The 140,505-nt window shown below is 40.1% G+C and overlaps 14 protein-coding genes and 1 pseudogene across 21 annotated transcripts; 8 read left to right on the top strand and 7 right to left on the bottom strand.

Annotated features, from left to right (window-relative positions):
• Nucleotides 1-23,656: 23,656 nt before the first annotated feature.
• On the bottom strand, nucleotides 23,657-41,644 carry ubash3ba (ubiquitin associated and SH3 domain containing Ba). Its single transcript, XM_058087909.1, has 14 exons — nucleotides 40,960-41,644; nucleotides 30,974-31,027; nucleotides 30,598-30,784; nucleotides 29,484-29,682; nucleotides 29,232-29,401; nucleotides 28,957-29,165; nucleotides 28,737-28,881; nucleotides 27,365-27,485; nucleotides 27,160-27,282; nucleotides 26,946-27,038; nucleotides 26,381-26,525; nucleotides 26,203-26,309; nucleotides 24,973-25,082; nucleotides 23,657-24,887 (listed from the first exon to the last, which is right to left on the bottom strand). The coding sequence occupies exons 1-14, from the start codon at nucleotides 41,085-41,087 to the stop codon at nucleotides 24,750-24,752; spliced, it is 1,929 nt and encodes a 642-aa protein (XP_057943892.1). The 5' UTR covers nucleotides 41,088-41,644; the 3' UTR covers nucleotides 23,657-24,749.
• Nucleotides 41,645-42,902: 1,258 nt separating this feature from the next.
• f11r.1 (F11 receptor, tandem duplicate 1) lies at nucleotides 42,903-50,699 on the bottom strand. The gene is made up of 10 exons (XM_058088014.1): nucleotides 50,385-50,699; nucleotides 47,627-47,686; nucleotides 47,102-47,218; nucleotides 46,708-46,851; nucleotides 46,420-46,622; nucleotides 46,221-46,323; nucleotides 45,564-45,671; nucleotides 44,787-44,799; nucleotides 44,584-44,644; nucleotides 42,903-44,445 (listed from the first exon to the last, which is right to left on the bottom strand). The coding sequence occupies exons 1-10, from the start codon at nucleotides 50,434-50,436 to the stop codon at nucleotides 44,410-44,412; spliced, it is 897 nt and encodes a 298-aa protein (XP_057943997.1). The 5' UTR covers nucleotides 50,437-50,699; the 3' UTR covers nucleotides 42,903-44,409.
• A 5,741-nt stretch (nucleotides 50,700-56,440) lies between these two features.
• On the top strand, nucleotides 56,441-61,977 carry si:ch211-215c18.3 (uncharacterized). Of its 3 annotated transcripts, none has more exons than XM_058087358.1 (4): nucleotides 56,441-56,464; nucleotides 57,026-57,157; nucleotides 59,203-59,550; nucleotides 60,449-61,977. In XM_058087358.1, the coding sequence occupies exons 2-4, from the start codon at nucleotides 57,085-57,087 to the stop codon at nucleotides 60,553-60,555; spliced, it is 528 nt and encodes a 175-aa protein (XP_057943341.1). In that variant the 5' UTR covers nucleotides 56,441-56,464; nucleotides 57,026-57,084; the 3' UTR covers nucleotides 60,556-61,977. The 3 variants fall into 3 exon arrangements, with proteins under 3 accessions (XP_057943341.1, XP_057943339.1, XP_057943340.1); XM_058087356.1 differs by lacking the exon at nucleotides 56,441-56,464 and adding an exon at nucleotides 56,478-56,696; XM_058087357.1 differs by lacking the exon at nucleotides 56,441-56,464 and adding an exon at nucleotides 56,703-56,930.
• A 2,619-nt stretch (nucleotides 61,978-64,596) lies between these two features.
• Nucleotides 64,597-79,806, bottom strand: LOC131138758 (forkhead box protein O1-A-like). The gene is made up of 3 exons (XM_058087968.1): nucleotides 79,163-79,806; nucleotides 67,795-67,986; nucleotides 64,597-67,503 (listed from the first exon to the last, which is right to left on the bottom strand). Exons 1-3 carry the CDS (start codon nucleotides 79,682-79,684, stop codon nucleotides 66,343-66,345), a joined length of 1,875 nt encoding a protein of 624 aa, XP_057943951.1. The 5' UTR covers nucleotides 79,685-79,806; the 3' UTR covers nucleotides 64,597-66,342.
• A 278-nt stretch (nucleotides 79,807-80,084) lies between these two features.
• mrps31 (mitochondrial ribosomal protein S31) lies at nucleotides 80,085-84,292 on the bottom strand. The gene is made up of 7 exons (XM_058087969.1): nucleotides 84,063-84,292; nucleotides 83,477-83,890; nucleotides 83,231-83,383; nucleotides 82,773-82,922; nucleotides 82,258-82,334; nucleotides 81,335-81,475; nucleotides 80,085-81,257 (listed from the first exon to the last, which is right to left on the bottom strand). The coding sequence occupies exons 1-7, from the start codon at nucleotides 84,275-84,277 to the stop codon at nucleotides 81,022-81,024; spliced, it is 1,386 nt and encodes a 461-aa protein (XP_057943952.1). The 5' UTR covers nucleotides 84,278-84,292; the 3' UTR covers nucleotides 80,085-81,021.
• A 197-nt stretch (nucleotides 84,293-84,489) lies between these two features.
• Nucleotides 84,490-91,704, top strand: taf6 (TAF6 RNA polymerase II, TATA box binding protein (TBP)-associated factor). Of its 2 annotated transcripts, none has more exons than XM_058087041.1 (15): nucleotides 84,490-84,678; nucleotides 85,543-85,700; nucleotides 85,820-85,906; nucleotides 85,987-86,140; nucleotides 86,604-86,660; nucleotides 86,742-86,858; nucleotides 86,954-87,075; nucleotides 87,423-87,500; nucleotides 87,604-87,705; nucleotides 88,410-88,592; nucleotides 90,263-90,337; nucleotides 90,419-90,544; nucleotides 90,680-90,853; nucleotides 90,938-91,129; nucleotides 91,238-91,704. In XM_058087041.1, exons 2-15 carry the CDS (start codon nucleotides 85,545-85,547, stop codon nucleotides 91,523-91,525), a joined length of 1,911 nt encoding a protein of 636 aa, XP_057943024.1. In that variant the 5' UTR covers nucleotides 84,490-84,678; nucleotides 85,543-85,544; the 3' UTR covers nucleotides 91,526-91,704. The 2 variants fall into 2 exon arrangements, with proteins under 2 accessions (XP_057943024.1, XP_057943023.1); XM_058087040.1 differs by having other exon boundaries at nucleotides 91,235-91,704.
• A 2,745-nt stretch (nucleotides 91,705-94,449) lies between these two features.
• On the top strand, nucleotides 94,450-96,604 carry LOC131138535 (thialysine N-epsilon-acetyltransferase-like). Its single transcript, XM_058087516.1, has 5 exons — nucleotides 94,450-94,504; nucleotides 94,939-95,022; nucleotides 95,116-95,217; nucleotides 95,633-95,673; nucleotides 95,749-96,604. Exons 1-5 carry the CDS (start codon nucleotides 94,498-94,500, stop codon nucleotides 95,920-95,922), a joined length of 408 nt encoding a protein of 135 aa, XP_057943499.1. The 5' UTR covers nucleotides 94,450-94,497; the 3' UTR covers nucleotides 95,923-96,604.
• A 926-nt stretch (nucleotides 96,605-97,530) lies between these two features.
• LOC131138106 (thialysine N-epsilon-acetyltransferase-like) lies at nucleotides 97,531-100,294 on the top strand. 2 transcript variants are annotated; one of them, XM_058086744.1, is made up of 6 exons: nucleotides 97,531-97,675; nucleotides 97,785-97,836; nucleotides 99,377-99,460; nucleotides 99,551-99,652; nucleotides 99,771-99,811; nucleotides 99,888-100,290. In XM_058086744.1, the coding sequence occupies exons 1-6, from the start codon at nucleotides 97,613-97,615 to the stop codon at nucleotides 100,065-100,067; spliced, it is 522 nt and encodes a 173-aa protein (XP_057942727.1). In that variant the 5' UTR covers nucleotides 97,531-97,612; the 3' UTR covers nucleotides 100,068-100,290. The 2 variants fall into 2 exon arrangements, with proteins under 2 accessions (XP_057942727.1, XP_057942728.1); XM_058086745.1 differs by having other exon boundaries at nucleotides 97,563-97,686; nucleotides 99,888-100,294.
• A 188-nt stretch (nucleotides 100,295-100,482) lies between these two features.
• On the top strand, nucleotides 100,483-103,954 carry LOC131138108 (diamine acetyltransferase 1-like). Its single transcript, XM_058086747.1, has 5 exons — nucleotides 100,483-101,591; nucleotides 101,678-101,729; nucleotides 103,444-103,527; nucleotides 103,610-103,711; nucleotides 103,789-103,954. The coding sequence occupies exons 1-5, from the start codon at nucleotides 101,529-101,531 to the stop codon at nucleotides 103,941-103,943; spliced, it is 456 nt and encodes a 151-aa protein (XP_057942730.1). The 5' UTR covers nucleotides 100,483-101,528; the 3' UTR covers nucleotides 103,944-103,954.
• A 1,150-nt stretch (nucleotides 103,955-105,104) lies between these two features.
• Nucleotides 105,105-107,637, top strand: LOC131138105 (thialysine N-epsilon-acetyltransferase-like). Its single transcript, XM_058086743.1, has 6 exons — nucleotides 105,105-105,580; nucleotides 105,685-105,736; nucleotides 105,960-106,043; nucleotides 106,145-106,246; nucleotides 107,337-107,377; nucleotides 107,452-107,637. Exons 1-6 carry the CDS (start codon nucleotides 105,518-105,520, stop codon nucleotides 107,629-107,631), a joined length of 522 nt encoding a protein of 173 aa, XP_057942726.1. The 5' UTR covers nucleotides 105,105-105,517; the 3' UTR covers nucleotides 107,632-107,637.
• A 406-nt stretch (nucleotides 107,638-108,043) lies between these two features.
• On the top strand, nucleotides 108,044-110,251 carry LOC131138107 (thialysine N-epsilon-acetyltransferase-like). The gene is made up of 6 exons (XM_058086746.1): nucleotides 108,044-108,185; nucleotides 108,304-108,355; nucleotides 108,585-108,656; nucleotides 109,129-109,230; nucleotides 109,464-109,504; nucleotides 109,605-110,251. The coding sequence occupies exons 1-6, from the start codon at nucleotides 108,123-108,125 to the stop codon at nucleotides 109,782-109,784; spliced, it is 510 nt and encodes a 169-aa protein (XP_057942729.1). The 5' UTR covers nucleotides 108,044-108,122; the 3' UTR covers nucleotides 109,785-110,251.
• An 854-nt stretch (nucleotides 110,252-111,105) lies between these two features.
• cldn15b (claudin 15b) lies at nucleotides 111,106-114,498 on the bottom strand. 2 transcript variants are annotated; one of them, XM_058086740.1, is made up of 5 exons: nucleotides 114,164-114,498; nucleotides 113,323-113,487; nucleotides 111,834-111,915; nucleotides 111,648-111,758; nucleotides 111,106-111,560 (listed from the first exon to the last, which is right to left on the bottom strand). In XM_058086740.1, exons 1-5 carry the CDS (start codon nucleotides 114,378-114,380, stop codon nucleotides 111,464-111,466), a joined length of 672 nt encoding a protein of 223 aa, XP_057942723.1. In that variant the 5' UTR covers nucleotides 114,381-114,498; the 3' UTR covers nucleotides 111,106-111,463. The 2 variants fall into 2 exon arrangements, with proteins under 2 accessions (XP_057942723.1, XP_057942724.1); XM_058086741.1 differs by having other exon boundaries at nucleotides 114,275-114,498.
• Nucleotides 111,484-135,632, top strand: slc25a35 (solute carrier family 25 member 35). Of its 3 annotated transcripts, none has more exons than XM_058086739.1 (7): nucleotides 111,484-111,619; nucleotides 130,135-130,190; nucleotides 130,398-130,859; nucleotides 130,928-130,987; nucleotides 131,061-131,213; nucleotides 131,919-132,053; nucleotides 133,562-135,632. In XM_058086739.1, the coding sequence occupies exons 3-7, from the start codon at nucleotides 130,488-130,490 to the stop codon at nucleotides 133,730-133,732; spliced, it is 891 nt and encodes a 296-aa protein (XP_057942722.1). In that variant the 5' UTR covers nucleotides 111,484-111,619; nucleotides 130,135-130,190; nucleotides 130,398-130,487; the 3' UTR covers nucleotides 133,733-135,632. The 3 variants fall into 3 exon arrangements, with proteins under 3 accessions (XP_057942722.1, XP_057942720.1, XP_057942721.1); XM_058086737.1 differs by lacking the exon at nucleotides 111,484-111,619 and adding an exon at nucleotides 113,378-113,482; XM_058086738.1 differs by lacking the exon at nucleotides 111,484-111,619 and adding an exon at nucleotides 129,971-130,025.
• grk1b (G protein-coupled receptor kinase 1 b) lies at nucleotides 119,961-127,456 on the bottom strand. Its single transcript, XM_058086736.1, has 8 exons — nucleotides 127,257-127,456; nucleotides 124,926-125,639; nucleotides 124,352-124,479; nucleotides 123,782-123,939; nucleotides 122,909-122,992; nucleotides 122,666-122,790; nucleotides 122,386-122,587; nucleotides 119,961-121,069 (listed from the first exon to the last, which is right to left on the bottom strand). The coding sequence occupies exons 2-8, from the start codon at nucleotides 125,622-125,624 to the stop codon at nucleotides 120,786-120,788; spliced, it is 1,680 nt and encodes a 559-aa protein (XP_057942719.1). The 5' UTR covers nucleotides 125,625-125,639; nucleotides 127,257-127,456; the 3' UTR covers nucleotides 119,961-120,785.
• Nucleotides 135,633-136,697: 1,065 nt separating the features above from the next.
• LOC131138504 (mannose-P-dolichol utilization defect 1 protein-like) lies at nucleotides 136,698-140,191 on the bottom strand (annotated as a pseudogene).
• Between the last annotated feature and the right edge of the window lie 314 nt (nucleotides 140,192-140,505).

Raw genomic sequence — 140,505 nt, 5'->3', positions numbered from 1 at the left:
TGAGTGTGAATGGTTGTTTGTCTATATGTGCTCTGTGATTGGCTGGCGACCAGTCCAGGGTGTACACCGCCTTGCCCGAAGACAGCTGGGATAGGCTCCAGCACCCCCATGACCCTTGTGAGGATAAGTGGTGGAAAATGAATGAATGATTTGAATGAGCACATTTGAGCACAAGTGCGTGATTGTTTTACTTGCCTTAAAAAGGGACCTATTATGCTTTTTCCACTTTTCTGACCTATAAATGTAGTTAGAATGTTGTATTCTCATGTTAAATGATGCCAAAGTTTCAGATAATGACGTGATAATGATAATGAGGTGTTGCAAAACTGTTCCCTTGTGATGTCACAGAGGAGCAAGCATCCTTATGGGCGTGGCTATAGGCCAGATACACTCTCTGCCCTCCCCCAACCTCTGTATTTACATTGCTAGCAATGGCTCGTAAAAAGTGTTTATTTGGATGTAAAGGAAAGCCACATTTGTTCACAATTCCTAATGACGCCACCTCCAAGCACAAGTGGTTGGAGTTCTGATTCCTTAGCAAAATAATGCACTTTAATCTGTCATTGGCATTTCACACTGGACTGTTTAGTGAACATGGGCCAGTATGTAGCTGGACTAGCCGACCAACGTTACTAGGTCATGTGGACTGTGCAAACGGTAAGTAACAATTTATCAGTGTCCTCACTGTGTTTATTTTGTGTAAGACATGGAGCAAATGCGCTTACATAAATCAAGCGGGGTTGCTAATAGCCGTTCCCCACCACAATTAGTGGCCACATTCGATTACCGATGCTGTACGCTAAAATGCTAACGCTACTTACCATTGAGAGATGTCCTCAAGTCTCTACTTTTTTCGGGATCCGACAAATATGGCTATATATTAAAGCGAACATTTTAAAAAGATAAATCTTTTTTATTATCAACAAATAGTATCATCAATATTATCAAATAGTTGAAAATGCATAGAAAAGTCAAGATTAAGAGACTGTATGGACATTTTAAAAATGATATCTGTTAAAAGCAGTGCAGAACAAGTGCGTTTTTAAGCTACTTTTGAAAGTGGTAAGGTCAACAGTGTCACAGATGTGTGGCAGAAAAGAGTTCCAAAGGAAGGGGGTGGCAACAGAGAAGGCTCTGTCCCCCAACTTTTGGTGCTTAGTCCTCGGGACAGTCAGGAGGTTTGCTAATACTAATACTGATACTAATACTGATACTAATACTGATACTAATACTAATACTAATACGAACACTAATACTAATAAGATTGTTTAAAAATTGTTTGCCAGCAGCCCAGGCTGTGGTGCTGCTTTAGAGAGTGATGGTCAACCGGTTCTAGTCTGTACTATCCATTAAATTTATTTATGGCTGTTTAGTATTGACCTAGTAGACTTGTACTGATGCAGCCGCATCTCTTGCTTGTCAAACCGGATATCCGGTCTCATTGGTTTCTCTCACTGTTTAAATATACATGTGTCAATAAGGAGTTACATATTAGTTCTCTTTAAAAGGTCAGTAGTTCAGCTATATGAATCAAAGGTCAGTCCCTGTCAAATGTTTGTTTTTTTTCCGCCAGGGTCTATAAATCTGACACACTTCCTCAATTTGTCTTCCATGTACTGCCTGAGACATGATTCAAACCATTGGTAAGTCATGACAAACACCCCCGATATTAGGAATCGAGTTGCTTTGTGTGTATGTGTTTTCACTGTTGTGGCACTACAGGGCGTGTAGACGGCATTCTGGTTTCCTGTACTATTGTGTCTGTGTTTATCTGACTCAGTTGCACTTTTGCTTGCGGGTGAGGACATGAAACATATTTGCCATTTAATCGCACTACCCAGCTTGATATACTGTATATCCTTGCAACCCCTCCACCCCTCGTACGCACACGCACATGCGCAGGTCAAAATTTTGGTGGGTGAGAGACAAATATAAAGAAACTGCAGCCTTCTGTCATGTTTTCTTTCCTATGATGCAACCAATTTGCAACAAGAACTGATATGTATTACAAATACATTATGTATGTTTAAAATCACGTGTGGCGAATAAGAGAAGTCTGAAATGTTCTAAGGCAGTGGTCTCAAACACGCGGCCCGCGGGCCAGATGTGGCCCGCAGGACACTAGTTTGAGGCCCCCACCTTGATATGAAAGTTTAATGTTGATATGGATGCTGTATGGTTATGTAAGGTATGTTCATGTTAAAGGTTAAATAACTGTTAATACTTATCCTCCCTATCCGTGTGGAAGTGGTAAGTTTTTGGCTATTTAAGTTTAAAGAAAATAACTTGAAGGCTACCGTTGCGAGTTTGCGAGTTAGCATGTGTCTCAAGACCCTGCAGTTGCGCAATATGTTGTAAATAAAAAAAGTATAAATGTGACTATAGTCGTGTTTTGTCATGTCTACAGGGCTCTAATAATGCTTTGTTAATTTTAACCTGAAAAAAATAATTTGTCTACCCACCAACTATATGTGGTTTCTTAAGTTTTTATTATTTGCCGTTTTATTATTATTATTATCTTTATTTATTACTGATTGATTGATTTTCTTTATTCTTGATTTGTTTTGATATCTTTGATTTATTTTCATCTTATTTTGTGCAGAAAAATAAAAATTAGATATTTGAGAACAGTGGAATGTTTTATCAGAGCTTTTATTGTAGAAAATTGGAACCAAAGCACTGAAAAAGTTTGTATATTTTCTGTTTTTAATAAATGCATTTTTTTTTGTTTTTTTTTGGAAAACCTGATGCGGCCCAGCCTTGCCCAGACCCTAGCTCCAGTGGCCCCCAGGTAAATTGAGTTTGAGACCCCTGTTATAAGCGAATAATCACTGAACATCACCATCCATATGAATTAGTTGACTTCTATCTATTTGTGTTGCTTATCACTGTCCAGCCGACATGTTTCTTCTGTGTGGTGTGGTTACACATGGTTTTCGGTTGTGTGGCCGATTCGGTGGACTGAGATATTCTCTGAAACGCCTTTGGAGGCAGCTTATGGAGAAATTCAACATTCAATTCAAGGGCAACAGCTATGGTAGACATTCCTGTAGTAACAGTGTCCATGCACTTGTGGAATCCATGGCATTGTGTGATGTGACCTTTTATTGTGGCCAGCCTAAGGCACACCTGTGCTATAATCATCTGTACATCTTGATATGCCACGCCTATGAGATGGATGGGCTACTTGAAGTGCCCACCAACGCAGATTTGTGTAACGCCTTCTGTGTACATACAAAAAGTTTCACTATCATGCAAAGAAATTTGGGGTGTTTTTTTGGCTTTGTTTCTTTATTTTCTTTATTTATTATGCACTTTTGCTCCTTGTTTCCGGTTTCTAGCTTGATGCTAGTGTTGCACTACAGTGCACGGCTGTAGCGCATATGTAATTAGATGGTTTCTTAGCGTGAGCGTGGGCGGTAGGCCGACGCCGGTTCATCGTCTATGCTACATGCTTTACAGTGTCGTTAATCACGTGATTGTAATACTGAATATTTTTCTCTCAGTGTTTTTTTTTATTATATACACAGATACCTTCTGTTCATCTTTTCCTGCCTGCCTGCCTTAGACTTTTGTATGCATCCTGGGGTCACAACCATGCCAAGACGTAACATTTACATCTAAGACAACAAATGTGTTGTATAGGAGTTATGAAATAGTACCTACTCTTGCAGCATATAAGCACAAATGCAGAATGGGAACGTCTGCATGCTTCTGTTTATGCAGTCATTTGGATTTTGACATTATATTCCAGTGTAGTATTTTTGTCTTTTTTTGCCCTACACAAGCTGCTGTGACCTTTCAAATGTGTTGGGAGTACAGCTTCCACTTCCACTGCACACATTCTTACTGTAAATACACCTTTCATTTTCAATTCTGCTCATTTTCCCTTTCTTTCTTTACAACTGCTGCTGTCTTTGCTGCAGTGTGCTGTGATTGGCTGAATACTTGAGTCAAGTCACTTCAGTGCTGTCAGGGTACGGAGCGTTATTGGCTGCTCCTCCTCCTCCACTCCACCCCTGCCAGCTCTCTACCTCCACCCAGCTTTAGTGTGGATGAGCGGGCATGCAGATGTGTGCATCAGGTGGGGCTGCTTTCGTATAGAAGAGGAGGAGGAGGAGGAGGAGGCACTCAGGGCCACCCAAGGTAACAGTATGCTAGCCTCACTATGAGGACAGTAGAGCAAACAGATGCTCTTTATTCCTTTTGACGTATTTTCATTCACAGAGGGGCCCCGGTAAGGGCGGATGGGGAATTTCTGCCACCTGTGCATGGAGTTTGCAGAGCAGAAACCGCGCAGCTAAACTAGTCAAATAAGGATAAAAAAAAAATACATCAAATATGGTCTGACTTGTGAAAATGAACGCCAACTATAAGAGATACGGTACACTCACTTAAATCATAATAAGTCCAACTCTAATTCAGCACTTGCAGACTAAACACTCTCAAGTTCAAAGCTGCATATCAAGGCTCAGCAGTATTAGCAAAGCTGGACAGCATCACACATGGACCTCACAATGACACCGTGGTAAAAATATGTGGGTCAGGCCAGTGCTGTAAGCCAAGTGGTCTCCTGTCATACACTATAGATAAAAATAGCAACAACACAACAGACAAAAGGCAAAAATCTACAGACCTCTTTGCTGAACAGTGAAGCAATGTGTCAAATTATCCAAAAAGGCGCAGTTCCAATGTTGTAAAAGGTGGATTATTTTTCCTTAGGATACTGTTGGTGCTCGTGCAGTATGTGTGGGAGTGATTTCCACCTGCAGGACAGGCCAGGAAGTGATGCTTTGTAGAGTCTGAACTTACCGGTGTGGACACTCGCTGCCGTGCATTCTCTGCAGAGGTTCACACAGTCCACTACAAAGAAGAGACAAATGAGAATTATACAGTGTATAATAAATATATATTTCCAGCAGATGTCAAAATCCTAACTCTGGCTTATTGGTTTATTGCCTTGTGCTCTGTATTCTGCAGCACTGATATGATTTGTAATCAGAGAGGCTGTTTAACAGATTGAGGTCAGCGTTTGGCTCTTAGTGTTACATAACATGCTATATGGGTCTGAATAATACTATTACATCTGAGATTGGAGTTCAATCAGGAGTCATGGAGCTCAAAGGCAGACGGATGCAGACGGCTGGAGTGTTTTCTGACATGCCCCGAAGAGTTTTCTTCTTGTTGACTAGAATTCTGTTTCACCCTTTAACCACCAGAATGGCCTCTCTCTTTGTAAGACCCGTTCTTTTGTTTCCAGCATTTGTTCAAAATCCTTTATCGCCATCGCTGCACTCAAACACTTTCACTTCCTTATTTAACCCTAATGTGACAAATGTCCAGACAAAGCAGTCAGCTACACAAACAACTGGACAGAATGATAGACTGATGGATGGATGGATGATCTCATTCACTTCTTGCTTCTCAGATCAAAATTGTCTTGTTGATTTGTCACTGGTGGGCTTTTTTGTTTTTTTTAATCGCCCTTGCTCTGGAAGGGTGGGATGTCTGCGTTGGTTGCTATGGCACCAGACAGCTCCTCGGTTCCTCAGACAACAACTAACTGTGATTGTTGTCTGTGTATTTGCATGTGTGCGTATGTGCAATGTGGACATGTGTGTAAGTCCTTCTGAGGTTCGTCAGAAAATGATAGGCACCTACATATGAATCACTGCGGATAGAACCCCCTTAGTACTATCCATGAAGGGAAATTGGGTGCAATATTTAAGAAATTCCTTCATTAAGGAGATGTGACAGAGTGGTATCTGGTTTACGTCTTTTAATGGGTCTTTATATCTAGATCTCCAACACTCAATGCATTCATCCATTTTAACCTGTAATTCTTCTTATATCCAACCTCCAGCAGAGGGCAGTGTCTGAGTTTTTCTGACATGTAGGTATAGTCAGATTCACCAGACATACACCCCACCTTCTAAAATGTGTTTTTAAATCTAAAAAAAATGAAACCTAGTTTGTTTAAGCCACAGCTTAGATAAAAATGTGGAAAAGTACAAGTATTATTCCACCGGAAAACAACCAAAATATGGTCTCTAGAAAACCAAATAATCATTTTTATTTTATAGCCAAAGGAAACATTTAATGGTTAATACCTGATGAAAAGACTGAAAGAAAACCAAACCAAACCATAGAAATTCATTCAAAGGCATGCGGGGAAAAAGTATTATGATAAGTTACGGTTTTAAGACGATTAAGCCATAAATCCTAAAGGTATGCATATTTGCCCACCTCAAAGAATTCTACTGAACATGCGAGATACTTAGCTCTTTTACCAAAAGGTGGAAGAAGTTCAAGTACAGCTTCAAATTCCAATGTCAATTACAGAACAAGGCCTTCAGGCATCTGCCAGCAAGGTGTCGATGAAGAGAACCACAATGCAACACAGCCAATTCGGAATGGTTTTACTGGGATGTTAATATTTTGGAAGTCCAGATAGATGAAGGAGAGACCTAAATTAAACTGAAAATTGTCAAGTCACCGGACCAGGGCTGTGCATCAGGTAGGGGTGTCCTTTTTTTTTTTTTTTTTTTTAACTTTTTCCACAGAGGGCCACATATAAAAAACATTTTTTTTCATTTTATATACAGTATATAAAAAATGATATAGATTTTAGGTATAGAGTTATTAGTATTAGTATTCAACTTTTGTAACTTCTACTATATTTTGAAGTTTTACTGTATTTTCCCCATTTTAGTGTTTTTCATTGTATTTCTACAACATGTCATGTGCCGCTTTGGCCTCCAAGCTGCACTTTGGACACACCTAGCATAAGTTACAGATGTTACAGCTGAGCACACAGCATTAAAAAACATAAAACATTTTATCCAAAAAATGAGTGCTGTAGTATTTTCAGAAGAGAGCTCAATAAACTGTGAATTTTGGGGGGCTTTTCTTCTTTTAATACCTGTTTATCATGACATGTAATTCAACAGAAATAGTCCCGTTGCTTCGTACCAGGCAAGACAAGACACATGAGACGTTTGAGTCCAAATCTGCTTCACTTAATCTAAAGAATGTTCATGTAGAAACAGTTCAAGCTCCGAGTTTCTGCTCTGACAGCTGGGTGCATAAAGAAAGGCAGCACTTTTAGTACTGTACTATTCGTGTGTGTATGTGAAGCTGCCGGTGTTGGGTGAAAGAGGTGTTTTTTTTTCCACCCTGAGGGGCCTCAAGCTGCAGCAGGGTAGGGGGTGGAGCTTCGGTGAGGCGCTGCATGGGGCGGGCTGTTTCGGCTGAACTCAGTGACTGTAACAGCACTCGGGGAGCGAGGTCACAGAGTCCAGCATTCCTCTGGAGTGCTGTCTGTTTACACGACTGTTGCTGAGCCTGGGGGAGGTGGTGGCAACGCATAACTACTCTGTCAAATAGCTGCTCGCTCACTTCTGTTCATCATCGACCGTGGTGATAAGGATTCTGTATCATTTCAATCTATATCTTTCATAATGTTCTTTCATCTGTGTTTTACAGAGTTGTCAAGGGGATGAGGGTTGAGTCCGCACTCAAATAAATCAGAGAAAAAGTGAATTAATCCACTCCCCTCACATAGGGAATGTGATGACCAATTTTCTCTTGACTAGCTCCTCTGTGCTGCTGCGTTCACAGCCTAAAAGCCAGATGGTCAGCTCTAGGGGAGCACAACAGAGATGGGGAGTGACACCCAAGCCCCGGAGAGACAGTGCTCTGACTGTACTGTGGACTAAGGAGTGGGGGTATGAATGTCAAAGGAACCATTGTTACACATACCAGCGTGGTTTCACGTGCCGCGCATGATTCTTACTTTGGGTTTGAACTAAAGGCCGGTCTGACCTTAACTGTCCAGTAGGATGTAGCTGTGGCCTCCTGTGCAGGTTAAAGTGTAACCGTGTCCGTGTTTTCTCAGGAAAGTGTGTTTATCTAGAGGACCGACGGGGAGGCCCTTTTGTTTAACTAAGTAGCGAGGCTCGCCCTAAAAGTAAAGCTCTGTGAAACGTACAGGAACCAGGTGGCTCTCCAGTCTTCTATTCACTGCAAGTTCGGTACAGTGTGCTGCAGCGTGTGTTTTCTCAACTCTTTGTTGACTTACTGTGGAAAGTAGAAAGCTGATACAAATTAGAGTGTCTGGAATTGTTGAAGAGACACTGTGATTGCAAACAGGACAAACAAGCCTCCAAAATTGCTGCAAAATATCACTGCTAATCTGTGTTTCATCGCATCAATGATAATAAAGCTTCTTCTTCTTAAAGGTTTGTATTGGACTCCACTCCAGTAAGAGATGTTAATCCATCTAAAATTAGGTTTGACAACCATAACATTTCTATTCTAATTTTCCCCGACCTCAAGTGTCCTAAAAGACACACTCCATAATGGGATTTCCTAATGTCTGCAATGTCTTTCCTCACTTTCTGCTGCTAACTTGGAATTTGATTTACTAATTTACACCAGACCCTGCAGTTTAATGAATGCACATGACAACCATTTACAAGTACAGTGGATGGTTAGCTTACACCCTGTTTTTTTCAGTTAAAATTTACAATTTACACCAAATTTTGCCTCATTTTCCGGTTAGCATACAGTATGATGGACATCTTGTTGTGTAATACACTATGTGAGTCCAGAAAAACATCCTTGTTAGCAGCTTGCTTCCACATGAAAACAGGAACCGGAATTCAGGTCCATTGCATGCCTATGATGTCATCAGAGGCTGATTGTAGTTCTTTGCTGACTAACACAGTTACGCCACGAGTCTCTAAAATGTTAACACAAACAAATTTTTAGTTTTACACTTCTAGATTTACATGCTTAAAATTATGTGAAAATCATATAAATGATGAATGAAACGAATAAATTAAGAATTTAGCTTAAATTGTTAACAAAGACACAGTGTTGGCTGCGAGATCAACATGAACACCACCTTTCTATTTTGCCTTGAGTTATTTCTTGAATTCATTAGTGTTTGTCACCTTCTTTATCAAACACTGGTGCATGCAATTTTCTTTGGCTCCTTTTTGGGTCATTTAGGACCCATGATCAATTATTTTTTAAAGTAGAGCTTGAGGTGAGGATTCAAGTCTCAGAGTTTAAAAAATAACAAAAACACAAAGGTGGTGTCCTTGTTGATTTTGTCGCCACATTGGGTCTTTGTAACCCTTTTATTCATCATTTGAATGTATTCATATACCTTGTTTATAATGGCAATTGTTTATAATGGCGTATTCTTATTCTATACAGAAAAGACATAAACGAAGGTCTGTAACGTGAGTAAAACAGTATGGCGACTGCCAAGACTGATAAAACAATGCAGGAGAAGCTTTCAGATGATTTCATCATTTTCACAGCAAATGAGTGTGTTGGGTGTTGGTTGCTGTTAAACAAAATTCCTTCCCGCAGCTGTATACTTTCATGCACAGTTATGCATAAAAAATGCTTGAGCAATCACAGGTTTCGGATTTCAAGAATTCACTGATAAGGAATGATTAGCTAAATCTAAGCGCCATAATATTACCCCTGTCAGATGTTGATAAAATGGTTTTGACCTTCACTATCCTTGGATTTAGCATGAAATGATGAAAATTGCAGGCTCAAAAACGCTATATTTTCTCAAGGAGGCTCTGGTGGACGTGTTTTTTTTGTGCCTCCAAAAAGGCTATACAATATACAATATAGCTGACATTTACATTACCTTCATTGGAAAACGGCTCACCCATGACTGTAACCTTCCTTAGCATTAACCGCTTGTAAATAAGTCAAGCACCATCAGTGATGATAGCTATCAGAATGCTACCGCAGTACTTTTCAAATAGTGTAGAGACGCAGGAGCGTGAATGGAAATATAGCAGGAGTTAGCTTAGTTTAGCATGCTCATATGGTTGTGTGTGCACGACTCAGGCTGAATGAGTACAATGCTTTAATGCACGAACATGTACGAACATTTTACGAGAAGTACATATATTCTTTAACGCTGCTCGTCTCAACTGCAAACAGACATTCTCCACACACGGAACACAAGAACACACTTCCGTCACTGTCCTTCAAAATAAGAGCGGCATTTTATAAATTAAATAAGCGTGCTCTAAAGAAATATCTTACATATGTAGTTGGAATTGCATCTGTGACTACATCTTCCTTAATCACAAGCGCAGGCGTTACAGTTTGTTGAAGACATCCAATTGGAAAAGTTAGCCAGGATATATCAATTTCTCAATTACTTAGCAAAATGTATGCATCACATCAATAAATATAAGGATTTTTTGCATTCAATCAACAGACATTTTAGTCACTAATCCAAAAAGCGGACGCGTTGCTGGTAAAAAAAAATAAAAAAAAGTGTAAAATGCAAAAAATGGAATTAAACAAAATGTAAATGGAAAATGTTTTTTTTTGGGGGGGGGGGGGGCGCAATTTTGGAAAAATAAAACAGATTTCATAGGGACCTAATAGTGGAGTGTGCCTCTCTAGGGTGGTGTGCTGTGAGGTGTCATGGAAGGGATGCATGTCAGGCAGGGAGGCTTTCTGTAGTAATGCAATTATCCATGCTTGAATGATGCAAGTTCGAAGTATACCCAGCCCCAGTGATGTTGAGTCCCCAGGAACCACATGTGGTAATTTCAGTAAAATTCAATGGGTCCCAATTTTTCTTACATTCTTCATTTTGAATTGCAGTCTTAAACTCATTTGGTAGTGGTATGGTATGATATGATTATAATTTAAGGATATAGTCATGTATCTAAGTGTGTTCGAAATTAAACAAAATTACAAATCTGAAAAGTCACAGTGGGGTGATATATAACATTCAAATAAAATTACATGTATGTAGAATTGTTGGTGCACATGTTTGATTTGTGCACAGAAGTGCCTGTTTTGTTGCAAGCAATTCAAATTTTACAGTATGTTAAGAGATGTAGGACATGTACCTGGCAACATCACTTAGCCCTTGACTGAGACCACGGGAACAAACAAGGACATACAATACCCTCATAAAGAATAGGATTTAGGTTGGAGAAAGTCCTCGCCGTACTAGCTTGACACATGGTGCAAACAGCCTCACTAACAATACAAACAGAATAAACAGCACAACACATCCACAGCAAGTAACATACTACAAAATTGAACTACAATGAACTACAATGTGAGCAATAAACAACAATAAGCGGTAATAACAAATATGTAAACTCAAACGCATTGCCCGCAAAGCATGCTAGGTAGCCTTGTAGTCCCACTGTAAATAGTTATTTAGAGTGACGTTCACTTTGACACAAATTTTGCCATACAGTATATAACTAAAATGTCTAAACAATTACAAAAATGATTTTTTTTAAACAAATATGAACTATTGATAATTTTTCCTGGTTGCTGCAGAGCTGCTGGATGGGGTTTTTTTGGCACCATACATGCTCTCTTCTATTGTACAGTTGCATCATCACCTCTTTGTGCCTCTCATACAAAAAAAAGGTAAAAGATGTATAAATAAGTTTTTTGGTATATAAAATATGTCTTTGGGAGCGAATGAGTTAACGACATCCCTGTTTGGTGCATTATGATGTCAAGCTGATTGGGACAACAACTGAGAAACACTAGGCTAGGGTAAGACATGCTACTGTTTGAAGGAGAACTATTATGCTTTTCCTCTTTTCTGACCTATAAATGTTGTTACAAAGTTGTATTTTCGTGTTAAACAATGCCAACACTAAGTTTCACTGACAAGTTTCACCCCAGACTTCATTGTATGGGCTGCAGATTGCCTGCATTCATTACACGTGGGCCTATGTGTACGGAAGTCCTCGGGAGCACTTGGGAGCGTGCAGACCACAGCAGAGTGGGCTCAGCGGGAGGAGGGCCAGGGGTGAAGTATATTAAACAGACCGTTTGGGCGTGAGGCAGGAAATCCGAGAAAACACTGCTGGAAGAGGGGCAGAATCTGGAAGATCTAGAAAGCTTTCTGTGCGGATTGTTGTGGGAAATAAGTATAATAGTTCCCCTTTAATTAGCATTTTGGTGTTGTAAATGCCCTTTTGATCACTGTGTATTACAATAGCAATAACCATCTGATCCCAAGCAAAGCTCCAGTTCTAAAATGTAATTTCAGAAGGATTACATAGTCTCTGATAAATACCATCTGAAGATTTTTCAATACGACATCAGCAGCAGATGGCTGGCTTCTTGCTGTGATACTCTTGAGTCTTTTTCACAGGTCAAACATACCATCTGGGGGTCAAGGACAACAAAAAAGCTAAGCTAAGTATGTTCACGTATATATGACTGCGCTGCGTAAGTCACTAGTGCCAAACTGCAACATCTGGTTCTGAGTGTGTAATTCTGATGCTCACCAACTCTCTCTTAATGCTTATTCTGGTACTGTTCTCGGGAAGCAAATTTTATTTACAGGGAAAGACTACAAGACACCACCAAGCTTAGCAAAATATATGCGCTGTGTTGCAACGACAGCGATAGAAGTGAGGACACTCTGGGGCAAGGTACAAACAACATGAAAAGTCATACCGACAAAAACTCAACAACCATCTTCAGGTTCTCACTAGTTCAGCTGGAGTTCAAGTTGGGATGTAAGTGGACTAATCTTTGTTGCTTATCACACTTTTCCTCTGTTTCGTAAGCCAACAAATAATGACCACATGCCAGACTAAGGGGAAAGAGGAAAAACAGCCATGACAAAGGAAATAAAGTTCATAGGAACAGCTGTAGAATGAAGAAAAGACGAAGATAAAACACCGTAATTAGCCACTACTTCTTTCTTAAACTTTGAACCCTGCAGCTTATATAGCGGTGCAGCTAATTTCATCTTGATCATTCCCAAGACCTTTGGGAAAATATTCTGTGGTCTGACGAGACAAAAGCTTTTTGGAATAACTGTAATTTACACACAGTTGAGAAAAAGAACATACAACTATCAGTAAAATATGATGGTAGTAGTGTAATGGTCTGGTGCTGTTTTGCTGCTTGAAGACCTGGAATACGTGCTGTGATAAATGGAAACATGAATTCTGCTGTGGGCGGCACGGCAGTCTAGTGGTTAGCGCACAGACCTCACAGCTAGGAGACCAGGGTTCAATTCCACCCTTGGCCATCTCTGTGTGGAGTTTGCATGCATCTTCCCGTGCATGCATGCATTCCAAAAACAGGTGACTGGTGACTCCAAATTGTCCATAGGTATGAATGTGAGTGTGAATGGTTGTTTGTCTATATGTGCCCTGTGATTGGCTGGTGGACTAGGGATAGGCTCCAGCAGCCCCCGCAACCCTCGTGAGGAAAAAGCGGTAGAAAATGAATGAATGAATGAATTCTGCTGTCTAACTTGGGTTCTGCAGCAAAACAATTATCCAAAATTCCTCCACTGTGCTGTAAGAGACTCACTGCAAGTTATCGCAAATGCTTGATTGCAGTTGTTGAAGTTAAGGGTGGCCCAACCAGTTATTTGGTTTAGGGGGCAATCACTTTTTTCACACGGGACCATGTAGGTTTGGAATTTTTTCTCCCTTGATAATAAAAGGTTTAACTTAAAAACTGCATATTGTGTTCAGTTGTTGACATTGATTGAGATTTAAATTTACATTTAACATTTAAGTGTGACAAACGTGCAAAAAAAACCACACACACAGTGGTGCCATCCAACAGATACCAGGAACAACAGCTGACATCTACATCCGAAAGAACACAATACCGGGAACAGCCAAGACACTGCGCAGAACCCTTAAGTTCCCAGGCCTCGGGTGGAGGACCCAGAGAGAGACAGTAGATCTAACAATATGATCTTTAATGATGGTTGTGACAGTCAAGCAACTTATAGATAAGTGCAGCCAATATTTATGTGTATTCTCAGTGTATTATACACAGTATATATGTGTATTATATACACAATACAATCTGTCCCTTATAGTGTCTGCCTAGAAAATGCTTGGAAACCCTCAGTACCACCCTGTAGGTTCGACGCAGCACAGAATGATTCATGCCTGGCCTATATTTTGGATAAGCACACCAGCCCTTTTACCTTTGAACAAACCGCTGACCTAAACTTGTCCAAGGCACCTGCTGTTGCACTCACAAAAAGAGGGATGGATGAGCAGGGTCATCAAGAGATACTTAACAGACAACGTCCTTTACATCACCCCACGATTGGAAAGAGTGGACATTGTTCTGCAAACTTGCTTCATTTATATGAAACATGGTCAAAAATCAAGAGCTCTATGGAGTCCTTCACAACTCCTGAAGGCCTGTATGAAGCCTGTTGATGTCCCAGAGAATCTACAACAGTCACTTGACAGAAAGTATGCATTGCTTCCAGAAAAATCTATTGATTTATTTTCTGGTAAACTATATTTATAATCCAGAGATCTGCGGATAAGCAGATCAGCGGGTTGGTTACCCGTGCTCTAGACAAACCAAATCAATATGAACCAAAGTGACGATGATGATGTGTGAGAATATCTTGATGTGCCTAAAATACAAAAATAACAGGTCTGTTTTAATGAATGACTATGGAAATTTAAAAAATATTCATATTTGAGAGGTTGAAATCAGAGGATATTTACGTTTTTAAATAAAAAAAAACAACCAAATACCAAAATCAAAATCTTTTAATTCAATAATTCATTATTGTCGCAGCTCTAAATTGAACACATTACAGCATTCTTCATCCTCGCTACCCAGTACAATATAACTAAGCTAACAATAATCAGCCATAACTACAAAGGCACTCGGTCATCCCTACATAATACAACATTGCATTACCACAATTTTTCCGATTTGTGAATTATTTCCAGTTTTCAGTTCAATTGTATGGTGCAATTATATGACATGTACGTTACATGTGAGCAATATTTTGGGTTGCTGTGGTTATTTCTATTATACAAGGTGGTGACAGCCATTAATAAGGGACATGGGAATAATCCCAGGGTTTCAGCTTTAGACAGTGACACTATCACAGGGGTCTCCAATAGCTAGCTCACCAGATAATAATGAATAGTTCACAAAAGAATATTTGCTTCACCTCTAAGTATTCGATTCAAACATAACACCTGTATTTAACAACAAACGAGCACACTGAGTGAAGATGTGCTTTGTAAATAAAGAGCAATTTAAATGTTGGCAGTGCTCTCTGTATCTTTGCAATTAAATTAATAGCTTTGCGATATTTTCAGTTCATGTTTTGCTAGTTGTTGAACAAGGTTAAAAAAGTTTGTAATTTGAAAAACATTGCAGCATTGCTATGACACCACAGCGGCATTTCGCCCTCCCGTGCAGCCTGCCACCACAGCTTCAAAAAATCCCAGAGGAAACCATGAATCCTATTGATTGTAGAACACATTTAGGTTGGGTGCCCAAGTATGTGCTCGGGCATAAGAAACTACTCAGCAAGCGACCAGGTGGGAACGTACCAATGAGAGAGCAAACAGCAGTCACATGGGGAAAGGGTTTCAGTCAGAACAAACTGCAACAATCAGATCTCTAAACCTTATATAAATGTTATAAAAATGTGCCACCATCCACTCATCCACTTTCTTCCACTTATCTGGGTCAGCAGTCCCCAGCCACTTCTTCCAGTTTCAGCCTTGCCTCACTTGTGAACAAGACCCCAAGGTATGGGTCCTCCACCTGGAGCAAGACCTCAACCTAAACTGGAGGGTTCACTCCATGGCCTCGGATTTGGAGGTGCCGAGTCTCATCCCAGAAGCATCACACTCAGCTGTAAACCGCCCCAGTAAACATTGAAGGTCACAGCCCAAAACAGTCAGGACCACTTCCTCTACAAAAAGACTCCCTCGACGTCTTGGCTGCGGCTGTCCATGAAAATTATGAACAGAATCGGTGACAAAGAGCAGACTTGGTGGAAGCCAACATTCACCAGAAACAGGTTGGATATCCTGCTGGCAATGCAAACCAGGCTCCTACTTCGATTGTACAAGGACTGTATGGCACACAGTACCACACCACCAATCCCGTACTCCCAAAGCACCCATGAGGGGCATGGTCAAGCACATGTAGACCAGTTGGTATAATATAACCATAATGGTATATACATAATGGTAGCCAAGGTTCAACTACTGTTGTACCCTCCTCTCCAGCACCTTGGAATAGACTTTGCCCTGGAAGGCTGAGGAGTATGATCCCCATATAGTTGGAACACACCGTCTGGTCTCCCTTCTTGAAAAGGAGACCACCAACCGGGTTTGCAAATCCAAAGGTGCTGTTTCAGACTTCCATGTAAAAGAGATGTGTCAGCCAAGACAGTCCCTCAACATCCAGAGCCTTGAGGAATAATGGGTGGCCCCCTGAGGTTTTGCCACTGGTTTGACCACCCCAGACACGGTGATGGAAATGTCCATGTTCTCCTTCCTCTATGAAAGGTTGTCAGTGGGATTGAGAAGTATTCCTTCCAGCATCCAACTATATCCTCAGTCGAGGTCAGCAGGCACTTTCTGAAGCATCCAATGGTTTACCAGAACCTCTTTGAGGTGGACTGAAAGCCGTGTTCCATGGCTTCACCAAAGTCCCCCCCACATCCCGAGTTCTTGCCTCGACCGCCGCCGAAACCATGTGCCACTTGGCCTGCCAGTACCTGTCCCACAAGCCAAAATGTGCCACCCCTTCATGGAAATCAGTGGTGCCAATTTTTACAAATTTACATCAAAATAATTTTGTCTTTGGGCTTTATCAAACACCAGTGCTCAGAAGCCCCGGCAATACTCCATCTTCATGTACCAGAACATTCTGCATTCTACCTGTAAATCCTTTACAGTACTTTGCAGAGGAAAGAGGTCATAGTAGTAACAATTTAGGCATTGAGTGATGGAACCCAGTGGAATCTAAATATCCTGCTCCTGTCAATAAATCAGCCATGACCAGGCTGTTTGCTGAGCTGTTAAGGGAAATGAGTCTACTTAACAGCTAGTAAAGGTTGAGGCACAGTAATGGGCTGTGTGTAGGTAGCTTTTCAACCGACTTGTATGACGTCAGAGCTATAAGCCCACATATTTCCATACTGCCAAATAAATGAACTCCCTGCTACACCTGCAAGAGGGAACATATTGTTAGAGGGAACTGCAGAACTATTAAAAATCAAAAATCAATCCGGTATCACCTAAAAACCAACAACTAAAGTGTTATGTACAGTACAGTATGTACAATATAATGTCACTAAATGCGGAGAACTGCATTATATCTCCCTGTCATACAAGTTTTTTTTTCCCTGTATGAATGCAGTTTGTAGCTCCATGGTGCCTTTGGTTTGTTAGAGGATTACGTTGGCTCTTTTAGTGAAATGGTGTGTGATTATTGCAATGATAGCGCCTATTCAGCCCTTAAGCCTTGTGATACAAGGAGATAGTTTACATTTATTTTTCATCCACCGCCGCAGCTTAACTTGGGCCACTGACAGTGATCTACTTCATTTTAACTTCAAAGGAAGAAACATCCTAATGTCTACCATGTCTATTCACATCCCTTGATGGAACATTTACTACTTAATTATAATAATCCCTTTGCAGTGCTATAAATTTAAGCATCAACACCAAAAAACAAACAAACCCATGTCTTGTATAACAGTTTGAAGTAATATTTTGCCACAAAATCCTTTAATTTTTTTTTTTTTAATTCAACAGTAAAACCATTGCAACTCCGGCTGTTCTTTTTTTCCAACAAAGGTCATCTACTAAGAATGTGAAGCATGCAAGGACTTCAACATACCCTTATTGCCTAATAACAACTTCACATTTTACAAATAATTATAATTCTCACCTAAAACTTTGATTTAAGTTTTTGGGATATAGCTGTACTTACTAGTATAGTTCCAATGTGCCTCTTTAGTTCTTCAGGGATATAGTATTGATTTTTTAGCAATCAAAATAAAGTGGAATTTCTTAACATGATGCTGATAATGACACCTGAAGAAATGTGCTATGTTTACACCTCCCCTTGAAAACAGTGTTAGAATTAATGGCAGTGACCAAGGTGGTGACAGCATGAACATTTCATTTTATGTCTAAATATAGATGTGTGCAAGCATACAATATCTTACAGTGAACACAACAATGACCAGAATGGAACTTTTGCCTACCCTTTCACAAATACTTTTACATACACAATGTGACATCTGTGTTGCAGTCACATATGGAAAAGGTGATACATAAAAGTATTTCTGGAAACTATAATTCACGATTTCAAATAGTTTGTCTCTAAGCAAAAACAGCATACCGGCAGCTGAGTGAATTAATTTTCTATACACACACTTGTGTGTACTTGTAATGGTTTCTGCTAGTTGAACTAGCAGGAGTGAATGGCGTCTGTTATGAAGCAATACACCACGCTGTCATTTTACTTCCTGTGTTTGCTCTAGAGTGTGTTTATTTCTGTGCGAGAGAGATGTAAATAAACCCGAGCAGCTGAGTTAAATCCAAAGGTGAACCCGAGCCCAGCCATCATGAAATTCAACAAACACGGCGCACACGCCACATAAACACACACCCACATAACTGCATACACACTGTATAAGCTCATGTTAAAGACTGAGATAGGAGTGCTGCCTGTGAGCTATCAAATGGTCAGAAGTTAAAAAGCGTGTCACCACCTACAATAACTTCAGCTGTTTGTAAGGAACTTACCAATCACTACACGGGTCTGCTTGTTGTCAGTGCTTGACTGCTGCAAGGAAAGTTGGTCCCCTCAGATTTCTTTTCTACTCAAGATGGAGGCAGAAACTTCCCAATACATTCCTTTGTTCAGACGATTTGTTATGTTCAGTCTGTCAGGTCCACTTCTGCCTCTCCCCTGCTGACTGCTGCACGAGCTGCTAACATGACAGCATGGGTAAACAAGCAGTTGGACTAAGGCACACACACACACACACACACACAGGTGCATGCTGACTCCCAGCGAATACAAACAGAGATGCACGGCCAGCCAAGAAGAGCACAGTATGAAGCAGTCCCTTTGCCAGTGCTCTTGTGTGGAAACTCCAACCTTACTCCACCTCCCTTCTCCTCCTCTTCCTCCTCCTCCCCCCTCCCTCTCCACCAACAACTCCAAGATGCAACACAAAAGAAAAGCACTCCAAACTTCTAGTTTTCCTGTGCTTTCGCCACGCGTTGCAGTAAAATCCATAGAAATGTCATGAAATTCGAACAGAAGAGTAAAAGAACACGGACATATTTGATGCGGATCAAATAAACTAGTTCTGTGTCGAGAAACATCCTTCCAGCTTGCTTATTTTAGGTATTTTAAAACATATACAACAAATAAACAGGATTTTGGTATGTCAGTCTAGGCCATTAAAACTGATTCACAAGTCGGTTGATTGTGTGGAAATGAAGCAAAATAAAATAATAGTAAATTAAATAAATTCAGTAAATTCAATAATAATTTTTTTGTATGAATTTGAGGTTTGACAAAAAAACAATAACATTTTTCCCATAGGAAATTATGTAAATCCAATTGATCCATAACAGACACCCAAAAATACAAATTTTAAAGAGCAATTGTAGTTTTACATGCAGAAAATAATGTTAAATAATTATAAATGACAAATGGCTGGAACAAAGTGATGGCACTCACAAATTTCTTTGGTCCCATGGTGGGTTATTTAGCATGCACTGACAGTGAGTCAGCAATATGTAGGGTGCTTTGTTTGGGCACTCGATTTTGGGCTGATACAGTACAGGTCAAATGGACGAGTTTGTTATGTGCAAGACTGTACAAAACCAGAGGCCCTGTCTATTATTTTTCAACATTAACCACTAAGCTGTAGGCATTTTATTTTGTTTAATATCACATGTACATTTACAGTGCACTGGATGTTAAGTTGGTTTGTTGTAAAGCACCAAAAGTTTAATTGTTGTGAAAAATATTCCTCTTAAATAAATACATGCAAGATAAATAAAGATAGATTTTTCTGAATTTTCACATAAATAAAGTTATTCAAATGTCCTGTAAAAAGCCTTCTGTTGTTGCTGGGTCTTTGTTCTGTTAAGGTTATATTAAAGCAGAGAGCCAGCTACCCCATGGGGGAGGGGGGGGGGGGATTCACCTTCAATACGGTTACACTGTATTAAAACTAATATTAACTATTAAAATGGAAAAAGCAACATCTAATGTAAAACAATGACCCATTTAAATGACTATAAATGAGTCATAATTTTTCACATAGTTGTATAGGCTATAGATATTTTATATAGAGGTTATTTGTTTTAGTTGTTGTATATATTTATTGCATATAATGACGTTTAATGTTGGTTATAAGTTACTATTCATAACCATTCTTTTTCAAGCTGTTTATTTTGTGGGGTATTTATATATTATATTGTATACATTGTATTAATATTAATATATTGTATTGTATATTATATTTATATTGTATTTCTTTTTCTATTTATACGTAATTTGTCAACTTGTGTGACACATTAGCTTGCATATTATTAAGTGTATACTTCCACTGCACTATCGTGCATAAGCATGTCATGATAACAAATTTTGCAGGATGATAACTGTCCAACAAATTATCGCCGATAGACTTTATTGTTGTCAACATTATTTTGAGATCATTTTTAAGCTGTGGGGTGGATCATTTTGGTTAAAGTACATGTTTTGGATGCAGGAAAATTTGTTTGGTACACAATAAGGTGTTATAATTCGGGAATCATAGCAGCTGAAAGGTAAGTTTCACCGTTTTGTATTATTTATTTCACTGTCTCTGTCACAAAATGACATCAGATTGTGTTTTATACACAACAGGCATGGAGAAAGTATTAAATCGTGCAGCGTAAGGCATACACAGCTAACAGTGAGGGAGACTGAATGACCAACAGGAGGGTTCACTCACTCCGTTCATTCAGCTATAGAACCAACACGCCCAGGTGTGTTTTGCTGTTATTGTGCCTTTTCCAGAAATGACTTTCTTCATGCTTGTGATTGGCTGAAATTCATTTTAAATGGGGACAGAGTTTTGGTTCCGATTTTATCAACATGGAATGTTTTAAAAATCTATATATATTGCCAGTTTAAAAGAAAAAAACTAAACTAGGTTCATAATAATTTACAAGTAAAAGCTTCTTTCTACAAGTTTAAGGCCGATCAGCCAGGTTCATTCAGTTCAATCTAGTATTTTATTTACGACATGAGCTAAGAGTTATTGTTAAGCACAAACTCGAGAGACAAGTATGCGCGTTTGCTCCAATTGGACATCAGCTCTAACTCTCTCGAGAGGAGGCCTCTCTAACTCGTGACAGCTGTGTCAAACTCCATTAGCAAAGAAGACGACAGTTGTTCAAATGCTGCACATCTTTGCAAGGTTTATGCAGAAAGGCGTCCATATTAACGCCTCTGGCTTTTATTAACTTAGGTGTCCCCACACTGGAGAGAAAATTAAACTGCCTGAGGTTTTCCTTTGAGGACCAACAAAGCTGTCGTCCTATTCCAAGGGTCATCATGACCTGCAAATGTAATTTCTAGTTTTGACAGAAAATGACCTCACACTCGTCTCTATGGAATCCAGTGTCCTGGCTGATGTCATTAGCTGCAAGAATCCAGGCACGCTGAACAACACAAGGGTCATTTCACCAAACTCCCACCTGCAATGGGGGACCACGATCAGGCCAGACGGCAAGACAATAACAACCACAACCGGTTTAAAAGGAAAATATAATAATGCAGATCCACTTAGGAGGTGAAAGAGTATTTCAATGATGCAGAAAATGCAGGAAAACATAGAGCATGACAGCACACTGTAGTGAGGCAGTAAGGGTTCAAGATAAGAAAGCTATTGTTGTACTCAAGTGTTTAAAGTATGTCCTAAAAATACACGTTTTTTTAAAAGTGTTATTGTGTAGCCGTAACATAATAGCACTCCCGAAACAACTACTGTCAGTCATTTTCATTTTTAATCTTGTCTTAACAATTTACTAGCATGAATAATTAGCTCATAAATGTCATTTGGAGAAAATGTGTTCTTTTATCTTAATATTATAGCCTGCATATATTACAATATCATTTGAATTATTTAACTTGTGCCTTTTTTATGAGGAATTCCGATAAATATTTAACAAGACATGTTAATATTTGCCTTTATCTGCAATGAAAACTGTTTTAAGGTTAATTTAAATAATATGTATGACATTTAATATGATTTGTTCACCTAATCAGCCAATCAAATTATTATAATGTGATGTCTTTAATGCTCATTTGAACTTGAATTCATAACAAAAAAACAACCAATTGATTTGATTGTAATTTCCATCCTAATAAAACATTTAACAGGTTACTAATATACAACGGAATTGTGTGTATTATTTGTGCAAATAAGTAAATGCAAAGTATGAAAATAACTTTTGTGATCGTAGTGCACCTTTTGGTCCTTATAAAGTCATCTTTTTGAGTATTCACTTGGGAACAACAGGATACAGCACCATCTAGTGGCCACCCTTCATATAGCTTGATTATAAAAGAGTGTGTTTATATTTAAAATGCAATTGAGATGGATGTGTTATTCGCTATCCAATGATTTTAACCAGTAATTCAGAAAATGCAGTTGTTAACAGCTTGGAATAATGTCTTAATTACATAGTCTGATGATGAGCTTTTGGAGCATTGTTGTATTGCAGAAGTTTTGTGTTCCCTTCTAACCGACTACGGCGTTAAACACACTAGTTAGCTTTAATCCACCCCGAAAGCACTCAATCATAAAACACTGTTAGAAGAGTCAGTGTTTGGCAAGGAAGGTGCTATTTGACAACAAGGTGTGTACTCGGCCATAAATCAGCTAAAAATGTCGCAAGCTAGCTAGCTAGCAAGCATGTTTCCAATATTCACCCTTCTTTTTTGCTGAAAGTTTTCCAGCTCATTTAAGGTCCAGATATTTCACTGAAACTCACCTTTTCTAGAAGATACTATATGGTTTCTAGTGGTTGTAAGAAGTGCAGGGGACGAGACTTTGCCATTACCTGTCAAACCGCTTAGTGTCCATTTGAGGTGAGTGGATCGATCCAAATACCAATAGCATCGATATTTTTACCGAGGGAAGACTGTCTTGGACATATGAGGGATTTGGGAGTAAAAAGCCAAAGGAGATTTTTATGTTTTGATTTTTTTCACTTTATATGAAATTCAATACTTGTGTTATTCTGTTGATATCGTATCATGTTTGTAGATATTTTTTTCCACTCCGTTTTTGTTTGTTTTTTTATTCAGCAAGTTACAACAAATTAAACGTAAACTTGCAACATCATTTAAGGATCTTGAAAATGTTTAAATAAAATATCCCATAAATTATTTTTTTTAAAAACATAATTTTGGTCGATTAACACGAGACTCGCAGGAGTGGCTCAGGAGGCAGAGCAGGTCTTCCAGAAACCGGAAGTGCTGCTCACATGTTTGGTGGTGGTCGCAGAGGCACAAACTGGTAGCCACATTTCTGTCACACTACCTTAGGGCAGCTGTGGCTACGGATGTGGAATACCACCAGCATGTGACTGAGGAGCAATCATTGAACTGTTGAGACCATCATTAAGGATGCAGATTAATGAATACAAAATTAATGCACTGTTACAAGGAGATCTGGGAGGATATGTGGTTATGATTCCAGACTTCATCATATTTTATTACTAGTTTGATGGCTCTTCTTCAGCAATCACCATTATCCATACATAGTAAGGACACGATAGGGCATCTGTCATGATTTATTACAAAAGTCAAATATTCCAAAACAGAATGCTGCCTGCATGGATGAGTATGTTATTTTTGGATTCTGCTTTCTTTTTGTTTTACACTTTTAAAGAGCCCCGTTGCTGTGCACCATAACAGCCTCTGTGAAGCAATCAGCAAGAACGCTACAAGGACGAGCTTTAAAAGGACAGCAAAGGTCATGCAGAAATTACAAATACATAAGCAAAAATGAGTCGGAAGTGCTCTCTGCTCTGCTTAAAAATCTCAAGACCCCAATTATAAACAAAAATAAAGACATCACATGCAGGCCTGAATAACTCCACCCACTTTCTTTATTCATTTTTAAGAGCAATAGTATATTCTGATTTATAAAAGAAATCATTTGTATGCTGTGATGTGCTGGCGACCAGTCCAGAGTGTAGCCCACCTCTCATCTGAAGACAGCTGGGACAGCCGTGACGCTAGTGTGGACAAGCAATATTTTTTAAAAAGATGCATAATTTGTATGATCTCACTAATACTAAATGCACAGTTAAATGAAATGTGACAAAAACGGAATTGGAAAAAAATGTTTGAAAAACATGATGGTTGCAGCACCAACAAAAACGAATGAATGTCATAAAAATCGAACTCGGGTAGTTCCCGTGAAGGTGCATGACATCCCTAATGTTCATGGACTGTTGGTGGAATAGAATGGAAATGATATGACATTTGGTGGAATAAAAGCAGGCATAATAAACAACCTACTTACGCCATTTCAACAATGAAGAGCAGTTCTTCCCTGTTAACATTTGTTTTGTGCTTTTTTTTGGAGCCAGCAGTCAAATAATAGCTTGGAAAAATATTCCTGCAGTACAAGTCTGTCATCTTGTCACAGTGTATTGGCGGGCTAGAGAATACAACATCAATAATTCTAGATACCGTTTGCTGTATTCTTCACATTCCTGAGCTGTGCACCTCAATACGTTTACCCCACTGACGAGATGCCGTTCATGGAAGCCAGACGTGTTTGTTTGTTTTTTTGTTTTGGTGTCATTGGGCTTGATTTGAAGCAGTGTGGCTAAAAAATAAATATTGAAGCTGCATGTTCTTCTTTAGTCTTGCATGAGCATTTCCCTCCAGTTGAAGCTGTGATTGGGTCCATGTGTCAGAGGCAGGATGGGCGGGTCAACCAGCTGCCACACACCTGTCTCGCCCATTTCTTCGCAAGCACAAAATCCCAAGTAGGGAATCTGCGGAGAGGATACACCGACATGTTATTGAGAGAAGAACAATAAGACAGCTCATTCGGTGTGATGTAACCAGCATCTGGCTGACCTTCCGCACAACTTGGACAAAGTCCTTGGAGTTTTGTGGGCTGAGTCCTTGTATCTGGCGAGTACAAGCCTCCAAGGAAGAAGCATGGGCCACAATCAAGACCTTGTTTCCTGTGTTGTAGAGGTAGCAATCAGAGAACTGCCTGAATCAGCCGACTATATACACCAGGGGTCGGCAAATATTTTGACTCGTGGGCCGCATTGAGTTAACAAAATTATCCAGGGGTCCAGAACATATATTTAACACACACGCACACACTATTTTATGCTTATAATTTTCCTTGAATCATTTGTCTAATTTTATCTGTAAAAGTGTTATACTATCAGCTGTATGTTTTCATGTCCCTTTTTTCAGGAGCACTTTAAACATCAGGCCACATCAAACTATGTCATTTAATTTTACTGTTTTTTTTTTTTTACTAAATAAGACGTCCGACTTGCAAGTCATTTTGCCAGTTTGTATGTTAAAAGCTGAAATACTTTGAAAGCAACTGATGGGCCGGATTCAAACACTTAGTGGGCCGCATGTGGCCCCCGGGCCATAGTTTGCTCACCCCTGATATACACTCAACAAAACTAGAAACGCAACATGTTTTGAATGTATTGTTCAAAAATCATCCGTTTTAGTGAGGAATCTTAATTCATCCACCTCCCAGGTGTGGCATGTCAAGATGCTAATATGTGCCTTAGGTTGGCCACAATAAAGCTATCAGTTGCATCAATAAAAAGGCACCTGTGTTCTTCTCTGTGTTCGTTCATTCGCCACCAAGGGCCACTCAACATGTGCGTTTTATAGATGCAGAGAAACCGTCACGAGATCCTGAGGCCCATAGTTATGTCATTCATCCATGACCATCCCCTCATGTTGCAGCATGGCCCCATGTTGCAAGGATCTGCACACAATTCCTGGAAGCTGAAAACATCCCACTTCTTGCATGGCTTAGCGTATCAGACATGTCACCCATTGAGCATGTTTGGATGTTGTGGATGAGGGGCTTTCCGACCCCACCTAAATACAGTTAAATATCTCATCATGGATTGTCCTTTTATTGTGGCCAGCCTATGGTACACCTGTGCCATAATCACACAGTCTAATCAGCATTTTGATATGCCACAACTGTGAGGTGATTGAATTATAAATGATGGTTAACACAGATTTGTGAATACTTGAGATATTTGCTCATGGTCTGCTCATGAATAATCAGAGCAAAAACACAAAATTCCACTTTACCCATGTTTTTGCACTCTGACAGGATTTCTCGTGTCACTTGGAAGCTCCGACTGATGTAGGTGTCATAGGACTCAGACACCACCAGCTTGTTAATAGCAATATGAGGTCTATGGACAAGGCATAAGAAGAGGGCGTTAAAAGAAATTAGCATAGTCCTGACAAAGCATAGGATCTGTACCTGTAGGTTGTATCCACACTCAGGTTAGCAGCAGCCAGCTCTGTTGGAGGGATCCAGGTGGGTAAACTTGTGCCCGAAACCCACTTGGTCCACTCAAAAAGTCCAGGTTCCACACGAATTTTCATCTTTCCCTCCTGTTGGAGACCTGAATAATCAAACACAGATGAACAGATGTATTGGTTTCGGGAGACAAAGTCTTCTTACTCCTGAACTGCTGTACACAAAAGGGTGAAAACTTGGCAAAATATGCACCACTACTGTGTTGCCTGTGCTATTATTTATCTAAGAAATACACCACATGGTGGCACTGTTATTAAACCCCAAAGTCTCAGGCTTGACTTGGACTTTCTCAGTTCAATTTGCAGAATTCACCACAAAATTTAGTACACACCTTTACTGGACTGACATGCACATACAATTTGAGCAAGATCGGTTGAAAAATTACAACACCACACATTTTTTTTCACCAGACTAGTATGTTTAAAATAGCTAAAATGGAAGCCTAATAAAAAAATTAACACAGTGAAGCATCTTTACTGCATGAATAATCAGGGTGGGGTCCTACCCTGCAGAATGTGCTGAGCTGTCTGGACGCAGCGAAGTGAAGGAGAGCAATAAACAAAGTCTATTGTTGTGTGGCTTTCCAACAGTGCTTCACCTGCAATGGAGAAAAAGCACAGTAAGATGAAATCTGCAGGAAACTGTCATATAATTGTGAAGATCCCCTCTAAACTGTGTAACAATATCGATCACTCTTTATGTGTCTGAACTATACCCACCTACAAGACGGGCCTGAGTGGAGCCAAACACAGTAATTGGACAATCTTTGTCATAGTCCCGATGACCTCCGCTTCTAGCTGGCAGGCTGGATGGCATGTTGAGATTTGAGCGTATGTATCGGCCTACACACACACACACACAGAATCTTTAGTGTGGTTACTCTTAGCTTGATCGGTAACATGGGTTTTATCTGTATACAAACACCTTTGGCATCAAAACACTGAGTCACCCAGTGTTTCCCAAAAACGACATCCATCCTCTCCCCATGTCGACACACAAACAGTCTCATCTTGGACAGAGACGAATGACCACCTGCCCGCGTCACCTAAGATAAAACAGAAAAGTGGAGCTCATTTACACCAGAGGTCTCAAAGTCAACTTAACTGGGAGCCACTGGAGGTAGAGTCCAGGTCAAATATTCATTCATTCATTTTCTACTGCTTATCCTCACGAGGGTCGCAGGGGGTGCTGGAGCCTATCCCAGCTGTCTTCGGGCGAGAGGCGGGGTACACCCTGGACTGGTCGCCAGCCAATCACAGGGCACATATAGACAAACAACCATTCACACTCACATTCATACCTATGGACAATTTGGAGTCACCAATTAACCTAGCATGTTTTTGGAATGTGGGAGGAAACCGGAGTACCCGGAGAAAACCCACGCATGCACGGGGAGAACATGCAAACTCCATACAGAGATGCCCGACGAGGGAATCGAACCTGGGTCTCCTAGCTGTATGACCTACATGCTAACCACTTGGTCAGCATTCGATTTGTCAGGTGTAATATATTTTTTTAGGAAGTATTACTCTTTTGAACGCATATTGTTTTGAGAAGCCAAATGGTTACTAACCAGAACTCCCTCCCAGCTGTCTTCGGGGAGACGGGGTAAACCCAGGCCAGCCAATCACAGGGCAAATATAGACAAACAACCATTCACACTTACATTCATACCTATTGATAAGCATGTTTTTGGAATGTGGGAGGAAACCGGAGTACCCGGAGAAAACCCACGCATACATGGGGAGAACATGCAAACTCCACACAGAGATGGCCGAGGGCGGAATTGAACTCGGGTCTCCTGGCTGTAAGGCCCGTGTGCTAACCGCGGGTCAAGTATTGTTTATTATTGTTGCCCTATGTGTGTTTACATACTTGGTATATGTTTAGCTGTAACACAGTGTTCACCCCAAGACTGTACTTCATGTTCTGTCTCGTGACCCGCCTGTTTATTTATCTGTGTGATAAGCCCACTGCAAATTCAGAGCGTCTTTATGGACTGCAAGTCGGGGGGTACAAAATCTGTTGCAGCTTGGAACACCTGATGAAGACCAATCAGGGTTCAACAGGGTCAGGCTGCATACTGAAAAATCTATGGCTGCTGGAGCCAAAATGTTGTACATATTCAAAGAAGAAACAGACTACATCCCAGCTTTGTGTTATTTGTGACGTGTATTATTATTGTTAGCATCAACATTTCAATAAGCTGCAGGCCGCAAATACACAACATTCACGAGTCTTGCCAATGTCATGCAATGTTTGCTGCATGTATACATGCACCCTACATGACTTATACCTGCATGGGAGGACAGAGGCCAGTGAGGCTGGGAGGATCCACCAGACTGTCAAGCAGACTGTCCGTGTGCTGCCCATCAAAGAGTAATCCACTGAGTGTGCTGCCAGAGTTAGACGGAGCGGTATAGTTGAGAATAGAATGAGACCTTAGAATGGAAAAAAAGAGAGATGTTTTACTCCTGTGATAATTCATAAACACATGAAGACTCTATTGTTCTTACCCGTGGACAACCCAAGTGTCTGACTCATCAGCACGACTGACATAGTTTTCAGGCAGCAGACCGGACAGCCCCGTGCCCAGTGAAGTGCCATAAACCCAGCCCTCACTGGCGCTGCTTTGCTCCATTGGAGACATGAAGATGAAGTCTCCAGGCACCAGCTCAAGCTCATCATCATTTTGAGGCACATAGGGGTACATGACTTGCAGTGTCTAGCGAGGACACACATATATACAGTAAAATATATATATAGTTCTGATATTTTGTATTAGTACTACCTCATGATTAGCAAAGCGAATATCCCTAGAGAAGAGCACGACCAGCCAGTCACAGCCTGATGACACATCCACATTCTTTGCCAACTTCTCCAAGACTGGAAGATGACTGCCTTGGAAGTGGTATGCCAAGGTGACGTGCAGTTGCTTCTTATGGGGCTCAACATGGACATCTGTTGATAAAATATGCACATCAATGACAGCCATGTAATGTCCTGGCTTTCAATTTTGATGCACCATGAATAAATTATGAACCTGCTTTCATTTCTGCTTCACTGGCAAAATCTGCCGCAAAACTCTTCAGCACCTCTGCCACCTGTTCCTCCACGAAGAGGCCGATAAAGGTGGAGGAGGTGTACAGCTCCAAGGGGAGGGGCATGGGGATGCGACCTTTCCACTTAGTCACGGTGGACTGGAGGGCATCAGACAGAGCCTCCACCTTCCCATCAGCACACTGTCAAGTCAATGAAAAAGAAAAGACATAGAATTCTGCAAATTTAGGACTTTTAAATTTAGAACATCGGTTAGCTGTTTTTGGTTTAATGTTGAAAATTTATGCCAGAATTTTGCCTCGGTTTGCATATTCTCTTCGGTTAGCGAACAATATGATGAGTGTCTTGTCGTGCTCTGTGAATCCAACTGTGTTATGTGTTATGTATCTGTAAAAACACATTCTTATAGTTTTACAATTGCAGTTTCACATTCAGAGGCAAAAAAAACATTTTAGGTTATTTTACCTTCACTGAAGATGTGACCATTTCTGACGATTGATTTACATTATTCTTATTCTTATGGGAAAAAAAAGTATTCTATTTATGTCCATTTTGGCTCGAGTGGGAAGTTCTACAACAGATTAATGATGTTAACTAAAGTTCGAGTCCATTTTATCAAACTTAAAATGTCATATCATTACTGCACATCACACTCAGCATCAATACTTAAATCATGTGTATCCAAAGTCCCTGGGGCCATTTTTTATCACATAAAAAAATACAATGTAACAAAAATAGAACAGCAAAAAATGGAAAAAAGGCTTAAAAATATTCATTCATTTTCTACCGCCTATGCTCACGAGGGTCGCGGGTGTCCTGGAGCCTATCCCAGCTGTCTTAGGGCAATAGGCAGGGTACAACCTGGACTAGTCGCTAGCCAATCACAGGGCACATATAGACAAATAACCATTCACACTCACATTCATACCTATGGACAACCGTAGTATCCGGAGGACATGCAAACTCCTTACAGATGTCCAAGAGTGGACTCAAACTCAGGTCTCCTAGCTGTTTGGCCTGCACCACTTGTCCACATGCAGCCTTATTCAAGTCAATGTAATAAAAATAGTGCATAAAGATGAGCGATTGTGACTGACCATGAAGAACTGGCAGAGGGTGATGTGGGGGAAGATGTTGTGTGCCTTGTTTTTGCCACATGAGAGGCGAGACTGCTGCCAGAAGTGAGAGAGCTGCTGCAGCAGTGGCCCACTGGGTCGCAGATACAACACATACTCTCTGGGCAGAGGGTCATCCAGGAAGGGGTCATCCACATGGGAAAAGAGCCTGGCAGGGTACACAAACCACACAGGAGGTCAGCATCTTCTACAAAAAGGGAGGGTAAAGCAGAAGGCAGAACTATTCTGCTATCACAGTGACACATTAGCCCTTTAAGGCAATTACACTACATTTATCTCTACATTCCAGTGTCTTAACATAAATGTGTATGTGTGTATGCATGCATGTGGTTCTCACCAGTCACAAGCTGCCTGGACGTTTTTCCCTCCTGTCGAAACCAAAGCTTTCAAGCTGTGAAGAGACAAAGATCAAGAGAAAACACAGTCACAAAATCAATAGTTTCTCTTCCGGACCATGTTTATTTGCAGGAGATTGCTGTGCGCCATGTGACAGTGAAAAGAGAGCACACATCCCTAGAGACCAGTAAAATGACAAGAGGCACTCAATAATTCATAGCAGGGGCTCATGAAGCGGTATTGAAAGTCAAAGTACAAATTGTTGATTTGGAATGAATAGAGACAATCATTTTTGGATAGTTTGTTCTGTTAAAAATACTTCTGTATAACATGCGGCATTAAGATTCCTTTATTTATTCCTTTGGAAAAAAACAAATGTATAAATGTTTGACCACCATTTCACAATATACTTATTTTATTTAAAGGAAAATACATTTGTAATTAATTATTTTATGTTCATCATTAGCACAAAATATTATGAAACTTCCACATTCCTTATATGGTGCATATGGTTATGTTTGCTTGATCAGATTTCACAAAATGCTGCATTTGTTGTTTATTTCGAAACTCCATCCATCCATTTTCTTTACCGCTTATGCTCACTAGGGTCGCAGGTATGCTGGAGCCTATCCCAGCTGACAGGTGAGAGGTGGGGTACACCCTGGACTGGTTGCCAGCCAGCCATTCATTCATTCATTTTCTATATCACTTATCCTCACGAGTATTGCGGGGGTATGCTGGAGCCTATCCCAGCTGACTTCAGGCGAGAGGTGGGGTACACCCAGCACTGGTCGTTGGCCAATCGCAGTTTATTTCATAAAATGACTTTCTTCACTGCATTAGAAAATAAATCACACATTAAATAAAGACTGCTTTGGTCAAGGTACTGTTTGTCACTGTTCTGAATGGAAACAGAGGCTCACTATTTCCTATTGAGATGGAAGTCAATTGGACACAGTGGAGTACTATGAGCATGTGGTCTAATGAAAGTGCATGTTTTCATTGTGCCACTGATGCATTCACATTCAATACGCTATTTTTATAGTTGACCCACTGAGAGGGTCCTCGATTCGGCTCCCAACCCTGGGGCGGTATTCCCTCACCAAGGCAATGTGCACAATGGGGGATGCAGAGGCTAAAGGATCACAACAAATGGCTGGCACACATCTACTGACAAGTGAATTCATTGGTTTTATACTGCTTATATTGTTCAGGGTCACGGGTGAGCTGGAGCATCTCCCAGCTCATTTTGGGCAAGAGACAGGATCATAAGTCAGTCACAGGGTATCGTAGATATTCACACTCACAGTCACACCTATGGACAATTTAGAGTCTCTAGCTAACCTAACCTAACATGGATGGTTATAGACAATGGGAGGAAACACACAAGGGACCTTCATTCATTCATTCATTTTCTACCGCTAAGCCTCACGAGGGTCGGAGGCGTGCTAGAGGTGGGGTACACCCTGGACTGGTTGCCAGCCAATCACAGGTCACATATAGACAAACAACCATTCACACTCACATTCATACCTATGGACAATTTGGAGTGAACAATTAACCTAGCATGTTTTTGGAATGTGGGAGGAAACCAAAGTCCCCGGAGAAAACCCACGCATGCAAGAGAACATGCAAACGCCACACAGAGATTGCTGAGGGTGGAATTTGGTCTCCTAGCTGTGAGGCCTGCTTGCTAACCACTTGCAGTCCACAAGGGACATTCATTCATTCATTCATTTTCTGCCGCTTTTCCTCACAAGGGTCGCGGGGGTGCTGGAGCCTATCCCAGCTGTCTTCGGGCGAGAGGCGGGGTACACCCTGGACTGGTCGCCAGCCAATCACAGGGCACATATAGACAAACAACCATTCACACTCACATTCATACCTATGGACAATTTGGAGTCGCCAATTAACCTAGCATGTTTTTGGAATGTGGGAGGAAACCGGAGTACCCGGAGAAAACCCACGCATGCACGGGGAGAACATGCAAACTCCACACAGAGATGGCCGAGGGTGGAATGAACCCTGGTCTCCTAGCTGTGAGGTCTGTGCGCTAACCACTCGAACGCCGTGCCGCCGGTCAGGTTTTTTTTTTTCCTTCAACAAAGCTTACTAGCTCCGTATGTCTACGGTTTGGAATTTGTAAATATGAAATATGCATGACTGAAAAGTGTTAAATTTTGCGGTAATATGCATAACAGTACAATATTAATACAAAACATGTATTGCTGAAAATAGTAGCGCTGATTACAACAAAACGATCGTGACCGCACAGCTGTTGCACACCAAACAGGAAAAGAAAGCCAAATACAAGCTCTAAACAGGAAAAGACGTGAAAGCGTCATGACCATGCAAAACAAACATTATTTATTTGTCAAATACATGAAGTGGCATCACAAAGAAGAATCTTAATGTTGTTCTTTGCACAACATGAGTTTGGTATCGGTAATGAAATGCTGGACAATATAGAGCACTTCTAGTTCAAACCCACAAGCCAGGAGACTGGCAGACCGCCATATTGCACATACTCTAACATAACAATATAGTACTGCAAAAGATGCCAAGATGGAAGTAGATTGCACAGTACCAATTCAGTTCAATTTATTTCTATCCCTTGTGAATCACATCTGCTGTTTAATCCTTTAAGTCTTTTTCCCTGAGATGAATGTTTGTTTTTTTGTGTTCCACATAGTAAAATCAGCCACAGACCTCCTGTCCTCAATGACTGTGTACACCAAAAGCTTCTCCCTTGCCCCTAGCAAAAAAAAAAACAAGCATGTTATTTATAAACTGCATTTCCTGTTCACAGCTGGATGAAGATAAGGACTGCAGAGCTGACTGTAGATTATCTATAGCGTCAAACTACTGTAGAAAGGACTATTATTAGATGCCTTAACTTGCACCAGGCAAGCCTTTTATTTCACTCTGTGATCACTTTTCAGTTCCTCTTACCTCATGTAAAAAAAAAATATTGTGGCTCCCTGCCCATCCTTTATAAAGCCATCTGTGCTCAATATGACTGATATGAGATATTTAGCAGCTTAAAGTGTGTAATCGTGTGGTTTTGCTACTCAAGACTAAAGTCAAAGTCATAATAAAGAAAAAAATACAGTGATAAAATGACTCAATGGTATCCCTGAATGCACACAAATGTGTTCACCACTTGCAACTACGTGCACCCGGGGACCCCTCTGTGACTCAGCTGTAGAGGCAAATTAACATTTCCTGTTTACAAGTCGAAAAAGGAACACCATTACTAACTGCTCATATCACCCCAACAGCGCCAAGAGAAAGTAAGACCCCCGTGTGGATGACACAGGCCTGGAAAGCCCTCATGGTGACACATCATCCTATTTAAGCAAGCTTTGACAACACAAAATAATTTTGTGTTATAAAAAGTGCAATACAGTGCAAATAACCATTACAATTTTTTTAAAACTTTTTTTTAAACAAGACAACATGCATTTATCTACATCTGCATGCGCTTTAAAAGTAGCACTACGGAGCTGTTTGTGTGAAACTCACTTACTTGCCAAGTTTACAATGAACTTACGGCACTAATGCTGACTGAACCGTTTGCTGTTGCAATTGTTCCCATAGGAAATAATGTAAATCCAATTACTGTATTTTCCAGACTATAAATTGCACTTTTTTATGCTTTTGCTAGTCCTGCCACTTATAATCCAGAGCAACTTATATAGGTTTTTTTGTCAAGGGCGATCTATTATATTGTACTGCACACATATGAAGTCAACGTGTGTGCTATCAATATGATCCTACTTTATGACTTTATTTACTTTATGAACTCAAATGATGGCAGGGAGTGTTAATCCCAAAACACTAAGTTAAGTAGTTAAGTACAGTCAATATCTAGAACTGATTCTCCTTCCCTCGCTTCATTATTTCAGAGGAAGAAACATTTGAGGTCATATGGCAGAGACCATCAGAGACACCATAAAGGAAGTGAGTGGGCCTTTGTGTGGGCGAAGTATGTTGATTCTGTTCTTCCCGGCGTTTTGTGCTATCAGACTTGACATGAACATAAGCAAGTAAAAAGAGCTACAACCCTTCTTCTTCATTAGGAAGAAACCAACAGTATAATGTTCTCCTGTGTGTGAGAGACATTGCAACGTCTGCTTCTGCTGCCCTCAAACCACCGTCTCAAACAGAGAAAGGTCACACACCACTTCAGGAAATGGGCGACTTCCGCTTAGCCGGTTTGAATGTGAACTTAAAGTTTGTTCATGAAAAAGCCTTCGTGTGGCCTACAAAACGTTCTGGTCATTTTATATTTTTGTTCATATTTGTGTTTTACACCCATGCAGTCTAATAATGTCAAATACAGGAAGCCTGTTGTTTCCAAGCTGTAAACATTTGAACCTTTGTAAACATGGACACATATTTTGAACTAAACCAACACACAACAAAACTAAAGAAATGAAACTTTAAGTAATTGGTTCTGTACATTATTCGTTATGAAGTTTTAAAAAAAAGAAAACACAGGTGGTCTCAGGTTACATAGATATTTTTAACAATATTGATATTTCTGTTGAGTATGATATAAAAAAACAAACATATTGACATGTTCATATCGATATAGACTGGATTTTATGGGGAGGTCTCATGTTTCAAGATGGCGCGGCCCGAGTGCTAGCTAGTTACGACAGCTCTGCGTCTCTTGCAGCGTTTTTAGTGTTTAATAGTGCTTTATTTATTACCTCCTTATCGTTTGGTGCCATACCGACTCCTTAAGCAAGTGTGCAGCTATGGATGTTCATCTTATTACATTTGTATCTTGCCACTTGCGCCATTGTTGACACCCGGGATCAGCGGTTAGCAGCTGTTAGCATCGCTTCGCTACGTCCAATGATCGAATATCCCCGCAGAACTATGAAGGTGGAGAGGCTGCATAGCGGCAGTGAAAAAGACAGTATAAAGGTCTTCAACCATGTTTACCCTCAGTCGTCATGAATGTGAGACGGAAGTGCTAACGGTGCTCACCCGGCTGCAGAAACTACTGTGAGTGCATCACTATTGCAATGAAGATTCAACAGTACATTTAACTTGTTTTATATTTATTTAACGATAACATACTATTTTATTTCAGTGGCTATTTTTCCTTTAATATTGTTTACATTTTAATACAACTTTGCGCAGATATTTGGCTTTGACTTTTGTCTAAATTCAGTTCATGGGAAAAATATTGATATATCGTAATATTGATATTCTACCTAAATATATCTGGTATGAGGTCGCCCAGCCCTAGACATGAGTCTTGACTGCTTGCAGAGAGGACAGGTGAGTTTGCTGATGTTGTTTTGGCATGGTTTGGATGAAAATACACTCTTTCTACCGGGTAGAAGTTACACTCAGATCAGTATATTCTTCCATGATGCAACGGGCTGTAACTCGTTTTCAGCCAAGTCTTGTGTTTATGGACCACAATTATGTTATGTTATATTAATTTATGGGAGCGTGTACCCAACCAATTTCAGCATGAGCTTTTGTCCATCTGCTTGCTAACATTTGTTGGTGTATGACTGTAATTTCATGAATTTCTGATCCTTTCCTAGGTTGCAATAAGCTCTATTTCCATTTATCATCATACATAACGGTTTGTTCCTTCCAAGTTTTGCTTGACTTTTGGTGTATATTTTTTGAAATATGTTGGTTTAATTGAGTATTTCCCTTATTTAGCTACATAAAAGAAGCAAGCTATTAGAAATACATTCTAACGCTTGGCAGTTCTACACCATATAACCATACAAAATAAAACAGATTGTTTGATGTAGTGCTAGTATTGGCGCAATAGACAGGTGTACCTAATGTTGTGGTTGGTGAAGGTTTGATAAGATGTACTTCCTGTGGTTTCATGAGTTATGAAACTAGAACCATGGCCACACACACACACACACACACACACACACACACCAACTTCCTCTGAGGACATTAAAGACACGATTGTCTTAGATGCAGTAGAAAAAACATTTGATAGTTTGATAGTGTATGTATTTATGATAATTTTAGGTGATCAAATCAACTTCCGTCTGCATCGGTTTATGTATTATTAATGTCACGTCTGCTTTTGGTGCGGGAAAAAAAATGCAGAGTGGTACAATCTAAATGGAATCAGTTTGCAAGGCTACTTCCCTATATCGGACATGATCAGTGCGAGCAGATTGTCCTACTGTCCTTGCAGCCCCTATCTGATTGCACTCGTCGATTCCTGACTGACTTGGCAAAAATTCCTCTCAGTAGTTATGATTCTTGTATGGGTGGTCTTCGTTCCCATAAATTCATTAATTTATATCATTTTGGTTCGTAAACACAATACAGTGCAGTGCAGCTTTACTCTAAGTCAGAAAAATGCATATTGTACATATTTTATTTTTGGCCAAAATTAAACATTTTCAAGCATAGAAACAGCATGTCATATGGAGCTATGCCAATCCATGCCATCGTGTTTGATCACTTCCTTACCAAACTAATCTCCATTTGACTATTCTTAAATCTTTGTTTACGGGCTTTGCCTCGCTGTCCTGGCTGATTTTGAGTAGTTCCCCAAAGGGTAAAAGAATATTTGCTTCAACTTTCAGTAGCATTTTATTATAACTGCTGACTGCACACTTGATGTCTTTATTGAGTATGATAACAAATAACCACAAAATAGTATAAAGACAATGGCCACACTGTTTGATTGGAGATCTGCTTGGTAAATAAAGTAGTGTGCAATTTAAATGTTGGCGCAAATAGAACACAGCTGGAATAGTGATGAAAGTTGGAGACTTTTGTCATGTTGAGCTAGAACATAATTATTCAACAGTTTATTTCCCATTAATTTCCCAAGCCATAGGTATTATAATAACAAAAAAGCAAGATTGTTAAGCGACACTTTAAAAAAGTGAGTTGTGATGATGATCGCTGATTGACATATCACAAGAACGTAATAATAGCCACTTGTAGCTCTGAACTAGCTACAGTAGATGCTGCCAGCCAGGCTCCAGAATGATCGGCAATGTAATCAGCAGCATAAAACACTGATCAGAGTATCCCTAATATGTATTAATAAGTATTCTACAGTGGTCACAATGTGTTAATAATAGTGGGTCATTGTTACTGACACACAAATACCTGACTTGATGACCTGAACAACTCACTTGTATTGTTGTTGAGATTAAACTATGCATTAGTCTGGAATTGGAATGAATGTCTTTAAATTCATCCAAGCCTTTAAAATGTCAAGAATCATTTTGGAGTCATGAGTACATGTTCTTCCACTGTTTTATAGTACAAAACAGGACATGCTTAATGGGTGAATAAAAGGTCTCATGTGCATACAAAAGGGCTTTTGTGAGAGATGGATTCATTCAATTCATCGTTATATAAGGCAGAGCGTTGGAAACATTACTGAGTGAGTAGACAAATACATAAGTTGAGTAAAAGTAGCTCTTGTACTGCATACAGATTACGATTTTGATTGTGCCCTATGCTAAAAGTTTTGCGCCTCTTTCATTTAGTGCAGGATACAATCATCCGTGAATTTATTGTAAATATGTACCAAAATCACTTATACCTTAACATTGTTTCCACCATTTTAGTGTGGTTAGCCATAGTATAATTTGGAACAACAAACTCTGAACAGGCTTGCATTTCCACCATGGGGCGTGATAGCTTCAACGGGTACATACAGTATCTCACAAAAGTGAATACAGTGGTGTAACTGTGTTAGTAAGCAAATAACTACAAAATCAACCACTGATGACATTATAGACGGGGGTTGGAGCTGGCTTCCGGTCCCTGTTTCCCTGTCTTTGCAAACTAACGGGACGCTAACAGGGACACTTTGTGATACAAATGCGTGAACACAGTTCACGCAGTCTATTAAGAACACACATACGCATGCCATATTGTATGCTAACAAGAAAACGTAAGCAAGCTGACTTCCGCTTCCTGTTTCCCTGTCTGTGCAAGCTAATGGAACGCTAACAAGGATGTTTTGTGATAAAAATATATGAAGAACACAGTTCATGCAGTCTATCAATAGCACATATATGCATGCTATATTGTATGCTAACAGGAAAGAGTAAGCAAGCTGAGGCAAAATACCAAAAAATACACTAACCGAGGTGTACACTAACCAAGTTTCCACTGTACTATGTACCGAATATGAGTCAACACTCACCCATTGTTGTCTAAATAGCAGCTAACACAAGTGAGTACACATATAATTGGGTCTCGTCTACAGTCAAGTATGATGGTGGTTGCATGAGTGCTTCCAGCACTGGGGAGCTGCTGTTCATTGAAAGAAACAGGAATTCCAACATGTACTGTCACAATGCGAAGCACAGCATGCCCCCTCTCACTGGAGAGTTTTCCAACAACCCCAAACACACCTTCAGGATGACAAGTGCCTTGCTGATGAAGGCAAAGGTGATGGAGTGGTCATGTATTTCTCCTCCAAACCTGAATCCAAATGACCACCTGTGGGGCATCCTCAAGCAGAAGGAAGGTTGAGGACTGCAAGTAAATATCGACCAGCTCTCGCGGTGATGTCATCATGAAGGAGTGGAAGACAGTGTTGGCAGTGATTTAGACAATAATGGCTGGGTTGAGTTCTTTTCAGTGGACACTGGAGTTATACACTAGTTTGAGGCCCCCACCTTGATATGAAAGTTTAATGTTAGTGCGGCCCGCGCAAGTTTGATATGGATGCTGTATGGTATCATGTACCCAGAAAAAATTATTACGTTTGATTAATGTTCATGTTAAAGGTTAACTGTTAATAGTTATCCTCCCTATCCGTGTGGAAGTGGTAAGTTTTTGGCTATTTAAGTTTAAAGGAAATAACTTGAAGGCTACCGTTTAGGTCGCTAGCTCTCTAGTTTGCGAGTTAGCATGTGTCTCAAGACCCTGCAGTTGCGCAATATGTTGTAAATAAAAAGAGTATAAATGTGACTATAGTCGTGTTTTGTCATGTCTACAGGGCTCTAATAATGCTTTGTTAATTTTAATCTGAAAAAAAATAATTTGTCTACCCACCAACTATATGTGGTTTCTTAAGTTTTTATTATTTGCCGTTTTATTATTATTATTATATTTATGACTGATTGATTGATTTTCTTTATTCTTGATTTGTTTATTTATTTTTCATCTTATTTTGTGTAGAAAAATAAAAAGTAAGATATTTGAGAACAGTGGAATGTTTTATCAGAGCTTTTCTTGTAGAAAATTGGAACCAAAGCCAAGTTTTTTAAATGTTTTTTTGTTTTTAATAAATGCTTTTTTTGAGGGGGGGGGGGGGCCTGATGCAGCCCAGTCTCACCCAGACCCGAGCTCCAGTGGCCCCCAAGTAAATTGAGTTTGAGACCCCTGCTGTAAATAGTAATATGTCTCTCATTATATCATGTTGCAATAATAGTATGTTGTAATCCATCTTATTTTTTCAAATGCTACGTATTGTTCTCTTCCCATGACACTGACAACCAATCATGTCTGGGAGTTTTTGGTCCTGTGGTGAATTCCCTTTTAACACATTACCTTATTCAGGACTATAGAGTCTCCATGCAGGCGGACCGAGAACCACTACTTGGTCTGGTTCTTTTGGTCCCGGATTGCGTTCACATACTGTAGTAGTGGTGGGATTTATTTTCAGTACAGGAAATGGAGCACAACAACAAACTTTCAAAGAAACAAAGCATAGTTCTACATGGAGGAAAATACTTGAGTCAATCGATTATTTTTATGTCATTACATAAGCCCCATAATTCATTCACACTGGGCCAGCTTGTTTCTTGGCAACCATTCTATCTCAAAGATGAATGGAGAAAAAAATGAGTGCATTTGAGGATTGTAGCCACGGCCCACTGAAAGTGGCAAGTGTAACATCTGAGTCACTCAACACACATTTCAGATAACGTACTGGAGTACTTAAATGCTGACTTGTCATAACTGTGCTATATTTACGTGAAAGTGAAGCAGTGTACTCACGCCCTGGTCTTGGGAAAGCCCATGGACAACAGCACGTCCAGTGTAGACCCATGTTTGACGGTGCCGGCCCGGTTCTGGCGCTGTCTCCGCGGGGTCACTTTGGCGTATAGTTCCTCTTTAGCAGCCATGATTCACTGCACCATGAGCATGGACGGACCGTTCACGTATTTTCATTTATTCAATGAAAAGACAAGAAACGTTATATGTCACGAAAAGGAAGAGTCTCAAGAGGCTCGATTTAAGTGCACCAAACACTTTGGTTCGTTTTCATCCAGCAGGTCCGGACCATCACATGAAGGGTCAGCCATGGCCAGTCAACTCAGCTCAGCCGTGAGCCCAAGCCACGGTCCCCGAAAATGGGCTCGAGTTCGCCTCTCGCATCCGGTCCACCGAATGAGAAATCAGATGCAGCTAAGCGCCAGCTTCCTTCCTCCTCCTTCCTCCAAGGGCTTATTTATGAATGGCTCCCGGGTGGACGGAGGGTCTGCCCCAGAACACAAGAATCGGCAAGCCGTCAAGTTGAGCGCCGGCGGGTTGTTAATAAACACACAGGACAGCCGTGAGTTGTCCCGTGAAAATGACAACCGAGGGATAAGGAACTAGAGCGACATTAATCAGATGTTTGAGGCGGTGTGATGCACAGCGCCAAGCTGAGGGTGGATGGTGGAAATAGTGCTTCACACTTCCTGTCTGAGAAAAAGGGGTGTTAATACGCATGCGCGTTGGCCAGCAAATGAAAAAACAGAATCATCATCTGTTGCTATGATAAATACAGGCGAACCTGTTTTTTTTAAATGTAAAATTTTCGACTTCGATGTTGTCATGATTATTACGTCGATCCAACTCAGCCCCTCTAAGATGTTGGCATTCCTCTTTGTTTTTTTTATGAGTATCTCCACTTCTACATCAACGCTTACTCATTGTGGCAAGATAACGGTCCAGTGAGTGTGTACAATAGGCTACATTTGAGGAAAATTAATTTAACCCCTTCAGCACCTGCTGGGGCAAAAAAAAAAAATCAGCTCCAATATTTGTAGTTTCACAAAATTACTTTTTCAGCAATTGTTGCCTCCGTGTTCCAAGGGAGGCAGTGGGTATTGAGTAAGAGTGGGCCATGTTCCATGCCTCCATTGTCAAGGCAGCTGATTGGAGCTGTGACCGTAAGGTGGTCAGTGTCTGTCATGGCCGTAATCCCAGACCCCGTTGGTCGACACCAGTGGTGAGAGATGGTGTCAAGTTGAAGGAGCACTTTTGCCTCATGGGACTCTGGAGGCGGCTGACGGGTACCAGCGGGCAAAGTAGTCTGCCGCTCTGGCGGGGTCACCAGGGCAAAAGCTCAGACATGGGAGGTCAAAGAAACCATGCACTTCCCGACTAGTCTTTGTTTATTAAAAGTAAGTCCCTCACTACATTGCGGTTTGAACATCGCTCCCTCAGTCTCCCATTTTTTCCAAAATGAATAATTGCCGTTTCATAGTGGCCTACTATTAAATGTAACTTGCCCAAGAATACTTCAACATGATCACAGAAGGACAGAGGATCAAATTCACAACCTTCAGGTTGAAAGACGACCACTCTATCACCTGAGACATGCCACCCCTATTATTAATCACGTCATATGTAGCATTCTGGTCACCAGGCATCAGTAATCTTAGTGCATGAAATCAGCCATTGCATGTCTGACAGTTAAGTGAAAAAGACTGAAAAAAAACATTCTCCCATTCTGTGTGGAAGTGGTAAATTTTTTGCCTCTTTGTCCATTCCGACTCAGTTTGAAACACTTGAGTTCAGAGTAAATAAACTGGAGGCAAACTTATTAGCTCAGTAGACTGCTATACTGTATGCTATGAGTGACAGCTGTCTCTCCTCGCGGAAATGCACTTATCGCTATAAATGAGGAACGACTTGTATTGCCAACCACTGTTGAGGGAAAAGCAGACCAATTTAAAGAACACATTTTTATTAGCAACGCAAATGTTACATAATCAGGTTGATTTGTCAGCTCCAAACATACAGTATGTGGAAAATATGCAGGGCTCCCAAATAAATATTGTATAAATTCATGGCGTGTTAACATCAAACCGGTGAACATGATTGTTAAAGAATTACCTACCAAAAGCACAAAGAATCAGGAAAAGACGTTGGGATAAGTTCATATTTGTGTTGAGACAATACATGATCATACAAAAATGTCTGATCAGAGATTAATTCACACACACCTGTCATGCGATTCTAATAAGGTAATAAAAAATAAATAAAAATAAAAACAATGGCCTGTTTGCATTAGTCTAACCCAGGGGTGTCCAAACTTTCTCTTGTGAGTGCAGCATATTGAAAAATCAAAGAATGCACGCATCTTGTGTTGTTGTGTTACACCTGAGTGAACCAACAGTGTTCTTAATGTATTTATCAGACACGATTATTCCTTGTTAGCATCCTATTACAAAAAGGCAACCAGCACCAGAAGTTCTGTCAGCTGTATATGTCATTAGCATTTCACTCTCAAAAATGGTACCACATTATCCCTATATAAATCTAGTTTTTCATGCATAAACAACTCTGAATGCATATACATGACAAAGGAAAGGGATAAATGAACGTTAGTTTACCTTCATTGAAGTGACGGTTCCCAAAGACATGAAGTGTCAGCGAGATCAACCACTACCACCTTCCCGTTTTCATCTTCGGTTAAGGTAAAAGTAACATTTACCCTTTCCATTTATCATTTATATGTATTCACATGCATTTTGGATTGTTCTCGGCAAGTAAAACTATAATTGTAAAAAAAAAAAAAAAAAAAAGTTAACATTTTTGGCTTTCAGAAAGGATTCATTGGATTTACATTATATTTTCTATAGGAAAATTGTACTCGGATAACATGTGTTTGTTTGATAATCAAGGTTCCACTGTATTTTGGTTATTAAACTGGAAAAAAAAACCCTACATATATTACAAGGTACATGTATGTCAGTCATACCAAAGGAAAGGTAAAATAACTGATTTTATGAATAGCACAAACAAAGATACTATCTACAGAAAAAAAAACTTCATGACAACTCCGATAACACACTGACATGGTTTGCCAACAATAATGCTCAGGGCAGCCATCTTCAACAGCTTGACATGTAATTAAAATGACTTGTGCTAGTATTAAACATGTAAATAAGCAGCACACTCCAAAAACTTGTAAAATTTGAGTGCTTAGTAACTACAGACACCATCAAAATCGTGTGCTATTACTTGCTTGTGCAGTAGTTCTGCATTTCTTCTAAAACCGTGTGTGCAAAACCGACAAGCTGATATAGCCTACAGCAGATGAAACAGATTGATGAAATTTATGGTCACACTGCTGTATGACAACTTTGGAACATCATTCTTTTTTTAGATGTGAGGATGTCATGTAAAAACTGCAAAGGCACACACAGTTGAAACCAGGCTGTTGCTTGTAGACTATACCACAAAAGATGACTTCTGCTTGAAATCTCCCTAAGAAACAAACACATCAGATAGCATAATTTGAATATTCTCTCTGTTGTACCTGAATCTGAATAGATAGTCTTGCCACTATTTTAAAAAGACACAAAGAATTCTGAAAACTAATAAGCAAAGCAGCGTCTTACGTACATCATCATCCTCACCACCATACACGGAAGGCGGCTGGTAAACCACATTGGGTTTTTGTCTGCTGCAAAACAAATTTTAGACACAGTAAATCATTTCAGACAAGTAATCTAAAAGGAAAAACTGAAACACTAGTTGAGATACTTTGGAAATGGATTGTCTCATGCAATCCATTTCTGTGTATAAAAACAAAAAAATCCTCTTACCTTTCAGTCATTCCTGCAAAGAGAAAAAACACCATGTTATTGGTTGTACAACATGTTAACTTTTTAATTTTATATGGACAATACATCTTGAATAGAGTGAAAAGTGTATCGTCCTCAATGCCAGGCCTGTCACGATAACAAATTTACCTAGGACGATAAATGCCCTACAAATTATTGCCAATAAACAATATTATTATCAACATTATTTGGAGACCATTTTGTCATTAATGTCTATGTAATGTCAAAAGCAATAAACTGTAATATATCATGGGTATTTAACATTGCAAGTGGTATGTCAAGAGCTTTTAAATACATTCAACATAAAAAACATTAAAAAACAAAAAAATATTTTCAAAAATGTAACTAAAATTATAAATCAAAATTCTGTTCAATGGGGACCTATTGCGCTCATTTTTGTCCCTTTGTATTGAGTTGTTGACTCCTATAGAGCAGCTACACATTATAACCCACACAGAATGCTTTCTAGATCTTCCAGAATGTGCACCTATTCCAGCTGTATTTCCTTGGATTAGGTAGAGAGATGAGGAAAAGAAACATGAATGCAAATGTAAATTTATCGAGGGCGTAAAAATCATGTGCGATTAATTGATTTATTGACTATCATGACAAGCCTAGGCAATGCTATTCTCTGGTGGTGATCTTTGTTTGTTTCTTTCAGCTTTTTTCCTGATTACGGAGTCTATGGCAACTAAAGGAAGAAAGTGATGTATCACAAGCAACCAGGAGTGAGAGCATCTCCAGGCAGAATATACTCACGGGGCAAGTATCCTTTTTTGTGAGCGTACCAAATTCCCAGAGCGAGTAGGACAAGCAGCAGGAGAGCCACAATTACACCTGCAACAATGCCTCCTGTATTGATGTCACCTAGAAGAATAGTATGGCCAACATATTAAGAGTTCTTTCACTGATTTACAGCAAACAGTTTATCCATTCCATTGCATCACAATAGACAATAATAATTGTAATCCCAACATAGGACATACTTTATCTAAGTTATACATGCATGGAGACTGCTGCGATGCGAGAGTCTCCCAATGCAGCAGTCTCCATCCCGACATGTAAATACTGTGGAACACAACAACGGTCAAGCACGAGCACATAGTGATACAAACGTAGAGAAAATACCCCTGAAAACATCTGACTTATGTTAGCAGTTGATGGTTTTGTGACGCAAATGCATTACTCTCTTGAACGCATACTGTTTTGAGAAGCAAAACTCTTTACTTACAATAGTTTCCCTTAAAAAACACAATAAATAGGGGATGACTGCACCATGCCTATCAAGTAACTATAATCATAAAAGGAAAAATGCATGTTATAATCACTATTTAGATGAACAAGATCATATCTATAAAGGTGGTGTTGACATATTTGAAGATAGGTTTGTCAAACAACTACTTGAGGTGAACTTACGGACTTCCATTTTGACAGCTTTACAGCGTTGAGACGGACCGGCAATGTTGGAAGCCTCACAGTAGTACTCAGCCGTGTCCATCTTTCTGACAGAAGGAAACTCCTGAGAATACATAGTATGGTTATAGAGGGTACATTCTTTTCTAGAACAGAGATATTGCCATAAGCACAGTGAAGAGAGATGAGAGTTGAAGCTGACCAGATTGCCATTTTTAGGGTTCATCAGGTAGGTATAATTCTGGAAGCCGGAAATCTTGCTTGGTTCAGGCGGCAGGAGGACACCATTTCTGTACCATTTATATTCTGGAGGGGGGGAGCCGTCCATATCATGGCAGGACAGCAAGGCCTTTTTTCCAGTCGTGACCGAGGTGGGAATTCTACACAAGGGTGGTGATGGTGGCACTGCAGGTAATATTGTAGTAACATAGTCTTAAAAGGCGTGTACAGCGAGAGTGTGGGTGGATCGATAGTTAAGAAGGATCGTTACCGAGTACTGTGAGAGTCACTCTGACCTCCCCAAACTGGCTATTAACCCCAGACACCTCGCAGTCGTACAATCCATTATCCTTACGAGTCACTTTGCTGAATCTCAGGTTGCTGCCATACATTGTCACACGGTTGGAATACGGTGCTGGGCAGAGGGAGTTGTACATTAAAAGCCATACAGAATATATACGTCTGACAAACTTGCATCCTGCAACTCTGTTACTCAATAGAAATGAAGTTTAGAGACTTAAACTTCATGCTGTCAGAGGTTAGTGGGAAAGTTTAGGGTTTCAGTGTGCTTTGGGCAGACAAAACAAAGTGTTTGGGAGTGCAGGTGAAGAAATTGTTGCCAACAAAGATGAACTACACGATAGCCACGCTAGTGGTACACTTACTAGTGGGCTTCCCATCATAAAAAACATATTTTTGTGAACCCGAGTTGTCCTTGAACTTCCACTCCACCCTGGCATTTGAACCAAAGTCCGCTGAATAAGAGCATGTGAGGTCAACCCCTGTAATAGTAGCGTAAACAAAGCAAAAGTTAGATTACACATTTTTTTCGACACAATTAAGAGATAAAACACAAATATTTATATTATATATATTTTAATAATATTATAAATATATATAAAATAATATTATATTATTTATATATTAATAAACTCAAATGTATTATCACTGTTCCTCCAAAAAAAGCACTTAAAGGATGAGACTAGTTTATTTACACAAATTAACATGCTAACTGTATCACTGCTTTGTATAGAAGGCTGTAACATTAGTATCGTATCGGAAGTGAAAAACCTGTTAGTGGTGTGTTAATGTACACCACTAACACAAGCCATATCATACATAATGTCTTTTTAAAATCATGTCATTTTGGCTAATTTTAATAGAACCATTTTGTATTTTAAAATACTTACCTGCATTTTCCTTAACTTGTACGTTTGCCTTGCTAGTGGTTACTGCAAAGCCACTTACACCTGTTGACAAAACAAAACAGATGATCACAGGTTACTGATGTTAATGATTTCATAACTGAACAAACAAAAGGTATGTACAAAATACACAACAGACATACACATTCACTAGCCATAACATTAGGTAGACCTGCAATACCTGCAATGAGGTCAAATAAAAAGCTGTTTCTTTTACAAAGAAAGAATAGGAAGAAGAAAAGCATGTCTGTAGATGGCCTCAGTGTATACATTGCAGATATGCCGATTCTTGTGGCCAGTGAGCGTCAAAAGAAAAAAAAAAGCACAATGTGATTTACATAAAGATTTGCACTACTCATCAACTGTGTCACAATTATATTTCTATGAAATTCTTTGGAATGCAATTCATTGTTACAAATCTAATTCATTGTTATAATTACAACAAACACAACATGGGGGTAGCTACACCTTCTCACATCTCCAAAATGTTTTAGTCTATATGGGTGGGAGTATGGGTAGAAATAAGAAAATGAAGTTGAACAACACTCACAGTTTGTGAAATTATTACAATTAGGGCCACACTGGAAATATAGGCTAGGTTAGTGGCTAGCATGGCTTCTCTAGTGATAATGAGACTTGTAAGAGTTAGTTGCCAAGATGGATGCCAGCAGTAACTTACAGTAGCAGCTCTGAACTCTGGATTGAAGGATATACTTTAGCTGTGGTACCTACAGCCGACGCCATTCCATTTTGCAACCTGCTAGCAGAGCAGCCGACTAAACAGTCATGGCTCATGGATTCGAAATTTCCAAGTCGTGATATTGTAACCCAATACCGAAGATTTATTGTTGCACCTATCCTTGTTAGAACTTTACTCATGTAAAGTAGCCAAAACACAAGAGATGTTGAATGTCCATTTGTTAATTATGTGTAATTTGACTTGTTTCATGCATGTACAACTATACTATAACTGACACTGGAGTTTGATCAACAATTGTCACACACACTGGTAACAAGCCTAAAGGGCGTGGATACGCACGCGCCAAAAAGAAAAAAAAAACACATGCAACTTCTTCCTGGTTGCTGAACCAGCAATGAAACTGCAACATTCGGACTGAAACTAGCTCTTTCAGGAACTGTCGCGCTAGATGACACATCCTAACATGACAACACAAATAATCGAGGCATGCAGTGTAGTGTAGACTACACTAGGTGTACACAAGGTGTGGGCGGATTGACCCAAATAGTATCGAAACCAAGCAGAGTAGCAGTATTGTTTTTCCAGTTCTCCAGTATACTTAATTTCACAAATATGTATGTTCTTTTCTGTTGTGGTGGTCATTTTTTATTGATATTGTTATACTTTTGTGTTGTTATATTGTTTACAAACTAAGGGAATAAGTCCTCATTCTATACCAGCCAATCACAGGGCACACACACCCAAAACACATTCATACCTATGGATAATTTGGAGTCGTCAATTAACCTAGCATGTTTTGGAATGTGGGAGGAAACTGGAGTACCCAGAGAAAGCCCACACAGAGATGCCAAGCTGAGAATCGAGCCCTGGTCTTCTCGATCTCCTGACTGTCCTAAGTGCTAACCACTCATCCACCATGCGGGTTTTTGTCAGACCTTTTGAACAACAACCTCCATTAAGCTTGTTTTACTTTTTTCTTTAATATTTAATTACTATTTATTCTTCTAGGTATGTGTGTGTTCAGTAGTGTCTGGTCTGCTGTTTTACTTGCCCTTGTCTGATTTTTTTTTTACATTTTTATTCCATATGCTGCTCTTTGTGTCCTTTAAATTGTCCCTTGGGGATAAATAAAGTGTTTGAATTGGATTTAAACAAATGAAAAACTGAAGAAAAACCTTTAATAGCATCATCTCGGTATCGGCCCTGTTTTGAAGGACTTGTGAAAATGTGCAATATCACCCACGCCTAGTTCAAATCTACACAGCCAATACTCCTAGCAGACATTTTAATTGTCTACATTCACTTATACGGTGTTTGGGTCACACATAGAAATGGGCTACAGCATATTAGGTAGAACTGGAAGAATGAAAGCACTTTCAGTTCCCATTACATTTCTCAAACACATATTATATGATATTTGGGGGTGGCAGTGGTATAATATAATGTTGACGTTACTGCACCCATAGTGACAGGTGTCACAATTTGGTATATACGTACATCATTTTTCATAATTTGGTTACATTGTTTAGCTGGACATGAAATGGGCACATTAAGACAGCGACATTTTACCACTAAAATCTCCTACGACAAGAATAAAATCACATTTGTCAAGGTAACAAGCCCCTGGCAGAGTCAATCAACACTTACCACATTCAATAAGGCAGGATTTTTCGTGTCCAAGTGTTACTAATGTGACCACCGACTGAGGCCGAAACCATGCACCAGTTTCAGGTTTGAGATAAGATAAGGGAACAGCCCAACTCCAGAAACTCTGAGAATTTTCTGTACAATTAGTCACATATTTGCTGTTTATTAGACCTGTAAACGAATGCCAAATAATGTACAGTTTTTGGACTGCATGAACTTCCTCAACACACCTGAACAGAAACGTCCATTTTGTAATACGTCTCGACGTTCAACACAGTCCTCCCAAGTCCTTAATTACTGAATTAAAATATCTGAGGCCTTCTATTCAAACATATAAAGCGTCAAATATAAAAAACAAAAAATTAAGTGAAGTAAATAAGATTTGTTTTAGCTCACCTGTTAGAATAGTCTTGAACAAAAGCACCGAAACCAACCAACCGTGAAACATCCTCGTTGTCGGCCTCAGTGGAGTTCTTTCGTGACAAAGGCTTCACAGAAATGGTTGGGGCAAAAAAAGATATCCACTTAAACAAGCCTCTTGTTGCAATTTTAAACTCTTGGTCGACTACAGCGACTTGACGAAAGCTCCACCTATGTCGTCGTGCGTGCAGGTAACAAGAAGTGACAACAAGCTAGCGCAGACTTCACTTCCGGTAAGAAGATCCGCTCAGGTGTCATCAGTGAGGGGGCGAAGCCAAACAACAGGTTCTACAACTGTCGGCACGGATGGGAGCAATTGAAACAAACGCATGGGGGGGGGGGGGGGGGGTAGCGAGTTAGTTTTTTTTCCACGAAAAGTGTGGCTTTATTCATTCCTTTTGTCTTTGTATTTGTATTTGCCACAGATGACAGTGAAAGAGAAACTCACTGAGTCTGTGTACCTACAACTCCAAAATTGAGTGTGTTTTTGTGTGATGTATGTTTTTTGTATGTATGTACGTATTGTGTATTTGATGTATGTATTGTGTATTGCCACATTGTACTGCAAATGAATGAGAAAACCAAAACAACCCCCCCCAAAAAAACAACACCGAAAATGAAAAAAGAACAGTCATTTTACAACAATGATAATATCTTATTATATTAATATCTTATTATGTTATCTACTTTTGACTCATAAATTCAAATGTGCAGCGTTGCTTGATAGGCAAGAGCAGAGATAATTGGAGCCTTCTAAATGTGAAAGACGTGCACAACTTAATTTTGTAGAAAGTATGGTAACAATGCATGAGTCAACAGAAAGGATAAATGGGGTTGACTGCACAATGAGTGTCCATGACGAGGCAACATGAGTCACAGTTTTTCTGTAAAGTACTTCAAGGAATTGTGTACAGATCCTTGCAATGCAGGGCTGTGCATTTTTATACTGCAACATGAGGTAATGGCAGTGGTGCATCGTAAATACCCATTGTTGTCATTTATGTCCAGTACATGTATTAGCACTTGGGGCACCCGGTCACCCTAGTGGGAGCCCCTTAAAAGCCGGGGTTTGCCTGTTGGTATGCCCCGCCTCTAGGTAATGCTCATGGATGAATGGCACAACAATAGGCCTTAAGATCTCATCATCTTGAGCCTGTCTTTGTGCATTCAAAATGGCATTGATAAAATGTACCTGTGTTCATTCTCCATAATATACACTCTATCCACAACACAGAACAGCATACTCACCAGACTTGTCACGCATTGAGTTTGGAACATTCTGGATTGGCATATAGAGTTAAACTGCACATTATTGAAGTGGGGCTGTACGGCGGTCGAGTGGTTACTGCGCAGACCTCACAGCTAGGAGACCAGGGTTGGATTCCACCCTCGGCCATCTCTGTGTGGAGTTTGCATGTTCGTGCATGCGTGAGTTTTCTCCGGGTACTCCGGTTTCCTCCCACATTCCAAAAACATGCTAGGTTAATTGGCCACTCCAAATTGTCCATAGGTATGAATGTGAGTGTGAATGGTTGTTTGTCTATATGTGCCCTGTGATTGGCTGGCGACCAGTCTAGGGTGTACCCCGCCTCTCGCCCCAAGACAGTTGGGATAGGCTCCAGCACCCCCGCGACCCTCGTGAGGATAAGCGGTTAAAATTAATGAATTATTAAAGTGGCCTTTTATTGTGGCCAACCTTAAGTACATCTGTGCAATCATGCTGTGCAACCAGCATTTTCATATGCCACACCCATGAGATGGAACTATAATAATAATAATAATAATAATAATAATATTTGAGAGAGGCCTTATGTGTACATAGAAAAGGTTTTACATCTCGGAGTTCAGCTCATGAAAAACGGGAGCAAAAGTGTTGCATTGAAATTTGATGTATCTCATTGAGAATGGCATTCCAAGCTGGTAATTTCCGTAATCTATCCACGGATACGGCTACAACATTTTATCTCACAGTAAAATGGAACACATTGGTAATGATTCTGCAACATTAATAAGGACTGAGGATAAGAAAGGCTACAATATAATGTTTAATCTCATATCATTGGGCAACGGACACAAAAGCACATTGTAGTGGAAGGTTTTCCATCATACTCATATTTTCCAACACTCCATATTAATTGCTAAGACAACAAACTGTGCTTCTCATCATAGAACAGACAACCTATCTCTCATCTCAGATGATTTTTCTTACCAGAGAGGTTGGCGCTGAAGATCCTGGAGATCTCCTTCATCAACAGGAAGTCCAAGTATGGCAGTTTTCATGCATTAACGCTTGCATGCTTGGCATCATTGTGCTTTGGTGACCACACCAGCGCTACTGTCAGCTATAGGAGCGTGTAAACATCCAATATACAGGTTTATGAATACAACCATATATTGATTTGGCTATACCTTGTGTGTGTCATGCATGTATAGGCTATAATGTTGCACCAGGCAGAAGGTCACCTCTATCTACCGTATAATCATTTGGCAGATGTCCTGCATCACTTAGTTAGAGGAAGTTTTGATCACTCCTTCGTCAAACAAACCTGAGCTCAGAATCAGAATCACTACTATTTGATACCACAGAACACAATATCTCACATCTCAGATGATTATATTCTTAGATAGCGCTTGAGTTTATCTGATAATACAGTAAGCCTGCTAACTAGATATACTGTGTATATAACGTGTGTGCATTCGCCTCAGCACACAGCTTTGAGAGTCCAGCGCCAGCCACCAGGTGATGAGCGCCGCGCTCACAGCCAGTGGAGCACAAGCATCATGGGAAGTGTCATCAAGGTCAACAGCAGGCCGCTGCAGTTTTGTAATAGGACACTCCATGCAGAACAAGGAAGGAGGAGCTCTGAAATGAGAAGGGAGGAATTCAAATTGAACGTGAACGTCAGAGGTGAATGCAAACTTACTTTTCTCCACCACTGAGGTTTTGGTTGCAGTCGCTGAGTCGCCCTGTTTGATGTTGCATGTGAAGTTGGACTTGCCATTTGGCAGGTTTTTAAACAACAGGCGGCAGATGTTGCCCGGGAAAAGACGGGCTTTGGCTCGGTTCTTGAAGGGGGCATGCTGCTCCTCCTCAGGGTTGGTGGTGTCCAGGAGTCTTTCACCTTGCGTGTACTTGCAAAAGGCTTCCGGTGACTCAGCGGGAAGAGAATATTTGCAATCAAGCCGGACGTGGTGCTCATCTATTGAGCAGTAGGATAACTGAATCACCCTCTGAGCTGATGCAAAACCTACATGCAGGAACATATTGATGTCAACCTCATTGAAATCACACTTTTAGATAAAAACACAAACGTTGATTGACCTTACCAAGAAGACAAATTGCGGCAAGGAGGAACATTGTCCCAACTTTCCTGGGAATAAAGAATGACATCAGTATTGAGTTTCCTCACAAATTATGCTGACCGTGCTCCTGCACCGTGCAAGGTTGGATTTCAATTCGGAATTCAGTGAGTACAGTACAGTACAGTACAGTACAGCCTGACTTTTCATGCTGTGCAGTGAAGAGCTAGAAAGTTCACTGGAGGGCTGCCAGCATTGATGCATTCCTCTTCCTAACCACACCTACAAATGCTGATTATTTGCCAATTTATAAGTCATCACATAGGCTCAGAAATCATCACTACATGTATCTGTTGGTTTGCAAGTTTCCTGCTTTGTAATATAAAACATATTTGCTTGAAGCCTGAAAGCATTGAAAATACAGTATTTGATTCAGATAAATCATTTCCATTTTTTAAAAATTACAGCACAGATTTACACTGTGCATTTTGCAGCATAAATTACCCTATGTAAAATTCTGCAAGCAATAGCGTATGAATCATCCTCACCTTGTCTGATGCAGTTTTACTGCTCTCCTCAGCGCTCTGCAGTGATGCCAGGGGTTGTTACAGTAGAGGTCGGCTACGCGAAGAAACACAGGAGAGAGTGAGGGAGGGGGACAGTGAGGGAGGGGGAGAAAAGGCTGCTCCAGTCAAGTTCGGAGACATTTTCAACATTACATTTCTATTGATTTTTTTTTTTCTTCCACACCATATTTTACTAGGGGACAGTTTGATTAGCTGCCACAATTCATTGGCTATACTGTGTACTGTTTACTATCGCTAACACCATAAATGGCCATAAATATATTATATTGAATAACTTTTTAAATGTTCTAGTGGACGTTTGTTCATGATCCACTGCTATACTGTATATCATTTGCATTATGAAGGTGATGCTGTTATTGAACGACGGATGTGTAACAAAAGGAGCGGGTACACATGGTTTAGAAGCATTGACAATACTGTGTACTTTAAAGCATCATTATTACATTACATTACATAGAAATGCTGATAAATTCTGTATTTGAGCCAAGTTTTACCCCCAAAAATGAGAATGAATTGAGAATACATGACAACATATCATAGCAATCCCCAGATATCATAATATGTGAGCAAGATATGGTGATATCAGAACAATCGAATTGTATGTTAAGTCATTTAAGTAGTAGTAAGTAACAGTAATGCTGTCATGTGCATTTTTTTTGGTGCAGAATAACATTAGTGTGGAAGCTTGACTCAGCAATGAATAGCGCCACTCAACAAAATGATCTCCTGAACGTTCTCATGATCTGATTAACTCCAATAATGTTAATTAAAATAACATTAGCATGGGTACGGCTAACTTTATTCCCCTATTTATTCATGCATATTTAAATATAGATTTTTAAAGCTTCTGCGTTAAGTTAATAGATATTTTTAACTTACTGCTGAGATAAAACATTAAGGACAGATACCCTTAATGCTAAGCTCACTGTATCCTCATGTAGAACATCCTGTGCACACTGCTCATCCATCTTTCCAAGGACGTTTCCTGAACACCTCCCTTGCCAAAGTAGTCCCAGAGGACGCTGGCAGCAGCGTTGCAGCCTCTCAAAGACACAAACTCCTAGCAGCTAATTAAAGCAGCTCTGGACTGTAATGTGGTGTTATTGCTGTCACTCCTAGCAGAATCAGAGAAGGGAGGTCTGACAAATCCTCACCAAAATTTGATTTATTTTGGCATAGTCAATTACTGGAAATTCTGTAGCTTTGTCATTTTGTTCCTTTAAGGCACATAGTATGTCAAACTCAGGCCCGGGGGCCAAATCTGGCCCGTGCTGCAATTTGGCCTTTATCAAAGAAAGTGATTTATCTGCAAAATTGAGCACTCCTCCAGTAAAACTCTTTCTCTGGTATTTTAATGAAAAAAATGGAAACAATTTTGTGTATGGGCTGCACGGTGAACGAGTGGTTCGCGTCCAGGCCACACAGCTAGAAGACCCGGGTTCGATTCCCGTGTGGAGTTTGCATGTTCTCCCCATGCACATTCCAAAAACGTGCTCGGTTAATTGGCGACTCCAAATTGTCCATAGGTATGAATGTGAGTGTGAATGGTTGTTTGTCTATATGTGCCCTGTGATTGGCTGGCGAAGACAGCTGGTATAGGCTCCAGCACACCCGCGACCCTTGTGAGGATAAGCCGTATAGAAAATGAATGAATGAATCCTGGCAAGATCAAGCTTCTCACCTTTTTTTTATCAAATTGCGCTGGCAACTTTCTTTGGCCCCATGGTGGGTTATTCAGTGGCTTATTGGGTTATTCATTCACTCACATAAAAGAGTGGCTTTGTTTTGGGCAGTTGAGTTCAAGGAACAGTACAGTCATGAAAATGGACTACTTTCTTAAGTACAATATTGTATGAAAGTACAAGTATGAAGTATGACCATTGTAGAAAAAGATTTTAAAACTGCGTCATACGTACTGACATCAACTTAAAAAAAAAAAAAAAGTGAACTTGGAAAGTGAACGGCTTGGTTTACCAATAATTTTGTCCATACGAGAATAAATTGCATAAGAGGTATTAGATGACGTATAGCTGAATATATTCTTACTAGTTACACCAGATGTCAGTATAATATAACTTTTTTACCAGGCACTTGTGCTTCCTCTTTTTGTCCAGCAGGTGATGCTCATGTAGAACTGCGGCATGCTCCAACAGAGATACAGTACATACAGTGCGTACATTACAATACATTTCTGCATTTTAGAGGGGGGTAGGACAATTTGCAGGACCCATACAAACGTGTTGTTATGCCTATCGTCATTTATGATGAGTATTTTTAATAGGCATAAGTTATGTGGCTTAACTAATGTGCGTGCTGAGCGTGTGCGTGCGTATGTGTGTGCGAGTGTGCTTGAGTGCAGACATCCTGCTCGGAAGCAGCGTTTGATTGTCGGGACAAGCAGGTAGGACTGTCCGGCTGTGCAATAAGATATGATGAAAATATAAGAAATAATGTGATTTTACTGGGCTGCAAAGTGCATGATGATGCAGTGCTTTCAGACTGCGCAGTGAGGGAATAGAGATGGCTGTTTGCTGCAGTGCAAAGTCACTGCATTGGGCGTCGTCACAGCTGCAGCCTGCAATGTCCTGCTACAGTATTTTGGTGCTAGCCGTCGATACAGTATGCAAATATAATGGCATGTACACATGTTGCTTATTATGTCGTGTTGTGTAGTATTCACCCATGCATACATAACTTTCTCATGATGTCCCATGTTGTACTTTTTGCCAGGTAGGTGAAAACATCCTGTAAAGGTTATTGGTCTTGATCTGGACGACACAGACACACAAATGGCGTCTCACCTCTTAAGCGCTGCCTGCCTTCTCTTTGCAAGGATCACAATAACACAACAAAGTACTCATAGTAAGTGGTTTTATCATGTCATTGTCATCTCAAAGTTGTGTCATTGTGTGGATTGTTGGCCATAAAATGCTTCTCGCTCAATGACAGCTGGGATAGGCTCCAGCATATCCTTGACCCTAGTGAGGATAAGCAGCTTAGGAAATAGCATCTTCTGTTTAAACTCACCCCGTTTTTCATGTGAGCAAAACTATTGGAACGTGTGTTTTGTTACCTATGTGCAATTGTATTGATCATTTAGTCGTTAAATGGCACTAAATGTCAACTCTCTGATTTATAGTGGGTATATGTTTTGCCTGTCTAGATTGCATTACAGGTGAAAACAACATGAAAACCCAGACAGCTGTTTACGGGTGGAGAAACAAGCAATTGTGCATCCCTTTTCTGTGCATTCTAGCGCAAGAAAATAGTTAATATGAGCTAGCAAATAACGAACGTCATGGGGAATACGTATTTTGACAGTAAATCCCTCACTGAAAAGGTCCCCCAAAAAGCCAATACTGTTCCATTTACATAACATACTTGTATATTTACCAAGCTATAGTGATATTATTATTGTAGCAGCTAACAAGAAAAGCTATATTGATCTCGCCAGCCGTTCGTGTCAGTGTCACTCACTGATGGAAGAGTGGATACCTCGCTCTCAATTTTGCTACGAAGACTCAACAAGGGTCTTTTTTATCTGAGGACTGGAGCACACGTGTTGTGCTGGAAGACACAGCCATCCCAACAAAAAGCAACAGATTAAGATTAAGATTGATTAAGGTATGCCTTTATTCGTCCCTCAGTGGGGAAATTTGTATTGCACAGCAGCAAGAATACAGAAATATACAGAAAGATAAAAAGGCTCTGTGCAAAACACAAACAGGGAAGTACTGGCCAAACTTCTAGGTGACAACTCGGCAACGCTGGGCTTATGAACCCACCTGAATGAGATGGCAAACAGCTGCACACAGTTCCACTAGGGTGAAGCAGCTGTACACTACACCTGAGAGGAAACACAAAACAGGAAAGACTACACATATTGAGAGGAGTAATCTGACAGGGTGTACAATAAGTGAATGAAATAGCAAAATTCAACTACTGCTCTGTCAGTCCCCGGTGGAGTAATGGTACAGCTGCTACCTTTAAGGGCACAGGGTGGGGTTTTGGACCCAGCCACAGTTTTATATTCTGTTAATTTGCCCAAAAAAATATTTATTGATTAATTTGTTACCCATACTTCATGTCAAAGTTGTCACTCTTGTACTGTATCTACTATTACCTATGCATGGTACTTTAGTAAAGGTTTATTCGTGTGCATTAATTACACAACTCTAGTATATTACTACCTACTGTGTTTCTGACAAATACACTGCATGGTGGCCCCAAACTTCAACCCTATAAGTCGGATTGACTTGAAATTTCTCATACAGCTCCAGAAAACACTTGAGGGTGTTTAGCTGAATCACTATGAAATTTGGTACACAGCTTTAGGGGACTGGCGAGCACAAGATTGTTTGAAAAACATGGCCGTCAAAACCTCTTTGCAGAGCACAGAGTGTGACTTATAACAACTGCTGCCAGATGTTATTGACCATCTGTGGAATGATTCCACAACAAGGATTTTTGTATTCTGTGATTGGCTGGCGACCAGTCCAGGGTGTAACCGCCTCTCGCCCGGAAGTCAGCTGGGATAGGCTCCAGCACCCCCGCGACCCTAGTGAGGATAAGCGGTATAGAAAATGTATGGATTTTTGTATTACATGTATACTAACATGTCTTCCAAAGCCTTTCTCCCGTCCCCCCCCTACAACGGCCACAGGACACGAGTCAGACTGTGTGCGGCTGATTGTGACATGTGACAAAAACGCTGCTGTGCTACATTGAAAAAACAAGATTCAACCCTTTAATTGCTCAATATTCGATTCCGCAAAAACTGTTTGGGATCTTTGTCCTGCTGGAAAATTACTACATTCCTCGAGACTGCTGTGTCATTTTTTATGGTAAATTTGAAAATAACAAAGATGCAAAATGAATGTGATTCTTTTTGTCTCTATCTCTTCTAGTGAGCGCATTGTACACATTCCTGTTCACTCCACGCGGGCCTCAGATGTTCCCATGTCTGACGTACTTGGAGAGGAACGTCAGGGTCGACTGTGAGTTTCCCACAACCAATGAGATCCCGGGCCCCTACTGTGAGTATCGACAGGACAGCAGGCTGGTGGGCAGCACCTACCCCAACGCCGTCACCTATGTGTCCATCGAGGACCGCAGGAGGAGCAACGTCAGCCTGGTCGCCCCGAATCTTTGCCGCCTCACTTGGGCTCCGTTGTCTGATGAGAAACCTTACACGTACACGTGCAGAGTATACCAAGGCACCAGTTGGAAGGAGAACAGCATGGCCGTGCATCACCGTGAGTCACCTGTCATTCAAATCATGCACTATCATACTTACACTTCAATACACTTTGTACAGGTGGTCCTCGGGTTACGTACGAGTTCTGTTCTGAAGTTGAGTTTTGGTGCATGTCTGCACCAAATACTTAATCTTATACTTAAATTAACTCTTAAGTCACCCACGCTGTACACAGAATACATAATACATATAAGGTCCAGTAATACACTAAATATCAGAATGGAATGGAGTAAGGGGCTGCACGGCGACCGGGTGGTTGGCACTCAGGCCACACAGCTAGCAGACTCGAGTTTGATTCCACCCTCAGCCATCTATGAGTGGAGTTTGCATGTTCTCCCCGTGCATGCGTGGGTTTTCTCCGGGTACTCCGGTTTCCTCCCACATTCCAAAAACATGCTAGGTTAATTGGTGACTCCAAATTGTCCATAGGTATGAATGTGAGTGTGAATGGTTGTTTGTCTATATGTGCCCTGTGATTGGCTGGCGACCAGTCCAGGGTGTACCCCGCCTCCCACTCAAAGACAGCTGGGATAGGCTCCAGCACCCCCACGACTCTCGTGAGGATAAGCGGTAGAAAATGAATGAATGAATGAATGAAATGAAGCAGTAATAAAAAAAACATTCCTTGCTTTCATCCACATTGTTGTCTTTTCTTTTTCTTTTCTTCACTGGTCATGTTTCATCCATCCATTCTCACTGGGAGCCTATCCCAGCTGTCTTCAGGCAAGAGGTCGGGTACATCCTGGACTGGTCGCCAGCTAATCACAGGGCACATATAGACAAACAACCATTCACACTCACATTCATACCTATGGACAATTTGGAGTCACCAATTAACCAAACATGCATGACCATGTTAGCCTGAACATGTTTGTCACCTTTTGCTCTCCTTACAGGGATTCTTCCAATCTGCTCTGCAATCAGCGTGATGTTTCAGTCAGCCCTGCTGCTTTTGTCACTGGTGATGTCACTACCTGTGGCAGTGGGTCTTCTGAGTCTGTGAGCTCCTCTTCACGACACAAACGTGGACCTTTTGAAATGTGGTTTGTGGCTCGCTTTGGTGGTCAGCAGCCCAGTTGAGATGATGGTGATTTTGAATATTTGAAAACACATCACAGGGGCCTTCTTTAAGCACCTTTTCCTGTTCACCCTCATCATGTCATCATGTGGGAAGAGAATTACTGCAGAGAATTACTGCATTATTTTTAAGTGATATTATAAAATACCATATAATTTTGACTTATTAGTTTTAAAAGATAGCAATCTCAGTGTATCATGTTTGTTGCACTTTATGGACACATTATTAGGTACACCTGCACAATTCAATGCTATCAAGCACACATTCATGGTACATGTTATCAAATATTAGAAACAGCTCTCAGTATGATGGCACTTCAATAATAAACATTGTCAAATGAATACTTCTCAGATGGTACGCATTAATGTTTGTAAAAGTAATGGCATTATATTGTGCGGGTCTACTTAAGTGTCTCAGCATCACCCGTTTTATTAGCTTTCTGTTACTTTTAAATATGGACTCATACAGTCTCATCTCTTAAAATATATACTGAATGTTTAAGCTAGTTCATATTAGTCATATTGTACCACTACCGTTTATCAACCAATAGCACGTGAACTGCAATAAGCCACAAATAAAGATGCTCGATACTGGCATTCTTCCCGATATCTGATATACTGATATTGTCAAGCGTATATACCAATATCAACCAATACCCACATTGCCCTCAAACTAATGTTGTGTAATGGCAACTGTCATTACATTCATGGTGCTGGATTCATTTCATAAACGTGCACATAAAAGTGCCATATTTATTGTAAACATTTTGTCTCAACAAAATAGTCATGAGTAATCGTCAACTGAAATAACACTCAACAGCAACAACACAATTTAGAAAGCTGCACATTTCTACATGGCACAAACATCTGTATAAGAACAATGTAAAGTGCAAAGTATGAAACTCTGGACTAATGCAATATAATATAATACAATTCAGTGTCCAGTCCCTGGGTATTTTTTTTAAAGTTCCGCCGGTGGATTCTTATCATTATTTTGCTACATAGCGCTGTGTGTGACTCCTAGTGATTCTTGATTAGAAGCATTAAAGGAAGACACCTAACTCCCCCATCATCACATAACCAGTGCTTTCAAGTTGTTGCAAATTTACAATCCGAAAGCAAAACTTGTCAACAAGTCTCACATGTGCATCAATATCAATATACAATATATTGACATTTGACACACATGGCATGCATTATGTCTAACAGGTTTTTGTATGCAGTTATAAATATAATTTGATTCTATGCTGTCAGTATTATTTTTCACTTTTGACCACAGCTTCATCAAATAAAAAACATTCAATCACCAACAGTGTACTCAATGCTATGACAAAACTATAGCAATAAAAGTGTATACACTCATGGAAAAGCTTCTTGTTTTTTCTCTACACACAATGCAGGATTAGGGCCACATTAGAAATTGGATTTTGAGAATAAAGTCGTAAATTTACGAGAAGAAAGTCGTAATACTATGCATCATTTGTGTCAGAGGGAAAATAGAGCATACAGGTAGGTCTTCAGGAAAGAAGGAAACTTTCCTCTTGCTTCGGGCAAGCTTTTATTTAGAACGTTGCAGCAAAACAAAGTAACAGAGCAGGAAGCTGTTGCTTGCTAGTTTCAAACCATTGAAATTCTTTCATAATAAATAGACGTACATGTGTAGTGAGGACTCTCTAAAATAGGCATGATGCAGATAATAATTCCACCTAACATAAACTGTTCCACCAGCTTCTCACCAAAACACGGTGCAAACAGCGGTATAGGTACAGTACAAAATTTAAAACCGTTTTAAATGAAGGTGCCAGATTCAGACCAACAGTAAAAATAACTATACACTAGCAAAAACGGCAGCACTTTAACTATTACACCCTTTCTGTACAAAATAACATCTTAAAGAGACACAAGACAGTCAAAAGTAATTATTTTTACTTCAGCAAAGCATGCTGGGAAATGTATAATCTGCCCATTCCACAACTCAAACTCGTGTGTTGATATAAAATACTGTAGCCTTTGCACGGGTGTTGAACAAAATGCACATTTCCCCCACTAGTTGGAACAAAAACCCACTCATCTACATGAGTGAAGTTAAAAAAATGTCCACATAAAGACACATTCACCAGCTATCATGCGCATTTTAACCAGAAAACGCAACCCCAGGGTGTATTAGATTGGTATGTTCCAATCCTGGCACTGCACGCACAGGGAACCGCGATAAAAGGTGTGCATGCTTGTTACTTACCCATTTGTCAGTGCTAATGAGACATTTTCTCTAAATCTGACCATACCAACTTCTATTTTTTCAACCTGGATTAGTGGGACCTGTGTGACACAGGCCAGTCGTCGGGCCCCCAATTTATGAAGGACAAACACCAGGTGTGGATAATGGATAATTGCAGGATGGCAAAGCAAAATCTGCTACCAATAACAACAAATGCTTCTAAGGCAGCAAAATCACCAGAAGGTAAAACACACAAAGAAGGCACAATGCAAGAGCGTGATTGAGCAGGGAGCGAGCAAATTCCGCCCCCCAAAAAACAATCTGGCAGCCAGTGAGTCTCACAGCATTGCTTATGAAGGTCTGATGATTGCACTCAGTTGGCACAGGTGGTTCCACAGAACCAGCAGTGCACTGCAAAAAACAACAGACAGGTGGCAGCAGAGCAACAGCAGCAGAACATGGACAGGATGTCCTGTCATGCAGGCAACTTCACTGTGCACCGATGATTGGTTAAAAGACAGGAAGGTTTTAAGGCAGGGGTCTCAAACACAATTTACCTGGGGGCCACTGGAGCTAGGGTCTGGGCAAGGCTGGGCCTCATCAGGTTTTCCAAAAAAAAAAAACGCATTTATTAAAAACAGAAAAATATACAAACTTTTTCAGTACTTTGGTTCTGATTTTCTACAATAAAAGCTCTGATAAAACATTCCACTGTTGTCAAATATCTTAATTAATTAAAATATCTTAATTATTTATTTCCTTTAAACTTGAATAGCCAAAAACTTACCACTTCCACACGGATAGGGAGGATAACTATTAACAGTTATTTAACCTTTAACATGAACATTAATCAAACGTAATAATTTTTTCTGGGTACATGATACCATACAGCATCCATATCAAACTTGCGCGGGCCACACTAACATTAAACTTTCATATCAAGGCGGGGGCCTCAAACTAGTGTCCTGCGGGCCACATTTGGTCTGCGGGCCGCGTGTTTGAGACCCATTTTAAGGTGTTGAAACACAGAAATCACAGGGCTGGTAATCCCTCGTTTATCACGGCCAATTAGTTCCAAACCTGTGATAAGTATTTTTTTTATTTAGAAATTATATATTTTTGTAGTTATGGCACAGAAACTTGTTTATGACCTTCAAAATTGGTTTTAAACATTATTAGAGCCCTCTACACATGAAATAACACCCCTATAGTTTTTTTTCACTCAATATAGCAGACATGATAACAGAGAAAATAAGCCAAAAAAAACAACCTTTTGTCGGCTACATAAAATAATGTGGGGGGCCAGTTCTGGCCCCTGGGCCTTGAGTTTGACATCAGTGATGTAAATGCCCTGTATGTGCTGCTTTGCAGTTAAATGTCTCCCACTGTGGGATTAATTGTGTGTGAATTTACCATGGCTTGTAACACATGACCCCACGTGTTACAAAGCTTTAGAGGCCCCATATTGACATTTTTAACCTATTTTATGTCCAGAGGTGCTTTTCCGCAGAGATTCTGGTTCTGCTACAATAAGTATTTGTTATGCGTATTTCATTGATCAAATAGCAGGACCAAGTTATTTTCAAATACCAAGTTAAAGACAAAAGAAGGACCTCCTTGTTCATATTATTCATTCATTATATTCATATACTTCATATTATTATTGCACATCATTAAAACAGACAAATGCAAGTAGTTTTGACATGTTTTATTATATATTTCTGGCATCTAAAAGTATTTACTGTAGAAACTAACGGCTATAATTGTAAAAGAAATCATGCAATATACATGTGAGCTGACCATATTCTGAATTTAAAAAAAATCACATAAAACAACACAAAAATAACACAAAATATGTAAGGAATAAAATATGTACATAAAAAGTAAATAAAATTACACACTATAATAAAAGGGGGAAATATCCCTCAAGGCTTAAGAGGTAACATTATTTTGAGGTATTGAATGTTCATAGATTTACTGGTATAGTTTGAACTGAGATACGTAAACAACCATTTGTAACACAATCTTACATTTCTGTATAATCATAACAAACTTATTTAAATATCCATAAAAACTAGTCAAGAATAGAATATATACAGCCTGAGTGCATATTGTAAGCACAGTGATTTGGCATTTTATTTAAAATATTAACATTGAAACTATATAACAAATTTAGCTGCAGTAAAATAATAAAAGTCCAACATAAAATAACTCCAGTGCAGTGTTTCTTCAGCATCCCTTTACTTTGAATGAAAACAACGATCACGCCAGCAAAGGAAAACAAATAATTCCTGATATGTTTTCACTAACACCTGCATAATTGCTGCATTGATACAAACTATTAATCCACTATGGCAACATCTCTTACTGTATATGGCTTGCTTGGAACCACCCCCAAAAAACAACAAAAAGCAACTACTTTAAGTGCAGAAATAATATACAGCACCGCTGAAGAGAAAAGGTCAAACAGAATCAATAAAAACAAATAAATATGATACAGTTTGTAAATAATGGCTTATTTTAGGACACAAATGTAGTTCATATTTAATATCTATTGAGGAGAATACAGCAAATACAGTGGTGATTTATAAAAGAAAATCTTGAATATCTGTATTTAGCTACCTTCATTTTCATGGCACCGGAAAATATCTTTGTAAATACTTTTTAAAAATCATATAAAAAATACATTTGTATTTTATTATATTTAAAAATCTCGTATAGAGATCTGGACATAAAACGTGTGCATATATCCTTTGCAATACTGTTAACTCGATCATGTTTATGTCACATTTAACCCCGACTGAGTGATACAACTACAAGATTATGGAAGTATTTGTACTATTGATGTTTGCAAATCTGTGTACTATGAGATAAAAACCCTGCGGATTTCTTCCTAGCAAGTGAAGAGATCTGACACACTCACTGCTGGATGTTTTTCACATCATGAACTCCAAATATACAACCATTCCACCATGCGTAAAACATAGTATAGGAATGATTGTATGTTTACTTTATTATAACCATACACTATAATCCTTCTTATTTACTGAATATGGGTACAGTACAGCCCAAAAGTCAGCTGGGATAGGCTCCAGCATACCTGCGACCCTAGTGAGGATAAGCTGCATAGAAAATGGATGGCTGGATTTAGCAAAAAAAAAGCTAAAAATAACAAATTTCGGTCTATTTTTTTTCTGCTGGTACCCGAGTGATGATGTCATGCGGTCTGGAATTATTTCAGGCTTTGAACTATACTTTGTCCTACTGATGCTTGTGCAACATCGAAATTTCTAATATATGAATATAATTTGTGAATTTATTAATACTAACCTGTCTTACTTGTTGATAGTAAAAGAAGATGTTATTTTACTTATATTAATTGGTCATTGATGCCTAGCCTATATTAAATCTTCAAAATAATTATGGCACTTTTTCTATACTTTTTCTTAAATTGCACACACACACACACACACACACAGGGTGAGCTCCACCACCTTAGCCTGACACCCAGCTGTGAGTGGTTGTCTTCACCCTCTGTGGGAACACTTGAGCCCCAGCTGCTGGATCGAAATTAAAATCTAACGCCCCGCCATCCATGAGTGTGTCATGGAGGACAGACTCCACGTCACATTCAAACCTCTCAATGGACATATTGTCCAGGTCACTGGGCAGCCGCTCCTGATGATGTGCATGCGGGTGAAATTCCCTGTAGCCGTTGTTGCTGCTGCTGCTGCGGTAGGTCGCCGTGACATCGTTAGCCAGAGCCGGGTGACCACGGGACAGTTGCAGGTGTGTCCTCAGGCTCGTCATTTGAGGAGGGGCCCCTGAGAGACTAGTCAAATTGGTCAAGGGGATCATGTTACTGCTATTCAGGTCTCGTGACGTTGGAGGACCCTGGTTATGTATAGCTTGTGGATTTGCGTGAAGGACAGGGAGACACTGGGACGGATGGATCATTTTTGCGCCATTATGACCTACTGGTTGGCTCTGGCTCTCATAGGTGGGCACTGGACAACGGCCCCTCCCGACATGAGACACAAGCGAATCCTTGAAGGGAATCATGTTTCTTCTGGTGTCTGCATCTGAGGTCAGGAGCTCTTTAAGGAGGCCAGCGGGGCACATATATTGGTTCTCATAAGGCCCGTAGTCCTGCTTGTCTTCTGGAAGTGAATGCATGGAGACACAGGACATGGAGTTCATCCGAGCCGGGCCATAAACGCATTTTCCATAGTCCTGCTGTGGTTGGGGGGAGTTATAGGGACCGCTCTGAAGCATGGCGCCATTAGGAGAGCAAGAGTCAGAACCCATCGGGGGGTTCTTCGGAAACAGCATGTTCAAGTTATCCGCCAGGCTCTCCATGACAATCTCCGAACCCCCCATGGAGCCCGACACTTCAGACAGGCTGGGTAAAGGGGTGGTGATCTTGCTCCCCCCAGGGTACATCAGGTGACTGTCGGCTTCTGCCAGGTCATCCTGCTCAGAGGAGAAAGGTGAGCGGCGGCCGCTGAGGGTGCTAGCATCTGAGCTGGTGCGTGTTCGGAAGGAGCCCCAGGCCTCCAAGTCCTCGTTGCTGTGGGAGCTTGGACTTCCCAGCCAGGTGGAGTACTGGGAACCGGGACTGCTCGCTCCTCCCTCGGCCCCTTCTTGTTGAGCCAGCTGGTTGTGGGGAAAAACAAAAACCTGAATTTAATCTCAAATGAATCAGATTATTTTATATTATAATTATATTATAATATAATTATAATATTATAATTATATTATATTATATTATTATAATATTATTATAATATATTATTTATATTATTATTATTATATTATTCCCAGCACTCATGCTATTCAGACAATAATGGCTGTGTGTTGAGTCAGTTGACAGTAAATTTATACTGCTATACAAGCTGTACACGGACTACTCTAAAGTATACCTTGTGAAGATACACTGAACTTTACCTTTTTCTTTGTAGCTCGCCCTCGACTCTTGGCGAACTTACTGTTGTTGTCCATCGAAGCAGCTCTGCGTCGAGGTGACTTGCCGTTCTTCCCTCCGTCTGGATTGAGCATCCACCACGAGCTCTTCCCGGTTCCCTCGTTCTGAATGCGCACAAAGCGGCTGTGCAGTGAGAGGTTGTGTCTGATGGAATTCTACACGGGAAGAGAGTCGATCATTTGTGAGCCATCCAAGGATATCATATATCATATCATATTCATTTGGAGACAATCCCAGCTGAAGTCAACTATCAATTTTCACCAAAATGTTGCCCCATTTGTCATACACTGTCTTGGTTTTCCCCGGGTACTCCGGTTTCCTCCCACGTTCCAAAAACATGCTAGGTTAATTGGTGACTCCAAATTGTCCATAGGTATGAATGTGAGTGTGAATGGTTGTTTGTCTATATGTGCCCTGTGATTGGCTGGCGACCAGTCCAGGGTGTACCCTGCCTCTCGCCCAAAGACAGCTGGGATAGGCTCCAGCATACCCCCGCGACCCTCGTGAGGGCATGCACGGGGAGAACATGCAAACTCCACACAGAGATGGCCGAGGGTGGAATTGAACCCAGGTCTCCTAGCTGTGAGGTCTGCGCGCTAACGCTAATGATCGCCGTGCAGCAGATGATGGCATGTTTTTCAAGTCTGATTCAACAGTGCTGCCGCTGGTTGTAACCAAGTTATGCATTCCAATTTTCATGAATTGAACATCCTGCTGTGATGCACTTTGACGTCCTATGGTACACTTCGGATATTGTTACTAAACTTTTGTTTGATTAAAACTACAACAAACCTTGACATCACAAAAATATTAACAAAAAAACCCATTTGATTATAATTACAGTTTTTCCATGCAGATAACAATTCAAAAATCATCGAATATAATGAATGAAGAGACCTTATTGTTGATGTGAACAAGATGCGGCAAGATCAAATTCAATAGTGCTTCTCATCTTCTTTACCACATTGCTGGCACATCCAACATTCTTTGGCCCCATGGGGGGTTATTTAGCAGTTGCAATCAATAAAAAATGTGAGGGCAGAGAGTCATAAAAACCTAGGGTGCTTTGTTTGGACACTTGATTATGTGGAACAATACAATACAATATGTTTGTAATGTGCAATATTGTACAAAAACACTGCAAAATATCGGGAAAAAATTACCATAAATAATGAATCATACAAAAATAATATTTGACTGACCTAACAATATTTCTCTAGCGTTTTGGCTTGGCAACTACCCCTCTCAGTAATTGCATCCAGTATCTGAGGGAATTGCAATATCTCGTTATTTATTATGACAGCCTTTCCCTTCTCTCTTCACAGGAGGTGATGATCGCATGTTTCCTGTGATCTCACTGCACTTTTATCTGCACATCTCCATCACACCCTCACAGTGGTGGCAAAACTACTCCACCAAAGTGGAAAACAACACAGAGAAAAGAAAAGAGAGTGATTTGGTCATAAGTAATAAATAATAAGCTCTCATTTAGCGAGAGAGTGAGCATTTTGAAAGTGAGCTCATCCAAACCTCTTACTTTTTGTAAGTAGTGATTTTACCCCTCTGCAAATATGTATAAAGCTAACTCCTCATGTAGTAGCTTCTCCTTAATGATACCATATGAGTCTAAAAAGGGAGCCAGAGGCCCCTCCTGTCATAACGCTCTCAGGCGGGAGACGGAAATAAAAAAAAAAGCTACCATGCAACATGTACTGGATGTAGACATATTGTACCATCGAAGCCTCTCGGGGACAAAATCTTCCAAAAATGACAAAACACAGAACATGCTGCACGAGACCTAAGAGCGGGGAAGTTCCCCTGAATGTCCATTGCAGTTACAGAGGAGCCAGATGTCCTCAACCACAAGGTTCATCGGGGATAAAAAGGCAAGGTGGTTCATTCAAAAAAACAACAACCCGCCTCTCTTGATGTTTGTATTAAACATTAGATTATCTAGAAAGGGGATGTTATGGAAAAAACGCAACTGCATTCAAATCATTCATGTCGGCTTAATAAGATTTACAACTATTTGAAGGACTTCAAGTAAAAATAGAAGTACCGAGGCTATTATTTAGGACGACTGTCACCACGCTGAAGCACTGAACTACAACAAGTTTACGTTCATGTGAAGATGAGAGCACATTTGAGCGAAAGAGGAGAGCAGGGTGGAGGTTACAGGGTTCGCATGTGGAGAGGGGAGGGTGCCAGAGCGAGTTGTTGTTGCTGTGTGGGCCGAGGTCAATGAGTTCAATGAACACGAGGAGCCTCGGCCGGCTCTAACAGAGGCGTGCAAACAGGTTGGCTGGAGCATCACATGTAACGTACTTCTTTCTGACTCAACCTCAGCAGACAGTGAAGGATAGTAGTAAGGTTGATATCATATTCAAAATGTCTGTTTATTTGAATGAAGATTTCTTTTGGTGGAGACTCACTTAGACTCACGCAGTGATTCTTAACTAGTGGGTTGGGCTGCAAAAGAGGGCGGCCGATTATGCATTATTTTACGCATTTCCTCATAATTTCCTTACTAAAATGCACTTTGCACATGTACCTACTGTATGTGTATTTACAAAGATGACTTCAACAACTTAATGTCCATTTGCGAACCCCCGTCTTAAAGCACAAGTTGGCCAAAAGTAGACATAGTGTGACTCACTGGTGATATGCAAATGTTTACACCCTCTGATTAGTTCTAACAATAGATCATGGACTGCATGACTGGTCCCCGGGAAGAGGCATTCTCTCCTTAGCCTGGGATAATCCTCGTCTGAGACAGACCTCACCTCAGCCCAAAGAGAACAAAAGCCATCCCCAGCCTCGCTAATTCAGGAGGTGCCCCTGTCACACACATTATTCCTCTAAAAGCCCGACCCAAGGTGGCCTGGATGTCTCATTGTCACAGCACGTCTTTTTAAAACCGCGTCGCTATGGCCACTTTAAAGCAGTCGTACTTTACCTGAGGCTATATGACACATCATGTGAATGTGGGCCATTCACAAATTGATTAACTTGATTGACCCATTTTTGCAGGCAGAGGGATATTCCCAGGACCGGATTAGAAAGGCCTGAAAATGGGAAATGTTTGAGAAAGAACTTCTACTAAGTAAAGTGAGCTAAGTAATGACCCATATCATGGGAGTCATATAATACTGCTGCTGTTCACAAAACACCACACAGAGGGGAAGTCCTAGGGAGTCAGCAATAGGATGCAAATACGATGCAACTGGAGAGTACAATAAAGTCAACGGCTACTTTTACGTTGATGCACGATGCTGCATGGACCACAATGTGTGCAATTCATTAGTGGTACCTTTGGTGTGAAGTGGTGCTCATTTCAAAAAAACCCTTGAGACCTGGCAAAAGGCTTTCAAATGATTCCACTTGATGGATACACTTTCACTCTACTGAGAGCTTTTTGTTTTTAAATTGTATTTTAATCTCGTTAAAATGTATTTTCCTGACGCATTTACTATAACAAGGAAACCAAAATACAAAATTATTGGATTGATTGTATTAGTCCACTGATTGGTTAGCATGTTGGCCATACAGTCAGGAGATTGGGAAGACCTGGGTTCGATTCTCTGTGCACATTCCAAAAACATGCTATGTTAATGCTAACCGGCCAATCAGATCCGGTTTGACGACGACGGGAAGGGCTACAAACCCGACAGAGGAATCACCGCAGAGCTGGAACGCGTTCGCATAAAGTACGTCAGTTTATTTTTACTTGGATTGTTTTTTCATAGGCTGCAAGGCAGCCAAGTGGTCAGCGTGCAAGCCACACAGCTGGGAGACCTGAGTACGATTCCACACTCGGCCATCTCTGTGTGGAGTTTGCATGTTCTCCTCGTGCATGCGTGAGTTTCCTCCGGGTACTCCGATTTCCTCCCACATTCCAAAAACATGCTAGCTTAATTGGTGACTCCAAATTGTCCATAGGTATGAATGTGAGTGTGAATGGTTGTTTGTCTATATGTGCCCTGTGATTGGCTGGCTATCTTTATTTACTTATCATTACAATCACCACATGTCAGGGTGCACAACTGTAAAAGGAGTCTCCTGATGAAGTCAGTGAACCATCCACATGATGGTAAAATACCACTTGCAGCCGACTCTCAATACTATCCTATTTCCACACAATATCTGGGTTCTTGTTACAAAAAAAAGAAGCTTGAGACCCCGCCCACTGGACCTCAAAGCAATCTCATTGACACAGCTGCTGTTCCTTGTGCAGCCAAGCATGATGCTGGCAGTAACGGTCACAGGATGAGTAAACAAACAAGGTCCCGGTCTGTAGGGACAGGTGCAGCTTGCACAGTGAAAGTGGACTCACGTGCAAATGGTCCAGATGTTAATACACCATCCGAGCCAAATACAAATAGGACAAAGGAAGCAAGAAACCAATTACTGGAGATCAGTAGTAAACATGAATGGCATTATATACAGATAAAAAAGCACATGCACCAATAATAATAACATGAGGCGAGACGATGCATGAGATAGGGTCCACAAGAATGAGAGGAGAAGAGATTTTATCATCTATTTTATAAGAAAAGTACAATTTAAAAAATAGTGTTTTGTCAGGAAGGCCAGTAGCATTGTGGAAGGATTTTTACAGCTTTAAGACGTGCATTGGAGCTCACTGCTCACCTATGTTGATTACTTGTATTTCATTACCGAATAAACGCAAACACTTGTATGCGCATCCTTAAATTGTCAACACGGACCTCTTCTATGTATGAGGTGTGTTGTGAAATAGAACCGGTCATTTCCGGTACTTGAAAGTTAACGTTGAGTCAAATGTAATGAGATGCAATAGAATAGACAAGAATAGACAAGTCCGGTTGATCTGAAAAATCATAAGTAAAATTGATGATATGTAGAATTGTAGAAAAAAATGTAGGAGAAACTGCTATACGTTACTCATTGACGTTGGGAAGACCAAAGTGTAAGGTATGCAGAAAGTATTTAATGTGCATTTCCAATAATACATTGCACACTACTTCCGAGTTACTGCATTATCCTTCATAGTAGTGATGTCATCATTTACAGTCAGATTGGCTTTGCTCTTGCAATACAGACGAGAAATCGTCACATTTTAGTGTTAGGGTTAGAGGTTAACCTTACAATGGATTAATGACGCAAACAGAGCTTCCACTGTACTACATGGTCTGTGGTGCATGGGGTTCGAACCTGTTTTCAGATAGATAGATACCTATTCAGTGAAATACCTTGCATGACAAGAACAAGAGTTTACATCTTACAGATTTTACTGTAAAGGGATGAGCCACTTCCTGACACTGACTTCCTGTTCAAGCCCTCCTCCACCGCTCTCCTTTGACCCAGGAAGTGGTTAAAAAGGAACAAAATTAGCATGCTCACGTAAGAAAATGTGTCGCATCCGTAAGTATGGAAAACATGTTGCCTCTTGATGACTGTGTGCGTGATGCAGTACATTACTGGGCAACCTACTTCTACCGCCACATTAAAGTGGAAGGAGAGATACAGTGTGTGTGGGTGGGGGCATATGAGGTTGACACTTTAAAAAAATAATGTCTCTTGATAAGAGCTGCAAACATACTGTAATATGCATGCCAGTCCAGTATTACAGTAATACCTCGTATATCGCGGTTAATTGGGTCCACACCCAATCGTGATAAGGGAATTTCCACAAAATAGGAATTCTTATTAGTCACCTTTGCACTTGTATTACCCAATATAGTAGACATAATAGAGTAAATAAGCTTTTTATGAATAAGACTCATACTAATGTGTGTTGTTATAAATGTCACGGGCAGACAGGAAGTGTTCCGAGTTGAGTTTGAGATCATTGAGCTTCTGAGATCATTCAAACCCGCAATAAAAGCCTGTTGTTCCGGCGATCAAGTCTGGTATTTGGGTGTCAACGTTACTTATATCTTGTCTGGCCAGTGTCTTTGAATGCATCTCATTCATTTCTCCCGCTTTTTCCTCACAAGGGTCGCCGAGGTGCTGGAGTCTATCCCAGCTGTCTTTGGGCGAAAGGCGGGGTACACCCTGGACTGGTCGCCAGCCAATCACAGGGCACATATAGACAAACAACCATTCACACTCACATTCATACCTATGGACAATTTGGAGTCACCAATTAACCTAGCATGTTTTTGGAATGTGGGAGGAAACCGGAGTACCCGGAGAAAACCCACATGCAAACTCCACACAGAGATGGCCGTGGGTGGAATTGAACCCTGGTCTCCTAGCTGTGAGGTCTGCGCGCTAACCACTCGACCACTGTGCCATCCTTTGAATGCATCTTCTGAAATAAATTCTTACAAACCCCCAATCCTGGACTTTGAAGAGACAAATTCTCTTCACATGTCCTGAAGCACCAATCACTCATCTAACTGCATGTCTCTGTTTTTTCTTACCACCCATGCACAATTTTTGTTTTGCATAATGGTTTGAGGCAAGGTCCTTTTTCATCCAAGAGTGGGGGTATTATTGTCCTGAGCAGGCACGGAGGACAATGCCAATGCGCACATGCCAAGGATTCCACAGACTCACACATGGGTATACCGCAGACTGTATGCAGGCCTCTGAGTCAGCTGAGTGCTCCCCTCCTTCCCTCCTCCTTCCCTCCTCCAGCCACAGACGCTCTTATAAAAAAAAAACACACCAGCCCCCAAGCGTCCCTTTCTTCATGGGGTTACTTTAAACTCAGTGGGCCTCTTAAGTTCCCAGGCGGGCCTCTCCTTTCTTAACCTTGTGATTCCCAAGACAATTGGCTGACAGTTATTCATGGTGCAACATTTCTCTCATCCAGTGTCCCTGAATGTCCTCTGTAAGAAAGAAATGGAGCACATGAAAGGAAAGACCAACCAAGTAGAAATACAAAATGACTGAAAACGTATTTTTTGAAGTACTGTGAATATTCTACCTTTAGTGGTACTATGATGCTGCTTTTTACACATGATGCATTAGTGTGGATGACTGCTTCTCAAATAGTGGTCCGCCCCCCCACAGTAATGTTTAGTCTTGGTACTTGTTCCCTCAGCAGAGAGATAACTTGTTCTCAATCAAGACTCTAGTTGAGTTCCGTTTTACAGCCTTAAGGGATAGTTCGGATTTTTTTACAGCAGTGTTATGCGTCAAGACTGACTTCCCCCCCCCCACTTTGTCCAGTGAGACGAATTCTGGTCAGATTTCAGTGATGAGGAACATAGTTCAGGTTAGTAGCCATTTGGCTTCTCAAAACAATATGCGTTCAAAAGAGTAATACTAAAAAAATATATTACACCTGACAAATCGCATGTTGACCAAGTGGTTAGCATGTAGGTCACACAGCTAGGAGACCCAGGTTTGATTCCCCCGTCAGGCATCTCTGTGTGGAGTTTGCATGTTCTCCCTGTGCATGCGTGGGTTTTCTCCATGTACTCCGGTTTCCTCCCACATTCCGAAAACATGCTAGGTTAATTGGCGACTCCAAATTGTCCATAGGTATGAATGTGAGTGTGAATGGTTGTTTGTCTATATGTGCCCTGTGATTGGCTGGCGACCAGTCCAGGGTGTACCCCGCCTCTCGCCCAAAGACAGGTGGGATAGGCTCCAGCGACCCTAGTGAGGATAAGCGGTATAGAAAAAGGACCTAACAATAGACAGGTGATCGCATGCATTGATACGAATAGAGTCGATTTGTGAGGTCTGATTTTTTTATGCGACTGCATTACTCTTTTGAATATATATTGTTTTGAGAAGCCAAATTCTTTACTTAAGTGACCTCCACCAACTGTGGTCTAACTGTGTAAACAAGAGTCTACATACTGTATGAAGTTGGAATTGCATGGGTGACTACATCTTCCTTAACACAAGCTTACAGCTTGCCTTATTTGAAGTCACAATAGCTGTACTGATATAGTAATTGAACACACAGCTACTCTTTGATCCACCAACATCCTAAGGGGGAAGCGATCCCCCCCCCCAGTTAGGGGCCTTCCCTGTTGGCATCTTGAGATAGCGCCACGGTATGAGAGGAAAAACAAAGCACTGTGAAGCGAGGCTGGCAGACAGGAAGCATCGTCCTCGTCCTTTCCTCCACCCACCTCAGGTCATTTAATAGGCGGAGCCACGGAATCAAAGTCAACACCCTCAACCACGAAGCTGCTGCCTGCCATGACTCTGTCATTACTCTCACGAATGCTCAGACAAAGTCTAAATAAAGAAAAGCATAACATTAAGAATTATGAAATTATATTCACAAACAACCATTATTGCCCCTCCCCCTCACTTTTTCCAAGCGAGAGCCTTGTGTTTTTGCCGGGTGGGGATGTTAACACATGGCACTGTTTTCCATCCACTTGCCAGGAAATGCGTCATAGTTCATTGTGGGGGGGTTGCGGAGGGGGGGGGGGGGGGCGCCGTGTTATTTTTTTAACAGGAAAGTGTAAAAATAACCATTAGCCAGCAGTTCCAAGGCCCAGTGAGGGAGTCAACGATAGAGAGGTTGAAGAAGAGATGGGTTGATCTAATATTAATGGTACCTTAGAATATTATTTGGTAAATAACAAAATTATATTAAATAAAGTGTCCAAGTTCAAGTCCTTGGCTTTAAATCTCTTTCAAGCCCCAAAAGAATAATAACATTTTTTTTGGCAGTGGTAGTAAGTAACTAACACGGTCATAAGAATAATAAATAAATCCCATTAATGCATAATGCATTATGGATGTTCAGGTCTGTTAAAAAATATTTTATTTCGGCCACTCAAATGTGATCGTGTCATTCATGGAAGCACATATCACATACATATGTACATCAGCTTTGGCAAACACTGATGGACATTTTTGCCTTTTTTCTGATATATTTCAGACCTAACCACTAACTGTTTGTGTTTGATTGACATATTGATTTGCCCCGTCAAGGGCAGGGGGTGCCCAAAGTGCGGCTCACGGTTCGTTTTTTATTGGCCCATGGTGCATAATGGAAATACATCAAAAAAAAAAAAAAACAGAAAAAATGGGGAAAAAAGCACAAAGAGAAAAAGCTGAAATAGTGTATATATAAATAGCCAACAGTATGATGTCCTGGGTGGAAGAAAACTGGACACTATTACTCCATTCAGGGAGCTTTAGATGATTCTTATTTTTACATTTTTACATTATACACTTAAAAAATTAAGCAAAATGAAAAAAAAATACTTTAAAAGTCCATCCATCCATCTATTTTCTATGCCGTTTATCCTCATGAGAGTCATGGGCATGCTGGAGCCTATCCCAGCTGTCTTCGGGCGAGAGGCGGGGTACACCCTGGACTGGTCGCCAGCCAATCACAGGGCACATATAGACAAACAACCATTCACACTCACATTCATACCTATGGACAATTTGGAGTCGCCAATTAACCTAGCATGTTTTTGGAATGTGGGATCATACTCCACATACAAACTCCACACAGAGATGCCCAAGTATTGAACCCAGGTTTTCCCGATCTCCGGCCTAATACTACAACAATGTGGATCATTGAACTTGAGTAAAAATGTCCGGTTTGAGGCCAGAGGTGGAAGTGACGCGGTAAAGAGCATCCCTCCCTTTCTCCCGGAGCAGTAGCATCCGCTGAGGAAACTCTAGAAGGCATGCGACACTAGGATATGAGCACACAGCTCAGGAATGGAGGATGTTTGACGTTCTTCCCGGCATCCCCTTCGACACACGACTCACCAAACACTGATTGAACTCTTTGCGTCACCTCCTGTTATTGTCAACGAGCGCTCACGCTATATATGTTCTGCATTTCCACTAAAATACGTGTTCATATTCATTTAATTGACAGCTCTGAGAATGACAGGCCACGATGAGGATTTTCCTTCAAGTTTGTGAGCAATGGAATCTGTATATGATAGTTCACAAAGGCATTTCCTGACATAGCACCAAAAACTGACAGGTTCCAGGAAGTGCTGCAAACATCAAACATAAGTTTGACTTACAGGTTTGAATTTGACTCTAATTTCAGTCTGCTGAAGTCATTTCTTCATATATTTAACCACTGTCGGGGCCACCTGTTTGTTTTTGTCGGTGTATAGCGTGCCAACATTTCCAAACTTTTGGGACAAATATTATCTCAATATTTTTCAGGCTGTACATTTATCCATGGTGTGTGCAGTGCGTGGTAACACTGGATAGATTGTTTCTCCGATAGGAAAATAGCACTTTAGAGCACTTTTCCCACTTAAAGGTGTTTCACTAAACATAGGATTAAGCTTAGTGTTTTTTCACTGACAAAAGAAACAAATAATTAAATCCTCTCAATGGTGACTCAGATGATATAATATGGAAATATTAATGTTTAACTCTTGGGTGCACTGAGAATAACAAAAACAAGCTGTAGCTTTCATCAATCTGACATATATTATATCATATGTAATATTCAGGGCTGCACGGCGGATGAGAGGTTAGCACGCAGGCCACATAGCTCTGAGACCCGAGTCGATTCCACCCTCGGCCATCTCTGTGTGGAGTTTGGATGTTCTCCCCGTGCATGCGTGGGTTTTCTCCGGGTACTCCGGTTTCCTCCCACATTCCAAAAACATGCTAGGTTAATTGGTGACTCCAAATTGTCCATAGGTATGAATGTGAGTGTGAATGGTTGTTTGTCTATATGTGCCCTGTGATTGGCTGGCAACCAGTCCAGGGTGTACCCCGCCTCTCGCCCGAAGACAGCTGGGATAGGCTCCAGCACCCCCGTGACCCTTGTGAGGATAAGCGGTAGAAAATGAATGAATAAATGAATGAATGTCATATTCATCCACCCATTTCCATACCGCTTATCCTCACGAGGGTCGCGGGTATGCAAATGACGGGGCACACATACATATAGACAAACAACCATTCACACTCACATTCATATCAAGTCATAGATATATTTTACACACACACACACACACACACACGACATCTATGACATCTATTTTTAAAAAAAAAAGTATATATATATATATATATAATCCTTCATGTTCAATACTGTGAGGGGTTAAATGCAGAGATCACATTTTGTGCATGCATGACAATATTGTCTGAAATTAAAATACAGCATTTCCAATCCGATATTATTTTCTCAAAAATTAATGTCACAAAAAAGTGCAGTGCCTTGCTCATGGGCACATTAGCACTGTCTATATTTCTCCAATAACTATCGGTAATTTGCTGAACTTCAAGAGTGACTCCAAAAATAAGCAGTGGGACTAAAACAACTTGTGGAATGAATTGATAATGAAGATTTGTTGTATATTTTGGTCAGTTTTGAAAAAAAAAAAAACAAGGAGCTTTTCCCCCCAAAATGCACATCAGCGTCAAGGCACTTACCTTCCATCCTGCAGAGCTGTTACTGTCTCCTTTATCCTTGAAGTAAGGCACACTCTTCACCATCCAGTCGTAAATCTGGGAAAGAGTCAGCCTCTTCTCGGGTGAGCTCTCGATGGCCCTGGTGATGAGGTCAGCATATGACATGTTCCCCCAAGCGTTCCGTCGGGACGAGCTGCTTTTCCTCTGGCTGGAGCCCCCCAAGGGGGCCATTCCGGAAAGGGGCACCTGTTGCTGGGGCGCTGGTAGCTGCGGGCCTGGCTGATGCAGGTGTTGGTGGAGGTGCAGCCCCTCAGAACGCTGGAAGTCAGAATGGGCCACATACGAGCCATCCTCCTCATAATCCTCTTCCAGTAAACCGAGATTGCGAGCGTTTCCCTGCGGCTCCTGATGCGTGGACGGAGCTGGGGAGGATGTGGTGGAGTTCGTCTGGTCGATGAGCTCCGGCAACGGCCAGGTGCAAGAGCGCGGGCGGGTGAGAGGCTCAAAGTCCGGGTCTACTTGCAGCGGTGGGACCTCAGCCATGTCAGGGTCAAGGCGGCTTTCAGGATCATAGACTCTCACATAAACGTGAATAAAAGCTTGCAGACAAGTTATGCTTTGCAAAGGCGGTCCTTTTAAGTTGCGCTGTGACGTTCACAGCATCCTCCGCTGACTGGTTTCAACTCAAGCCTGGCGCTCTGTGACAAGAGCAGCCGGTGATGCCTTCACGTCCTGTCACATGCTCGGTCATCTGCATTCTTCAGCATGATGAGGGCTCTATGTTTTTTTTTCTCCATGGACAACTAATAATCATGTTTTATGTCCAATTTAGTTCGATTGTGTTTTTTATATGTTTTTAATGACAGGTAAAATAAGTCTTTTCAAGAAATTGTAGCGCACATATGAACCCTGTAAATCGGTGCTGTACTGCACGTTGTGCTTTTTTTGTACTTTCAATGCAATACTTGAATGCACCAACTTCTTTTCGCTAAGCTGCTCACTCTATTTGATTTCCAAATCGCTTTCATAAGTTTACATTATTAGTAATATAAGTTGTCAAGCAGCAAGTAGGCCCACATTTGTTCAAAGAACTTCCATTTTTGTCGGTAGTGCCCTCTAGTGGTGGATATAGATAATACCTGTAAGCACAAACAACATGCAGCATTGTACAGTATTTTAGTCATGAATGTACACATTATTGTCTGCAGTCGTCCAGGTGTACAAACACACTTTCCCCCCGCAATTAGCCAAGTTACCGACACATCATCACGCCACTCATGACTGTTTAAGGAAAGGTGAACAACAAGTGGAAGCGGGAGTGTTTTTAAAATGTCAAGCTTTCCTTTTTCCACGTTTTCTCAGACAATAAATAAAGCCGAGGGTTACTACTAAGAAACCGCATGCTTCATTGTTCAAATGTTGGTAACTTCCTCGCAAAGGGCACAAGGTTCAAGTTCTATTTAAACACGTACTGTAAACGAGCCGAGGTCCGAGATGCTACATGCCAACATAAACCTACTTCACTGGCCGCCAAAGAAAACACCATTAATCATACTGACAGACCGATCTCAATAGCCCCTTAAAACACTCAACCAGTTCATTCAACTGTCAACTAATCAGCAAACATGTACCATTAAATATATTATTTTAACCATCTTACCTGTGTGATTGAATATTTCAATATGGATTTGACATATCCACAAAGTGAATAATAAAACTGTAAGCTAAATTACAGGAAAGTCGCACGATTTATTATGTATTTTGGACAAGAGCATAATTTGACTCCTTGCACGAAGAGCAATGTGTTATGGATTATGGATTGGGCTTGCTTGTAGTTAAGGGGCATGGAAAATATGAAAAATGTCTTAAATTGCCCAAATTTAAGCAAGATAAACCTCAGCCTCCTTGAGGACATCTTTTTTTTGATTAAAGTAGTCTCTGAACCAGGAGATGTGCTCCTTCTTCTGCTGGACGGTCAGATAGGGGTTTTTGGACAAACCGATCACCACCAGCTCCATGAAGTGGCGTACTGGTCCCTGCCTGGGGAAGCCCTCCTCTAGGTGCTTCTCAAGGAAGACATGCTCATGGAAAGGGATGCTGGCTTCCTCCTCAAAACCTGATGAGGAGCAAAACCAGTCAAGCTTTCATTGTTTCTTTTATATATCCAACGAATGTAGAGTATAGTTTACACACATGTTTCATTGTTGATTGGGTACTGCCACAATTTGCCCTCTTTAGTCCATTGGATCATTTCCTCAAAGGCGTTCTGGGGCATTTGGTTTGCCGACGAAGACAGCAGGTGAGCAAAGTCCGCGTCCCATATGGTTGGGCGTGCTAAAAAGGAACATGGGAAACCAGTTACATTTAATATTCATGGAAACAGTAATATACAGTACTCATAAGCGCAAATACAGTGGAACCTCTGAGATTGAACACGATGCATTGTAGGACACCAGGTGACTTACAGTTTTTGCAATTTGAAATAATTAGTTAGATACAGCAGTGGCTCCCAAACCTTTTAGTCGCGTTCCCCCTTCAGACATTTGACTTGAAGCCAGGTACCCACGACTCCTACACACTTAAAAAGAAACCTTTTTCCATCTTCATGAAGGCATATCTTTCTCTCTCTCATTGACTTTGAATATTGCGCGTGATTAATTAAGTAATTCTGTTGGCCACACTGTCAGTAGATGGGGAAGACTTGGGTTCATATCTCCACTTGGGCATCTCTTTTTTCTGTTCTGACTGCACCGCTCTGTGCTGAGGTGTTAAAGCACACTAGTAATCCTGAGTGTTAGGCATGAATATAAATGGTTTTTTTTAAAGTACGATTTAAATGTTTTACCAGTGATTCAAGTGTAAATATAAATGAGATATAAGTTAGTGTTTACTTTACTGAAACTGACCTTTCTTTTGAAATAAGCGTAAAGAAAAAGCTGTAAAAAGCCAAAGATAAAGTGCTGTGATGCCGTACATTCAAATGCTTTGTCTATTTTAAGGGATATTCCACAAACCCTTGGTCAAATACCACACTGCATCACCCCAGCGGCATACAATTTAAGAGGTCCTATTGTAAATCATTACAGTAATGAAATAATTGGATGGAAACTTATTACCAATTGTTGTTGTCACGCTGCTATCATCAGTAGGGAGGGAAAAGATGTTAAGTCTTTTCCCAGTGAACAAGTTCCTCCTGCAAAAACAAAAATAATGAAAACTTAACCATGGCTTTTTTATGAAAAAAAACATTCATTCATTAATTTTCAACCGCTTTTCCTCACGAGGGTCGTGGTGGTGCTGGAGCCTATCCCAGCTGTCTACAGGACAGGCGGGGTACACCCTGGACTGGTCGCCAGCCAATCACAGGGCACATATAGACAAACAACCATTCACACTCACATTCATACCTATGGACAATTTGGAGTCGCCAATTAACCTAGCATGTTTTTGGAATGTGGGAGGAAACCGGAGTACCCGGAGAAAACCCACGCATGCACACATGCAAACTCCACACAGAGATGGCTGAGTGTGAATCATACTCAGGTCTCCCAGCTGTGTGGCTTGCACGCTGACCACTTGTCCGCCTTGCATCCTATGAAAAAACAATCCAAGTAAAAATAAACTGACGTACTTTATGCGAACGCTTTCCAGCTCTGCGGTGATTCCTCTGTCGGGTTTGTAGCCCTTCCCGTCGTCGTCAAACCGGATCTGATTGGCCGGTCGAGCGTTCTGTCTGTTGGCATTACTTTCCACTGACACTTTCATGTCGGCGAGAATCCCGCTATGATTGCAGAGAGTTAGTATTAAGTGCAAAACTGCAAACTCCAATCACAATGACCATGGGATGTCTTTGTAAAAACAGGCATTTTTTAACCAGTTATTGTATTTACTGTGAATTCCAGACTATATGATGCTACTTTTGTTATTCATACTGTACTGTACTGCAAAGCTGTTTTCCTGCCAAGGGCCAATAAAGTATGTATCATATATCTATTGGCTCTTACAAGAGTCAAGTGGTCATATTGTTTAGCTTTTAAGTTAAATGTTGACAGCATCAGAGAAATGGATACTGGACTAAAGAATACATACCCTATGTCATTCACATCCCCCTTTTTTTGAGCCTCAGTCACAGCCTCGTGCTGCCTCAGCTTCCTGAGCAACTCAGACTCGGCCTGGATGCGGTTAGGAAGAGTGGAAGCAGCAGCGGAGGCAGCGGCGACGAGTTCCGGATCCAGGGTGTGACTAAAAGAGACACAGAATTGGTTATCACCATGATGACGCTGCCACCTTGATCAGGGAGACAACTAGACAGCAGTGTCACAAATTCTGTCTCACCTCTGAGATGAAGCTGAAGCCTCAGCTGAAGCCTCTTGAAACATATTAACAGTGCTCTCCATTGTGGTTTGCCTTGCGTTAGGGGCAAAAACATTTGGCTTAATTTTCAAATGTTTAAGCCTCCTCTTGCTGGTGACATCCACCTTCATGGCTCCCAGAAGATGAAGTAGATTCTCCTTCCCATTTCTGCTTGTGTCAAATTCTTTTCCCTTTGCAGCACTACCGTGGCCATTTATTACATCCATCTTGTCTGTATTAGTTAGCTCATCCAATTTGTTGATGTCATTGGAATCTGTTGCTTGTTGTTTACAGACTGTTTGGGTTTCTGTGGGGTCTTCGATATTGGAGTTTTTATTGTCACATAACCTGGTTGAAGTTGTGCTGAGGTATTTAGCTCTACACACAGTGGGCACCCTATGAGAAAACAAAAACAGTGTTACAAGTCACACCCTCGGTTATTATTCACTGAGTATTATTCATATGCCGTAAACTGTTATATCACGACATATATCACAACATATTTTAAAATAATATACTCCACAGCCCTTAACGATGTAACATGGGACTAAACGTAAAAGTCATCCACCTCATAATTGAAGCTGTAGTCGTGTCCGAATTTGCTGGCAATATACGCGATCCCGATATCTTCGTTGAAGACTTCTGAGCCGTGCATAATGTCCAGGAAATAAATCTATACATAATGATATCAAAATATGTCCTTCCACGATCCTGACTCGCGTTCCTGTTGTAACCCCAGAAAGGGCCCCCCTTAAACGTAACAAGATGGTCATAGTTCCACATTTAACGTTGGTTGGATACCGACACAAGGAGGAGTTATAAGTTAATATTTATCGGGACATTAATTAAATGATAACAAGTCCTGCTCAGCTCCCTAGTAAAATATTATAAAAATAAAATATTTGAGTTAATAGATTTGAAGACGTTAGTTGCATTAGGGCACATAACTGTAGTCTCGCGATAAAACTACCGGAAGTTAACTGGAGATGGCGACGGAACACAAGCGCTCAGTCACGAATGGAACTTCCTGTTGCTAACCGCCATCCTCTCGGTTGTTTTTTTCCACAGAGAATGGATTATAACATAAACAGTTAACTTTGAGGATCATGTGTCGTCGCATATCGTACTAGTGAGTACTGGTATTCGTTCCTGCTCACCCACTCAAAGAAGAATCCTTGATGCAGGTAACTTGGAAAAACGTCCACGGAAGCTGCTTGACTTAGCTTTCAGGCTAACACATTAACGCATATTCAGACTAGGGTATCTCAGTTGTAAACAATACGTATAGTAAGAACATTCGAAATAATTTGTTTTTGGTTTGGTTATGGAGTTATGTTATTTTAGTTGTGAAGTATTGACTTGTGATATGTGCACTTTGTCGATAGTTTGTTTTTGCAATTGACCCGCCTTTAGTTGACAGAACCAGACAGTTTAAATGTGTAATCTCCTCGTTTCTTTTCATTGAGTTAAATCTTTTCAATAAGCAGATATTTGATACTTTCTATTAGCAAAATATATTATTGAATTAATAAATGAGAACATTCCGACTTTTACCTCACTACCTCTACTTTCATTCATTTATTTTCTACTGCTTATCCGAGGGTCGCGGGGGTGCTGGAGCCTATCCCAGCTGTCTTCGGGGGGCGAGAGGCGGGGTACACCCGGAAAGGTCGCCAGGCAATCACAGGGCACATATAGACAAACAACCATTCACACCACACCCACATTCATACGCCGATTAACCTAGCATGCATGTTTTTGGAATCGGGGAGGAAGCCGGAGTCCCCGGAGAAAAGCCACACATGCACAGGGAGAACATGCAAACTCCACACAGAGATGGCTAAGGGTGGAATCGAACTCCGGTCTCCTAGTGCAGCCCACTACCTCTACTTATCTTCTTTTGTGTACTGTGTCTCTCACTCATTTTCAGAGCTTACACTTCTTCTTCTTGTTGTTATTTTCATGCTTCACCCTTGTCTCGTAATATCTCAGTGTACAATACTTTACATTTTGAATATGTACCTAATGTTTGTTGTGTATTTTGTTAGCTATGGCGGAAGAAAGGCGTCAGAAGCAGTGTTCGGTCGTCCTCCCCACAGAGTCCATGAAGGCGATGGCAGAGTCTGTGGGAGTGGGCCAGCTACAGGAGGACAGCTGCTCAGCCCTAAGTGAAGAGGTCAGCTACAGAATTAAAGAAATTACACAGGTAAAGCAGAGATTAGGAGGAAGAATGGCAACATTTTATTGAGTCAAGCTTCATGTTTGGCTGTGCTCATATCAAATTTGCTGCTTCTGAGTTGTTGTCAACTTTTTTTTTTTTTAAAGGATGCTTTGAAGTTTATGCATCACGGAAAGCGACGTAAACTAACCACCAATGACATTGATAATGCCCTGAAACTTAAAAATGTGGAGGTAAGACACAACATGCCTGCCTTCTTATGTAATACATAGTCTTTTTTGTGTGTAATACAAGTACATTTTTGTCTTTGCAGCCCCTGTATGGATTCCAGTCTCAAGAGTTTATCCCATTTCGTTTTGCAAGCGGTGGTGGAAGAGAACTTCATTTCTATGAGGAGAAGGAAGTGGACCTTAGTGACATTATTAACACACCACTGCCCAGAGTTCCACTAGATGTGTCGTTAAAAGGTATGAAACCTTTGTACTCGATACATTGATGTGTCCGGTAACACTGATGCATCCGTGCATCTGTCAAGCTCATAGAGCAAAACTTCGCCTCAATGCTTGTATCGCTTTAATTAACAGTCATATGATCGATACAGCTGCTATTTGGCCTGTCATGAAGGGGTCAACCTCTATTTATTAGCGGGATGCGTCTCTTCTAAAAGAATCACAATTCTTCCCATCAAGCCGTTGTGATACGTAGCCCAAAAGAAAAAGAAAATGTTCCACTATTTGGTACTATTTTACAACTAGGGTGCCTGCAGTGATGTTTAAGATCCAACAGGTGTCAGTATTTAGTGACAGGTGATCAATACATTTATATTGCTACAGTTTGATCAATACATTTATATTGATACAGTTTGACTCATACTCTATCCATTCCACTGCATGAGGTCTCAGTTGTTACATGTATCTGCTTTTCCTTCAGCCCACTGGTTAAGTATTGAAGGGATTCAACCTTCTATTCCTGAAAATCCACCACCAGGTATGACTAGTTGCAATGTTGCTATCATGAAACACATGTGCGATACATCAGAAAGCTTTAATTGAAATGTACTACTTTCAGCACCAAAAGAGCAACAAAAAGCTGAGTCTACGGAACCCCTCAAAGTTGTCAAACCCGGCCAAGAGGAAGAGGGTACAATTCAAGGCAAGAGTCAGGGTACATCGGCTGATGGTAAAGGTCGGTATCTTGTTTGTATTCCGATATTGCATTCATTCTCCCCCAATGTTCTCTCAGTAATTGTCTTCATTCATCCGCTATTGTGTTTCTTTTAGGAAAAGAAAAGGGTCCAATAAGGCTCAAACCTCGCAGCACCCATGAGCTTTCTGTGGAACAGCAGCTCTACTACAAGGAGATCACTGAAGCATGTGTTGGCTCCTGTGAAGCCAAAAGAGCTGTATGTAATTTCTACATACAGGGTGTCCATAAAGTCTCTGTACAGTTTTTTTTAATTACAAAGGCAAATAGCAAAATATATGAAAATTATTTTTATTTTAATGTTAAAGATATGTTTTTTCCCCTTGGTTTAGTACACCTCCATATGGGTACAAATGGTACTATTGCTAGTTTCATCATTAACCTATTTCATCATTCAACAATGGCTCTTGTTTTGTTCAATTGTAAAGATACTTTGTGGACATCCTGCTAGTTAGTGTTTATGTATTCAAACATTTCAATGTATTCTTTGGATAGAAAGAGCCAGAGCCTTCAATTAATTTTTTTCATGTCTCTTTGTTTATCCAGGAAGCCTTGCAAAGTATTGCCACAGACCCTGGACTGTATCAGATGCTTCCAAGATTCAGCACCTTCATTTCGGAAGGAGTGAGCGTCTTTTAAAGCACCTCTTGTGTTGAAAATATGACCTATGTCACATGATTGTCTAATATTACATGCTGGATGTTCTGATTTCTTGCTCGGTTGGCAGGTTCGTGTTAATGTGGTGCAAAACAACTTGGCTCTCCTGATTTACCTCATGCGGATGGTCAAAGCACTGATGGACAACCCCACTTTATACTTGGAAAAATATGTGCGTAATTTTTATTTTTGGTTTTAGTTTTATTGAAGGCTGTCACAAATAACGCATTAACAGCGGTAACTAATTTATTTCATTAATTATGTTAAATTATTTTAGTGTAATCAACGCATTCACACCTCTCTGTTATGATGGCAGACAGAGGCACAGTGTGCAGTCATACACAGTCTGCCTCTGTCTTTTTAACAAATCAACAGCAGTAACATTCCAACACCATATACTGTATGTATCGCCAACTCACTCACTTTAGTATGTTCATCCTTGGACACTTCAGGGACACTCCGAACATTAATTAAATAATTACAATAAAACAATAATTAACATTAATTCAAATGTACAATTTGCTACATTAAAGTATGCAGGAAAATACACTGAAAACAAGTACATTTACCTTAAATTACGTGATGTCTTTGAACGCAACCCCTCTTTTGGTCACATAACACGGTATGAAAAGCGTGATTCAAATGTTCTGCTTTTATTAAAGAGACAAATAGATTTTAGACTTTTGAGTTATGTAACATATTTATTTTATCTTTCATTATACACAGTAAAAATTGGCATATTTCAGACATAGTTCCTAATGATTAATGATGCTGTGATTAATCTCATTAACATTTTTAATTATTTGACAGTCCTGGTTTTAATATATGTGTATATATTTTATATCTATTGTTTCAGTTTTTTCTATTTCTTTTCAGTTGCATGAACTGATCCCGGCTGTGGTGACATGCATTGTGAGCAAGCAGCTGTGCTTGAGACCAGATGTTGACAACCACTGGGCTTTACGTGACTTTGCAGCTCGTCTCATGGCACAGAGTTGTAAAACCTTCAGCACCACGACCAACAACATCCAATCTCGCATCACTAAGACTTTCACTAAGGTGAGTTTTGTTTTTTACTGATTTATTGTCTGGTTTAAAATATGTAAGAAGAGCACAGTCCAAAATCTTTGCAATATTCCCTCAAATAGTTGTCACGGCAGTAAAGTCAACTGTGTTTTCCACATAAATAAGCGCCGCTTATCAAATAGGCAACTCTTTACTTTGAGTGTCCCTACGTATCTGTAATTACTATACTGTGACCATGTGCTGCAGTTTACTTAAGCATACTGCAACACCTGAAAAGCAGACGGGGTATCTGTAAAGCTGACGTTTAAGCAATATTTGTTTTTGTTGCAATAAAATGAATGCATATAAATAATTTCTCATCCTGACACGCACCTACATTGTTAGGTTTTCACAGTGTAAAGATTGGAACACCAATAAAAACTAGATGATGCAATGTTTGAAACCGAAACGTAGGTACGTAAACCACAATTTCAGCACCAATTTGCCACAATTGCGGTAGCAGTAGGGTATGCCAAATAAGTCCAGTGCGAGCTCCCATCATGCTTTGCGGCACTGCTCTTTAAATAGTTAATATTGTGTCTGCTGACATTGCATCATCTAGTTCATTTTCATTTTTCTCCATGTACCCTCTATGACAATTGTACCACACTTTGGTAACCTAGGGGTTAGCGCAGGGGTGCTCACACTTTTTCAGCATGCGAGCTACTTTTAAAATGACCGAGTCAAAATGATCTACCCACTACAAAAATGCAAAACATCTATTTATTTTCAAACGTATTGAGGATTATTTGTACGTACAATGTATGTTGATGTACCTTACATAACCAAATGAGCCAATATTGCAAAACACACATAATTAACAGTTAACATTTTTTGTAATTACCTGAGGTTACTTTGATGACTTGCACTGAATTGAACCAGCCAGGGATGCATAGTCCGGACAGTAGCTGCTGATAGCCAGCCTCAAGCACACTTCCAAATGTTCATCAGTCATGGTGGAACGGTATTTGGACTTAATGATCTTCATGTAAGAAAAGGCTGACTCACATAAATAAGTGGAGCCGAATAATGCAGTCAAAGAGATAGCACGACATTGTGAAAAAAAAGTCCACCTCCCATTCCGTATGGAAGTGATATGTTTTTGCCTTTTTACTTGGTCCAGTTCCTTCACTCATTTTAGTGACCATAAACTTTAGCGAGGGCTTAAAATCTGACGCAATTCACCAACTAGCTTAGCACTTTGCATCGTTGTTTACGCATGAGCGGTGACCTAAAGGTCAAAATTCAGTTGTCATCTGACTGGTTGTCCTGTATGTCAATCAAGTAACTGGGATGGATGATAGGCTGACATCGTAAGTTCTGCTGCACTTAGAGATGTTGTTTGATTTGATTGGTCGCCCGAAGGGCAACATTCAGTTGTCATCTGAATGGCTGCCCTGTATATCAATCAAGTGACGACATTGATGCTAGGATGATATATTTTTTTAATGTCACGCCGCGATCGACCAGCGATCGACCAGTACCACCTCAACCGGTAGATCGCGGTCGACTTAATGAGCAATAGACACCTTTTACGCTCAGCAGTTGAGTATACGGTATGAACATCCTGGTCACTCTTAGTAAATCCCTACTTTTTCTAAACTGTTAAATGATCTTGTAGTTGAAAAAAGCATTAGTCTTTATAACTTGATTTGTTTTCTCAGAGCTGGCTAGACGACAAAACCCAGTGGACCACACGATACGGCTGTATTGCCGGGCTTGCTGAATTGGGACCTGATGTGAGTTTCAGTTTGGATTCCTGCTAGGGTTCCTGAATCAATCTTTCCTTCAGCTCAGACATTCCACTTGTGTCGCTGCAGGTGATAAAGACGTTGATCCTTCCTCGACTTGCTGTAGAGGGCGCTCGCATCAAAGCGGTGATGGAAGGACCGGTGATCTCCAACATTGATAAGATTGGGGCAGATCATGTTCAAAGCCTTTTACTGGTAATTATTGATTATCTCTGTTCAGAATGGGGATGATTTAGGTCATCTCGATTGCAAAGCATGTGTTTTATTTTGTGGAGCAGACCTTTTGGTTTCAAGTTGACAATACAAAACTGTTTTGTTTGCTTTCCTAAGAAACACTGTGCCAGTGTCATTGCCAAGATACGACCTCCACCTGACAATGTAGAACAATATCGGACAGACTACGGTTACCTCGCACCCATGCTGTGCTCCCATGTAGTGAAGGCCAGGACCCAAGCTGCGATGCAGGCCCAGCAAGTCAATAGAACCACATTAACAATAACACAGGTACATTTACATTCGATGTTATGATGGTTTATCAAGATTGTCCCACTCTTCGGGGTCTCGTTTCTAATTGTGAGCCTCTTGCAGCCTCGTCCAACCCTCTCTGTCTCTCAAAGCGGACTCGGTGGATCGACAGGTCCTCGCACTCCCAGCATCATTAAGGTTCCAAGTTCTCTTACCCTTATGTCACCAAGACCGGGGACTCCATCACAGCCATCGCCCCCTGCAACTAAGTATTTTGTTATGGGAACCAGTGCCGGATCTGCCTCAACACAGCAGGTACTTTGGCATTTACATACTCGACAGAGACTGTTCAGACTCTTTCAGTCAAAACGGTAGCCACACAAACACAAATTCTATTATTGAAGAATGTATTGTATCCAGCAGGTAATCACCATCAGCTCTTCCCAGTCAGCCTCGACAGTTACCAGCACTGTACCCAGCGCCACTTCGACCTTGCAGCCCTTGGTGAAATTGGAACCTGGCAGCGGCCCGGCACTTCCAAGTTCACGACCCATGCAGAAATACATAGTGGTGTCACTGCCTTCGTCTGCCTCTTCTACCATGGAGAATAAGAGCTCTGTGATACCAACTCCCATTTCCTCAACACTAGAAACTGGGCTGAAGACCGACCGATCGGAGTCTCCTGGTGCGAGTACACAGTCACCACACTGACGTTTATCACAAGAGATTACATTTATTTGGGCTAAAACAAAAACTCTGGAGTGTTGACTGTAATGTGTAAATATGTTAATGCACAACAATGAGTCACTCAGTGGCATTTCAGATGTTGACTCAAACTGATGACATGCGCTTTTTTTAACTCAAAAAATAAATTTGACTTTGTATTTCTATTGCTGTTTCTGGATGTGTGATTATATTGCCCTTCATTTTTTTTACATTCAACATGTTAAGTAATTACTTTGTGATGTTTGTCCCTAATGTTCCCACAAGCCAAGCCAAACAAAGTAAAGTTAATCCTTCAAGTATTACAATTCTGATGACAATACAAGTTTATCAAAATATTTTTGAATGGAAAGGTGGGATAACTTCATGGGGATACTGTAAGTACATGTTTAATATAAATAGCAGATCCCCCCCCAAAAATTTTTTAAGGGGACTTATGCTCCTTTTTCAACCATTTGTATTAGTACTAGTTGTGGACTCCTATAGAGCAGCTACACACAATAACCTGCACAGAAAACTTTTGAGAAATTCCACAATCTGCACCTATTCCAGCTGTATTTCCTTTGATTTGTGCTTCCTGCCAAAATGGTCTGTTTTAATCTATTCCAGCCATGGCCCGCCCCCCGGCATCCCCACTGTATAAGGAAGTCCGCCCCTCTGTGACATCACAAAGGGGCAGTTTTACCACGCCTTTTTGAGCCATCCTAAACTTTTTTCAGGGCTCACTTCCAAATGTGCAAACCTCAAACTTTGGCATTGTTTAATACAATAATATAACATTCTAACTACATTTGTCGGTCAGAAAAGCATAATAGGTACCCTTAAAGTGATTTAAGTGCATTTTTAGTTAATAAAAACATGTAAAAAATTGTTATTGTTAAAAATAACTTTCAAATCGAAGAAATGAATACAAAAAATAACTACATTCAATAACAAAATTGTCCATCAATAATAAGTTTAGCAAAACATCACCATTACAATAAAAACAACAATAACATCCAGTGAAATAAACCCACAAATTAACTACTAATTAACCCCAACTAAATATGATAGATAAACAAATAACTAATAAGAAAATATTATCAAGTAATCCAAACAAGACAACAACAAAAAATAAATCAACAGATATTAGAAACCTAGGAACACACTACTAAATAGCTCCTACAGTAAGTATGTAAAATTTGGTGTAAATGCATACCAATTTTGGAAACAAGAGCTATTGTTTGATTGGAAGAATAATATACTGGAAGAGACCATACTTTTTGTTGTTTTGTTTATGTGTCTTTGAGCGTTTATACCCACTTTGTTAGGCGATCCTTGAACACACCATAGTTTTGTACTCTGTAGTTTTCCCATTCTTCCTTCAGGTGTGAATGTATAAACGTGAGGTTTCACGACATTATTTTGTGTGTTGAGTGTCAAGTTAATTCATGCTAGCGCAACGGCTGTCGCCAAAAGGTCAAACAACTATGTGTTATTATGTTACGATAATATGATAATCTGGTGAGTCTGTATTCAGCCAAAGCTGTCAACTGCCCTGCCCACAAGTACCATTACGGTTTGTCCTCACATTTTGTTTTCAAGTATCCCAGTCTTTTTTAATATAGGCTTGTGTGTTTTTAAGTAAGAGACCACATTTATTTACTAATTAAATGTATGTTTACTTCTTATTATATTTGTTGACTTAAAAGGATCCGTGTTAAACCAGTTGGACATTTCCATCAGCTCACACTAGTTCAGGTTTAATATTTGCCTTATTTGTTTTCAAGGTAATACAAATATGTTGTGGGCACTTTATGCACATCACATGGAATAAAAGCTCCAGGTCGATGCTGGTGATGGTTCTAAATCTAGTATGGATTTGGAAGTGTCGCTGGCTGTTAAGATGAACTTCACCATTCGACCTGCGACAAAAGCAGACTCCAATGACATGTGGAGAATGATAAAGGTGAGTGTGGCCCATCACATGTAATATGCAGCATAATAGAAATGTACATATAAAAACAAATATTAAATACCACTGCTGTAATGTCTCAATTTCCAAATATTACAAAAAGCTTTTTTTCCCTCAGGAGTTAGCAATTCATGAAAAAAAGCTTGAAGAGGTGACGCTGTCTTATGAAGGTAATATGTGATATTAGACTTTATGTAATTGAGATTGGCTAGGACTGTTGGTACTTTGGGTACTTACTGCTAAAGTAGCATCTGTCTAAAAATATATTTGTTTAACATTGTAACATTGATGTCATTTACAAGTAGAACATTGTGTAGCATTGTCTTATTGTTATGAGTATTCATAGTTGATTTCCACGTGTCCGTGAATGTTACGTGATGCACCTGAATGCGCCAAAACTACCTCAGCATTGATAGCAATTTGCTAGTTTGGTCCTGCCTGTTGAGTATGAAGTGTCCAATGATAAAGTCTCATGTCGGGTAAATCTCCACTCATAGTAATAGGCTGTCACCGCTGTACTGGGATTCACAACACAAATATAAATGACAAAATAATCATTCAAACGTACTTATTTGTTGATATGATGGACACAGAGCAATAAACAACTTGACGCTCCCTTTTTTTCCGGCTGCGGTCTCCTTGCACCGTGGTGTTCAGGTACACTCGTAATCGTGAGTGTTATGTCACGATGGGGCTTGCGGGTGTTGCGGTGCAGAGAACAGGACCAAATGCAGGTGAAAGATTTACATTTAGTGTTAGTCGCGGCAGCAGGATACAGCAAATGAGGAGAGCAGACCAACAAACGACAATGAGCCCACGAAAGGGAGAAGCACACACCTGAACTAAATAGACAGGCAGAAATTAGGGACAGGTGTGGGTGATAAGCACAACAGAGGAGAACGGTGCAAAGCAGGAAGTTAATACAAAATAAGAGCATCTAAACAGAACAAAAGCCCAAAGGAGGAACATAAAAAGCTGTCACGCAGGAGCCTACACAGGGCGTGTCATGTTAGGTACTAGTTGTTTTTTAATTTTTATTCACATACCCCGAATAGCAATTGATGTGCGTACCCCACTTTGGGAACACACTTTCAAGACTTATTGCTATCTTTCTAGAAGCTAGCATGCTAACTGTTAGCCTTTAATAATTTTTGCTATTTTATTGATGTCAAAGTGTAAAAATATCCTTGGAACTTTCCCTACTTGCTAACTGTTAGCATGTTAACATTTTAGCTAATTTAGTCATGTCTAAATGCAAATATATACAGTATGACATGATGTAGCTTTATGATAAAATGCTACAAACATGCTAGCATTTTTTAAAAAATTCATACAGCACTTTGAAAATGACTGAAGTGTTGATTGAGTGGTGTTGTGTTCGTCATGTGTTTGCATTAATAACTTAGCGATGAATGTGATAACACTGCACCTCTTCTTTTTACGGTAGAATTTGAGATGGATGGTTTTGGCCAGAAACCATCATTTGAATCCTTTGTTGCAAAAGTTCCTGAGGAAAATAAATCTAAAGAAGGTATATTTTCTCATAATTGTCTTCCTCATCGTGTGTTGTAATGATGGGAGAAGTTGTATTCTTTGCATAATAGCTTCTTTACATTCCTTTTAGGATTCACAACTGTGGGTGTGGCACTGTATTTTTATACATACAATTCCTGGAAGGGGCGGGCACTATATTTGGATGTTTTGTATGTGATGACAGAATTCAGAGGTAAACCACTGTTTGATTTCCACACCTGTCAGCACCATTTTTGACGTGTTAAACCCTGCTATTAAGGAAATCTTTGTGTCATTGCAGTACTCTGTTTAAAGTGATCAATTGAACAAGAAGCTAATTGGTAGTGATATCATGCTAATACAAAAAGGAGGGATAATAATACAATAGATGCTTTGCATTTCCAAAATAGAAGCGAAGAGACATGTGAGATTTATTTTTAGAGGCTTGACTTGGACTTGCAAAAAAAAAGACTTGTAAACATTTCTGGAAATACCACTGTAACTCATACATGTTACACTTGCCATATTGTTTACAATGAACTCATCACTACTATTAATGCTGTTTGAGCAGTTTTCTCTTTTTGTTATTATATTATATAACATTGGCTCTGTTCTGTTTTCTTTATCAGGGTTTGGCATTGGAAAAGGTTTACTGAGCAGAGTTGCTAAGGTAACCCTTTATACTTCTTTGAAATGTATGAAATGATTTGACAAAAACGATGAAAATGTTACCATGATTGTGCAGGTGGCCAGAGAGAAGTCATGTCAGATCATGGAGTTGAATGTGTTGGGCCATAACAGTCAATCACGAGGCTTCTATGCTGCTCATGGAGCTCAGGATATCACCATCAGGGAGGGCTGGCATACACAACGTTTTGAGGAAGAAAGCCTGAACAAATTAGCCCACAATGCTCCCTGACGTTTAATTTGGTAATTACAAAAGTGTCTCGGGAAAAGGAAAAAAAAGATCCACAAATTAGTGAAAATCCATTTTGCTAGTGGTGGGCTGGTAGAATGATGTAATAGCTGCTCCTAGGCCTTGATGGCATTAAGATCTGCTTGTCAGATCTTACTCAGGGGGACTGTGAGGTTCCACAAAGAAAATACACTTGGTCTCTATCTGAATTTTCTATTGAAACTAGAAAAGAGGAATAATGAAATTACATTACATTACATTGCTGGAGCCTATCCCAGCTGTCTTTGGGGTACACCCTGGACTGGTCGCCAGCAGGGCATATAAAGACAAACAACCATTCACACTCACATTCATACCTATGGACAATTTGAGTCAACAATTAACCTCTACTCCAAACTCCACACAGAGATGGCAGAGCGTGGAATCCCAGCTGTGAGGCCTGTGCGCTAACCACTTGTGCGCCATGCAGTCTGCAGATTTAATCATTTACCACAAAAAGATTCCCCCTGCTGACTTATTTCTATCTGTGATTAAATGTGATTAATCATGAGTTAACCGCGGCCCAAATGTGATTAACAACTGAATCAATTGATAGCCCTAATATATACACGTATGTAAGTGTATTGTATCTGTACTGAAGTTCCGATTCCGATATCAACCGATACCAATATGTGTAACTTTTGAGTTGAGTTGAATTGTTGTAAAGCAGTATTTCTCAATTATTTTCTGTCAGTCCCCCCCCCCCCCCCCCCTCAGGAAAGGACTAGTAGAGAAGCTGATATGCATTTACATATCTGTAAATCACACTGAACTTGAAACTGAAACTGAAAAAGTTACAAAATAGAGAACATACAAGCATATTCAGGAGTCAAATTGCATGTTGAGTACTATGAATTTGTAGGTCTGCATTAAAGTGAAAGCCTCTCACTTAATACTCTTAAATGAGTACTATTGTTTTGTTGGCTACCCCACCCATATCTGAGCAGATAATTCATGTGTTATATATTTTATATAAGAATACATTTGTGTTTCTTATGCCTTCATTTATGTTATTTTTGGAAAGATTTCATTTATTTTTCGTTAAAGGCACTATTTTGTGCTTTATAGCTGATGTAATATGAATTATTACTACTGTGTGGGATGAATAATGTTCTTATCATAACCATGTGAAAAGATGAAATACATTCATTTTGGTGCCGAACTGTTTCCCAAGTATGTTAGTGTGTTTGTGTATGTATAAACGAGAGGCATTAACTTTTTGGGAAATGTGTTGGCCATGGCCAGATTGTACAGCACGAGAAGCCTCTCGCAGTGGACGGGTCAGGGTCATTAATGTCGGATACACGATCCCGACATACATCCAAGGTGGTTGGCCGGGAGAAGCCGCCCACACTGGCCGGGCAAATGGCATTAATGTCGGATAAGCTTAGCCCTCTGTGCGATTGAGTTTGATATACCAGGTGTAATGTGCGCATATAAAGTATCCCACTAAGAGGATTTCTTGAGACCTGCAGACAAGAAACCTCTGCAGACCATGGGGAAGTGACTAACAATCTAAAACATGTCACAAAAATATGACTTTTAATTTGAAGGTATGGCAATTGTGTTATGAGAACTTCCTGTTTGTGGAAAAAGTACGAAATGTTCCAGGTTGCTGTTGTGAATCCATAGAGTGCAGCTGGCTGCTGTAAAGATGAACTTCACCATTCGCCCTGCAGTTAAAGCAGACTGCAAAGACATATGGAGACTAATAAGGGTGAGTCTGAGGTAATGTAAATATATACACCTAAAAGCAAACACATAAGTATAACTCATGTGACATGTCTTAAGTTCAGATTGTTAGAAACATCTTTTTTTGTTTCCAGGAGTTGGCAATTTATGAAAAAGTGGTCAACAAGGTGGTACTGTCTTATGAAGGTAATATTTGCTCATATAAACAGTAAAGCCTTTCATCCACATCATTAACACAATGGGAACAGAGTACCTTGTGTTCTGCAGATGTTCAACATTTAGATTTCTGGTCTTCTAGTGAACTTGCAACACATGTGAGTCATGTCTGGAATGCATACTAACAGCTACACATTATGTTCATGTCGCTGCATTTTCTAAGTATGTTGTTGCATAAGACAAAACTTGGTGAGGGAGCAGGGAGGCATTCTTGTGGTGGCTTCTTCCTGCCCTGTACCTCCTGAGCTTGTCAGTTTACAAGACAGTTTGGATCTGGGTTCCAACATGCTGTAGTCTTGTGCAGCCTGCAGCTTTATTGCTCTCGCTGACTGAGAGTGGTTTCCAAGTTCAAATATGTGGTCTAGCTAGCATAAGCCCAGACCACTCAGGGTCACATGCGACTTTTCATAGTTATTTGGCTGAGTGTTGCCCCAAGATGTCAAGACATTGGGCTCTATTTCCATAGACCAACGAGGTGTGGCCAGCGCACTTTGCAGTTTTTGTGAACGGCATAGCACAGCGCAGTGTGCGCACCCACCCCTCCATGCCTCCGTCCCTCCCACTGCCGCAAGAGGGAGGAGAGAAGGCATGAGCTGGGTGTTATCTTAACCAATCAAATTAACGCCTCTCATTGCCTTTAAATGCGCAGGGCCTACCGGACTGCTCATCAGAGGCCACAATACACATCACCACGTGCGTCACCTCACGGGACACATTCCATCGGTACCTGTCAATTACATTAAACACAGCAGCAGGCTAAACCAGGCATCATGCTTGTGATCCACCTGCATTCCTGCTCTATCATTGCCAAATAGGAGACATAGAAAATATACAGTCAAAGGTTCTCTTTTTTGGCAAACACCAGCACGATGCCTAGAATAGCCTACCGTGTTTAATATGCCGGTCAAACAGAGGTGGTGCTACATGGTGTGCACTGGGCCCTGCACATTTAAAGGCAATGAGAAGCATTCATTTGATTGTTTAAGATTACACTCTGCAGTCTTAAACCATCTCACGCCTTCTCCCTCTTTGCCACTTGCGCCGGTGGGAGGGATGGAGGCGTGGGTGTGGCTCCCTGCGCCAGGGTGGGCTGCTCACAAAAATTGCAAAGTGCGCTGGCCACACCCCATCGGAGCAGTGCAAAACAAAACAGCACTGTAACAACATTTATAATAAATAGAATGTATCAAATATGCATATAGAAAAGAAACAGTATTATGACAATCCTCATCAACAAATGTATAAACCTTATCAAGCATTTGCGAGATTGTAGCTTTGGAATGGTACTGGAATGCTGTGTGGTGACCGCAGTTGGCTCAGCATCTTCTGCGGGAATGACACACATGCATGATTGATGGGCTACATGTTAACTCATTGTAAATACAATAATAATAGTAATATAGTGTGCTGAAAACAAGTATATAGTGGTAGTAAAAAAATACATGGACAGGGTTAGAGCCCAAAAGCTGAATAAAGTTTGACAAAGTGGTGTCTTTTTTTTTTACTCTAGAATTTGAGCAGGATGGTTTTGGCAAAAAACCCTTGTTTGAATCCTTGGTTGCAGAAGTACCTGAGGAGAATAAATCTAAAGAAGGTAAACATCTTACTCCTCAGACTTGTCCTGTAATAGTATGAATATGTTTATTTTTCATTTTGGATAATAGATTCCTCATGTCCCTTTTAGGATTCACAGTAGTTGGTGTCGCACTTTACTATTACACATATTGCACGTGGAATGGACGGGCGGTGTTTTTGGAGGATTTGTATGTGATGCCAGGATTCAGAGGTAAACTAGTATCTTCACTTTTACTTGAATGTTTGATTTGCTCTTTTTGATTAGCATATTTTAAAATGTGTGACTACTTTCTACTGTATATGACCCCTCACATGGATTTCTTCATCAGGTTTTGGCATTGGAAAAAGCTTACTGAGCACACTTGCTAAGGTAGCCATTTACCTATTTGTCTTTCATTAAAAAAAACATTAATTAATGGCGGTATAACTGCTGTATGTTTGTGCAGGTGGTGCTAGAGAAGTCTTGTAAATTGATGGAGGTGAATGTGATGGCCGAGAACAGTCAATCAAGAGCCTTCTATACTGCTGCAGGAGCTTGGGATGTCACTGTCATGGATAACTGGCACACACTTTGTTTTGATGGAAAAAGCCTCCACAAATTAGCCAACAAAGATCCTGAAAGTTGAAATTGGCAGTGAAATCCAAATGCTGAGAAGGAAATATACGTAAACTTGAAATCCATGCTACTATTGCTGAATCTCAAGCCAGTGTATGTTGTCTGAATCATTGTGATCAGACCCATTCATGTTGATGGAAAGCCAAGGGTAACTAAAATAAGTGAGTCTCTTGTAGCCTAAGTATACAAAAGAGTAGGGGTGAGCAGTAGGCTTAATTAATCATACAATAAATGAAAATGAACTTGATCATTTTGCCGGCCTCATACTGCCATGTGCATGCCTCTCTCTTTTCCTCATCTCTCGGCTCCAGACAGGACAAGGTTTCACTCTCTGAATTAGTTTCAGCACCTTTTTTCCATATAACAACAGCAACAACGGAGTGAGCCCTTTTGTCAGTCTCTTTGTCTCAGTGGGCAGAGGCGGGGTCAGTCACATCAGGCTTTCTTTTAGTAGACCAGGCGGCATGGCCAGCGCACTTTGCAGTTTTCGGGAGTAGCGCAGTCTGGCACAGCACGGCACACACACGCCTCCATCTCTCCCACCGGCTTTTACAACTTTTGATGGTTTATTTAGTTACTTTTGCTCCAATTTGTCGCTCACAGGCCCATAAAAAATACCATCCACAAATGGCCCACAGGTCACACTTCGGAAATGTTTGTTGTGTTGCATCTTGAAATTCAGGTGTGCTTGGGCAGCAACACTTCATGGACTCACGGACTGCCTGCCATGCACAGTTCCGTTAAACAACCTGATTACTGTTGGAAGGAAAGACCTTCTATACCGCTCAGTCTGGGTGTGCAGAGAAATGAGCTTCCCACTTGGTCTACTACTCTGCTCTGCCACGATATAATGAAGAGGGTGGTTGATATTGTCCCGAATGGACTGCATCTTATTTTTCATTCTTCCTTCTACTATAAGCATGTTCAGACCTCTCCCTAAAACTAAACCCGCCTTCCTGATCAGTCTGGACTTCAGGTGACTGGTGTCCTTAGCTGTTATGTTGCCACCAAAGCAGACAGCTACAAAAGTCAAGACACTACAGACCGCCAACCGGTAGAACATAAACAGCATTTCTGTACACACATTAAAAGACAAACAACTATGGACAATTTGGAGTCGCCAATTAACCTAGCATGTTTTTGGAATGTGGGAGGAAACCGGAGTACCTGGAGAAAACCCACGCATGCACGGGGAGAACATGCAAACTCCACACACCTTCCATTTCATCATCAGAAATTGGGCAAGGAAAAAAAATACATTTTTTGACATACTTTCTCTAATATTAACACTAATATAATTTATATAATAATTTGGGGCACAATAAATATTTCTTTCTCCAAGACCCAGTCACACAATTGTCTTGTGACGCTCCTACCCAAAAGGGGAAGTGACATCACATACTACAAACATTTCAGGTCAGTGTTGTGGAATCCAGAAAGTTTAGTTGGCTGTTGTAAGGCTGCTGTAAAGATGAGCTTCACCATTCGTCATGCAACAAAAGCAGATTGTAAAAACATATGGAGACTGATAAAGGTGAGTGTGAGGAAACCCAAGTCATACACAGCTGGCAAAAAATTCAATATTACATTGAGTGTCTTTAATTTTTGTTTTCTCTCCAGGAGTTGGCAGTTCATGAAGGGAAGCTACAACAAGTGATGCAGTCATATGAAGGTAATCTTATTATTGACGCTTTGAAGGCAGCACACTTTTATCTCAGCAAATGTTTTTACATGAAAAGGAGTGACAGCTTCATCAAATATTAGGTTGATGACCCTTCTTGCAATCAAAAGTACGATACGTGTGATTCATGCACACAATGAATGGGAGCATTCTGCTGAAGTCACACATAACAACCGGTCTGTTTGGATTATTTCAAATTGGATCAGCTGCAACCAGAAGAAGACATTCTGACATTTCTGGTGTGAATTGCTTAGAAGCATACATTGGTAACGTCATCTAAATTTTTTTTAAAATCAAAATAAACCCAACGGTACATATTTTGTGGCTTACTACTTGACATCAAAATTAGTTTAATTACAGCCCACAAAGCTTGGCAGGAGTAAGCACACAGTGAACTTGTCACACCTTAAAATAAACTAGATAAGTCACTAGGTATAACAATCGTGTAGCCCAACAGGATAAAGAACGACCAAGGCAAATAACACAAATCGCACAAACAGATACACACTAGCACAGGGTAACACACTAACACCACAAGGCTGTGAATAGCGGAGAGTGGGTGAAGTCCAAGATACGATCTGACAACAAGGCCATGCTTAACAAGCTAGTGAGAACATTACAACACAATTCATAATTCTGCATGTCCAAAAATGAGTAGGAAGAAGCAAAGCTTATTCAATCCTACCCTCATCCATTTTGCATCGATCACCAGACATTTGTTTGATGATCAGCAGTGTGTGCTTCCTCCAGAGCAGAATGTGCTTCTATTGTCTGAGAGTAATACCAGTTTCAAATACTTTATGACTTTACACATGTCGTTTATGTATAAATAAAACAGTTTTGGTCCCAGTGTTGACCCCTGGTGTATGCCACATGATAAATTCAAGCTCGTAGATGTATATTCTCCTAGTTTCTCCTATTGCCTCCTGTCTGCTACGTCGCTTTTAACAAGTTCAAGGCAAATCCCCTGACTCCACATCTTTCTAATTTTGTTATACGGCTATTGTGATTACGTTTGTCAAATCCATGATTACTGCAGCTGCGCACTTTCTACGGTCTATTGCATTGGTAATTTCCTGTGTGATTTCGAACAGTGCAACGGACATTGAAATATTAGTTCTGTATGCTTATTGGCTCTCTGCTAGTAAAGCATTTCTATTAATAAATTTGTCCAACCATTCATTCATTCATTCATTCATTCTTTTTCTACCGCTTATCCTGAAAATTGAGGTAGTAAATAAACTTGTCGGTAATTTATGAATTGATGTTTATTTCCATTGTTAAAACTTTGAACTACTTTTGCTAATTTAATTTTGTCAGCCAGTTTAGAATGATAAGTTAGTGATAAACGTGCTTTTATTGTGTACATTCCTATTCTATTACAGTCAGTTGATGTTTTGAGGGTTACGCAGCACATTGAGTTACGTTGTGAGAAACATGCAATTGAGATTCCTGTCTATGCTTTCATTCCTTTCTTCTACAGACAATGTAATGACACACATACGGTACACACCTCACATTCCATTGTATGTGTGTTGAGTCGCAGTCAGAGTGGATAGTGCATCTATACCACTATCAAAGCTGTATATCTATGTTTACTTTCTGTAGTATCATCCCTGGAGTGGCACTTTAGGGTAGTCAGTTAAATGTATTACTTTGTACTTATGTAAAAGAATACATTTTACACTTCTTCTTTTTACTGCAGACTTCGAACAGGACGCTTACAGCCAGAAACCCTGGTTTGAATCCCTCATTGCAGAAGTACCTAAGGAGAATAAATCTCAAAAAGGTAAATATTGTCATGGTCAATCTTCCTTATGAGAACGTTCTGTTCTTCATTTTGGATAATAGGTTTCTGATGTCTCTTTTAGGGTTCACAACTGTCGGTCTCGCACTTTACTATTACACGTACAGTACATGGAAGGGACGGTCAGTCTATTTGGAGGATTTGTATGTGATGTCAGAATTCCGAGGTAAACCAGTGTTGTCAGTGATTCTTTTCCCCTACACATATTTGATGTCTGACCAATCATATCGATTTCTTTTTTAGGATTTGGCATTGGAAAAAGTTTACTGAACACACTTGCTAAGGTATCCCTTTACGTAAACAAAGTAAAGTTCTACATCTTTATGGGAACTTCTGCAACATTTAGAATGATGACAAAGTCGATTTCCATAATAGAAACAAGGCTTTCTTTCAGGTAGTTGTAAAACTTGACCAACATTGGAGGCCCTATATTAAAATGGACGACTTTTTTTTATTCATATCTGTGCAGGTGGCAAGAGAGAAACAGTGTGTGGAAATGAAGGTGAACGTGTTTGGACAGAACAGTCATTCAAGAGCCTTCTACGCTGCTCAAGGAGCTCAGGATGTGACTGTACTTGAGAACTGGCACACACAACGTTTTAATGCTGAAATGCTTGACAAGTTAGCGAAAAAAGCTCCTTAAAGTTTACGTCAGAGGTGTTAAAAAGTGTTGCACAAAAATAAAAAATAAAGATCCACGAATTAAACTTGAAATCTACTAGGGCTGCACGAGGCCGAGTGGTTAGCGCGCAGACCTCACAGCTAGGAGGCTCGGGTTCAATTCCACTCTCGGCCATCTCTGTGTGGAGTTTGCATGTTCTCCCTGTGCATGTGTGGGTTTTCTCTGGGTACTCCGGTTTCCTCCCACATTCCAAAAACATGCTAGGTTAATTGGCAACTCCAAATTGTCCATAGGTATGAATGTGAGTGTGAATGGTTGTTTGTCCATATTTGCCCTGTGATTGGCTGGCCAGGGTTTACCCCGTCTCCCCAAAGACAGCTGGGATAGGCTCCTTATCCCTCGTGTGGATAAGCGGCAGAAAATGAATGAATGAATCTATGTTACTAATTTAGATATAAATTAAAAATAAACGTCAAATAGGCGCACCGATGGGGATGATGGTGTCAGATTATTCCTTTTAGAGAAAAGGGGAAACAACCACAGACTTTGAATCCAGTGATGGTGTGGTGTATGGTGGCATTCTGCAAAGCCAGTTTAGTGGGCTAGCGGACTGTGTTTAGTGAAAAAAGACAAATATAGCATTCCCTGATGATGTTATCCATCATTAAACGAGATTGATTTCAGACGAGGGAATACGCTAAATATGGTCACGCTCACACCAGAAATAAAATACAATATAAAATATTAATAGTTAATTTTTACAGATGTAAATGTGTCAGGAGTCCTTGCGTGACTACTCAGTCCCTTAGTCTTCTAATAATACATTATGTTACAATATTAGAAACACTTGAGGCATCAACCAACTGCATAAAATTGTAATGTCGCCACGAAACACAACGAGATATAGCTAATTTCATTAAACGATAAGATCTTGCGCCAATGTATTTATTTTTTCAATGGCTAGGTGTTAATATGTCAACGTTGTGCAATGTTGCGACTTGATAAATGACTAGTATGGTATAGGTTTTATAATAATCAGTGTTAAATTCCGCATTCACACGCTGCATGCTGGAAACAAAGCCGGAAACCGGATTTGACAAAGTAAGTTGTTAACTGCCGTCAAAGTCCAGTTTGTTGTGTTGCATCTTGAGCACAAAACCTGGCTTACTTAAGCCACCTTTGGCGTATACCCCCTATTAAAGTATGCACAAATGTACTTTATATCGATTAGTCTTGTTTTTCCAAGTGAAGTCAACTTCCCGGTCAGTTTTACTTTGAAGAGCACACACTAAAACGACATCCTGTTTACATACGCGGAAGTAATGATGAGTAGCAAGATCTGTTGCGAACATGAAGTTTAGTGTTCGTGCTGCTACTAAAGCAGACTGCAAAGAAATATCGAGATTAGTAATGGTGAGTGATAATAGACATAAATATACACTAAATATTTTCTTAAATTTGTCGTGTGACTTACCCAAAATGCTTTAAAAAATACGTGTTTTGTTTTTTTTCATTAGGAGTTGGCAGTTCATGACAAGATGTCTGATCAGGTTAAGATAACATGTGATGGTAATATTTGACCCTATAAACCAATACTAGATTAATCATGATCTTGCAAACTCCAAGCACAGTCATACAATTCTACAAGAAAATATTTTAGTAAGTAAATCACAATATTTAAAAGTAATCACACTCATCAAGATGACGTTTAAATTGATCAGCTGTGGTTGTATGCCAACTTTAAGATCTTGCTTGTTGACACCCTTTTTATGTCCTTGTTTGTTTACTTAAGAATTAGAGCGTGATGGTTTCTGTCAGAGTCCCTTGTTTGAATGTATTGTTGCAGAGGTGCCTGAAGAGAATAAATCTAAAGAAGGTAAGTGGTTACCATGGCAACCGTAGCACTATAACAAGCAGATGCATTATAGTGCTTTGTGTGTCTTCCTGATTCATTTTGATGGTCTCTTGTATCTTCAGGGTTCACAACTGTGGGGTATGCCCTTTATTTTTACATCTACAGTACATGGAAGGGACGGTCAATGTATTTAGAGGACTTGTATGTGATGCCAGAATTCAGAGGTAAAATGTGTTTTAAAATTAGTACTTTGTTCCTGACTAATCTCAAACTAATCATTCATTGCCCTTTTTACAAAGCCTTTGTGTTTGTTTATTGTGGTTAATTGGTTCCAGCCCTGACCGTAAAAATGAATTGCCGCAAAGTAGGATTTCTTCTTTATAAATGAAATATTTTTGTGGTGGTGGCCCAGAAGGGCTCAGAGTTGACTTTTAACATGGGCTATGGCCGCAACATCCATCCATCATCTTCTATGCCGCTTATCCTCACAGGGGGTGGCAGGTATGCTGGAGCCTATTCCAGCTGACCTAGGGCAGGAAGCGGGGTATACCCTGGACTGGTCGCCAACCAATCACATACTGTATGAAGAAACAATCATTTGCACTCACATTCATACCTATAAACAATATAGAGTTGATAGTTAATTCCAAACTCCACACAGAGATCTCTAACTTGAAACCAGATCTTCCAGATATGGTAATCTGTGTTATTATAATGATTGTGATTTTTATTACTATTATGTTATTATTGTGTCTGTTGGAATTAAAACCTGCAATAAATTCAAGTCTGGCTCTGCGGTGGTGGTTAAATATGTATTAAATATAAATATTAAATATGTATTTTTAAAAAACTACTACAGGCTGCACGGCAAGTGGTTAGCGTGCAGGCCACACAGCTAGGAGACCCGAGTTCAATTCCACCCTCGGCCATTTCTGTGTGGAGTTTGCATGTTCTCTCGGTGCATGCATGGGTTTTCTTCGGGTACTCCGGTTTCCTCCCACATTCCAAAAACATGCTAGGTTAATTGGTGCCTCCAAATTGTCCATAGCTATGAATGTGAGTGCGAATGGTTGTTTGTCTGTATATGCCCTGTGATTGGCTGGTGACCAGTCCACTTGGTTTTCTATCCCCCCGCCCCCTCGCTTGGGTCCAGCCCCTCTAAATTTGCATAAAAATAAAACATCAAATAAAGCCAAATAAACTTACAATTCCCCCTGTTTAGCATGTAAGGGCATTTAGATCAATAATACTATCTGCAGGATTTTTTCAAAAAGTGTAGTTTTGAGCAAAACATGTTTTCTTTTTTCACACCAGGATTTGGCATTGGAAAGGGTTTACTCAGCACAGTTGCAAAAGTAAGAATTCCGTAAAATGTTCTGCAATTTCTGGTTTTCTTGCAAGTTTATCATTTTGCTTCATGTTTGTGTAGGTGGCCAAAGAGAAGCAGTGTGTGCGTTTGCAGTTGAGCGTGTTGGACTGGAACACTCCATCACGAGATTTCTATGCTGCAAAAGGAGCTCAGGATCTCACTGTTAAGGAAGGATGGCACTTGATCCGTTTTGATGGAGCAAGCTTGGACGATTTGGCAAATGAAACTCAGAAGAGTTAAAAGGGATTAATTAAACATAACATACACTGCCGGTCCAAAGGTTTAGAACTCCCCACATCAACATCCAGTCTATTGAAATTAATAAGGCAGTTGAAGCCCCAAAGAAAAAAAGTTGTTGAAAAAGCTTTAAATGAGTAGGAAATTGAATTTTGATATCTGATCAAATTATAATATTTGTTTCAAAAATAAATACAAAGTCAGTTATGAAACATGATTAAGGTAAAAAAAACAAGTCAAGTGATACAAGTGATACAACAGTCAAGTGAATGTTCTAAAGACTTATTGTTTTCAAATGTAAGCGAGTATGTGTAAAAGAACTACTTAATCAAAAATTATATCAATAGATAAATACAAACTCACCTTGTAGCGGCTCTGTTATATTTATTTTGAATGGTCAACGGATACACGATAGCCAGTTCCGGTTTTGCATACGGAAGTGAAACGTTTGATGCGGTTCGGGATGAAAGTGAGTCTGACTGGCTTAATTAAACATGAACTTCAACATTCGTCCTGCGACCAAAGTAGACTGCAAAGACATAATCAGAATGATAATGGTGAGTGTGATACATTCACGGATAATGTGACGTTAATGGAATTGTATAAGTCTAAATAAATTACCAGCTTGTTCACAATGTCAATGAAGCGCGTCAAATGGATTCTGTTATGTTTTAGGAGTTGGCGGTTTATGAGAAGATGCCTGATCAGGTGAAAATATCATGTGAAGGTAACGTTAATCGTTTAGGCCTGTCACAACATACTACTGAATTAAATTCAATTTTAATAACCACACATCATGGTCAACAGGCTATACTAGAAACCGTTATGTACGTTACAATACAGCCGTGGAAAACACAAAACATTGCCTTCAAACTTTGTTTTCTGAGATGTCAAGTTCATTGTATTTACTGTGAAAACGTTTAAGGTCAATTATCTTCGTTTTTAATTTATTTAAGAACTGGAACGCGATGGTTTCAACCAGAATCCATTCTTTGGGTGTCTTGTTGCCGAAGTACCTGAGGAAGACGGTAAAATGTTTCCATTCTTGCTAGTGCTTTTATTCATGTTATGCTATTTAATCGAACTTTTTTTGTACAGCTTATACTGTACATCACTCTAGAGCAGTCATTTTCAACCACTGTGCCGCGGGGAATTATCCATTGTCATTTTTTAAATTACCATTTATTAATCATTTTCTGCAAATATGCCATTGTCGAGTGTCCATGGTGTAAAGACTGGCAGAGCAATGTAATATTCGTCCGTGTGGCAACACGTAGCTGATTGCCTCGTTCCTCTAATAGACTTAGTGATGCACGTGAGGTGGTTAGTGGTGTGTCTCAAGATGTAAAAAAAACGTTCCATGGCTCAAAAAATGTTGAAAAACACTGCTCTAGTGCTTCAAATATGCCTGCATGTCATTTCTATATACATAGTAGTCTACAGGTTTGTGTTTTTTCCTGTTGAATCTGTTTTTAATGATGGTCTTCTCATGTCTCCTAGGGTTCGCAACTGTTGGATACGCCCTTTACTTTGACATCTACAGTACATGGAAGGGACGGTCGATGCATTTAGAGGACTTATATGTGATGCCACAATTCAGAGGTAAAATGCAGTTTAGGGAGTAAATATTAACCACACTTTCACAAATGATGGACAAGAAGATTCTTAGAACTGTCCCGCAAGGTAAAATGTGTCCCACTGGGTTAATTATTGGACTTCCAGTCGTTTTATTGTCATAAAAAGTACTGCTACATACCTACTCTAAAGCTCTAAAAGGACATTGTACCCCAATAGTTTGAGTGTAAATTTTCTGTCTCGTTCTCGTTCTTCATCAGGATTTGGCATTGGAAAAAGTTTACTGAGTGCAGCTGCTCAGGTAAGACTCCTTATAAATTAACCAATGACAGCAAGTTAACTTAACAAACCTGGACCCTATGTGTTGTTGGGAAGATATTTAATTTTTTTTGTTTGTGTAGGTGGCCAAAGAGAAGCAGTGTGCGCGTTTGCAGTTGAGCGTGTTGGACTGGAACACTCCATCACGAGACTTCTATGCTGCAAAAGGAGCTCAGGATCTCACTGTTAAGGAAGGATGGCATTTAATACGCTTTGATGGACAAAGCTTAGACAATCTGGCAAATGAAACTCAGAAGAATTAAATGGGATTAATTAAACATAACATACACTGCGGTCCAAAGGTTTAGAACACCCCACATCAACATCCAGTCTATTGAAATTCAAGTCGTTCAAGTCCATTGAATAGCTTGAAATGGTACAAAGGTAAGTGGTGAAGTGCCAGAGGTTAAAAAATAATATGTATTTCAGCATTACACATTAAGGCCTGTTTCAGGGACCACAAAACGGGTCAACAATATAAAGCTGTTTTGCAGAAATGGAGGTCTGGAGTACTTACTACCTCCTCTATCTGCAAAAACATGCATAAAAACACTGTTCGGATCACACTGTAATACTATACCCATGTGAACATCGGTTGAACCGCATTGTACTGGGGAAAGTCATTTGTTTCCATAACATTGGCAAAAAAAAGGACAGACGACCAAAAATGTAGTTATACAGTATGTATTTTACATTTTGGGAATAAACATCCATAAAACCTTTTCCTGCTTCTAACCCTCTTTCTATACAAGTGATAACTATAATAACATAAAATTATTCTCATCATGAAAAGAGATGGTCTTTGACAGACTATATACGATACAAAATAATGCCAAGCAAAGACTATTTATACAAACACGTGTAATACCTGATTTGTCCAGCAGGGGGCACACCCACCTTATGTAAAACACCTGAATAGAAACGGCTATAGCTACTCAAAGGTACTACAAAACGTTTTATTTTGTAAATAAACCAATAAAAACTACAAAAGAACATGTTAATTCACCTATAAGACCACCACCGTGTATTAAAAATATCAAAGTTATCAACAAATACACAAAACCTGAAATGTGTTCAATATTTCTGGCTTCTCACCCAAAAGATACAAGAAGACCTCCACTGGCTAGCATATGTTTACCATAGTGGTCTACAAGGACTGATTTTTCAAGTTAAATTGCATAATAATTGTCGTTAGGCCCAAATAAGAATGCCCATGCCTGCCTGGCACACGCGTGCATGTCCATAACACAAAGAGGATTTTCACTCATGCCATTGTTATAATAAGTTATACATTCAATGATAGTTTGTGTGAGTAACTAAACTTTGTGGACTTGCTATCATTAGCTTATAACAAACATAGCTAATATGCGTTTGTGTGTGTTGCATGGGGGCCCCCTTCATGTACTCAAAGCAGGAAGAAGGCAGGTTATACTGCAATACTGTACATTTGCAAGTTAGGGCTCCTCTTATGTGTGCCATTCATTGATATGTATTAACAATTGAATAGAAATCCCTTTACCACCTCAAATATTACTCCAAAATGTTTTATTTGTATATAAAACAAGAATAATTACAGAACCATATGTATCTTCACCAATAAGGTGAATTGGAGCTCACACAATGAAACAATATTTTCATATGTTGAAAAATCGCATGCTCTGATTGCAGATATTTACATCCAATAATGTTTCTGATGCAGATTATTCATACTGTGATGCATTGATCAGGTTGGCATTTCTATCAAAACACTGTTAGAGTATGTTCACTGCTCTGCTGTTATGCTTTGATTGAAATGTGGGAAGGATAATCATATGGACTTTATGTGTAGTTGAAAAACACAAAAAAAGGTTCAGATCAGGCATGATCACAAGTGTGTTTGAAATCGCTTTGCACCATCACAATTCCATTTACTTTGTTCAATTCCATTCTTCCCAGGAGTATGTCACACGTATGCATTCCTTCCATAGTTGCTGTGGGTTGATTGGGCCGCCACAGTGGACAGCAGACGACCTCTGGACGACGGCTGGTATGGATAAGGCCTGTGAGACACCCAAAAACTGCGGTTATATGGTTGTCCCTCTTTCTCCACTACACTCAGGTAAAATGTTTTAAGTGCAGATACGTACATTTTCTCACCAGGTTCTTTAAACCTACACGCACACATGAGACAGGCACCTCCGCAAAGGGCGAGTGTCGCTGAGGACCAGCCGATGTACAAGCCCTCGCCAATTTCATACCTGTGACACAGTAACATTTAATGTAATTGCACATTTCTTGTTGTTACCCACACTAGTGAAGATGTGTATACTTACTTTGTTCCTGGGTAAAACTCGTCAAAGAACTGCTGGGTGATGTTGGCTGCATACCAAGACACAGCAATCATAGTGCAGAGGCCTGGGAAAAAACACACACACATAAACAAAATATGCAATTCTACGTTATCATTTTAAATACAAATAACACAACAAAAATAAATGTTGCTGATCCCCTCTCAGGAGTACTAAAGTCATTGCTTTGTATAATTCTAAAGTGCTAGCTTTAGGGTGGCAAGGCTGTTTTTTTCTTTTCAAAACTGTAATGGCCCGAATATAAGATGACCCTGAGTAAAAGATTTTTCTAAACCTGCTTTTGGAATTATAGATCAATGGCAAAAAAAAAAAGACAAAACAACTGACCATATTTATCTGTTTGCTAGCCTTCTCTTTTGCATGTATAAATCTATAGACCCTAAATATACCCTAAGACCCTAAATATAAGCCTCATTGTGGTACATATTTTGCGACTTCATTCTACCATGGTTTTCCCAAAATATATTAATAAGTCATACAAATTCTCAGAGTACTCCGGTTTCCTCCCACATTCCAAAAACATGCTAGGTTAATTGGCGACTCCAAATTGTCCATAGGTATGAATGTGAGTGTGAATGGTTGTTTGTCTATATGTGCCCTGTGATTGGCTGGCGACCAGTCCAGGGTGTACCCTGCCTCTCGCCCGAAGACAGCTAGGATAGGCTCCAGCACCCCTGCGACTCCCGTGAGGATAAGTGGTAGAAAATGAATTAATTAATTCATATATACATATGGACAATTCGGAGTCACCAATAAACCTAACATTCATGTTTTTGTGGGAGAAAACCGGAGTACCCGGATAAAACCCATGCCTACAGGAGGAGAACATGCAAATTCCACGCAGAGATCAAATCCAGGTCTTCCTGATGTCCTGATGATGTCCAGCATGCAGCATTAAACACACACATAATTTTAAATTCTTTATTAGTACAAATTAGCCTAAATGCGTACCAAAATATGGTACATATTTATATGCTACATACATATATAAGACAGCTGGGATAGGTTCCAGCATACCCACGACCCTCGTAAGGATAAGCACTATAGAGAATGAATGATTGTTGTTTTCATGTTTCCTGAATGCATCATAGTGACTGATACTGCAACAACTGATAAACATGATATTGTCATCATTCTCATCTATTTGTTTATTTATTTATAAGCGTAAAACCACTCTAACTTAGTGTTGGCCACTTCACACTGCTTTGCCATTTTTGAAGAAGAGGCTTTTATGTATTAGCAGGTGATGATAACCCTTTGAACTGGTCAACCATTACCTGATTACTTGTCTTCTGTATACAGAGATTAGACTACCTGACATGTTAGCTTTCTAAAAAATTCCACAAACTTCAGACATCTGCTGAAAGTGGAATCTAAGGTGTACATTGTATTCCAAATTAGGTTTGGTCTTGGCAGAGCTCTGGTATTCTAATTCTCTGACATACTTTTTTACCTTGTAGTAAAAAGAACACTCCTCCAACTGCAGCAATCTTGCCCTTCAGAACATAGTTTTCTCCTCCTATTTTGGAGCACTGCATCCCCACAAGGGTTCCCACCAGCCCAAATGTCCCAAACACGATGGCAGCAATCATCAGCGCTCGAGAGGCTTGGAGGTACCCTGCACACAAACATAAAGGTACAATCATGTGTTTATTAGTGCTAGTAAAGAATGCCCATCGTCGCCAACAAAGCAGAGCAGTATAGGCTTTAAAATCTGTTGCCATTGGTTTGAATTGAATGTACATCTCGTAATATTAGCTTGAGATCGATTTGCTCAACTCTTGTTGCATTGACACAATGAGTCACAATGCTTTTTCAGAGTGCGGTACAGTACATTATGTATCATAACAAAGTTGCAACATACTGTAGATTGGAGCCCCCTACAGGCTAATCCCGATACATGCTGTAAATACCGGAAAAAAAATCATACAGCCTTAACACGAAAGAAAATAATCATTCAACTGATAAACAATATAATGGTGGACCGTGTACCGCATACGGCTTGTGAGGCCAACAAACTGACAAGAAACAAATTAAAGTCGTTTTATGGATGTCTATTGTGTTCGCTTTACTGTGGTCGTTCTCTTTTATCATCTTTCATCTCATTCTATTTTTATACTCCACGTCTTTTATGACCTGCTGTTTACCAAAGACCATCACCTGTACAATGTGACTGACTGCTGTGATGCTAGTGGATAACAATCTGGAAAAAAAAAGTTTTTACATGTAAGTTGATTAGATTTTTAAATGTAAATTGCCATTTGTCGTCATTTCTCCCCTGACCGGCCACATACCGCTTAATGCGAGCAAAGATGGAAAATCGCGACAGTTGTGAACTCCCGTTGAGTCAGTAGCGCAGGACATCCAGAGATTCTCATAGATGGTAGACGTGGTGATCACATTACCGTCCACAGTGGACACTTTCCAGTATCGATTCGGAAGAGCGATCCCAACCATGAGCCATCCCAAAAATCCAAGGAAGAAAGCGAAAGCTTCCACTATCGGATCCATAATTCCTTAATTTCTTCAAATTTGGTCCAGCGTCTGTCGAGGTCTTCGGAAAGAAAGCGTTGACTAGACTATCTTCAAGCACAAAGCAGTGGATTTGTTTGTGTGATAGACTCAGATTTCCCAGCAACCCTTGAGCCAGGATGCTACAGAAACCTACAAATTAATGATTAATTCCCAACAGCCTACTTCTGATTCCCCCTATTATTCCCACATGTCTTTAACCTTTTCACATGGTCCAAGTGTTTACCCAACCTAAGGGAAGTAGGTTCCAACCATCACACCTCTATAGACTCAAAGCTATTTGTCACCGTTTGACAGTCGCTTTGAACAATGTCAATAAATCCCAACCGTTATTGATGGGATTCAAATCCCAGTTTGAGACTGAGGCTGCCTGAAGGATGATGGAAATGTCTGTGGTCCTCAGGGGTTAGGGTGCATCATCATCATCACACACCCACTCATAGATAAGACCGTGCGCTCAATTTGTCATGGCTTAAAATGTTACTCCTGCAGATGAATTAGCTATTCTGTGAATATAAAAATGTGAAACATTTTGCTGATTTGATGATAAAGCAGCACCCACAAAACTGCCTTAATATAAAAAAAAATATATATATATATATATATATATATAAAATTGGAATAATTGGAAAAAAACGGAATACACATACGGAATACAGGAAGTGAATAAATGTACTGCAACAGATGTGGAATAAATACACTTTGCTTCTTCCTACTCCTTTTGGACATATCAAACTTGATTTATGTGATGTATTCCATTGTAACATGTATGCATATTCAAATAATATGAAACCATTACCATGAAGACATTGACTTCAATTTCAAATTCAAATGTTTTTAAATAACAGAGTTCGTTAGTTTTCTCTTTCCAATTTATATAAGGAACACTTTTAAAATGTCATGGCATCACGTAAATATAAAGTTGGAAAAATAAAAGTAATGATTGCCATAGTAATTTAATTAGTCATTTTTAGTAGTTCTTTATATGTCATGTGTACACTATACATAAAATATAACACATCATTGAAAATGTATATAATTAAATTAACATATCAAAAGCAAACAATGAAAAAGAAAACCTTCTCATTGTTCCTATTTTAGTGTCTATGCATGATGTGGAATATTCACAAAAAAAACTTTATTCTTTACTTTGAAATACAAAGCAACCCCCCCCCCCCCCTGTGATGTTTAAATGAAAAGTCAGCTCTGAATATCATCATAACTTGCAAGCATGAATCCTGAGCAATAAGTTAATGGAATTATCACATTTTTGATTTGTTTTTTATAAGAAAAACCTTACTTACCAGGAAGGGCAAAAAGGGATGGAAAGTCCCGGCAGTTATAGATCCCGGTGGAATCACTTGCACAAGACATCCACAGGTTCTCATATATTGTAGAAGTTGTAATTACACTGCCTTCTGTGGTGGATTCTTTCCAATACTGGTCTTGTAGTGATACAAGAATCAGTATCCAGCTCACAAAACCAAGGAAAAGTGCCGTAATTTCAGTAATATCGCTCATCTTGTAAGAAATCTTCTCTATCTAATCAGCCAAACTGTGAAGACATTGCCTCTGTAAGGAGCTCTAATGGCAACTTCTGTATCTGATATACATTTTGGAGTGCACTCAGGTTTTTTTTTTTCTTCTCACGCACTCAAACTAACCCGGACTAATTTGACCATTGATTTGTTGGCTGTAGCTACATTATAAGTTTGCTCTTCCCGCCCAAAATTGATGACATTGCACGTGCCTGGCATGTTACCATAGAAATGTAAGCATACATTGAACCCTGTTTGATCTGGCGGAGGTCGAGATGAGATATTGTAGATATATGACTGTGCTTTACATCATGCAAAACCTTGTAAAATGTATTATGATTCTTTGGCACTGCAGTCAAGCCCAATGGAGACCATTTGTAAAGTATAACATTAGTTTCAGGAAGTGTTTCTCAACTGGCGGATGGGACCCATACGCTTGCCAAAAATGAACATACAACCTATGTCTGACTTGTTTTTTTTGGCATTTTGAAGGATGTTCAGTCATTTTTGCAGACTCATTTTAGGGAAATGTTGATTTGAATCTACACATTATTTGTAAGTATGCAATTATCATGTTCCTCCTTAAAAAAAACTACCTTAAGAAACTGTTAAATGCAATTTTGTGTATTAATGTTTCATAATATAATAATAAAAGCGGGTCAGGACTTAATGACTTTGGAAAGTGTGGGTCCCAGGTATAGACCATTTGAGAATCCCTGGCATTGTATTCATCTTCTATTCCCCTTATCATCATTATAATATATTCAAAATGACATAAATTTAATGCATCTTGGGCGGGGAATTGGTGTCTATAAATTTTGGTAGGTTCTTCCACATCATCTAGTTTCCATCCTTTTGGAGCAATTGGTAGCTGTGATTTTAGAGAGGTTATTTCAACTTGGATAATCAAATAGTAATAAAGCAGACTGAATAGAGGGCAGAGCATACATTGAAACCTGTGTAAAGAGCAGTTGGCGGGTGATTTATAGGAGGCAGAAAGTGCCTATTTTAGCTCAGGTTAAGCATTAACCAGTGGAAAACACAAAAGATTCATTGAATTTCTTGCACTTAGCAAATAATTTTTTTCTACCGGAGCATATAGATTTAACAAGGATGTCTGTTAGCTTATGTTATGTTGACAGAGTACAGTGCTGTCCACGAAACAAAGTTAAACTAGTGTTAAGACATTGACTTTATGTTGATTCAAAAGATTTTTTTTAAACAATACAGTGCACTTTTTTTAAATTAAGCCATATGTACAAATAGAAGGCATTATTCAGAGTATATTTATTTAAAAAAAACTGTAAGAACTGAAGTGATTTTTTTATGGTTTTAGGTTGTATCTTATCAAAAGTCAATTTTCTACTGTTGTCAAGTAATCTGCAGGAAAGTTCAAAGTTCTGTCATATACTGAAAGTAATGACCAGACATTCTGGCTTTAAATCATAATCCTTTTTCTGTTAATATTTTATTTCCTTGCCCTTCCCTTAGTCACCTGAAATATGCATTCTCTGGTGTCCGCGTTGACCCCTTCAGAACAGATTTTTTTTTTTTTTTTAACAAGTGTCTTTATCGCTCTGCCTGGAATATAAAGTCATTGCCAGTGACGGATTTTTAAAACATTCATGATCCCCATGAATGTCACTAAATTCTGACCTTTTCCTCCCTGGAGATGCTTTGCCGAACCCTCACTGGCAGATTGTTTGTGGTTCCTGCTGTCTTCACTTGTATCTCCAGTAGGAGAATTTCATGCTCTACTGCATTGAGATCAGGTTATTGATTTAGTCAGTGAATATTTCTGCTTTCACAAAGTCACAATTAAAAGTTTGCCGTATGATTGAAATCTACAAAGAGGTGCCTTCATGAATGTAAATGCTTATTAGCACAGTCCACAGAGTGCTTATGATGACGAAGAAAGGAGGCAGATACAGAGTTGTTCATCAGTGTGTGTGTGTGTGTGTGTGTGTGTTCTATGAACAAATAAACCACACACAGACACATGGACACAATACAAACGATTACAAGATTCCCTGGCTGTAATCTGTCTATAGTGTCTCACCACCAAAGGAACCACAATTCATTCTTCAGAAAGTCACAAACATGTGGATCCTTTATTTGGATAATCAGTTCTGCAGAATGATATGACGAGTATGTTAGCCACATTGTTTGGCCATATAATAACAGAGACAGTGTATGAAAACTGAGAAGTATATGTTCATTTTTGGCAATAATTTTCATCAAAAAACCAAGGTTCAACTGTACAGAGAATTTACAAGAAGGTGCAAACCACTGATAGCATTCAAGAACCTCCTCACTTGGGTCGCTAGTGGGGAGGCGGGGTACATCCTGGACTGGGCCCTAAAAAATGCTGGTAAATTTGTAAATGGTACCAGTTTGGGAAACCTTTTGAACTAAAGTTAAAAGTCTGTGCTTCAGTTACATATTGGTTGTTTATGATTCAAATCTGCATGAAAGCACATAAAGGCTTAATCATAAACTAAATACTTTGGCCACAACATTAGATTAATCTGTTCAAGAAATGCATCAAAAATTCTCGACCAAGATGATACTGCTATATGTGCATTTGCCTGAAATTCTTATATTGTTATACTCAAACATTGGTTTTCCTGTACCTTTGTTTTTGTATGATTCAGTTTATTGTCCAAAATTTTTGTCTCGATGTTCGGACATATTGCATGCAACAAACTGGGACATTTGCACTGCACTGTGTCAAGTACCTAAACAAAGAACCCTACACTTTGCTGACTCACTGTCTGTGCATTGTTATTGAGAGTGACATCTAAATAATCCACCACGGGGCCAAACAAAGTTGCCAGTGCCAGTAATTTGATCTTACCAGGATGTACTGGATGTCTGCATCAACAATAAGTTCAAATATAGCCATTGTTTACAGGAACTTCCTGTATACAAGGCTAGTTATCTGCTCTCACTGCCAGAGCGGACAATTTGCAGCAAGACAGATAGGATCAGGACCGCAACGTCAGTGGATCCAGTGTGAGCCCGATGTTAAAGCCTGGTACAACTCAAGGTGCATTATGTTTGGACAGATATAATAACAAAAATTGAGTTTAAAAAATTTGAGTTTAATTTATCCATCCATCCATTTTCTATGCTACTTATTCTCACTAGGTTCACAGGGTATGCTGGAGCCTATCCCAGCTGTCCAGGGTACACCCAAAAAGTCATAATTAACGTCTTATAATTCATTCAAGCATTCATTTTCTACCGCGGGGTACACCCTGGACTGGTCGCCAGCCAATTACAGGGCACAAAGAGACAAACAACCATTCACACTCACATTCATACCTATGGACAATTTGAGATCTAATCTTTCTTTGGCCCCATGGTGGGTTATTTAGCAGTCACACAATAAAAAGTGCAAGGACAGTGAGTTAGGGACTCATAGGACTGTGTGGCCTATGTGCTAACCACCCGATCACCGTACAGCCAGAGCTATAGCATTCCATGACTGTAGATTCTGATATTGTCAAGTAACTTAAAGTAGCCTAACCACCCTTTGTACAACTTTGTGCAATCTCTTTGACATGCATGCAAAGGAGCACTGTGAGTTCACTCATGGCAAAACGATATTTCAATGGTGATCCATTGTATACCTTGGAACAGTCATTATTTGAGTATGTAACAGAGTTTCGGTGAAGTCACAGCTTCAATGCGCAGTCTAATAAATCACTATGATTAATGGTTCTCTGCAGCTTATCATGCCTCTGTCAGGTTTTCTTAAATTGCCACAAATTTTACATTTGCTGAAAATAAACTAGCATCACTGTTGTCCAAAATATTTTATGATAGAAGAGAAGCTGGTGAAAATATGTAGTAGAAACTAGAAAAGGCGTATGTTCATATTGGGCTGGGTCAGGTTTACACGTGAGTCGACATTCTGTCATGTGTCTGCGTACACACTTATTTGCAATCCTCGTGCACCAGCAGCCTCACACATGCAGGTTAAAACAATGAAGGAGACAACATTTTTATGCTTTGCAATATTTTATTAACTGCAGTCCTAGCTATGGTATTTGCATGAAATAAATAAAACGATGACAATAGTATGCATTATGCATTAAGTACATAGTTTAGTCTACAGATGCAATATGTTACATTAAAACCACAAGTTTGATTTCTGCTGAAGAACTGTAAATATTGTGTACATTTTATGTGATACATTATTAAAATATACAGTATATACAGAACTATTGTAGTTAAACAATACGTCACTATAACAATTATTTACCTAAAACGCGTTATTAACTAAAATCACAGGATTTTTTTCAATTGATTTGTATTCGTTTATTTACTGAATTTTTTTAGGAGCAGCTTACTGTGATCTGGAGCTAACGTTTTGCCTTGTCTTATGTCGCCAAATAAATAACCAAAAAAAACGAAACACTGCTTCAGAAACTGTGAGTAAAGTAGTAAATTAGCTTACCTTACCTTTGAGTTCTACTTTTGGTAAGTTTTTTTTTTTTAGTTCTATGGTTATCATTACCATTTTTCTCTTTGACTTTGACTTGATTATCTGCAGATGGCCTTGTGAAAGGGTGTATGCACACACAAAAAGGGATCTATAATAAACACAAGAATACATATTGGGTCATCAGCAGTTTCATCCGTTCCTGCCTTGTTTTTGTTCTGGTTCTGGCTTCGTTCTTTTCTTTTTTTTTCTTGTAATTCCATAATATGATGTCAGCGTTCTTAGCCATTCTTATGAAGTAAAAGTTAAAGTAGTAATTGATTCATGTTTGTGGTTCCCTAGTTAATTAGTTAAATCTTCCTTAATTTGTCCCCCCCTCCCACGCTGTGTTGTACTTTAGAGGATCACACATCCTCCACCTTTGGATTCCACATAGTTTGGGTCAAGGTCATTAGGCAGCTTTCCATTCTCAGCCCATATATTCAGCTCCCCGAACACTCCTGTTTCAATCATCTCCTCTTGCCAGGGGATAGGAACGTTGCCCGAGGCGAAGTCAGTGAAGAACTCTGTGTCCTTGTTATCCATGACCACGCCTTTGATTGTGCTGAAGGCGCCCACGTCATCGATATCTTTGGCGTAGACCGCCTTGGGGTCAGGGACAAATGGTGGAGGCAGCATGCCTGTGGTTGATACATAGCAAATTGAGAATGTTTTGTATAATTGCATTTAATGTGTATTAAAATACCTGTAAAAGGACACTTGATTAGGTACATCTGCATGATAATGACAAAAATTAATTAAGAATATATTTATTATTGTAGTTTGCAATGTTTTGTAACTGCACTACATGATAGTGAGATGTCCAGGTATTAGAAAATTGTGACAGATGCAGAAGTTCTTTCTTGTATTTAATCGTGTTTGTCACTGTCTTATCAAAGTTTTGGCATTTGCATTTGTAGCTGTCCCAAATAAAAATAAGGAAATAATAAGGAAGACAGAGAATTGTTCATCGTTCTATGTTCATTCTTTGAACAAGTATATATAAGTATAATAAAGATGATTAAATGAATCTGAATCTGTCTATAGCAGGGGTCAGCAACCCGCAGCTCCAGAGCCGCATGTGGCTCTCCAGCCTCTTTGTTGCGGCTCCCTTTGCAATGCTTGAATATTTTTTAGCACCCGTGTGGTGAAAATGCACGTCTTTGTTATGAGTTTACAAAAATCCAACTTTGTGTGAGACCATGAATGCATCCTGACTGAGTTCTGACTGGTGACTGAATGAGCAGACAGGATGCTATCCAGTTCTCTCTGACAGGTTAACATGAAGGGAAATGAGTAATACTTTGAGTTATTTGAGTTATTAATTATTATTAATGAGTTATTTGACGATTCTAAAAAATAAATTAGAGCTCATTTAAAAACAAAAGTTTATCTCCAGTACTAGCAAGAGTACTCCAACTCGTCTTTTTTTTCCCCTCCAATGTTGTTTTAAACATACAACGTTTTGCGGCTCCAGGCTATTTTTCTTTAGTGGGCAAGTGGGTGAAATGGCTCTTTTCATAGTAAAGGTTGCCGACCCCTGGTCTATAGTGTCCCTAGTCTAAAAGAACCACTGGCTATTCTTCAGAGGCTGTGTCACCAATGCATAGATGCTTTGTTTGATGCTTTGTTTCGACAAGTTTGGTAGGCGTATTGTTTGACTGTGAGATAACCGAGACCGTGTACGAAAAAGGTTCCGCTGTATTAAAATGTTGGTGACCTTATTTTTTGATATAAAGTAAAATATAAGCACAGTCACAATGAATGTTCAAGTATAATTAATCTATTAGCCATTGAGTTCATATGTTGTGTGCCTGCAGAATCTGGTAGCTGAACTTAATCAAGGTATTATCTTCACAGATAAGGCAAACATAGCGACGTTTCATGCAAACAACGCCTGTTTTATCTCGATGTTAATTGCACTTTATGGTGTTGATAATTTTGTGTAAGAACGCACCAGCTTCCAGACGGGCCCAATTGATGTCTTTGAAGAAGGGATTGTTTTTTAGTTCTGCACACTCATTATTCTTGAAGCCAAGGCGTTTTCCGGGATCCTTTTCCATCAAGCCTTCACAAATATCTTTGCATTCTTTGCTAAAGTTGGGTGTATACGGAGCAGGATCATTCAAGATTCTGCGAGTCACCTCGTCATTCTCTACCTGAAAAAACAACAACACACAACAAGTCATTCAATGACACTTTTTCATGCAATAGATACTGATGTTTCTCATTTCTACCGTCTCTCCTCGTGCTCTGAAGGGCCCTTTGGCTGCAATCATCTCAAACAGAGTAACTCCCAAAGTAAAATAATCAACAGTGTAGTCATATTCTTTCTTCTGGAGCAGCTCTGGAGCCATGAAACCTTTAATTTAAGGAGTCAATTGAATAGAGTTAATACACATAAAACTCACATAAAATTACACATAAATTTTTTTGGGAACCTTTTAGGATCCAAGTCCTGTTCAAGATTTCTCACTTACCGGGAGTTCCTGCATAGCCAGTAGTTGTGTCTTTTCCTGGTGGAAGTTCAACAGCCAAGCCCAAATCTGACAAGCGAACATGTCCTACAAAGTGATGAGATACATGGTTACAATGGATGGTGAACACGCTTACAGGGTAGTCATAGTCATATGGATAGTCATATGTCCATAGTTACTGAGAAAGCTAATATTTGTGTGTTTGTGGCCACTTTCAAGCACTACACTTGGGCATCGCTGTGTGGAGCGTTCTCCCCTTGCGTGGGTTCTCCGGTTAGGTTAACGTGTTAGGTAAATATGGTAAACAAAGGTAAACAAAATTGGTGACTCCAAATTGTCCATAGGTATGAATGTGAGCGTGTCCAGGGTGTATTCTGCTTCTCCCTGAAGGCAGCTGGGATAGGCTCCAGCATACCCCCGCGACCTGATAAGCATTATAGAAAATGGATGGATGGATGTTCCTATTGCACCCCGACGATAGAAGTCAGATCTGGAATCCTTATAAACCCATTTTTGTGACTCAGTGACAGGTGAAACAGAAACTGTGTTGGTCATGTGACTTTTTCTTAACGTGATATGTGCAACGACACAGGGCTTCACCCTTTGAGCTTGACACATGCACCTTTACACATGCACATTTATACCGGAGCCAACATTAGCGTATACGTTGATTCATGTGATATATCCAAGTATGCTGGCCATACCAGAACTGGGATTTTTTCACCTTCCAGGAATTCCACTCAATCTGCAACACCGATGCATTTTAGTGATGACATTATTGTGCTGGCAAATGGTGGTCTCTTTAGAGACATACTAGTTTTTCAGTGGGTTCGTGTAAACATACTGTATTAAAACAAACCAGGGGATAGAGTTCACCTGCATCATCTAGCAGTATATTCTCTGGCTTCAGGTCTCTGTAGATGATCCTGTGCTGGTGAAGGTGCTCCAGTCCACAGATGACCTGCGCTGTGTAGAAACACGCTCTCTTCTCATTGAAACCAGGGTTCTTTTCATCCACGTTGTACATATGAAACCTGTGGCAGGATGGAGGAAAATGAAGATTGGTCCAAAGCATGCCTGTCAGTATTTAGACATGAATATAAGGGACAGTATGTGGAAAATGAAGGAAAATAAGTGGTATAGTATTAAAAGGGGAAGTTGCTGGGAATGAAGGGCAAAAGTGGTAGTTTCGCAGGGTCGATATGTATAGTCCAAAGATGTCTTTAGCCTCTTAAGAACTCTTACTGTCTGACTTAAAGCATGACGCACCAGGCAGCCTAATGTGTAGTTTAGCTTTAAGGTTTATCTATACTTTAGTTAATTAGTGGAGATGGGAGCGTATAGTGGAACTTGTGTTAACTACAGAAACCAATATACAGTGCACAATATCATCATTTGATGTGTGTTGGTGTGTGTGAAGGTGTAGTCAGTGTATGCATAGAGCACCTGAGATCCCCACCATTCATGATGGTCATAACCAGGCAGAGGTCAGTCTTGGTCTGGAAGGCATAGGCCAATGTCACAATGAAGCGACTGTGGACTTTTGCAAGGATGCGCTTCTCCACGATTGCACCCTAAAAATGGGTAAGGGCAGAATTAGTAAGGGGAAATCAGCCATGATCATGATCTGTCAATGTTCACATAAATGACTGGTCCGACCTTTAAGAGAGACTCAAGGTCTTCCTGAGACCCTGAACATGATAAACGCTATAGAAAATATATGAAACCTTGGAGTAGTTTGTTGACAAATGGTTTCAAGTATCAATCATCCACTAATAGACAACTGACTTAGAAATAGAATTATTTTTTATATTGACCTACAAAACAACATGTTCATTATCCAATTCAATTAGAAGCAACAAGCTAGGGTGTGCTGAGCTTCTTTGCAGGGTCGTTAGGAGAATCACAAGCTTCTTTGCACTGAGCCTTCGTAGTAAAAATTTAACCCCGACAGTCATTTGAATGTACTCTTTCTTATTTCCTGTTCAGTGTTTATCTTAATGAGCTTATTGAACTTTACCTCATAGCCTTTGCGTTTCTTCAGCCTTTTTTTATCCAGCTTTTTATTGGCGTACATTTTACCCGTAGCCTTCGCCTGACAGGCATACACTTCCCCGAAACCTCCTTTGCCGAGGACCCTGAAGTCCATGAACCACTCCTCGTCAACAGGCTGGCCCTCCAACCACTTGAACTGAACAAAACGCAGGAAGTACATGCTCTGCTTGAAGCCGTCCAAGGCCTTCTTCTCCAGGTGGTTGAGGAGCTGTTTCTCACTTTCTTTAAACAAGTCCCCGTGAACATTTTTGAAGTCCTCCTTCACTCTAGCAATGGCCTTCTCTTCTAAGAAGCTGCAGAAATTCTTTGATGTTGACTCGTAGTATTTATTGACAATCTTTTGGGCCTTTTGAGCTCTGTCCTTTTCTTGGCATATGACATAGTCTTCGATGTCCTTCCACAGCTCACCAGCACTCTGGTAGGTGGCTTCGCTCTCCAGAAACTGTTGGAAGAGCCGCTTGCCGATGGGCTGTTTGATGCATATGCTGTCAAAGGTGGTATCAACTGACGTATTCATGTGTTGACAATCTCTGATATGTGGGAGTTTCAGCCTTGCTCGCATTTTCTTGTCACGCAAGGAGGCGGCTGCTGCACCATCGACACTTCCTCTGGCCGACACGTAGGCCGAGTTGGCCACCACTGTCTCCAAACCACCGATGTCCATGCTCACGACTTTTGTCTGCAAAAATAATCAACACCAGATAAAGATATATCAGTGCAAAGTGGTATTTTTACTACTATTTTCCTTTGGATCACATTTTCAAATCACACTTGTCTACGAAGGGACTCATGCACCTAATCTCACTCTTCTGGGAGCTCCAATTGTCTCTTTCAGTTGGTTCTGGAAATGTAAAGTTATTATTATATCATATAATCATGCTATGTCTTTTGTGCTTCTATTTTAATGGTGAAAGGCCATTACTCTTTCTTGATCATGTTTCTGTTCTTTGTGGCTCGTTCTTGTACTTGCACATTTATTGTAAGTAATGATACAACTCGGGGTTGGGACCCAACTGGGGGTCACAGACCCTGGTCTCCTATAGAGCAGCTATACACAATAACCCGTGTTGAAAATGTTTTAGATCTTCCAGAATCTGCACCAATTCCTGCTGTGTTTCCTTGGATTCATGCTTCCTGCCAAAACAGTCTGTTTTAATTTATTCCACCCACAGCCCGCCTCCGGGCATGCCCACTCCGCTGTGATTGGGCACACGCCCAAAGTGCTTCCATATAAGGAAGTTCGCCCCTCTGTGACATCACAAAGGGTCAGTTTTACCACGCCTTTTGAAACCGAGCGTTTTGAGCCATCCCAAACTTCTTTCTGGGCTCACTTCCACATGCTCAAACCTCATTATCTGAAACTTTGGCATCGTTTAACACAAGAGTACAACATTCTAACTACATTTATAGGTCAGAAAAGTGGAAAAAGAATAATAAGTCCACTTTAATACGATTTTTTTTAGTTTGATGTAAAATATCAATCATCCTCCGTGGATACGATACTCAATGCAGAGATTCAAAATAAATGTAGTTTTGTAAGTGGTATTTTACTGTGCACACCTGTGCAATATTACTGTTGAATCATGTTCATATTATCGTTGCATGTTTGAAGCTATTGTGGACGGTGAATCCACTGCCATGACAAAGGTGAACATACAATATGAGAAAAGTGTATTTTCCACACAGGGAAATGTACTAGTGTTATGCTGCGCCCTGCTGTTCAAACGCTACAAGTAACACATGCAGTATTACACAATTTCTGATGATGCTACACACTTTAAAATTACACTTCCATATCTTGTATGTAGTGAAAACTCTATATTAAACATATGTATTTCTAAATATTGTACCTTGCAGCTGTAGGAAAATAGGGCAGGAAGGTGGATTGCCAAGTTAGGACGTCCGGGGTTTAAACATCTTGACCTGGCACACATGCTGTGGCAAGTGATACTTCAGGATTTGCATAATCCCTGATTTTGCATAATCCAATTAACCCTGACTGTTGATACCTGTGATTTACAGTTCACTGACCTCAATGATAATTAACCTACATTTGGGGATTTGCTGGCAAACATTCTATTATACATTAAGTTACATTTTTTGTATAACTTGGAAAAATATGTACTTTTATGTATGATAAAATATAATAGTGTTTGTTGTTATTTAAACTATTATAAAGAATAATGAGACTCGTTAGTAATACACTTAAACTGATATTGTTTGCAAAAACACAACTTTTAAGAAGCAATTCAATTTAAAAACACATTATTGAGCAATGCTCAATAATAATACTCACCTTAATTTGAGTCCAACAGTGACTTGTGGGCAATAAATTACATCCACTCAGGAGACATCCAATGTATTATTTTTCTTTTCATTCTTCTTCCAACAAGCAGAAATAGTCTTGAAACCGCTCTAACCTCTGGATACTCTCCCCTCTCTCCTCTTGCAGCGTAGTGAAAGGGAGAAGCATCTGGTAGAGCTTTACTGTGCAACTGAAATCCTCCCATGGTGCTTCATTTGCAGACCAGGATTAAACAAGGAGCCACTTGACAGAAGCTATTAGTGTGACTGGCCCAAGGAGTCTTAAGTTATTAGAAGTCATTGACTCAGCGAGTGAGCATCATTTAATTCAAAGCAAACACTTACTGCCAGGCCGATTTGTATTCATTCTGACAAATGTGCATTCTTTACAAGGGTTACATTGGAATTCATACTGTATATTATGGTTTATGGGTGAACGATAAATACATTTTAATATATGAACTAAATTGAGGATAAGCACCATAGAAAATGGTTGGATGGAACTATATCCATTTATTGATTTTTTTTTTAAATAAAGGTTTAAAAGCCTAAAAAATGCTGACAAGATGGGCCCATTTTAAAAACCGGATCACAAATCCTATTAAAAAGTTTAAAGGTGAACCAGGTTCTATATTGGAGTCTAATCCTGCTCAGTGGCAAAAAGCAAACCCACCTACTGTACCTACGTTGGGATGCTGTCTGTTCTAAATGAATATCTCTCATCATGTCATCTGTCTTTCCAGTCACTGACCACAATGTAATGATGCCGGACAATACTTTACATTGATGTATGTATTGCTTTGGTTACCTGATTTAGTAAGAGGAAAATGTAAGACGCAGAGCAGTTCCACACAACTGCCACTACAACCACATTGAAAACAATATAAGCATGAGCAATGTAATGTAAAAGGGCCATGTTTATCTTAGTTAAAGGCGCAATTAGAAGATAAAGCTCTCTCATTGGTCTTTGTGTGTGCGTGTGTGCCAAATAAAGCACCTGGTGAGTGTGCTTTATTTGATTGTGCCAGAAACGCAAATCCTATTATATGTCACAGGCACTGTTTATTGACAAATTGCCAAGTCTTTTGAATCAGCTGAGCAGTAAGTGATAAGTGATTTTCACTGGATTAAATGTAAAAGTGTGCTGTGTTAAGACATGATATCAGATGACTCTCATACATTTTACTGTAGCTAAATAGTCATATTGAATAGTCATAATGTGCCACGAGACATCATGAGAGGGGCAGCCACTTTAGAACAATAACGGAAAAACATCTTCAGGCACTTGCATAGTGGTTAGCATGTTGGCCACATAGTCAGGATATCAGTAATCCCTGGGTTCAAATCTCTGTGTAAAGTTTGCATGTTCTCCCCGTGCGTACATGTGTTGTGCATAGGTGGGAGTGTGAATGATTGCTTGTCTAGTATATGTGCCCTGCGACCCGTCCAAGTTGTACGCCGCCTCTCGCCCCAAGTCAGCTGGGATAGGCTCCAGCATAAGCGGCATAGAAAGTGGATGGATGGATCTTCTTCAGACCCACCAAGCCAATGTCTGTTATACAGTATGAAAGACAAAATTGATAGACTTTTAGTTCCTGTGTATGGTGGAAGTTCTAGAAGCTGCTGGCGCTACAAGCAAAAATTCACACTATGCATATGCCCACATCTGTAGAGGTTTGTAGGCGTTTGTCAGCCCTTGGGGGCCCCCAAGCAGCACTCGTGCCTATGTGTTAGTACATAGCGGAAATGTCCAAACTTTTTCTATTGGGGGCCACATACAGAAAAATTAACTTTGATATTTTGTAAAACAACACATGAAGGTATGCTAAGATGTTATACATCATTTAATCCTTAAATATTATTTTTCTTCATAACATAAAGATGTGGGTGCATGGCGGTCCAGTGGTTGGTTCAATTCCTCCCACATTCCAAAAACATGCTAGGTTAATTGGTGACTCCAAATTGTCCATAGGTATGAATGTGAGTGTGAATGGTTGTTTGTCTATATGTGCCCTGTGATTGGCTGGCGACCAGTCCAGGGTGTACCCCACGGTAGAAAATGAATGATTGAATGAAGATAAAGACGTTAATTGTGACTTTTTCTCATCTTCACTAGGGTCGCGGCTATGCTGGAGCCTATCCCAGCTGTCTTCGAGAGACGGGGTACATTTTTATTATATACATATAATATTACATATTTATTTAGACTCAAGAGTTGCTGAATAGTTGCGGTAGGAATGCTTGGTGGATAGTGCAGGGATGGTTGGCCAGCAAGGGAGGCAGGGTTCAGGCAGGTGAATGACATAGCAAAAAAGTGCATACAAAGGAGGTCAAAATGAGATAACAGACAAGAGGAAACAATGTAATCTGTTGACAGTTCCACATCTGAGCAGCATTAAAGTGGCGGCCATCAAAGAGATACAGTGATGATTCCACATCAAGGCAGATTCTTTGTTTGTTTGATTCTTCTTTGGTTGTTTGATTCTTCTTTGTTCTAATCTCGTGATCAACAAATGAAAGGCAAAATCACAAACTCATTCAATGATCTAGAATAGTTTTAAGTAAAAAGTATTGGTATCGGCTGTGCGTGGACTTAGTATTAAATAAATACAAAAACACTTGCTGTATCGCGCCCCCTTCTGTAAAAACATGTAACTGCACACTGTTTTCATTGGTGCGTCAAACTAGCGTAATGACGTCACGACGCCCTTCCATCACAGTTTAAGCCGCTTTAACGACTGTTATCTATATACAACAGATGGTAGACATAATATTTAAGAATTAATTTGAACAACTTTCACCTGATGTTTTCTTTTGTTCATTGTCTAGAATATTATTTATCAGTCTGAATGTGTCGTATTTATTTCCAGGTGTAAAACTACTACATTGGACAGCGAGCACGCTAAAAACCAAAGCCCAAAAGCAGGTGAGTGGTAATACAAGTTTGTATGTAATTTTGATGTAATCATTTCATTACTCTGAGAATGTGGAGTCGATTGGTCAGTCAAAGTTACGACTTCCGGTTACGTTACGGGTTACGGGCCAGTTACGGGTCCCTGAAGCTATCACACCGCGGGTGAGGCCCATTAGTGCGCTTGCGCGTGACTTGATGACAGTTTTTTGTTCCTGGCAGTGAAGGAGAGGAGAGCACGCTGCCGCCTGCCATGAAGGACGGCTCTGTGTACTAGACGGGTCCCCCCAGCATCGCCGTTGGTACCTCAAAATGGACTTCCTGTTAAGCGGCGTGGCGGCATGCGGAGCCTGTCTGTTGACCAACCCGCTGGAGGTGGTCAAGACGCGCATGCAACTGCAGGGAGAGCTCAAAAGTCGGGGCACCTACCAGGTTTACTACCGGAATGTCTTTCACGCTTTCTATACCATCGGTAAAGTGGATGGCTTGGCCGGCTTACAGAAAGGTTTGATGCCTGGATTGGTGTATCAGTTTTTTATGAATGGAGTCCGCCTCGGCTCGTACGCCATCATAGAATCTTCTGGCTACATCCACACTGATGGAAGGGTCAGTGCGGTGAAGACCATCATAGCTGGAGCTGCGGCAGGAGTGGTGGGAGCTGTCATGGGCAGCCCTGTCTATTTGGTCAGTAGTATTGGTCACCTGACTCCATTCCTCTTCTGTAATTTACAATTGTGTGGCCTGAATGACAGGTAAAGACTCATCTGCAGAGTCAGTCCACCATTGCTGTAGGACATCAGTATAAACACAAGGTAACATATACAGAGGAATGAAAACTCTTAGAATTATTAATGAGGTTACTAATGTTTTCCTCATTCTGCATAGGGGATGACACATGCTCTGGCAGTTATTTACAAGGAGCACGGGATTCTGGGACTGTGGAGGGGCGCCAGTGCTGCCATACCGAGGGTCAGCGTGGGTTCAGCTTCTCAACTATCGACATTCTCCTCTGCCAAGGAGCTGGTGGTTGATCTTCAGGTTGGAATGTTGACTCATCTGACATTTCTTTACATCCTGTCAAGGCAGGAAGCCTGTTTTTTGTCAATGCAAGCTCTTGGGCTATATTTATGGCATCTTAGATGCTGTAATGTGCTGAATATCACAAGGACGGTTATAGGCTTGGTCCTTGATCATTTACAGTCAAAAGTTTGTTCACTGGGAGTGGTTATTGTAAAACTGACAGCGCTCTAGGCAAAACTTTCCAGAAAAGTAATCCGACACCTAATAAGTGGCCGGCTGGCAGACTCAAATCCAAGTATGGCGCTTGCATAACTGCAGTACTGCAGAGTGTCCAGAGCGTAATTTTAACTGCTGCTTTAAAAAAATGCACCCAAAATACCTTCACTGGTGCTTTTCATAAGATCATTTGATTGGACCAGTGATCCCCAATTGTTATTGACCCACGGACCAGCAATCTCCAGCGGACCGTGGGCTTGTCCAACATTATAGTGATCTAATGTGTCTTATTTATTGTGTAAAACTAAGACCGTAACATAATAAATAAACAAATAAAAGCACAAAATGAATACAGACCCACCATTCACCAGTACAAGACTGGAGTTCACACTCTGTCCTTCCCCCTACTGCTCAAGCTTGGCGAAGTTGTCCATAAACATGGCACACACTATGTATGAAAGTGTGTGTGTGTGTGTCCTACACTTACTGGTATTTCTGCTTCTTAAGGTGTTTCCAAAGGACAGCTGGTTGGTGGCACTGAGCGCCGGCATGATCAGCAGCGTGGCGGTGGTGCTGGCGATGACACCTTTCGATGTGGTGAGCACGCGGCTCTACAACCAGCCTGTGGATCACCAAGGCAAGGTGAGGTAGACACACAGTGGGACATCCAAAGTAATACCGTAATCTTTTAGATGCCCAAGTTTTGACTTTTCAGACATATTTTGCCAGAAAATATTCCCTTAACTACCAATTGTACTGTTTTTGGAAGTTCTGAGGTTCCATTTTATGTTGACGTATTCTGCAATATGCTGATGTCTCACATGATGACCTTCAAGTGAAATGAATGTATTCATGAGAGAAGAGCTGCTCATACCACCTTCAGTGGTTGGTATGTACACACTGATGTTGCCAGTGACTACAGGCTTTAAGCGGACATTCTTAACTGTAGTTAATTATAAGTCAGGTTCTCGATGTATGCTGGCAACTTTCTGTCAGAACTCACAAGTACAAGCAAGTATTTACTTACGTGTACACAGTATAGCTGCTGTCTTTTGAATCAACAACTTGTTAATGGTGGAAAGGGTTTACTGCAGAGGTATTTGGACAGCTTTCACTTTTCTGCAAAGACTTTTAGAATTGAGATTTTTGTCCATTCATGCACGTGTGAGGTCAGAGGTGACCTGAAAGAGGGCCTTGTTTTATTGTTTTCCCACACCAAAACTATTTTTTAACTATTCAACCACAATACTGCATGAATGAGTTTGAAAAATAATAGTGATCCAAATACTAGTAATGTGATGAGAAGAGCTTGGTTCCAGAGCCGTAGCCTGCAGAATATATATTACATATTTAATATATTATATTAAAATTAGGACCATAATTGTGTATATATATATGTGTCCAAATAAATGTTGTACCAGGCATGGTACAGGCACAACAAATGGATCAATAAACTTCAGAAACAAGGGTGGTCGAATATACTGTAAGCTGTATCCACTGAATTTCAAGACAAAAAAATATATTTGTACAAATTTGCTCTAAAACATGTCTTAAGCAGCATGTTTCTATGTTGTAACATGGGATATTTACTACTTAGAAATATGTTACACAGAAAAACCTAGTTAAACTTTCAATTATTATTTATTCAAAATTATTTAAATTATTTGTGCAATTTTCTGTTGATGTTGTACATTGTTGTTCATATTTGATGTCATCTATTCTTCCCATTATTGTTATTATTAATATTATTTATTTTCTTTTGTCTCTGGTATTATACGGGAGCCAGGCAACGACATTTCGTTGGCAATTTCATCCATCCATCCAAGATTCAAGATCCACACTGGCAGACTTGAGGAAAAGTTGCGAGATCGATCAACTTGAAACTAATTGGATGTTACTCGTGGTGTCCTGTCTACCGAGAATGGCCAAAAGATTAGAATTTATAGACAGAGGAAGATGGAATCGTTAAACAGCAGTACGGGACAGAGCCTCTAATGGGTTGCTGGCCTTCCCCAATTTGTTTAAAGCAATGTAAAACATGCTTTTTGATGTCCTCCCTTGTCTTTTGCATGATTGAAACATATTAACTACAGCACATAATGTGTAATGATATTCATATCCACACTAAATATTTTCTTCTTATCTTTTAGGGGCAGCTTTATAAAGGATTCACCGACTGCTTTTCTAAGACGCTGAAAAAGGAAGGGCTAATGGGACTCTATAAAGGTTTGGGAGCCTCTTATTTCCGGATAGGTCCTCACACCATTCTCTCGTTGTTCTTTTGGGATGAACTACGCAAATTTTACCAGCAGTTCAGATAACACCAGGGACCAGGAGGTTTGAAAATCTGTGAGCAGACAGGTTAAATTGAGTGTATAATATGAAGTTAAACAAAAACCAGTGGAGGCGTTCCTTCCTCATTGAGCAAGGAGTATATTGAAGAACAAAAACACATTAGTGGACTTTAAAAGGAACAGGGAGTGAAAATGTGACGACACACTTAGTGACACAGAATGTGCACATGTAGGATGGAAACCAGTCAGTTAATAGATATTGAAGGAATACCGTACGTAGGCTTGAGTAATAACCTCAAAGGTAGTACCTCTCAGCATCAGAGCTGTTCGTATGCAATAGATGGCCGTATAAATGGCCCACTACCTCTAACCATTTTTCATTCCATACAATCTTATCAAGTCCTATTCAAGTAAGACAAATTACTACTGATTTGTAGTATAGCCATCCCATTGTGTCTGATGATCACTTCACTGGGACCACACACTCCCATGCCTGCAATAATTGCATAATATGGACTTAAGTGGCCGACTCTTATTGCCAAAACAAAACACTTCATAGATTTTGTTTACATTCACCAGGTGATCATGGTGATTGAGCTACACTGAATGATTAGTGCACTAACATACTATATATAATTGCCTTATATATATTTGCACCATATGAATACAGTATCCATCATATGTAAAAGATGGATAACCCCATGGGAGAGGAATGTCCTTTTATTTGTTTCGGAACACATAAATTCCCCTAGCAGCTCAAATTTATTGAATTATTTAATTGTATATTCTGTTGATTTTCAACACACTCCAATTCCCATGACGTGCACATCTGGGCTGTGCTCTCATGAACTGAAGGAATGATCATGTTTTCAAATCTTTTTAGTTCCCTATTTTCACACCATGGAGAAAAACATGCTTCTAGTTTTGTACGTGTATTTTTTATTTTGTTTTACTATTTATGGCAATAGCGAACATTGAGAGGGCATTTTTCATGTGGTGACGCCTTCCTGTTTGTTGACTCTGTACTATATATTACACAGCTTTCTATGCATTATAGACGCGTTTAATTTCAAAGATGAGGAATTACCTGATGAATTTTAAGAATTTATGACAACTAATCTGCGCAAAATATTATGCCATTGCTGAGCCGCGCATCAATTTAGAATCTTTTCAATCAACTTCATACACAGCAACATATTTATGTCTGACATTTTTATTTAGCTCTTCTAAACAATTGTCAAGCTTTAGAACAGATTTGATGGCTTACATTAAAGCATTAGCTTAAAATTTCTGCTAATTTTTTCTAAAATTTGCTCATTTAAAGGGGACCCAATTTTGCTCATTTTCGGCACTTTGTATTGAGTTGTGGACTCCGATAGAGCAGCTCCGCACAATAACCCTCATAGAATGCTTAATACATCTTCCAGATTCTGCGCCTCTTTCTGATGCGTTTCCATGGACTTCCTGCTTTTGATCCAAACCCAAATTTACTGTAGGTACGCCCACTCCACTTTGATTGGTCACACTCCAAAGCACCCCTGAAGAATTCCGAATATGCAGGTCCGTGTTTACTGTGTGCAGGCAGTCCGCAGCCCATACAAGAAAGTCCGGGTCACATTGACCATAGAACTCCAGGTATTCCAGGTAGATGCTTTGGCATCTTTTAACACGAGAAAACAACGTTGTAACGATATTTATAGGTCAGAAAAATGGAAAATGCATAATAGGGTCCCCTTTAAGTCGTTGTTACTTGACTAACATTACATTTGCTATTAAAACACAAACCGTAGAAGAAGGTAACAGCATATTAATGCTTGAATGTTTGATCCATAAGACTTGTGTAGCACTTTTTTAGTTTTCATAACCATGTTACATGCAGACTACTCCGCCTGATGAAGTAAATTATTGTTTTATGTAAAAGAAACACAATAAATTGTGTTATGACAAAATACACTGATGTGTGTTTGCCTGATTATTTTTCCTAGTAATGGACCATAAGATCTATCATAAGACTGTGAGGCATCATCCCACAATCTGACTCTTGGGTGATTTTCCACGTCGGTTGCTGACATTGCAGAAGTGAAAATAAGTTTGAATGCATTCAAAATGAATAATGAACCCCATTGTGGTAACTGTAATGGCCGTTGTATTCAACAAAATTTTACTCATCGATTTCCTCTTTTTCCTATTGATTATGTTGTACAATTTGCATTTGTGGAGGAGCACCTTAAACGCACAACGTCCTATATATTACCCTACAAAATGCAATTTTAAATGTGCAAAGAAACACAAAAAGTGCCTCAGTTTTTGTTTCCTTCCTGTTTTCACCTTCCTAACTTGCTTGTGTGTGTAACCTTTTCCTCCCCTTCCTTCTTTGTGTGAACACACATGGCATCAGTGTACTGTACAGACTGAACTTGACACTGAAACCAGGAAAATGCAACAAAATGGAGAGCATACAAGCGTATTCAAGAGCCAAATTGCGTATTGAGTACTATCAATTTGTACATGTTGGTAGGTGTGTATGGCGGACGAGTGGTTAGCGTGCAGGCCTCACAGCTAGAAGATCCGAGTTCGATTCCACCCTCAGCCATCTCTGTGTGGAGTTTGCATGTTCTCCCGTGTATATGTGGGTTTTCTCCGGGTACTCCGGTTTCCTCCCACATTCCAAAAACATGCTAGGTTAATTAATTGGTGACTCCAAATGTGAGTGTGAATGGTTGTCTATATGTGCCCTGTGATTGGCTGGCGACCAGTCCAGGGTGTACCCCGCCTCTCGCCCGAAGACAGCAGGGATAGGCTCCAGCACCCCTGTGACCCTCGTGAGGATAAGCGGTAGAAAATGAATGAATGAATGAATGTTGGTAGGTCTGCATTTAAATGACACTATTTGAGAATCATTGATCTAAATGGACAACTTGTGGACCTGTGCTTCCTCAACATCATCATTATCATACATTTAAGATGAGGGAACCTTGACTGAAAAGTGTTCTTTAAAATGGGAACAGGATAAATATTATGAAACATAAAAAGTACACATACTTGACATGTGATTTAAATGAGGTAAATAATGGTCACTGTAAATCACGTCACTGTACAATTCACAATAGAAATAATTTTCTTAATATAAGATGAAGTAACCAAACAAATCCTGAAATGTTCTGTAGTCTCTTATTTCCAGCTTTCTCTGCCCTCCATATTTACGTTGTCTTCTTTTTAGCTGTTCTGCTTCCATAGCAGAGGACCTGAACCAGCAAGATGCAGCTGAAGCAGGCTGACAAGATATAAGTAGCAGTCGCAAGAGATTTTCCCGTATCCTGCAAGAACAAAGTTAAATTCACATTGTCAGTGCTAACCATAGCTGATGAATGTGTATGACATGTGCTGTCTAATTGCGTACCTGCAGGGAGACAAAGATGAGGCCCAGTGATGCTGCACATGACAGGAACACAGACACAGACGACAGCTGACCTGTGTGGCCATTATGGTAGTTAGTTCTTGCCTGGAAAACCTGAAAATATCAAATCCAATAAGTCATCCTTTATCATACATATTACATTCACTCTAAATGTGGCCTCACTGTCATTACCTTGCTCGTAGTTAGTGCTGCAAGACTTGATGAGTGCACCGCTGAGATGACTTGCGCAGGGGCATACGATCCCAATACGGCCATTAAACCAGCGTAAGCCAACACCAAAAGAACCCCTGTCACAAACAATTTATTTTCTATGTATTTGTATTACTCCAACACATGCATATAACTAAATAATAATATGCGGCGCCCCTGTTTGTGATACAGTCACTCTGGGGCCTCCAAAGATAATTCTGCTGAGGTCCCCAATTTTTTACAAATAGGAATGAGTGAGTACTGCCACAAGGTGGCGCCCCTGCTTTGTTTGCTAACTTATGGACATCTCTTAATTTGATACTGCATAGACTTAGCATGGGTGGCACGGGGTCTAGTGGTTATCGCGCAGACCTCACAGCTAGGAGATCAGGGTTCAATTCCACCCTCGGCCATCTCTGTGTGGAGTTTGCATGTTCTCCCCGTGCATGCGTGGGTTTTCTCCGGGTACTCCGGTTTCCTCCCACATTCCAAAAACATGCTAGGTTAATTGGCGACTCCAAATTGTCCATAGGTATGAATGTGAGTGTGAATGGTTGTTTGTCTATACGTGCCCTGTGATTGGCTGGCGACCAGTCCAGGGTGTACCCCGCCTCACGCTCGAAGACAGCTGGGATAGGCTCCAGCACCCCCGCGACCCTTGTGAGGAAAAAGCGGTAGAAAATGAATGAATGAATAGACTTAGCATTATTATTATTTGGGAGCCTTTTTTACTTTAAAATCAAAAATTAAAAATCAAATTGATAGAAGATGATGAAAATGAACAATGAATAAACAATAACTGATTTGTTATGTTTGGGGCCGTCTTTGGTGTTAAATGCCGGTCTTATCATCCAGTATATACACATACAATGTCGTTGTATTTATGCTAACCTCTGACGGTGTCTCCACGATAATGCAGGATTAGGAAGACAATCACTGCTGTCTGAATGCTTAAGAAAAGCCTCTCACCCCAGGCACTGCAGACATCATGCAAAGGTAGTATATCACAACATGAATCAGTCCTGTGCATGCCAAACACAAAGTCAGTCTTTAAACATGAGCAGACTTGTGACAGGGTGTAACTTGTATTTACATATTTCCACAGAAGATGCCGAGCTTGGGGCTATTACCAGCAAAAGCAAACATTTCGGGAGACGTTTGAAAGAGCAGCAGGTTTCATGCCGTATTAACTCTCTCAGAAGTTTAATTCACTTCTGCTTTCATGAATATAATACACTGTTTTCTATTCATTTAACTATGTTTAATACTAGTGCTGAACTTCACTGTATCACAATTATGGATTATTAGTGTAAACGTACATACAAAAGAGGGAAGTTGTGGGCCACAGCAAACAGGACAGGTCCAGACGAGGCGTAGAGTTGCAGCAGGACACAGGCCATACTCAAGCCATCTGCATTCCGTCTCCAAAGAATCTTTAACATCTGCAGGAGTTGTGCTGGAGGGGAAATACGAACAGACACTAAACTAACATGCAACTCTTTTGTTTGTATTGAACAACATGACTGGCTGTTTTAATTGATTATTACATAATTAGTGCTGAAGAATCACTTATGAACATTGTGTTTTTTGTTAGGGTTTGATAAGAAAAACTGTAATATTCCAACTTCTCCACTAGGCAGTGTAACTTCACTTTTTAATCACTAGCATATGGGAATGCACGGATTTGCCTGAGAGGATACATTGTTATCATCTGCAGCCATACTTTTCATACAACGTATTTAATGCATACCACTAATACCAAATTATAATTGCAAAAGCCGTTTATCAGTAACTCGTGGTGCTGTCAATAGACTCAGTCAATGACTGATCTAATCATGTTATTGTAGCGCCACACGGCATGAAGCTAACTGGAGTTAAAATCCAGTCTTACCAAAAAACACGTCCAAAAAGATCCACAATGATGAGTTTGTTAAACACAAACATCAAGCACGGCACTGCAAAGAGACGAACACAAACAAAATGAAATTGCATCTCGCAATTACAAGGTATAGACTATACTTGAACGCACCATTCACGCCCTCCTCCACACGTGTGTAACTTTTGAAGCAACACCGACGTCAAACATAACTCGATAATAGAAGCCTCACCGTGAAATTTTAAGTTGATGAAAAACTCCAAGTAACATCTCAGGCATTAAATGGGCGACCAGGAAATTTTTGATGGGTGACGAGGACATGTTGACGAGTCTTCTACAACAACTGTATGGGGGGTGGTCCAAAGTATCCCTCAAAATGAACATGGGGGGACCGGTGGGGCGTTTCTTTTTACATCTGTCAATGAAATGGGCAAATGATACTTTATTACCGTGTGAACTATTTCCGGTGACGAAAACGTAAAGGTGTGTTGTCACCAGGTGTAAACACCAAAAAAGTTAATAAAAAATGAAAGTATTCACTTCATAATTTTTTTTTGTCGTACTGCTGTCATTCATTAATACACACGAGTGAAATAATGTAGTGATTCTGAAACGCCGCCATCTTGGCTGTGACATTATGACCACAACGCGTTTCAGGAATAATATAAATATAGTATAAATCTAGTCTTTTGGACCGTCTTATAACAGCAATTAATGGTTAAGCAGTGTGCCGGTGACATGTTTACAATACAACGTTTCTGCATTCTGCTCACCATCATGGCGGTGAAATCGGCGTAGAGCATACTACGGAAATGGATGCTGAGTTGACGTTAGTTTTCATTTCTAGTGTCTTTGTTTTTTGGTAATTAAATTTTTTTTGTCATTACAGACGAATAAGTGAATACATGAGTAAATTACTCAGGTGTTAATGATACAAAATAAGTATCTTTTGAGCTATTTTCATTCATATATATTGTAATTGACCCTTAGGGGTATCGTGTGTTATGTGTTGTATTTGGGCAAGTGTCGCAAATTGGAGAGATATGTTCCGGGGTTGGGAAGGAAAAGGAGTGACGGACAGGAAGTGAGGCAGAACCCGCATGTTAGAGAGTTGTAGGCGTGGGTTACGGCCGGGTTACGGCCGGGTTACGACAGTAGCCCACCAATAATGTAGTCTACATCTCACATATGAAATGTCCTACATGTTTGTAACTATTTATTACCAGGCACAATTCATAGGGCTTCACATCATAACTGACCTATAACAGAAGTGTCAGATTTTAGCCACACCCACTACTCTGTTTGAATGGCAGGAAA

Source organism: Doryrhamphus excisus, chromosome 11 (assembly GCF_030265055.1).
Source record: "Doryrhamphus excisus isolate RoL2022-K1 chromosome 11, RoL_Dexc_1.0, whole genome shotgun sequence".
Taxonomy (NCBI): Eukaryota; Metazoa; Chordata; class Actinopteri; order Syngnathiformes; family Syngnathidae; genus Doryrhamphus; species Doryrhamphus excisus.
This window is presented reverse-complemented; position numbering and strand designations above follow the sequence as displayed.

Coding starts and splice junctions, on each gene's coding strand:
- grk1b (XM_058086736.1), bottom strand. CDS start 125,624: ATGGACATCGGTGGTTTGGAGACAGTGGTGGCCAACTCGGCCTACGTG. Junction 123,940..124,351: donor ATGAATGGTGGGGATCTCAG/GTGCTCTATGCA, acceptor ATCCTGCCACAG/GTTTCATATGTACAACGTGG. Junction 122,791..122,908: donor TGGCTATGCAGGAACTCCCG/GTAAGTGAGAAA, acceptor CTTAAATTAAAG/GTTTCATGGCTCCAGAGCTG.
- slc25a35 (XM_058086739.1), top strand. CDS start 130,488: ATGGACTTCCTGTTAAGCGGCGTGGCGGCATGCGGAGCCTGTCTGTTG. Junction 130,988..131,060: donor GACATCAGTATAAACACAAG/GTAACATATACA, acceptor CATTCTGCATAG/GGGATGACACATGCTCTGGC. Junction 131,214..131,918: donor AGCTGGTGGTTGATCTTCAG/GTTGGAATGTTG, acceptor CTGCTTCTTAAG/GTGTTTCCAAAGGACAGCTG.
- LOC131138106 (XM_058086744.1), top strand. CDS start 97,613: ATGAACTTCACCATTCGCCCTGCAGTTAAAGCAGACTGCAAAGACATA. Junction 97,676..97,784: donor ACATATGGAGACTAATAAGG/GTGAGTCTGAGG, acceptor TTTTGTTTCCAG/GAGTTGGCAATTTATGAAAA. Junction 99,653..99,770: donor TGTGATGCCAGGATTCAGAG/GTAAACTAGTAT, acceptor TTTCTTCATCAG/GTTTTGGCATTGGAAAAAGC.
- LOC131138105 (XM_058086743.1), top strand. CDS start 105,518: ATGAAGTTTAGTGTTCGTGCTGCTACTAAAGCAGACTGCAAAGAAATA. Junction 105,581..105,684: donor AAATATCGAGATTAGTAATG/GTGAGTGATAAT, acceptor TTTTTTCATTAG/GAGTTGGCAGTTCATGACAA. Junction 105,737..105,959: donor GGTTAAGATAACATGTGATG/GTAATATTTGAC, acceptor TGTTTACTTAAG/AATTAGAGCGTGATGGTTTC.
- mrps31 (XM_058087969.1), bottom strand. CDS start 84,277: ATGTGGAACTATGACCATCTTGTTACGTTTAAGGGGGGCCCTTTCTGG. Junction 82,335..82,772: donor CTGGAAAGCGTTCGCATAAA/GTACGTCAGTTT, acceptor TTGTTTTTGCAG/GAGGAACTTGTTCACTGGGA. Junction 81,258..81,334: donor CCCAATCAACAATGAAACAT/GTGTGTAAACTA, acceptor GCTCCTCATCAG/GTTTTGAGGAGGAAGCCAGC.
- f11r.1 (XM_058088014.1), bottom strand. CDS start 50,436: ATGTTTCACGGTTGGTTGGTTTCGGTGCTTTTGTTCAAGACTATTCTA. Junction 47,687..50,384: donor GTTCAAGACTATTCTAACAG/GTGAGCTAAAAC, acceptor TTTTGTCAACAG/GTGTAAGTGGCTTTGCAGTA. Junction 46,324..46,419: donor ACCCTAAAAATGGCAATCTG/GTCAGCTTCAAC, acceptor ATGTATTCTCAG/GAGTTTCCTTCTGTCAGAAA.
- cldn15b (XM_058086740.1), bottom strand. CDS start 114,380: ATGGATCCGATAGTGGAAGCTTTCGCTTTCTTCCTTGGATTTTTGGGA. Junction 111,916..113,322: donor AGTGTTCTTTTTACTACAAG/GTAAAAAAGTAT, acceptor GTTTTTTCCCAG/GCCTCTGCACTATGATTGCT. Junction 111,561..111,647: donor AAAGAACCTGGTGAGAAAAT/GTACGTATCTGC, acceptor GGTGTCTCACAG/GCCTTATCCATACCAGCCGT.
- taf6 (XM_058087040.1), top strand. CDS start 85,545: ATGGCGGAAGAAAGGCGTCAGAAGCAGTGTTCGGTCGTCCTCCCCACA. Junction 86,661..86,741: donor TCCTGAAAATCCACCACCAG/GTATGACTAGTT, acceptor TACTACTTTCAG/CACCAAAAGAGCAACAAAAA. Junction 87,076..87,422: donor CCTGTGAAGCCAAAAGAGCT/GTATGTAATTTC, acceptor TTGTTTATCCAG/GAAGCCTTGCAAAGTATTGC.
- LOC131138107 (XM_058086746.1), top strand. CDS start 108,123: ATGAACTTCAACATTCGTCCTGCGACCAAAGTAGACTGCAAAGACATA. Junction 108,356..108,584: donor GGTGAAAATATCATGTGAAG/GTAACGTTAATC, acceptor AATTTATTTAAG/AACTGGAACGCGATGGTTTC. Junction 109,231..109,463: donor TGTGATGCCACAATTCAGAG/GTAAAATGCAGT, acceptor GTTCTTCATCAG/GATTTGGCATTGGAAAAAGT.
- LOC131138535 (XM_058087516.1), top strand. Junction 95,218..95,632: donor TGTGATGACAGAATTCAGAG/GTAAACCACTGT, acceptor TTTCTTTATCAG/GGTTTGGCATTGGAAAAGGT. Junction 95,674..95,748: donor TACTGAGCAGAGTTGCTAAG/GTAACCCTTTAT, acceptor ATGATTGTGCAG/GTGGCCAGAGAGAAGTCATG.
- si:ch211-215c18.3 (XM_058087358.1), top strand. CDS start 57,085: ATGGCGTCTCACCTCTTAAGCGCTGCCTGCCTTCTCTTTGCAAGGATC. Junction 57,158..59,202: donor AACACAACAAAGTACTCATA/GTAAGTGGTTTT, acceptor TATCTCTTCTAG/TGAGCGCATTGTACACATTC. Junction 59,551..60,448: donor CAGCATGGCCGTGCATCACC/GTGAGTCACCTG, acceptor CTCTCCTTACAG/GGATTCTTCCAATCTGCTCT.
- LOC131138758 (XM_058087968.1), bottom strand. CDS start 79,684: ATGGCTGAGGTCCCACCGCTGCAAGTAGACCCGGACTTTGAGCCTCTC. Junction 67,987..79,162: donor ACAGCTCTGCAGGATGGAAG/GTAAGTGCCTTG, acceptor CTTCCCGTGTAG/AATTCCATCAGACACAACCT. Junction 67,504..67,794: donor GGCGAGCTACAAAGAAAAAG/GTAAAGTTCAGT, acceptor CCCCACAACCAG/CTGGCTCAACAAGAAGGGGC.
- ubash3ba (XM_058087909.1), bottom strand. CDS start 41,087: ATGGCTGCTAAAGAGGAACTATACGCCAAAGTGACCCCGCGGAGACAG. Junction 29,683..30,597: donor CCCTCTGCCAGTTCTTCATG/GTCAGTCACAAT, acceptor TTGACTTGACAG/TGTGCTGATGGGAAGGTGGA. Junction 28,882..28,956: donor GACACTTGGGTTGTCCACGG/GTAAGAACAATA, acceptor TTCCATTCTAAG/GTCTCATTCTATTCTCAACT.
- LOC131138108 (XM_058086747.1), top strand. CDS start 101,529: ATGAGCTTCACCATTCGTCATGCAACAAAAGCAGATTGTAAAAACATA. Junction 101,730..103,443: donor AGTGATGCAGTCATATGAAG/GTAATCTTATTA, acceptor TTTTTACTGCAG/ACTTCGAACAGGACGCTTAC. Junction 103,712..103,788: donor TGTGATGTCAGAATTCCGAG/GTAAACCAGTGT, acceptor TTTCTTTTTTAG/GATTTGGCATTGGAAAAAGT.